Source organism: Galendromus occidentalis, unplaced genomic scaffold, assembly GCF_000255335.2.
Source record: "Galendromus occidentalis unplaced genomic scaffold, Mocc_1.1 scf7180000077121, whole genome shotgun sequence".
NCBI classification, from domain to species: domain Eukaryota; kingdom Metazoa; phylum Arthropoda; class Arachnida; order Mesostigmata; family Phytoseiidae; genus Galendromus; species Galendromus occidentalis.
The window spans coordinates 699,415-837,655 of NW_003805109.1; the positions used below are offsets into that span (position 1 = coordinate 699,415).

Below are 138,241 nucleotides of genomic sequence, written 5' to 3' on the forward strand. Positions count from 1 at the left end.
ATCGATGATGATCTACCTCGATCGATGTGACCGAGCCGGGCGACAACTTTATTAAGAAGCCCCGAAGGCAGTATAGAGCGTCGTGGCGTCTGCTAACATCGCCATCGTCGTCGTTGCCGGCCGCCTGTAGGGTCAGATAACAGAGCATGCTCAAGGACACCACTGCCGGCAGCGAACAAACGAGCGAGCGAGCGGGTGAACGAGCGAGCAAGCCAGCGACTGAACGATCTGCCGTCCAGCGTGGCCGCTGGGGGATCGACGATTCTGCCAATGCGGAAGCTTCGACGTTCTTTAACGTCCCTGTCACTTGTCGGCATATTTCGATGAAATAGTTCACTGCCGCTTCGACTCCCTCTTCGCATCAACAAATCATCGGAACATCCTCTCAATGCCTTCTATCCGAACCTTTGATTTCAGACCTTTCCCGAATAGGATCAGATGAACGGACTAGGTGGTACTTAATAAAGCGCCGACATCATTCACGCTGGGACACAATAATTGATAGTGAGACGTGAGACCCAGTACACGCTTGGCAGAGATCTCAACTATTCGAGGAGATCACGTCAGGTTGAACCGCTCGCTCCTCAGGTTCCTCAAAGCCGGAAGGTTGTCGGTCCGAAAAGGAATCTCGAGGATCAATTTGGAAAACATTGACAGGAAAGTACGAGCGGCTTATCCGTTGCTATTTCTTTCCTCTCTTTTTGCTTCACACCCTTCCCATAGATTACAAAAATTCAATGACAGCGACAGATGGTTGCGTAGTCGTCGAATTTCGTAGGTACCCAGTCCAGAGAGTATGAAAAAGGGAGAGGGCAGACATGAGCGGAGAACGAGGGCTCAAATCGAAATTGAGAGTCTCGATGGAGGCGATAATTGACAGCGGGTTTGCTCAGAAAACTACGTATACAGCAGTCCTCCATTTTTGCGTTTTCCAAACAGCTGCGAGGAGACAAACTTGCGCCGCCGCTCCTGCCGGATCGCGCCTTCGTTTGCATCGAGAGCAAAAGAGCACGACGGAATGTCGCTGGTTGTTCTGCTATTTGCGTGGAATGCCTATTTCTAGCTGAGTCGCGGTATCGCCAACGCGGTGTCAGAATGATAAACAACCTCAGAAACGAAACAAGGAAGTAAAACAAAAGTACTCACAGCATTTCGAGCATGTTCATCGAGTCTCTCGTTTTGAGGATTTGCGTCAGCTTCGAGGGAAACTTCCCGAAATACCCGCGCACTCGATCGCCTTCGGGCAGCAACCCGGCCTGGTCGTCTGTCTACGCTGGGTAGTTGGCGGGTGAAATTAATGCAGCGCTCTTCGCGGCGGATTCCTCACATGAATATGACGAAAACAAGCGACAATGTTTGTTTAGGTCCCCAGTTTTGCGACTCATCCGAACGATCGGAGGAGCATGAGGATCATTCGCGCCGGCTCCACGCTGACTTGTTCTCTATTGACGCGAACAAGATGACGCAAGAGCTCGGAGTCGAAAGGGCTGCTACGGACGTGGTACTTGGTAGCGAGGGAGCATGAGCACCTCCCTGAAGAGATCCACCGGAGCACACACGAGAATCGTCAGTTTCGTCCGAAAGTTTCAGCAAGGGTCTCTTCTAAACTCTCCAATATGGGAGGACACAAGCACTGAAAGAGTCAGACAAGGGCTGGAACACCGCTCGTATGTAATTGCGTGGTTCGCTTCGCGCTTCTATCTAGACTGCGTTTAACGAAGCTGGCAAAGCAACATCACAGCATCGACCACAACGACGACGACGGCGGCAGCGGCGGCGGCCGTCACCGTGCTTGAGGAGAGAGGGTGTTGGGATACCCGTCCTACGTCACAGACTTTCTGGCGCCGTTGTTTACCCATTACCGCCGCTGAGTCTATGGCCGCTGCCCAGGCAAACACCAATTCTAGCTCAACAGGCAGACAATAACCCTAACCACTGACGTCATCGTCCGCCGCAGCTGGGCCAGGAAACCCATGACGATTCCTTCATGGAAGGCTTTAAAAATTATCATGATATTTCAAATATCTCATCCTCTCCGTACGATTCGTAGCTCCGCTCTGCGGACCCCAGGAGCGGGTCGGCTTTATCTCACAGGACATCCCCCGCGGCTCGAGCGGAGCCTCACTCGCGGTCAGTGTAATTGTCAAGCATCCATGGTACGAGCTCAGCTTCGACTCAGCAATAAAGCATAACAGCAGTCTCGACGGATCCCAGCATTTATTGCGGTTTGCGATTCTATAGCTGCGGACTCTGACATCAGAGCTACGCAGTAGAGTCATTGTCGGATAAACAACATCCTCCGTGGTTCCGGTATGCCCGAAGGAAACGCTTTTTGATCATCACCAATATCAGGAAAATATTCACAATCGAGCGTCTCGTTTGGAATCGAAAACGATTAAGCTCCTCGCACCTGGGACGATATGTCTCTGCTGATGCGAGCTTCCCGTACGAAATATTCGACGACGAGTAGCCCGGAGCTTCCTCTTGCAGAGACCACTTCTCTATGCTCTCACCAGTAGCTCCCGATGGTGAGTGAAATTACATTTTTTTATTGTACTCTATTGCGGACCGCCATGGAGAATTCCCCCCCCCTACGCTGGGGCTTGCAATTTATTGCTTAATGTATTTTTTTTCCGAGATTCACGTCCTGACAACTGATGCTTGCTTCGAGCTGATTGTGGTTCCCGACCGGGAGCCGCGCACCGTGAGAAGTTCCGAATATCCAATAATTCCACAAGGTCGCATCACCGGTGTCTCGTGTTCGCTGTCTGTGAGTCATTCCGCGGAAAACACGCGAGGGAGCGCCGCTCCGCTCTGCAAGATATTCTTATCGCTGAGCTCCTCATCGACCGATATATGTATCAGTGAGAAGTTTCGAAACGATTCGCCGTAGAACGAAAACCTCCAGGATCGAGAGGCGTCGGAGGAGGAACTCCGAGGAAGTTAACTCCGAAAAACCATGTCAATGGTTCCATTTTGTGATGGCGCAGAACATTTCTCGGATGGCTCGGGGAAGCGAAGCGCGCATCAGAGATTCACTCGGGTGGCGTCACGGAAACTATAGCAGTAAACACTTCCCTCTCCCGGAGTCACTGTCTCTGTAGTGCTCGTAGTAGCCTTGAGACTCTCCTCAGATGGAATTCTCCGGCAGTAATCGACGCGAGACGCCAGGTACCCCGAGCGTCGTTCTAACTGTTCGCCAGTCACGCTTTCAGCGTGTACAGTTCTCGAATCTGATAGCTGTCGATCGATTGAAGCCAGACGAGCTCCGCGCGACACCCTCATCCGAACGCTCGGAAACTTCCTATGGAGGCGCTCCAAAATCTAGCAGCTCTCGCGGTGTAGAAACGAAAATTATTGTCGATCGGAGGAGCCTTCCTGTGGAGACCGTCATCAGGGTCCCCGCTTCATGCTCGTACGTATGAGACCGCGAACCTTGGCGGCATGGCGGAGGTGGGTGTGACAAAGGATGCGAATTCACAAGGTTCAAGAAAATACTGAGAGAGCGCGAGCGAGCCGGCTTAACGCCCGGTCGTAGAGGAGGACGATTTCCGCGACTAGAAGCAGGGAGAATCGCTCCGTTCGAAAATTAATCGGAACGCACAACTTGGATAGACTTTCGTCGGTGAATGACCCGTCTCCCGAATATTCAACTGGAATTCCACTTCAGCCTTTATCATAGACGATGGAAACACCGCATAACGACTCTTTCAGCGCTCGGGCAACGACCGGGCGACGAATAAGATGCCTTAAAATAAAAAGCAGTCATACAGTCATCGAACCGAGTAATCATTCCCGCACCTCCTCTAACATCCATGGAGCGCGTCAGATTTCTACGCTTCTTCTATCGGGCCCGTATTCGTCTCTTCCTAAGAATCCGTCTTCGAAGGCCTTCAAACGTCCACGTCCTCGTGAAAAGTCATCGGGGTGGACTCGATCAGGAGAGCTGCGATATTCTCCGTCTTTCTCCTCTTCAGGAGGGGCGTGAACTGTGATGGCGCCACACACTCCCTAAAGATAGCATAATCGATCGAATGATGCTCAGATTCTGCGGTAAATGCTCGCCAACTGGGACTCGAGCTCCCTGCCCGCGCTCCCTCGGCCTGTATACAATCCCTATTGTCAGAGTAGGTGAGCTCGACGAGAGCGGGCACCTCCGGATCAACTTCGAGCGACGGGTGGTTTCTGGGGGGAGAAATATTTCGCGAAAAAAATCACCACCGAATCGAGCTCGCCGAGAGCAGGTGCCAGTGATACCTAGCCTCCAACAGCTCAATTACACGGAGTGAGCCGCGCTCCGCATTCCTGATAGGGATTTAATCGGCGACTCGCTCCCGTGGATCGTTCAAACTAGGAAAGCGTTTGAGGACACGAAGAAGAATTTCGCGAAGAAAACACGAACGGGCCGAAGATGAAGGGAGTGCTTCATCTAGCTCCTCCTCAGCTCCCGGGCTCCCGAGGTATCCGCGATAGTTAGTGAGAAGATCGAGAACAAGGGAGACATCTGACTCGCAATTCGACCGCCCAATCTGACCGCAACAGTACATCGTCGCTGTCCACGCTGGGGATGGCAATCGACGTGGGCCAGGTAGGGGGAAGGTAGGAGCCGGTCTCTGGTGCGGCTTCCTCCTGTTTTTTTTCTTCATCTGTTTCAGGAGTGGGCCTCAACAAAAAACACCCCTGGAGCTCCAACGGCATCAAGCAACACTCGAGTAGAGCTCGGCTCACTCAGAATGGGCATCGACTGAAACATGCGGCTCCGGGTGGCTTGGTCGGCTTGACATTCGTGCAGCTTCCTCGATCCCTCACCGGTCGTTACCTTGAGCTGGATCTGTGGATGGCTAGTAGGCAAGTTTTCGACCGATGTGGGATCCGATCGCAGGAGCGAACGAGATACGGTACAGCTCTTCAGGAGGTCTTCTGTCTCAACATCTGGCGCTCCTATGGGGACATCGCTGGACCGTTAGTTCAATAAGACCATAACTCAAGCCATAGACCTGCCGCCTGACTGCTCGCCCGCTCGTCGGGTGGCTGGTAGTGTTCGTGAGTTCCTTCCTGCATTCGAACCTGCACAAGTGAGCAGGAGCGGTGCATGAGAGGGAGATAAAAAAAGGACGAAGTGATTGTCAGGTCGCGCACCGACTCCGATAGGAGCGGCAGCCGCAGTAATACATGCAGTACCCGTTAGCTCCGCGGCGACCAGGAGCAATTACTGAGTTTTTAGAAACAGCACAACAGAAGGCACATCGACGCCAGTAGCTCGAATCGTCTTTCTCGTTCCGATTTGCTGGCAGCCACTCGAATTCGTAGTCCCAGAAATATTCTGAACGACTCGTTCTACGCTTTCTAGTGCATTGATATGCCGTGATACGTTCCAACAATTTTTTGGCAGACCGTTACCGCGATGTGTGGACTGTATGCGATCAGCATCCGCTACTTCTGCTCACTTCGGAACCGAGAGATAGAGACTCCCAACAGGATGAGTTCTTTCGATCATGGCTCGGAGCAGAGGACGGATAATATTCACGTCCGATGAACATATGGAGAACGCGTTTGCGTCGTGACACCGTGACTAATTCCGCTTATCCACGATGAGGTTAAGATTACCTTATTGATTGAGCCTATCTCGTTGCAGTCGACATTCCGTGAACTCGATGATTTTATTTTTCATGATCTGAGGCTGAATCTGCGAATCCGAGAGGACAGAACGCATCTGCGGCCGCTTCCGACCAATCCCCAGTGGGGGAAGATCACCGGCGCAATTTTTTGACGGGAATTTATCATTCGCCTTGTCGAGCCACGGCCCCCGGGTAGCCGAAGAACTACGAGGATGACTCTCTCGAATCGGGGCCTAGGCTCGCCTGGTGCGGTTTCCGCTTGAGGGGTTGCGCCCCCAGTTCTCTCGGGAGTGCGCGGAATCTCCGGAGCGACCGCAAAACATTCCGAGAAGTACAGCTGATCGAGGTGACACTCGAATCTCATTTCAGATTAGACGGTGCGCTATGATCCATTCGCCTCGGCTATCCCGTAGGCTCTCTCGTACCTCCCTGGAGTACGGTTTCCTCGAAAACATCACACGGAATCAAAATGGCTACGCTCTACCAGCTGATCGCAACAACAATGGCCTCCGGGAGAGTCAGCTGATATTCACCGCGGAGATCAGGGTGTGGTCCGTGAGATTTGTCATCGGATGGAAGCAGCTCGGTATTGTAGGACAGCCATTGATCGGCCGAGATCGACCATGATCAGCAGCACAACCGTATCTCAGGCCACCGGAAAGGCCGTCCAAGCAGACCGCCAGCCAAGATGGCCGCTGTAGGCTTAATCGCCATAGAGAGCGACGAGGGCCTTAGAGACAGCTATCCGCGATTACTGACACCTGTCCCGAAGACGGTCAAGCCATGCTTCGGAGAGGAATTCTTTTCGGTCGGTGGAGGAAAATCAAATCTATCGAAGAACTCACCTCGGTCCGGGTAGCTCTAGACTTATTTCCAGAAATATTTCGACGGTGCAAACTCGTTCGCTGCTGCTGCGTGAGCAAGCGGTCTCCTGGCTCGAGGAGACAAACTAAACAGTCAACGGAAAACTCCGGGCGCCGCACCACAACTAGATCAGAAACTTTCAACTTTCCGTGCCAGGCTCCAGCGGGCAACGAGTTCGTTTCCTCGGTGTACCTTAGGGAACCAGTCTTTCACACTGTGTACCACCACAACAACAACCACATCCAACAGCTGATGTTGTTTTGATCGTGGGCGCATGCGCGCCATGAACGCCAATGACGCGCGCTCACTCGCCCGCCTTTCTGACCGTCTGCCCGACTGCTCGCTGTGTGTTCGCTCGCTGCTGCTGCTGGCTCGCGCGCGTTCTCTCGTTCGCAATCTGCTCCTTCAACCGGCTGATTGTGATCCTCCTCTAACATTCTCCTCCATCATGATGAGAACTGATTATTATCAACATCGCATACCTTCGAGCTGCAGTTGCAACAGCAGCCGACTTATCGTCTCTCGACAACGACGACGGCGATGGCGAACGCGCGCAAAAGCGTTTCGCGCAGCCTTGACGGGCAGAAGTCTCCTCACCAGACGGCGGCTTCGTAGGCCGACGACGATAGCCGTGGACGGCTCCGACAGGCGTTTCTCTCAACTCTTTTTCTGACAAGCGACGATCGCAGAGAATCCGATGAATTCCGATCGGGTTTATTTCGAATGAGGCTCCCCAGCAGAATTTCCAGCAGAAAGTGTGGATTCCTTATTTTCATCTACGTCATTTATGTCAGGGAACAGCGGGAGGATATTGGAAAATTACGTTCTCCGCATTGGAATATCGTGCTGACGTCTCTCGTAGAGTCCCATGACGTCATTTGTTTTGAAGTTTCTGCCGGGGCGGCTGGCTCTCCCCTTTTCCTCTCTGCTCCCTTCGTCCTTACCTCGGCGCGCCAGCTCTCCTCGGCCAGGAAGTCTCCTGGCGTGTGTGCGTGCGAGAGTGAGGAGGCGAACGATCAGAAAAGGAGAGAAAGAGGTTTAGGTGGAAAGACGAGGGGGGTTGCCAACGGAGATGGAAAAAAAGAGGATGAGAGCGCGAGGCGAAAGGGTGAATTGCGCGCGGGGGTGCTGCCCTCTGACGTGTGATTCGGAAACTGCTTTCTGAGCCACCTGGCGGAGAAAGCAACAAAGCTCGGTCGGTCGTTCGTTCCTTCCTTCCTAAGTAAGGAAGGGAAGGAACCCTAGCCGTCAATAATAACCCCATTCATCTCCAGGCATTCACATTGTGAGCTCGGCCTCCCGCTTCGAGCCCCGTTTGTCTACCTCCCGACTGGCTTGCAGCAAGTTTACCATCACTGCCGAGTCGTCGACTCAGTGCGGCTGTCGCTGTCGCCGCTGACTATACCAATAATTTTCAACGCGAAAATAGCGGCTGCCGGCTCCATCTCGAGTGATTCCTACAACGTTTGTTGTGAAGTTTTTGTTCATCGGTTTGCGGTTCGCGAGCACGTCGTCTTTGTCGATTAATCTGGCCGGCGACTGTCTCCACCATCCTCGGCTTACAATATCTTCTATCGGATAACTCTATCGATCACTCGACTATATCGAAGTTCCATTCTGTGTTGATTGTGCCCCTCCTCGTTCACTGCGACCGAAGTGGATTCGCCGACAAACTCGGTAAGTTCCGCTCAACTCGCCATCCGGAACAGCTTGCGATGTCGAGTTGGGCCGATGCCCCGCTCTGTTCTTCTAGGCCTTTCGAGGCTTCGATTCCGAATGCATTCGGTCAAATGTTTTGGACAACAACTTGTTTTGGCCTATTTTCCCGCCACTGGCCTATTCAAAGTGTCTACCGTCGCCCGCAGAGGATTTGTCGCTGCGCGATCCGCCGACGTTCTCGGAATCGATCGGACGCTTGCAGCGTACTCATTAGGTAGATGGCTTAACATCGCATCGACTTGTTCCCTAAGAAAAGCATTTCTTTATTTACATCTTGGCGACCAGCGTGCGCTGAGCGTGGTAGGCCACGAGAAGGGCAAGGGAGTAGGCGAGTAGAGGAGAGGGTAGAGGAGCCTTCCTCATCTACGGAGCCAACCGCCTACTCTCGCCTACTTGGGCTATTCGTCTCGCAACCATCGTAGCGAGCGCTATTTCGTCTCTATATCATCCTTCCACCATGTGCTTCCGTCGGCTGGAATCGGCCTGCTTGTCCACAGCTCGGAAATTGGCAAGAAAGCGTTGGTAGACCTTAGCGTCCACGAGGCCTAATAGGTATTTGCCTACTTGGGAGAGAGTCGCTAACCGATCCATCTGGTTCCCACTCGTTGGACCGCCCGCTTTTTCGGTCTCTCACTCACGAGCCCAGTCCGGGAGAAGCGCATTATGCGTATTTACGTTTGGAATTTCCCGAAGCGTTCAGGGCGGCGTGGGCAGTGACCATCATAGGGTTGTCTATCGCTAGCGTCGGGTAGGCGTCTAGGTAGGCGTGGGTCGCTTGCCAAGCTCGAGAGTGCCGACGCCGCCGCCGCTGCCTCTACCGCTGCTGCTACCGCCGCCGCTACTTCAGCCGCTGCTACTGGCGGTGGTAGTGGTGGTGGGTGTATCGATCGTGTTTGCAGCGGGCGGCTGCAGCGGCGGGAGCAGCGGCGGGTGGGTGAGCAGATGCCATCTTGGAAACGGCGAGGGAGGGCCACCCGACGGACCGACCGACAGACCAACCAACCAACCGACCCGCCAGCCATCTGACTGAGCTATGCGCTCTGCGGATACGGCAAGCAGTAGGAGGTACGGCAGCAACGGCATCGTACTGGAAGGAGTAGCAGCAGCAGCGGCAGGAAGGGACCGAAGAGTTGAAAGAGACCTCCGTACGCTCACAGCGCGCCAACACCGCCAGGGAGTGGTACCGAGTACGGTCAGCAGCATTATGAAGACGGAGAGGAAGCTTCGAGGACACGCTGTTCTTTTTTCGTTTGCTCTCGAGGGGAAGAATCGCTGAACGGGCGAAGACGACGCCACAACATAATGCGGCCTTACGTCTTGGGAAAACATTCGAGCCGCGGGCAAGGACCGAAGGGACGAGAGATCGCGCTGTGAGGCGCAGCGGAAACCGGGGAAATTATTCTTGAGATGGAATCCACTTTTCCCCAGCACGTGTAGATCGGGTTCGCGAGTCCGTGGACCGCCGACGACAAGAATAGAGCTACAGCCTTGGGGCGAAGTTTAGCGACCAGGTGTAGAGGAGCTCATTAAGACTTCCTTCTCACCCTCTCGGGCGGGCGTACGAAACAAAGAATCAGTCGGAAAGAGTGAGTGAGATCCGTCGAACTACGCCGAATGATAGCATTTAGATAGAGAGTGCAAAATGGGTAGAAGGAGGGAGAGCCGTATAGAGTGGCAGGCGACCGACCGACGGGCCGACTCTAATAGACCCTGGATGTCTTTTGTTCAACGAAGTAACAACGAGCCAGCACAATGAGATCATTGTCCCTCGATTCGGCTTCGTTGTAGAGTTCATGTGAAATATATGGGACACTTTTTCCTCGTGGCCCTCCGTCCTGTCCTATGCTTCATCCGTTCTTCTTTTGAATGGGGAAAAAACGTCTAAAGCGAACAGGGCTTGGCTACTCACCACCACCCCCGCCCGTCCGCCTGCCCGCCGGTCCGCTCGATCGGCCGTTTTCTCTCCTGCTTTCTCCCCCTGCTACGTACCGCTATCAGCTGCTACTGCCGGGTCCTTGCTTATTCTAAATTATCCCCAAAGATAACAATAGCCGGGAATAGAGACGATGGGAGAAGAAAGATAAAAGGAGTCGGTTCGCTCTGGAGAGCGAGCCATCCTGCAGCTTCCCGCTCGCCTGTTCGCGCGATGGGCCTGCAGTAGAGAAAAGATAATAAAGGCGATCGATTATTTCTCAATTAGAAACTCTCAAATAAGAGCGACGTCATTCCCTCGAGTTGACCACGGCCAACGTCGTCAGCTACGCTGTCGCTGGAATCCGGCGGATGAAGGGAATGTTCGAGAGACAATTTCATCTTGTACGATTTCGACGGACGGGGAATTTTCATTCCACTTCCGGAGCTTTTCCAGATTTTGTTTCAAATGTCGAAGAGGCTTCCGTTCGGTACATTTAGTACTTCTCGGGGAACGTGCTCGGCGAGCTCCGTCTGCGTGTCAGACGACGCACGGGGGCAATGTTCCCTTTGCTTCGAAGAGTCAGCTGAGATCTTCTCGAGATGATTCTCCGACGTCGTTTGCCACTGGATGGTGTGCGTCCGAAGGAAACCCATCGTTCATTTCTGCCTCACCACATCCGTGCATTACACCCTGGTTGGGGTCTAAAATTCGTTCGATCGACCCTCCTTAAAAAGAGTCGTCGAGCGCCGAGAGCAAGATGTGTCCGATGTAATTAGCTTGTTCCTTCCCCATCCCGCGGACCGCTACCGCCGTCATCGCAGTTCTTAAGTTTACTCGGAGCCAACCATGGCCATGTTGAAAATTAATGCGCCTTGCGTCGCCAGGACGAGTGGTTTTTCTCTTTAAGCCGAATACCGATCTTTAGACGAGCCGGGAGGGAGTGCTGAAGGAGCAGAATAGGGGACCAGAGTATATGTAGGCTCTCGATCTGACATTCCTTAATTTCTCCAACTGTGGTCAGCCTGTATTGGAAATAGATTCGAAAACGACAGCACAGCTTTTCTCGTCTGGCGATTGATTCGGGGAAGCCATCGAATCTAGGGCGGAAATCGATCGTTCTGCCTGTTGAACGAGTACTGAGCTTCGCACATATGAAGAAGAATCCACAGAGAAAGTGTTAGCCGGACACCCGACCCTCCAGCTGGACCTGTCTGTGAGCTCAAGGATCGCCGTTGACACTTCGAAATGTACGATCCGTTATCGTAGCTGTTGCGTCGAGTCAGATGCTTCAAAAGGGATAACCTTCGGAGCTTCCTTGGGTCGCTAGCTCATGGTGCTGCGGTTGAAGAGGGGACGTGAGCTCGTCGAGGTAGAGAAGAAGGGACCGAAGAGGAAGAAAAGCGACGATGGCACTTGAGACCAGACGGAGAGCGTGGCCAACATTAGAAGTCTGCTGTTCTTTGTTTAATGGTCGCTTCACACGAATCGACCAGGATCTCGACACAAGGATAACTGCCGAAGGATACAATTGCAGCGGCTGCGGCTTCTCCGTCTGTCAGCCTGCCTACCTGCTCGTCTGTTCATCGGCAGCCTCGTGCCTGCCTGCCGGTTGGTCTGTTCGCTGATACGGGGGGAGAATAAAAAAAGAAGGATTGACGAATGCGGGGGAGTATCTAGCGAGTCCGTTCGAGCGAGAACCGGGTAATAGCTCATGGGGGGGGATTCTTAACAATGAAGTACTAAACGGCAGTCCGCGAGATGAAAATCAGTATGAGAGGTGCTTCGACCTAGTTTTCGGCAGGTACTCGCTGAACGCTTCGAATACACGCGACCGATATCGGGCGAAACGTCGTTCGGCTGTTCCAATAAGGGCATCAGTGAGTACTATGTGAGGCGGCGGCGGCGCTTCTCCTACAGAGGTAGAGCGGGATTACGTACGGGTCTGAAGGGCTATAACTCCTAAAAAGGAGTTTGAATTGCTCCCCATAAAACACTTAACCAAACTGCTTTGACGGCAATGAGCGCATGCGGCCACAAGAAATAGAGATCCGACTCACGGAAGGAAGCAAAAAACGTCGAGGAAGCCGAACCGAAAGCGAAGCCATTCCGCCCATGAGATATCTCTCAGATCTCCGTCGTGCAATCGTTCCTTCAGCAAAATCAGCGAACGGTGCAAGCGAGGAAACGTCTATCATTTGGTGTCGGAAGAAAATAACTTCGGAGATTATCCATCTTACGGAAGGAGTTGAATCCGATTCGAAGGGAGAGGGGGCTAATGTAAAAAAAATGCGAAAAAGAATTACCTGCGAATCGTAGAGCGGACCACGCGGCTGCGGACTTTAGTCGCTGGCTGCTCCGGACAGAAGATAAAAACCAAATCTCTCGCTGCATCGGAGCTAACCTCGGACTGATGGAATAATAAGGATGGATCCGAACGAGTGAGCGAACACGCCGGCGGGGAAGCCAGCTAGTACCAGATCGGCCGATCGCCGACCCCTTCTCTGTCGCTTATCATGCGAACGGTCTCCCCCCGCGTGATCTCCTCGTTCGGTGGCTTTCGTCCGCTCTTTACACAAAAACACTTTCGTCGCGACTAGTTTTTACATTCAGGGAGGACAAGCGTCATGTGACCGATGTCAACTAGCGATGAGTCGGCCCACTAGCGTGGCGGTCGCCCTAGCAGTTAGTCGAGCCATGGTCGCCAATACCGCTCCGCTAAGATCCACACTGGCTCGAGACATGAGAATCTTCAGAAATTGGTTCTTTCGTTACATACTCATCAAATGATTGTCGTGTACCAATCAAACGAAAATGTCCTCCCTCGAAAGGTGAATAGACACCTGGGGACTCCGAATGGAATCGCACTCTCATCTTCTTGGGGAAGCCCCGAACAGACCTGGAACTCGTACGACACCAGAGCCCCGAGCTCGCCATTGAGCGGTTCGACCGAATTGACTTCGTTTCTCGGGTTCTCCGTTGTCTGACAAGAGCAAGATTGCATTGACTCTGAGGCCATGATATTAGCTCATTCCAGGTCTGTCTCCAGATCACGATAATCGTGTATCTCCTCGCCTTGGAACGGATCATTCCTTTCTTCGGAAAAAAACTCACTCCCCGAGAATTTCCATGAAATTATTGGGTAAAATTCCTGAGAAATCACATCATTCGCCTTGAGGCGATCGTCATAGAAAATACTCCAGTGATCGGAGGTTATCGCGAATATGGAGGCTGCATATGCTAAGACTGTCAGAATTCCTTGATTGCATTTCCCTAATTGCCTCGTGATACCAGCGACCCATCCTCGGCTGGATTGTCTCGACTGTCAACTCGGACGTCTTCCCTTGTGTCTTTTTTGCGCATGCCTCTGTCGGAACAAGAGAACGCGATGACACCGTCCGCGGAGGCGACTACTAAGACTAGCTGGACGTCTTTCTCTTCGAGAGTACACACCCGCAAGACAAGTAGGAATTTGTTGCTAAGATGCGCGGATGCGCTTCGGATACGGCCTCAGCGCGTCGCTCTCGCGGGAAGCACACCCCGACGGCTCGAAAGTTCTCGTCTCTATCCGAGAAAGTCATTCGCTGGAGTCGAGCATCTTTCCATGAGTTGACTGAGCTCCGCCCAACGGTTGTCGCGTATCCATTCGCATGCGGACAGTAGGTGTCGTTTAGGGATTTTATCCGAGTTAAGCCTTATAGTCGTTTAGTCTCGCCTCAGTCCCTGCGACTACAGCGGCGAGGATTCGTCTGCCTGCGAGTAAGCTCGAGGGATAGTTAAACAATTGTTTTTGTTGTTTTTTTTATCAATGAGTACACCCCTCTCACTCCTTGTACCTCAGCGTGGTTTCCTAGCGGGAAGAACCGCCAGCCTACAATAAGCGGCGAAATGGTGTCCCTGCGAGCAGTACGACCCGCAGAATCGAAGGAGGGTCCCATCTTATCCCGTGACTGGGCTTCTTTCTTTTATCCAACGGCCCAGTCGATGCGTAGGAGCTCTCGAGTTTTTATCCTCTCACATCGTCATCGCCGTTGTCTCGGCTGCGCTTGCTCTTCAGATGCGAGTCCAATAAATGAATTCATATTAACAAGCCATAGCTGACTCAGAAGCGAGCAGGCCTCCTAGCCCCCCCCCCCCTTCCATTCATAGAGCTTTGCTCGTGAATGCGAGAGGACAAGAGTTGAACCACCGGAGTGCCGGGTTGAGCACCGGCGGCGGATTTGCGCTCGAAGCATACGGCAGCGACAGGCTGTTTCGACCGTTTCCTGCTAGAAACCTCCCGTAATTCTGCCCGCAAGTCCAGCCGGTATCGAGTACTGCCGGTTTCCGACTCCTTGTCAGAACAAAATAGGTCAGCCGCCCATTGGATGGATGCTCGTTCCGCAATGATTCACCGAAACGTTCCGGGAATGCGAGGACCAAAAAAGAGGAGTTGTCGTTTTGCTGAACTATGCACCGTTCGCTTTTATCTGGTGCTTGACTACGGCTCATCGAATCAACTAGTAGCCGTAATAACATGTAGCCATAAAAAGTCTGTGCGACTGTGCTCAGCATTTCGACTTCGCTACCACTTTAGCGACGGCTCTCGTTTCGGCGAGCCGTAGAAGAGATAGAGCCGGCAGGGTGAGCGACAAATCAAGCTCGAGCTCGAATGGTCGCGAGCAAAAGTTAGCGAGAGAGCTTTTATGTCCTCCATGCTTTATGACTTTTTGTCGATTCTGATCCGTCGGATCTTGGCCTGCTATGCAGCTCCGACGACAAAAGTAGATCGTAAATATAAACTGACCGCTGGCTATCAGAGAAGGACACGCGTGCTCCAACATGCACTGTGCAGACGATAATTAAATTGGACAAGCGCGAAGCTCGTCCAATACAAAGCTTGTGGAAATTTCAATCTCAGTTCGCGCGGTAAGCGGGAGCGATTCCGAGGGAAAAGGCGAGTCGAGGGAAAAGGCGAGTCGAGGGAACCAGCTAATCTCTCCTCGGTCCTGTTCTAGCGTAAGCCATCGTCATCAAAATCGGAACGATTGCCATTCTTCAGGGGGCATTGTGCGTCCACTCTCCCAATGTCGACACTCTCCTGGATCGGTCGACGCTCTCGATCCTGCACACGCTTTCTGTCAATGCGGATTCATCCTGGACCGCGAACAGGTCCAGTCAATAGTCGATCAACTAAACGCCTCCGGGAAGAGCTTCCGTCAGACCCAATCGAGTGAAGGCCGAGAGATCTTACCGATTCATGGGGCGGAGCCGGTATTTCGGCGTAAATTTTTAGAGTTGGCGGTTAATAATACGCGAGTCATCCGACTCCCACCCCTCCGACTTGCATGCTGCGGAGGCAAGGAACCTTCCGGAGTTCGGGCCCGACAAACACCCGATTGAGTTCGCGAAGACAAAAATCCCTTGTGCCCCGACCGCTCTCGAAGGAAGCTGTGCTCCGGCGCCGACGGGAAGATACAGATGCGAAGTCCGTAGTTTAGACTCGATCCGGCGCGCTGTGAAGCCAATGAGGTAGGCAATACTCACTGGGGCTCCCTTCTTCACAATAGCGAGGAACACGGTGATTAGAGTTTTTGGCCAATTAAAGCAACCGTAGAATCAACTACGCGCGTAGCACACCACATCGTTACCTGAGTTAGTTGACTAGCCTCTAATAGTTGGGTGTGTCCGCTAGCTGACATTCATTTGAGTGAGAGACATGTTGTTGTGGTTGTCTGAAGTCGTGGACTCGATGATTAGCTGAGCTCGAGCTCCAGCCCCGATCGCCGGGAGAAACTCAATCACTACGTCACCGGGTTCTGTTGTCGCCGCGCACAGCACGGAGTCTGATTCGATACACGTCTACGCAGAGCAAAGTTTCTCCCGTCGGAGACAACCAACCGTGTAGGCGAGATTGAAAAGAAATGATGTCGTCTCCTTGAGATTGGTGTTGACACTTATTGTTATCACCGCGCCGTTGTGGGAGTATCCGACCCCTCGTCTCGTTCTTGCAGCGGGCTCATCATCGTCGCGGTCGGGGATTCCCGAGTAGCGGGTCGTCTATCCTGTTCGCGAACGCCACGAATCTGGCTTAACATGCGATCATTGGCCTCGCAGCAGACGGAGTCTGAGGAGAAGTTATCTCGGGACACAATGGACGTTTTGTTCGGGAACTCAGCGGCGACTCGCTGATTTATCAGTCCGACCCTATCACATCGATTGACTGTTTAGAAGTCAATGGAATCCTTGACAGGGGACCGAATTCTTCCGTTCTCTTGCGGGGCGACGCCGCGGCGGTAAGAAAGGGGCAATCTATGCATCCACCCGTTCGGAGGAAGTTCGTGCTCCCGGTTTCGGTTGCGCTCCAGGACACCGATCGAACCTGGGTGACAGAGCTCGTTCGAACGTGATAGCGAAGGCTGGCGGCCCCGATGATTCTCATGCACGGCACCTCTAATTGTAATCGCAACGATCTCGACAACAAGCAGAACGTTTGCTGCGACTCTGCCTCCATCGTCTGCGGCGGGAAGTATTCCCGAGAATTTCATGAATCGCTCTCTACCGCGAGCTTCATTTTCCAATCGAGCCAGAGAGAAATGGGACCTCGGGAGGTACCTACCTATATGGAATCCGTCAGCGGATCGCTCCTCGAGGAAACACTCTCGCATCTATCATGAAGCTACCTAATTCACATCCCATCATGATAGCTATTTCTCTACAAAATCAGCGTTCCGAGCGAGTTCGCCGAACCATGGTCACGAGCCACGCTCTCCTGCGGGAAGATGATGACTACGAATAATAACGCCATTATAGCCTACGCCGCGTCCTTCACGGATGCATCTCGGGAAATTTCCGAAGACTGAGGAGTCAAACTCCGAGTCAACGTCCCTAGAGCTCGAAAGAGGCTCAAGACTTCCCCGATCGAGCGTCGGACGAGGGGAATGAGCTTTATTGAGCAAAAGCCTATTCACAATGAACTGGGCCTGCGAATTAACAGGTTGAATAGAGACGGTGGACACGGCACGGTGACGTGGTTCGTCTATCCGAGCGGAGCTATGTACGTATCATTTTATTATGATCAAAATAATCACAGAGCGATGATTGCCCATCTGAACGATTCCGATCGAATTCGGCCCTTTCCGAAATTTTCTCATCCGAAAATCCCGAGCGGCATGTATCGGATTTTCCGTCAGTTGACCTCGAGTCGGAACGACCACCGAGTACATAACGAGCGAATCCCTACTCGGGGGAATATGAAGCGGAAATGGAGCGAGACCAGGACCGGCCGGACAGTAGAAAACGCACCTCATCGTCTCGAAAACAAGAACCCGACAAAGGAGTAACGAGAGAAAAGGGATGGAGAAAATGCTGCCAGCGCCGCTACCGCCGCCAGCGGTTCTAGCTAGCTGGCTGCAGTGAAAAAATTTGCATGTTTTGTTAATTAATTAACATTTTAGAAGTTGCGTGTGGCAGCAGCAGTGGCGGCAAAGACCTCTATCCCCTGTCGGGCGGGCGGGCGGCCGTTCGGACGGACAGACCGACCGACCGACCGACCGACAGACGGACGTACTGCCTGGCTACCCGGCCGCGCATCCTGCCCGGCAGCGCCCCTGCGTGCTCCCGCCATGCGCGTTCCACGCGAACCCTCTACTAGGGTTCGCTTTCTAAACTTGAGCTCCGAGCGACGGCGGTGCCGGCAAAGGGAAAGGGGAGAACGGCGGAAGCGGCGGCAGAGGCGGGGGCGGCGGACGAAGCGGCAGTTGTCGTCGTCGCCACCGCCGCCGCCGCGGCGGTGAAACAGGGATCGTTAGAGAGCAGTAGGAAAAGGGGAAAAGCGAAGCAACGAACGAGAGAGAACCAACGAGGTCCTCCTCGGCCAAGGCTTAAGGAAAGGAGGGAGGCGGGAGAGCATTTTCGACCAATAGCCGTTCAGTTCTTCAGATTGGATGGACCGTACACGGAGGAAGGAAGGAAGGACGGACGGAAGGAAGGCAGCCGTAACCAGTCAAGCAACGGACTCAACTCGAGGGTCGGGGGAACGGCAGAGCAAACCAGGCAGGCAGGCTGGCTCACAAGCACGCACGAACGCAGGAGAGACGCGCATGCAAGCGGGCATGCATGCAAGTCAGCAGCAGAGCGAAGCAGCTAGCCGACCCGGACAGCTAGCTGGCCGGTCGACCCGCCGGCGGCCCGTCCGGCAAGACGGAGGAGGGGAAGAGGACCACTGGCCACTGTTGATGCGGAGGCGTCCTGCTCTCTCGCTGCATTCCTTTCACCCCTCTCGTTTACTTCCCCCTCCTTGCTACTCTCCCCCTGCCGACCAATGCCCACCCCGACGGGCTAGCTCCTGCTTGGCCGTCGTCCGTCCGTCCGTACTCCCCGCGACGCCCTCGAACACCACGCCCAACGTCCAGCCGTCGAGGCCTTTTGTCGGCTCCTTACCCCTCGTGCATGCATTCTCCCTCTTCACTTGTTCTGACGACAACGGCGGTGGTCGAGGCTGCCGCTGCTGCATCCTCCATCCCCATTTTTCGTCGTAGCCGCCACCCCACGCCCAAGGGGTCGAACGGACGACAACTCAATCCCTTGAGGAGTATAAGAAGGAAGATGCCCCTCCTTTGCATCACGCTGTTCTCCTGCTGCTGCCGCTGCTGCTGCTTATCCCGCCTGCTCCCACTGCTGGAAGTTTTCTTACGAACGACGACGACCCAAGCCGTTCTTCCACCCCCTCGCATCGACGTTTCTGCAGTAGTCGTCGTTCACGATGCTATTGCTTTCGATGTTTTCACTTTTTGTTGTCTGTGCTACAACTTCTTCTCCATCCCTGGCCGCAGCAACGGCAGGTCCCGTTCCACAATATCTTCGATCACCACAGTTATTATATGAGAAACGATAGCGGAGCTTTTATCGGGGTCAACCATGACTGTTCTTGCGGGAAGCGCATTTGCCGCTCAACTCGATCGCTCGAAGATGTCTGGCACAATTTTGACTTTCTACAATATATATAGTATATGAGACGCGGCAATTGATCATCCGATCCTAGCCCTGCCGGCTTTCCTCGGATATCAGCAAACCAGGCCGTATATCCAGCCCGAATATCGGTGGAGCTCGGTGAACCCTCCCCACGAAGTACCATCGTAGCTACCCAGAGGTTTGCTGAAAGAGAGAGAGCTGCATGCCGGCGAAACATAAGTATCGTAGGCGTAGGACTCGGGTTGGTGTCCGTTGTCCAAATCGGGAAGGCAGCCGCTGCTGCCACCGCCGCTGATGCTACAGCCGTAGCTACGGCGCCGCGTCAACATAAACAGGAAAAGAAGAGAGGCCACGAGAGGAAGGGAGGGCGGAGCAGCGGCGCAGCAGCCACCACCACCATCACCACTAGTCAACCGACGACTGGCCCACCGCCGCACTGGATGGAAGCAGATGTAACTCCAGCCGTACTCGTTGTTGGCGAGATTTAGACGAAGGGAGGGAAGGAGGAGTTAGGTTAGGTTAGCAGTCAGCGGCGGCTACAACCAACCACTGGCGGGAAACCCCCAACGAGCATAACTCACATTGACGACGCGAAACTCATGCTTCGGGAAACTACACCGTTTTGAATCACTGAGTTACTGACTGGAGGATGTTTACCTCTCCATCGTGGATCGAGGCTCGACAAACGAAACGGGAAATCCATTTCATCGCGGAGGAGAGGAAGAAGAGAGGGACGTTGGTTTTTTATGAACGGAATGTCGTACTCTACTCAGAGCTTCTTCTCCCCGGGCTCATTAGGAACAAGGACGCTTTAGCGGTACAGACTCTTGTCGGAACCCGATAGCTCAACCGCGGAGGAACCTCGTCCGAAGCAGTAGAGGTGGCCTGATTGCATTCAGCAAAGGTCTAGCAGGTCCTGTGCGAGGGGAACGGTAGGAACGCGAGGCGACTCGTCTTCTTGTAACATTCACGGCTATCATGGTATTCTGCACTTTCACTGCGCTGGAAATCCCTTGACATCGGGGAATGTGTCCAGAAGAGACCATCTGCCTCAGGACTGGCCCTCCACCTTCCCGTTTCCCGTCTTCTCTCAGGCCTGCGGGACTCCGTATCTAAACCCCTGTACTCACGAATGAGATAGATAGATTATATAGATATATTTATAGAGCTTAATTCAGACTATATAGAGATAGATATGTGTTCCGTCATGCCTTCATGTTGAATTCCTTTCCCGGGAATCGCTCCGGCTTGTATGAGGATACATAGGTATTTAGAGATATTAAGGTGCCTATTCTGTTCGAGCCTCGTCGAGGTCACGCAATAGAGGACTCGGTTACACAGAGAGCTCCGAGACTCTCTTTTCACTGGAGATACGGAAAGCCAAGCCATCTGAAGGCTTGGGGGTAGACTGATAGAGCAGGCCTCCGAATTCCTCCTCGCGGTCTCCTTTCCAATCGACTAATATGGGATACCCTCAATTTCAGAGCCGTTCATCTCAGAGTGATGTGAGCCCTCTACTGTCTCTATCGGCCATCCGAAGTGGCCAGCAGAATTGCCACCTATCCCCCGGCGCCGCCGCCGTGGCCTCGCTCGGATTCTTCGGCCAGGGGCTTCAGGAGCTCCGAGGTCACCCGGGTAAGAGCAGTCAAGGCAGCCAAGGAAGTGGTAGAACCTCACCCGAAACCGAGCCTGAGCCCCCTCCGAGACTGCATACGCCCAGCGCGATGCTCCAGATGCATCAGAGCCTTTTGCATGGTCCCATGGCTCCAGACAGAGAGCGCGCGGTGGCGCTGGGGGCATTAGGACATATGAGGTTGCAAGCATCGCTGAGTCCACCGAACGTACTCTTGAATGGAAACGGTCAGCACAACACTCATTCAGCTGGCGGTGGGGCAACGAACAACGCTCTCAAACTTAACGAGTAAGTCACTTTATTCACCACCTGTTCCCATCGCTCCTTGCCTCCCAAGCTCCTCCGCGGAAACTACGTGCGGAATCTAGTGCACGTTGAAAAGGAGCTCCTTCCGAAATCAAGAATAGTAACTCAGTGTGAGCCCATGTCTACCGGTCCAGATTAGATTCCCTCGTGGTCGGAGGCGTCTCCGCGATCCCTTATGGATCATTCGAAATTTAAATTAAGAAAAAAAAGCAAATCTCGTGGAAATCCACTTACCTGGGGAGGTTTAAGTGATATCCCGGTGGTATTGCTCCTTGGGCGAATGCAACAAGACTGAATTTCGTTCGAAACGCGGAGGCGCGGTGGCGAGACCGCGCCCTCGTTCGCAATCTTCAATCTAGGTGCAAATCCGGTTCTGAACTAAAATCCCGCACGACCCCCGTCCTGGACTTCAGCGGTAGAATAACTGGTCCCACGTTCTGATCGGCTCGCTTAAACACAGTCGATGGCTTGTTCACCGAATTTCATGTGCCTTATTATTAGCTGTCTATTATTATCATTTTTATTATATCATTATCTGAGTTATCGTGCAGGAACATTATATTTCCTGTTCACGGGAGAAGTTTTGAATTTGGGTTGCGATCGACGGTGATGAGTCTACGGATTGATCGATCGCGGTGAGTTCAGCTCGAATGTGTCTGATCCTGGCTCCTCCAAACATCGGTTCCATCGCTGTGATACACATTCCTGGTGGAAGAATGCGCTCTGGCCCGCGTCGCTTCGAGTGCATATACTTAATAAATTGGAGCTCCATGGATAAGGAACGAGAGAATGGAAGCAGGGCTCCCCGTTTAGAGAAGCTCCTTCTTCGTGTGCTTCCGTTCATTGACGGCCGGTGGTAGATGCCCTGCCGCTAGGACTACCGTCGGCAACGTCGTTGTTGAAGTCCCTCATTTGCATTCGCAGCAGCAGCAGCAGGAAGCAATAGAGGAGTTTCCTAAAAAGACGCAGGGACGCAAAATGAGAGGAAAAAAGAAAACGGGGAGCTTAACAGGGGGCTAGCAGCGACTCACTCGATTGGGGCGTCGGGGGAACCCGTCGGCGGTGGTGATGGCGGCGTCGTTGAAACTCGGCCACGAGGCGCAACTAGGAAACTATGGGGTGCAGGCAAGGCTCGGGTGACACCATGTTCGCTCTCTCGCGAGAAGAAAGACGCTGTTCCAACTGATTGAGAACACCACCAACACCGTTGGCGAGGGGGCATACACAGCAGGGAAAGGTCATATTGATTGGGTTCAACTACGTTGAAGAACGACAAATTGGATGCTGATGCCTCCCGCCTGCTCCCTCCATGGAGACGCAGTCTCGAAGTTTCGACGTGGAACTCGTTCAAGGCTCTAACTTTCGGGATGAAAATCTCGCTGACGTTAGCCGACTGGATTTTCGAATTCACTCGCTGGGAAAGAGCGTTTACTTGGAACACATCATCGCGCGGAGAAAATCAGAGAGTCCTACTCGGATATCCCGATTCCTCGATTCCCTTCGCAGAGACCCTCGTTTCCCAATATCATCCCCAAAACATCGATCAGAAACAAAAGAGTTGTCTCCGCCAAGACGGGATGGGTAGTGCAGATAAGGCTTGAAAACCTACTCTGAGCGCGAGATGTTCGGATCCGAATGTTCATGACATGTTCCGACCGAGCAGGTAATCACATCGCCCCATACGCGAACACATCATAATCTATTCGGACTATCGCTACGTTACGACTGGCTACTGTCCGGGACGCGCTATTGCGCGCAGTTGGTTGCATCTCGTGGAGAAAACAGGACCGATATTCAACAAGACAAGAGTATCGCAGACTGCGGATGGGACAACAGAGAGGTGGCGGTAGACCCATCGCTCCCGTCTCGGGTCTCACCGTGGCGTGCACGAAGCGTTCCGCAGCAGTCGAGTTAAGATAGACTGCTGCATCGAAGAGCTCGCCGAGTCGCTCGGTCTGTCCATTCGTTCCTCGCGAGAGTCTGTGCGTCCGAAAATAGATGGTAGCCGAGAAAATTCAGAGAGGAATAAATCGATTGAGATGTTCGTTCCTGCGCTCGCTCACTCGCTCGTTCGTTCGTTTGTCCGATTCAACAATGGATGAAGAGACGTAAAGAGCGAGCGCTCTCACTCAGCCGGGTGTCGGAACACTCACTCAGCGGGTGGAACGCGGGGACGGAACCGGGGATGTCGAAATGCAGTGAAGAACTGCGGAAGAGAGGAATAACGGTCGAATCGAGCATACACATATCCATAAATAGGTACAGCGAAGTGAGAGATGGCTGGGAGGGAAGAAAAAACGGATTGACTCGCTGCTGACTCTCACGAGCCGAACTTCCAACATGATAAATGAGTAGACCATTGGCGCGACGGGGCTTCGATTCGCGGATCGAATGTTCGATGCTCTCTTCGCGATGACTCTGTCTTGCCGTTTCGTGTCTTCATGATCATGATGATGACGTCGTCCTCGTATCCGATGGTGTAGAGGTCTCTTTTTGTCGCGGCTTTTTAGCTCAGCGCTCGCCGCTCGTCGTTTTATCTTGCGCTTTCTTTCGTTTCCGAATTACCACACCCTCGTTCGCTCTCTCGCACCAGCTCGTTCGAACATCGAGTGAGCAGAAGACAAAGTATTTCCCCCTTTATTCCCTTGTAAGGCTGTATCTTGTTCTTCCGAGTGTATCTCTCCCTCTCTCGCCTGGCTGTTCTCTTTCTGGCCGTCCTTCCCAGTAGCTGCTATTAGTCGCCCGGAGTCGAACAACGAACGAGCGAGGAGCACAAATCTACGCTCTCAATGAAGGAGCTCATCTATTATCTCACACTCCCACCGCGGCCAACTCCACCGCTACGACTCGCGGCGGTGTCGCCGCTGCTGCCTGCCGCCGTTGGTGACGACGAAGCCGAAGCAGCCGTCGTAGGACCTTTTGCTGGCTCATTACAGAATAGGGAAAAGAGGTCGTGCAAACGAATACGAATTCGACTGGATTGCTGCCGGGGAGCGGACATTTCCGTTCCACAAGGACTTATCCATTGTTCCACCGGATCCGTCGCGATTTTTTCATGAATAGGTTTCAATGCTTTACCAACACGGAGAACAAATGAGCGCTCCGACTTCGCGGCCGAACAGGTTTATCTCACGATCATTGCGATCCGCCGTCATTAGGGATGGAGATGAGCTTCGTTCGCGTCGGAGCGAAGCGCAAACCATGGGCTCCGGCGATGGATCTTCCGCGGTGCGCAAGGACAGCGAGCCTTCAACGGACTCTGTCATTCTTCGCTCGGCGGGGTGATTCCCGTATGCACCTCGTTCGTTCGAGGAGGCCATCGCTCGAAGCACGGGGCGGAACGGACGTCGCGACGGTGGGAGGTGTTTCGCAACCAGGGAATCCCGAAGAGCAATCCAACGCTACAAGCTCCGGTAGTATGCGATCGATATCGAAGATCGAGTAGCTAGACGGACTGACTGGCGGTCGGTCGGTCGGCCTCGATGCTTGCCTGCAGATATCAAATCTATTGTGTCGATACTTAAGCGGGAAGACTCCTCGACGAGATCGGCTTCATTTCTTCATCTCCACGTGCCAGCACCACACCGGGGTCTCCTCACAAAGCGAAAAGGAAGGCTGGCTGGCTGGATAGACGGACACACGAATGGATAGAAGTGAGAGAAACGAGTTGGCTGAGCCGAGTGGAGATTTCTATTTGCATCTCAATCACAGGGTTAATGAGGGCGACAGAGAATTCACGAAAGAAAAAGAGCTGAAAAATTCTACTGACTTCCTCAAGTGGGGTTCGTTGGTCTGTCGCTTCCTTCCCTGCGACTCTTATCCTCCTCACTCTGCATATCTATCTCGCCAGACTAACTGTCTGTCTGCCGCTGAGAGGAAAGATCCAGCCGCCCCCGCAAGGACTTCTCTAACAATTGGATGGTTTGAGCGAGTTTTTCTTCAGAGTGAGCCCAACACCTTTTAATGTTGCGATCATGTGGGTGGCATGGAAAAAATGATGGAATCAGCTTACTACATTGGAGAAGCAAATTCAGAGAGAAAATTGCGTCATTGAACGTGGGAGAGATAAAATAAATCGGAAAATGGCTCATGAGCGACTAGATCACATTTCTTCCAAAGTCGATCGAGCTCCCCTGCATGGAGAATGTCATCACAACGGAACAGGAAACAAAAACGAAGGAGGAAGAAAACCGGTGGAGTAGACATCGAGGGAACACGTCGGAAGCGACTGATATGTCGACGGGAGAGCTCCGAGTCTAATTGTGAAACGAGCGAAGTGTAGCCGCGGGTCGGCGGAGAAAAGACTGCCGAGTAAAGGGGGACGTTGACGGAGAAAAAAAAACAGTGAAAGGCTCTGGAGAGATGGATATTCCACCGCAGAGATCAGAAATTGAGATGAGGAATCATCAGAGCCTTTTCTTTGCTGCTGACACCGATAGAAACCAACCAATGGAAGAGGGATGACGAAAACGACGACGAGGAAGAATTCATTCGAGTCGACGTACTCAACAGCTGACGATTAATTCCGAGAGGATAGGCGATTTTCGAAGAGGTACGGGGAGTGTTCTTTTTTCACTGCCTAGCACACTGTCCTTCGGTGAGAGACTCAACGTCGATTCGCTCGAAGTTGGAAGTCTAGGCAAAGCCCGTCTCTTATTGGAGGTTATGCCTTATGCGCAATATCATACCGTACCGAGCGCATTCTTCGACGTGATTCCTTCTGGGAGCGTTTCGAACATCGCTATGGAACGATAACTTTTCGGTTTCACCTGTTTCTCCCTCCACCTCCTCAATCCTGTGTTCCTTGTCACGTTCTTGAAAACCGAAAGAAGTCTGCGGAAATCTCTTGCGGGTTAACGCAATAAGAGTCAGATGCGAATATTCAGCAGAACCGACAGGCTCGGAGAGGCTCAAAAGAGAGCGAAGCCATGTCACAGAGAAATGCATTCATTATTTAAGCCTATGCCGCGAATAGAAAATCCACATCTCATCTGACTTGCGCTCCTCGTTTTTGAAGGGCCGCTACGGAGCTGAATCAGAAGCCTATTTCGTGCGAGCAGGGCAAACATAATCTCATAAAATCTAGTAGCCGAAGAGAATCAAAACGGAAACAGTGCGAATTCTTGTAGAATTCAGCCGCACCTCTTTAAGAGACTTCTCGCTCCTGCAGTGAGTGCGATAACCGGCTAGAAAATCGAAACTCAATTAGGAAATTGGTGAGAAAGTCCTCTCAGATGCTCCTGTTCAAGCCGCGAAGCCTCGGCTCGCCCACGTATTATCAGACACCTCCGCAATGCGGGTGGCTACGGTCTCGGGGAACGCGTGTTCAGGAGTCGAGATGCCCGTTGACGGGGATACTCCGTTGGGAACCGGTGCATGGCAATTTATCTGAATTGCCTTGCCGACTAAGCAAGACAGCGGCCCGCTCACTTACTCAGAAGTCACGCCGCAGCGCTAAAAATAAAGGAAAAAAGCCAAGCGGTCCGGCGCGTGGATACGCTCTTCCCTGTCCGGCCATCCGTAAGCCGAGCCGGTCGGGCAAAACTAGGCTATTTGTGCGACCGATGCATTGATCTCTAATGGCTGCGGGAGAACGTGATGTTCCAGCTCTTCGCACCCTCAGCAGCGGAAAGCCACCGCCACAGACACCACAATGAAAAATGGCTGCACGAATAACGACGCCGAAGTGCGTAGGGGAAACGGGAGGGAAAAGAGTCGCTCAGCAGCAGCCGAGAGCGGAGCGCAGTGAAGATAAAGCACGAGTGAGATTCGAAGTAGGAGCGAGAATCCGCGAGCGAACGAGATATTGGCTATTGGTTCAGTTTGTTTTGTCGCGCTCGCCTTTTCCACCGCTGCTTGATAACTCCTGATGAATGCACGCTGCGTGAGCTGCATAGAATTGGAGGTCTCCGTTCTCTCTTCTCACCGGATCGGGGTAAGAATTGGAAGTCAAAGGAGGCGGAAGGGATATGTTCAGATGACTTTAAAATCGCCTCAGATAGAGCGAAGCAGCTCGGATAAATTGAGAGATCATTGTCCATCTATGGTATGCCATTTCTCGGATACGATTTGGGATTTTCGACCAGAACAATCCGCAGGAAGTCCGCGATGGAGCCACCATTCACTAACTTAGACACCTCCTTCCAATCGGGAACAAAGCTCGCAACCATGAGTGGCAGTAGCAGCAGCGGCGGCGGCAGCAGGACGAGTCAGCCGAGAAGAAACGAACGAGGAACGAAGAAATGCCACAGGGAATTGGTGAAATAGTGGTGGCGAAGAGCGGTTCTTCTTACGGGACGGGAATGGAAAATCTGAATTGGGAATCACGGCGAGAGACCGGCGGAACACCCCTACCTTCGCCGAAACGTGACATCCATGACGTTCATAGAGAAAAGAGGTGTACGAATTAGCGGATGGGGAGAATAGCGAATGTACGATGAATGAGCCGTCTACCTGCCAGCCAGTTTGTCGTGCGGCTGCTGCTCGTTTCCGATCTAATGTGCGCTGCGTGAATGGGATTCGCACTCAAATCATTTTCAGATATGTTTATTGCAGTTATTTGTTCCGAACTAAGTCGAACTCGGGAGAGATCCCGTCTCGCCTCCGTACAAACTCTTCCTCTCGAACAGAGGGCGTAGCTCCTACCGCAATTTCCACGCGATGCTCCGATATAAAAATTTCATTTTTATTCTTTCAGTAAGTCGATGGAGTGCCAATACGTGGCAACACAGCGAGGTGGAATGGCGCTACTGTTCGAGGGCCACCGGTACAACAAGGTGCGCGATGGTCGGGAGGGAACCGTCTACTGGAGATGCGCCAGGTTAGTTTCGAGACGCTCCGTTCATAAGAGCTCAGTCCCTGGAGATGTTATCGACTAGCGAGGAGACGCTGCTAGGAAGGTTCATGAATTTATCTGAAGACCTCGATTTGATTTGCCTCCCAGGGACCGACAATGTCCAGGTCGTGCGGTGACGGTGTACTCGCGGATCAAAAAAGCTAACAACAAACATAACCATCCGCCGGACTCCTGGAGAGGTCCGGGGGGACCGCAGGGCAACGGGGCGAATGGAGCAAACTCTACTGTGAATAATAGTAGCAACAACAAGGAACTCACACAACTTGCTGGACCCGAGCAGGTAGATCAAGCGAGTCCGGGAAAGAATAATCTAGCTCGGCATGATTATGACTCGCGGTCATATGCCTACGATCCGTCGCATGATCGATTTCCCACAGCTTCGCTGCATGCGAAATTTCGCTTTTACCGCCATATGTTGTTCAGTCTCCTTTTTGAAATGATCATTCGGCTTTTTTTCTAATTTACTTTCGTTCCCCTTTTTTTCCTTTTTTCACAATCAGTTGCTGGAAACGCGAGCGACGATTGGCGTTCTTCGTCAGCCGTATCCGTCGCATTTCTCCGAAGTCAAAAGTGGCGAAGACGAAGGAATCCCGGCTCATTCGATAGGACGTCGAGAATAACCGCAAGGTTCCGCGAGGGCACATTAAGGAGCACGAAGTCCTGATCATCCCGGTCTTGTGTGATTTCTTCCGCCTCAAAAACGCACGATCCTTCTACCATGTTTCCGCGAGGGGTTGAGTGGGCCAGGTATACTCTGGGCGTGGGAGGATTCGCATTCATCACAAGTTTGAAGAGGAAGGAAATGGATGCGGCGTCGGAGCAGCTATAAATAAAGCTCCGTCACCAGAGAATGACCAGTAAGCACTTTGAACATGCTGAAAAGTCTCGCATGGTTGACCGACTTGAATATCGGTCGACGGGCCAGCAAGCCATCATGCGGACATTGAGCTAGCGCTCGCATCAAGGGGCGTTATCTTTCCTGGAGAGAGTCGCTCAATCTCTCGCTTTGCACTACATTGCGAGCCAGGTTATGGAGGGTTGTCATGAAAGGGTTGGAGCTAAAAAACTACAAGGGACCCGCATCGTGAGAGCTTTGCTGCACGAGTAGGATGGACTGTCCTTCTTCCGCGGAGAATGAGTCCGGCGTCATTTCGAGGGGAACATCACGAGTCGTTCAGGAGGAAAACTATCACGCTTTTTTTCTTTGCACTCAATCACTGCGGATTAGAGGCACGACGGTCTCAGTTGGACCCAGACGGCATCCTTAGATTGCGATCGCGACCTAGAGTTCAGAGCCTTTTCCTTGTTCCATATCAACGCTCTGACCGCTTGCACATATGAGATGTCAACGAAAAACGTGCTTTTCCAGCCTCTGGATCTGAAGATGCTTTCACAGTTAGGGGGTGCTGGGCGTTCCCACTCACCGGAAGAAGCTTTAACTCCCGCAGCCATTGCCCATCTGGGCCATCTGCCCACTCTGTTCACCGAAACCCTCAAGTATCTCGCGTCATCTCACGGGGCTGCGTCCGCAAATGGTAACTTTCCAGATACCGGGATGACAAGGCGGAGAGAAATCGGAAATCGTTCTTCGGAAGCTTTCGATTGGGCTAACTGATTACCCGTCTGCCCCATTCACAGCTCTGAACAACGCATTGATGCCGTTCAACCTGCCCGTTTTTCCAACCTGCGCAAAGAACAGGAGTCCACCTTCGAGTTCGTCGGGCCCGAACAATACCGGAGGACAACAACAGAACGGAGGACTACCAGCTCTTCTCAGCCAGCTTCGAGATCTTCGACCGGACGACAATTGGTGGCTCTTCAACTCAGGTGAGTTCTCAGAGAACCTCTCGCTCCTGCACCCCGGTCCCGTCGGAAGATACTCGGCAGAGGATCTGCATTTTTCCAATCAGGGAATTATTTTCCATGTTCCGATATATCGGATTCTTCCTCGCTCCTTTTCCTCATTCGAGTTTGATAAGCCTGTGACATTACGAAACTAAACAAACGGATGGGAGAAAAAAGACCGTGTCTGCGCTTTTGGCCCGTGATCGACAATTGGAGAAGGGAAAAAAACTTTGCATCAGAGCGTTCTTGAGATTAAATCCAAAGCCTCCGAAGTTGCCTCCTGCCGCCCCTGTCTCCTCTCGTCCCTCCTTGAGTTCGGGCCCCTGTCTGCTCGGCAGCAGTAGTGCTGGTAGCCCTCTTTGTGCCCCTCTCCTATTCTCCACGTAACTTCCTCTCTTAAAATCCGGCCAAAGACATCAATAACCCCACTTCTTCTTTCTCTCTTCCTGCCTGACTCAAAATCGTCGCAACGATCTGGAGGGGGTCGAGGTAGAAGGGGCGGCAAGGGGGTTGAGAGCGGGAAAATGCGAAGCGGGAATCGACGAGGAAAAAGAACGGCTGCGGGGAACAACCGAGAAAAAAGAGAACTCAAAAAGGAATCTCAAAGAAAATGCGCCGCAAGGAAGACGTTGCTGCCCGACCGTCAAGCTCGAATCTCGCGAGGGGTTTGGTTGTCATTTCGAATTAGGGGTGGGGAAATATTGGGGAGGTATGAGCACGCCGTCTCGCTCCTTAACACTCCCCTATTCACTTCTTAGCGTTTCCGAATGCCTCGTTCTCTTTCCCTGCTGAGCTCAGTTTTCCTCTGGGGGAGAACGAGACTAACAAACATCTAGAGCCTCGACCGAGGAAAACGTCCGAACATTGGCCTGTTTTTTTCTACTCAAAATTGCAGCGAGCTCTAATAATAATTGTGGTCTTCATCATGAACTCTTCAGAGGGGAGCTGTCTTTCGAGAAACGGTCAGCTCCGTCCGAATGAATATGGAAGCTGGAGCAAGATGGAAAAAACTTCCTCACCACCCGACGGCAGGGTGACGAAGCAAGAGTGTGATGTTTTATCGGTCGACTGAACAACAATCGAGACAGCCTTTGTTCCTCCGGCCTAATCCCCCACTGGGATGACTTAGGAATTTCGTAGATTATTAGCGAGCTGTGAGGGAGAATGGGCACAGGAGAGTGAAAGCCGTCCAGGGAGAAACGGGCGACAGCAAGAACTGAGTCCCCGAAGAGTCAGTCGACGGATTAGGAATTGGCGAAATCGAAGAACGAACCGCGGGTGGGACCAGCGGTCTTGCTGAGACGGACGGCAATCGAGCGCGATATGCCGACCACGGGAAACTCTTCTCCGCCCCTGCTTCACTCTTCTGTTCTAGAGTCTACTCCGCTTTTTTAGGGGGATCCGGCTGAAAAATTTGGTCTCGCAATTAGCTATACCCGATAGTATCTAGATTCGCTTACCTTGACCGAAAGAATCCTCTCCGTGATTTCCGAATTATTGACTGCTTCGACGTCGGAACTCAGGCGTCAGAAAGAACAATTAGAGCCCGGCCGAACTTTCCATGACTTGGTTCCCAATGCTTTGGAGTGGATGCTGTGCCTGATTCAAAAGTTCAGCTGCCAGCGGGGATTTAGTCCGCGTCAAAAGCAAGAGCAGCGAAAAAGAAAAGGAATGTGGGAGAAGAAACGAGATTACAGAGAGCATGTGGAGCTCTCGCCGCGGTTATCTTCCACAGCTTATCTAACAGAGAAACAACATAAGAACAGAGCAAAGTGAGAGCTGTTGTTATCCGATGTGCTCCGTCAAGACGAGCCAAGCCGTTGGCGATCGGGCCAGCTCGACCGAGGTTCGAAGCCAACTTTTATTCTGCAGCCTGCAGCGCTGCGTAACAGATAAGATGCCGTCGTTTCAGAACGCTGCCTCGAGAGTCTATGTAGGCAGAAGAAAATGAGTCGCAGCGCGCAGTGAGGAGCAGCCGGGTACAGCAACTGTTCAAAACGAGACAGGTCAGGACAGCTGTTTATTTTCGTCTCTCGCGCGAAGACGCGGCTGTGAGGGATGGCTCCGTTGGATCTACTCGCCCGCTCGCTCGTTCGCTTGCTCGCTGGCCCATGTACCCGCCGCCGACTTGGTCGGTTGCTTTCTTCGAGAAAGTTTTTAAATGCTGGTCGTTCGGCTAGAGATCGAAGCCTTTGACAATTCACAGAGGAGCAAGTTCATTCAATCGCTCGTTGCGTCATACACCGCTCACTTGTGCGCTGTCTCTCGTTCCCGCTCACCCCGGGTGAGCGCGTCGCTCTTCCGAGTCGAGGCGGGGGGGGAGGGAGGGGAGTCGGGGGAAAAGTTGGGCTTTGCAACAGTGCCGGGGGTAGAAATGGAATTTTTGTAGACGTTAAAAACTGCAACACCTAAGGAGGCCCAAAGGGTTATGACCCTGCATGCGTGCTTGTCGGTCGGTGTGGCCGCTCAGCTCGCGGCTCCAGACGGAGGCCTACCTCAACGATTGGTTGCTTGCTTCGCTGGTTGGTTGGTTGGCTTGCTGGTTGATTGGCGGACGGGCTCCCTGGCAGACTTTGCGCTTCGGCTTTGAGTTCAGATGAGTTTTTGCCGATGCAAAACGAGCGCTGTTCGCTGCGGTTTGCGATCAATTGTGTCGAATAGGCGATCCCGGGTGCGATTTTTCCCGCCGACCCGCAGCTCGGCAGGCAGCCTGCCAGCCGGGCGGGCAGTCAACGAAGTGAACCGTCTGTCTCTTAGCTTTTGAGCCGGTCGCCGTTTCTGTGTAACTTCCTGGCACAAATAATCGCTCTCTGAACTCGACACTGTCATCGAGTGGTTCCTGGATCCCTCCCCGATCACCAATGCACCGCTGTCAACATACAAGTCGGAAGACTTGCCGCTCTACTCGATATTGAACATTTTTTTATTTTATTTCTTCTTCAAAAATTAATAATCTCGGCCCGGAACCATGAGGATCTCCTATATATACAATGTTGGATTCAAATCACTCTCCCTTCATGGGTTCCTTCTTCTCACTGGGCTAAAAACTTTTACGGTAACGACTTACATAAATAATGGCGTTTCGAGTAATTACAAAGCCTCTTAGTACTCCTGCTCCGAGTCAGAACGACGAGCCCGGAGCATGTTGAGGGCAAAGCTTCCGTTCGGCTCTGCTCAAACGCAGAATTCTCACTGCTCGTCGTTAGGTCGAACCTTAGGGAGATCACAATTCGCTCTTGTCTTGTAGGGGTAAGCCCGGCAACATTCCTGTGGAGATCGATCTTCCGCGATTTTTAATTTCTAAGAGACTCTCTTTTAGTTGATCGACATCCTCTCCGAGCACTTCCTCCTTGATTCCCAAAGTGGATATATCGACCGCGCTTTCGGCAAAGATCGGGGCCTCGTTCATTGACTGCTGCGCGAGCTCCGCCTGGTCTCTGATATCGGCCAAGCTCGAACTGACCGAGGGATTGGCGCTTTGCGGTTCGGACTTTGCCTCCAATTTGACGAGATCTGGCTTCAGGTCTTCCATGGACTGCCGGCGGGATGAGGGCAATGAAGTGCACAATCGAGGCGCCGGCCTCTTCTCTTGGAGAGTTTGCCGGTGACGTTCAATGATTACGCAAGCCCTGCCCAGCAGGAAGATGTTGACGACGATTTTACATGAGAACAGCATTAGCCAGAAGACGATCGCCAGACATATCGAGGCGTAGCCCTTGATTGCGACGCTACCATGAACGACGCGAAGCACAAGTGCTCCCAATGGCAAAGGGATGAATGCCATTCGCCGTGCGACCAGGTCCGAATGATCGCTGTAGGCGTTCTTGAGCTTGCTCGACGCGACGTCATACGCCAGATAGGTGATATACTCCGAGTACATCGAATAATGGATTTCGTTAAAACGGGTCACGAATGCGTGTTTCACCCAGTCGACTAGAATTTCGGACAGCATCACCCAGATGCAACTAGGAACAAGATCCCAGAACGGTTCGGGCTGCCACGAGTACTCTTTCATCGTCTGAAGGACAACGACGAATAGTAGCACCATGTAGTGGAATCTCTCTCGTACGTCGCTGCAGGACATTTGGAAAAGGTTGTTTTTCTCGAATTTTTTGAAAACCATACCTTTGAGCTCGACAAAATTGTTCGACATCATTATGGCGAGGAGGCCCTTATTTTGTGAGTTTATGGCGACGTTCAGAGCGACGGCCTGCAGCATCACGAGGAAACAATGGCAGAATACGTACAGGACCGCGAGGCCGAAATGGAAGGCTAAGCCGAATCTGATTTTCCTCTCTCCTTGTCGCACCTTCGGCTCGGTGGCTGTCCAGAAGAGAGCGTCAATGATGTCTTGGCCGAAATTGCTGAAAAGCCGGTCTGCCACTTCGAGCATGTTGAAAAATATGTACAACTTTATCACGGACTGCGTCTTGACCATGTGATAGAGTACAGACGTGTCGATGTACGTCGTCAAGTAGGCCACGATGATAATTATCAGACCTTTTATGAAGTCACAAGTTTCCGCTGGTTGTAGGCGTCGATTGTGCACGGGACTGCCATGTTTGGTCAATTTGTGGAAGACGACCTTTATCCAGTTCGTCAGACCAGCATACGTGCTGAACACGAATCTCACTGGCAGAAGTGTGAATACGAAGAGGAATGCGTCAATGCACTGGACCAAGCCGTAAAATTGAAATTTCTCAAACTCCTTTGGTATTTTGAAAAACATATAAAACTTCTCGCGTCGATCGTCATATCGTTGTTCATCGTTCTCGAGGTAGTAGCCTCTCCGGAACTCCCCGTGAAGATATTCCCAGAAGGATATGCTGCCGTTTTCGACGTCGTCGCTTTGTGACGATTCTGATGATCCTTTGTCGAGAGCGTCCCAAGATAGCTGACCGTCTCCGGGGATTTCTTTCTTCGTTTCGCGGCCGTCCGATTCAGATGAGTTCAGCCTGAATCGAACACCTTCCTCTCCACGCGATTCCATCCTAGAAAAAAACATGGAAAATTCAAACTTTGAAGAGCGAAGTCTGCGAGCGAAGTTTCGAAAGCCTCCCCGAGTCTAGCATGTGCTGTCGAACGTAACCCGATGGATGACGACGTTTCTCGAAAAATGTAATAACCGATCGTTTTATTTGTGGTCAAGTCAGTAGAAGGAGATACATGACACCTTCGAATTCATCTTCTGTATCGATATCGCTTGAAATGGAACCACAGTTGGAAAATATCGTTATGGAATTGACATCTGAAGCCCTTCTTGTAAGAGTATTCCCACTCTCGATTCACAACTTTGAACGCGATGTCCTCGTACGGGGGTCCAGCGTGGAAACGGAGAACAGAAAAATCGTGATTGTCCGCGCAGGCGGTCAGAGTGTACTGGGGTGTGACATTTTTATCGATGAGATCGGGATAGAAAATGTTGAACTTGTAGCCCTGGACAATTTTCGGCGGGGGGTTATCTATGTCGTAATGGGTCTGATTGTACTTGTTCCACTCGAATCCCGTGTGGACCCGGTTGAAATAACGAGGTTTACGAGGTCTGTACATATCACTCCATTTATAGGTTTGGGCGTCGATCAGTTGCTCCACGCTGAACTGGGCCTCCTTGTCGTCCATTCCCTTACGAGCTTCGCGCTCGAATATTTCGTCAATTTTGCCGAGAGTTTCGCTCTTGCCCTCACCCGCCAGGTTGATCCGAGCTTCCCGTCGTTGCTCATCTTCTCGAGGGTCCACGAGCAACGTTCCCAATTCGAGCTCGGATGCTTTCAGTAACGTTGGCGAATATCTTCCTTGCTCGTATTCGGTGATGCTTTGTTGTAGCGGGTCGATCTCATCGTAAGCTTCCTGACTGTTGTCATCGTCAGCGCTGCTAACGGTGGCGTTCTCTTGACTCGAAGCCGCCGCTGCTGCTGCTGCTGACGAAGAGCTCTCACCGAGTTCCATTCGCTCGTTTTCGCGGACACCTTCTTGTTTGATTTCGACGCCTTGCTCTTCTTTCAGTTGCGCGAGTTTTTTCCGTAGATTCTCCTCGTGCCGTTCTCGGAGTCGAGCGTGAGCCATGTACGATCTGAGTCTGGAGAGGAGGGTCTCCCAGTAGGTCACATCCAAACCGGGACCTTTGCTCTTCAGCTTCGCCTCGATTTGACTCTTCATGACCTCTAGCTGCTTCGGAGTTTTGCCTTTGAACACGTTGACTATCTCCTTGCTGACTTCCGAACTTATGGCTTGGCGACCCGAAGGGTTTTCGTCACTTTCCGATCTATTCAGCTTGCGCACTTCTTCGTCCACTATGATTCGAATGTCGTTCCAGTACTCTTGATTTTTTCTACTCTCGAGTCGCATGTACACATTGATATCCTCGATGAGATCTTCGAAATCGTCAAGAGTGAGACCGTTCAGATAATGATACGGTTCGATCATTTCAACAGAGAAATCCTCCTCCTCCGCTGATATGTATCTCGCTAACAAGTCAATGGGCTTGGCTCGGCCCTCCTCGATTCGGATTTTACTGCGCAGTTTTGCTTGCTGCAGATGAAAAGTATCCTCCTGCTTAGCCCATTCGTCGAACTGCGCCCCTTCGCGTTTGCGCTGCTCGAGCTCCAGAAGTTGTTCTCGTTCAGCACGCTCGCGTTCTCTCTCCAGACGTCGCTCTTTAACCTTCAGAAGTTCCTGCCGTTGCTCCTCGCGTTTTCTGCGATTCATTTTTCGAGTTGTTCGTCTTTGATGTCCTTCAATCCTTCCTTCTCGAGTTTTTTCACCCACTTGAAAGTTTGAAGCGGAGTAGAATCGCTACCCGGGTAACCCGGATTCGTGAAAGCCGCGTCCTCGTCCAGGAGACCCATCTCCTGTTTCCGGCGACGTTCTTTGGCTATTTTCTTCGCTAAGCGTCTCGCACGCTTCTGCTCGGGAGTTTCGTTTTGTTTCATGAGCTCTTTCAATTTCTTCCTGTCTTCTTTCTTCTTGATCTCTTCCCGCCCCAAATAATCATTGTATTCAGCCCGTTGATCTTTTCCTGATTTTTCGGGCGCCGATGAGCTACTGCTCGACGCGCTGCCGCTCCTCTCCCTCCGCTCTTTCCGGGAGGAAGGTTTCCTCGGCTCATGGTACCGCTCTCTGCTCACAGATTTCTTCTTCCCGCCATCACGGTCATGGCCTCCCCGTCTCGAAAGGTTTCTCGATTCGCTTGCTGAACGGCTGCGTCTCCTGTCCGCGGGACTCGAGCTACACTCGCGTTTGGAACTCTTCTCATGGATCTGTTTCCGACCGGTGCTACTGGACCGATCGCGCCTCTCCTTGCGGTAGTCCTCGGGGGATCGATTTCTTTTGTAGTCTTTATGCCGTGGGGGCGTTCTCCGCTTCTCCGTCGATGAAGATCTTTGACGTCCTCTTCTCGGTGACGTCCGCTTCCCCGTCGATGAGGATCTTCGTCGCCTTCTTCCAGGCGGCGTCGTCCTGATCTCTATCGATGAAGATCTTTGTCGCCTTCTCGTCGGCGACGACCGCTTCCCCGGCGAGGAAGGGGATGCGCGTCTATCTGTTTTCGTTCTATTTTTCCCACGCCGCCAATTGGACGTTCCGTCGCTGCTATCCGATTCCTCAGAGTCGCTCCGCTTCGAGCCCATAACGAATTTCAGAAGACGCTTCTGAAAGAGGAGTTGCTTTACTGTGCAAGATGACGTATCGATGAGACACGACAAGGGCCCGGCCGAACTCTTCGTGGAACGCCTATCGCTCTGTTACACACATGCGTGCATGACAATGATCGGACCGGTGGGAATTTCTCTGAATGATTCCGTTGTGGGATAATTGCGATCGGTCACCCGCACGCACCTCGGATATCAAATGCGAGCAATGGTCGATCTGAACAGAGTCGCCCGTAAGATACCAGTTCTGACAGGAAACTCATTCAAATTAAATTATCGATGGAATCCAGGCAGTGTCAGTCCCTGCCTGAAGACACTTCATAACTCGAAATGCTATCCTTGGATTTCTGCTTACTTCGATCGTCAGCCTTCCAAGATGGAATGCCCCGGTCTGCGCAGGTCGCTGATTCCACTACACTCTCTACTGGTCCTGATGGGCGGAGAACACGGGGAATAGGTAGTTCAGCGCAACTCGTCGACAAAATGTTCGGTGTCTGGGGAGGGGGGGTTCCCTCGGCATTCCTCTCAGACGACAGAGCGGTATGAGATTATCGGCCAGAAACTGCCGCAGACAACACTGCTCCCACCCAAAATGGCGGTGTCAGGCTCGGGAAACAGGGTGCGAAAGAGTGCCACGAGGGTAAGGTGCGCGGCGAGGGGAGGGAAAAAGGCGCTTTCAGCTGAATTACGAACCAATTCGGGATACCATTTCCCCCCGGGAGGACAATCCAGGAAACCCGTACCCCGAAATCGGGCAGATACCTCAGTTTTCCGGGAATTCGACGTACCTGTGGTACCTTCGTGATGCTAAAATTCGAATGGTCGGTTTGTTTTGACGTCGCCCGCTGAGCGATGTCTAGGTTTTCTCCTTCATTCATAATTACGTTCGAGCGCTTTCTCCGGTCGGAGAGCTCCCCGAGATTCGGGAACTTAGTCTCATAAAAAGAAGTACGAGACTAAGAAGGAAATTAATCGCTCACCCTACCGTCCTATTTTTTTTGGTGGGAAAATCGCGGAACAGACCCTCCAGATTACATTCGTATCTGAGGGGCTGATGATGATCTGACTATGCTCAACAGGGGTGCACCGGAACGTTCCCCTGGTACTTCGAACATTTGCTCTCGATCTGACCCTTCTATCGGCCTAGTATTTTCGAAGCAGAGGTTTAATTGGAGAATGCTCGAACCGGCAGGTTCCGAACTACCCTGCGAACCTCTAGACATGGCTATGAGGAGTTCGGTCTCCGTGCTCAAGAGACTTCGCGCTCTGATGAAGGTTCAACCCGAAGGAATCTCCGCCTACATTATTCCGCATTCGGACGCTCACATGGTGAGTTTCATGGACGTATCCGCAATCTTTCTTGAAGCAGCCGAGTTTGGCAAATCCATATCCTGATGCTAAGCAATGATTTCTTTGACACAGAATGAGTACATTTCATCGAACGATGCCCGACTCGAATTCTTGAGTGGTTTCACCGGATCGTGCGGAACGGCCATCATCACCGAGGAGCATGCCGCACTATGGACCGACGGCCGGTACCACAGTCAGGCGGAGAAGCAGCTCGGCCAGCAGTGGACTCTGATGAAAGAGGGTCTCTCTGAGACTCTAGAACCACACCAGTGGCTTTCGAAGGTCCTCCCGGCTAAAGGGAAAGTGGGGGTCGACTCCCTGCTGATTTCGTATTCGAAATGGACGGAACTCTCACGGAAACTTGGTAGTGCCGGTCACAAGCTCGTGCCCGTGTCCCAAAATCTCGTCGATAGTGTGAGTGTCTCGCATGACGATCCAGGGGCTCGCAAACAAGCTCGCAAACATTACCGCGAAAGTGGCTCACGTTGATTTGTTTCATTCAGGTCTGGGACGATCGCCCTCCATCTTCAGAGACTCCTGTCGAGGTTTTGCCGGTCGTGTACACCGGTAGAACCTGGCAGGAGAAATTGTCCGATGTTCGCCAAGACATGAAAGAGAAAAATGCGCAAGCCTTGATCGTGACCGCATTAGACGAGACTGCCTGTTAGTACCTGATTGCTCTGAGTTACTCGAAAAATCTACTCCCAAAGGACAATTATTCCAAAGCAAAAATCAATTCCTTGAAGGGCTCTTCAATCTGCGCGGGGGCGACATCGAATTCAACCCCGTATTCTTCGCGTATGCCGTGATTACCATGAAATCTGCCCATCTCTTTGTGGACGAGAATAAAATCACCGCCGGACTCGAGAAACATTTGACTCTCTCGGAAAACCAATCGCCCAAAAATTCCATGGACACCAACTGTGGCAACGGATCGTTGGAGTCGCATCAAAGCCAAATCCATCCTCTCTTGGTTGAAAGCGTGGATATACAGCCTTACTGGTGAGTTCGCAGCGTGAATAAGCATCGGCGTGGATTTTCCGCGTTCACTATCTCACGTCGGCTGATTCCGAGAATCGCAACTACAATAATTTTTTCCGATTGCAGGATGTTTAAGGACTTTTTGACGATGTTCATGCAACAACAGTCCGGTCGCATTTGGGTGTCCCCGAGCTCATCATACGGCATCGTATCCTCGATTCCCGAAGAGAGGCGGCTCCTGGAGGAATCACCGATCCAATTGAGAAAAGCCGTGAAGAATCCCATCGAGATCGAAGGGATGAAAAAAGCTCACGTAAGATTCCCGCAATACCGGTAGAGAATTTTCTCGACTGATTATTATTCTTCGGACTCTTCAGAAACCATCGAAGATGAGTCTAAGAGTAAAGTCTTCGCAGGTTCGGGATGCAGTCGCTCTCATAGAATTTCTAGACTGGATGGAAAAAGAAGTCCCGAAAGGTGGAGTGACGGAAATCTCAGCAGCAGACAAATTGGAATCGTTACGTCGACAACAGAGCGACTACGTCGGCTTGTCCTTCGCTACCATCAGCGCGTCTGGACCGAACGCGGCCGTGATCCACTACAAACCGTCGAGAGAGTCGGACAGGTATCATCATCACCAGAATGCTAATGATCGGAGTCTCGAGCACAGTAGGATTGTCCCATGTTCTCTGATTGATTAGTGGCCTATGTTTCCTAATGACTTTCCCTCTCTCTCTGCAGACCGGTCACCACCGATGAAATCTATTTGGTGGATTCCGGAGGTCAGTATCGGGATGGGACGACTGACGTCACTCGTACAGTCCATTTTGGAGTCCCAACGGATAAAGAACGAGAGTGCTACACGCGGGTGGTCAAAGGAGCCATCGCTCTCAGCACCACCAAGTTCCCACGCTTGACGAAGGTACTAGCCGATGGAATGGCTCATCTCTGGAGCGGAATCTATCACCATCGCCAGTATTACGCACGAGCTGTGGAACTCATTCTGTCAACGCTCTCACCTTTCAGGGCAACATGATCGACACCTTAGCTCGAAAAAGCCTCTGGGACGTCGGGTTGGACTACATGCACGGAACAGGGCACGGAGTCGGGGCGTACCTGAACGTACACGAGGGACCGTTTTCCATCTCCTTTAAGGAAAATCCCAAAGATCCGGGATTGAGGGAGGGCATGTTCACCAGTATCGGTGAGTTCAGCATCTGATTGAACGCGCGGAACTCGACACGCTTTTCATCCGACGGGATTCTCGACGAGTCAGCGTACGAATGATTTATTCCCCCCCGTAGAGCCAGGATATTACGAAGACTCCAGCTTCGGGATTCGTCTTGAGAACATCGCGCAGATCGTTTTTGCGGACACGAAATATCAATTCAAACAGAAGCAGTTCCTGACTTTTGAGACGATAACTCTTGTGCCGGTTCAGAAGAAATTACTCAACCCTACAATGTTGACTGAAGCTGAGGTAGGTCGCAACTCCCGCGTTTCATTTAATTTCGCGACATGGTTGCTCCGTGGTTCTTCGTTCATTCTTCTCGAACTAATTGTATTTCGATCTGCAGATTGAGTGGCTGAACACTTATCATGAACAATGTCGCCTCGTGGTTGGTCAAGTACTCGAAGATGAGGGCAAGGAGTCCGTTTTGCAGTGGCTTATGAGAGAAACTCAACCACTTGGCTAATCGAGCCTCGGTGACGAACAAAAAGTGAACGCGAACCGAAGGGAACGGGTCACGAAAAGCAATAAATTCGTACAACATTGGGCCTGCAGCGGAGGCTGGCGGAAATTCTCACAGAACAAGCAATAGAACGCTGGCTGAACTTCTGACACGCGGCCAACGGGACTGTAGATGATGCTAGATGCTAGCGTAGCTTAGTGAGGCAGGGGCGTCTAACCGAAAGGTTGGCCTTCTAAAGGCATTTGGTGTATAACACCGCGGAGGACGAGTACATTTTTGATCGAAGTAACTAATTGATCAAAATACATCAGGTGATTAACAAATGCACTATTTGGACGAGTCGGCTATCGCATAGAAGCAACCAATCTTATACCAATTAGTATAATAACAATAATGATAATAATGATTCTTATCATCATCTCCGGCGTCAGGAGGGTGCGGGACATACGTCACATACATGTGGGGATCCCCGCTGAGGTTTCGCGCCGGAGAAGCTGGCCGACCACAGCGACTATCGTATGTATGTGAAAGGTATGCATAGCAATAACGAGTTCCACGAGCCTCCGATGGATAGTATCGAAGATCATCTCAGACGCTCTTTCCGATCTGGTGATACAGGAATCGGGAACCGTGAAACTGTTGGGCGGGACCACAAAGTGGTAACGCTCTCAGCCAGAACCGATTTCGCCGCTCGGCCAGCATGACGAGCAACTGGACACCGACACATCAAAATGCAGACGGGTACAACGCTTCTCTGTTGAACGTAGTTGAAACATATAAACTAGGTATAATTAACGGTCCGGTGTGAAAGTGAACGACCGATGGCAATCGCTTGCAGTCACGGTGCTCTCTGAATCGTTCGGCCGACCCGATATTTGATTGCGGGCTAGCTCAAATCGAAGCAACGGCGGACGCTACAACGGTTCTGCGGAATATTGGAATGCCATCTATTGACGTTTCCCCCAAGGCATCATGGACGACGATTGAACTCTTAGAGTAACATGAGCCAAATATTGCATTTTACGTGCTGTGCCTCTCGGCTCCCAAGAGGACTCCCGTCTCTATTGAGTTTTTGTCACGATTGAATGGTCTTACCTCCACTCCAAGTGCTGTTGTTTTTTTCGTTGTAATCCAGAGCGTCAGGGCGTCTCCGATCCGTAGCGCGAAACATATGTTGAAGAACATGGTCGCGAGAATTGAGATGAAAGATCACCAAATCTTCATGATGCGGGAAAACTGCAACGATCGGGCCAAGGCTCTCCACTGTCAATTTATCGGACGCGGACCATGTCTTGATTGGAACACCGATTTCCCCGCGTCTTCTCTCGATATGGTTGACGTTCGGTAGGGCAGGTGTGGAGATGGGAAGACTCCCCGCAATGCGGTGATTGCCCACAGATAATGAGCTTATCCATTCAGGAGAAAAATGAACAGAACGCGTTACTGAGCGAGCTAAGAACAACATGAATAGCTCGTAGTCTGAGGTTCGAACTTCCGAAGTTCGACTGCGTGGCTCCAATGAGCTCTCCGAGCATTCGTCGTGTTCATCAATCAGAGCTCGCTCAATAATTCCAATCATTAAATGCTTTCATCAGATGTGCATGTTATGCTGGAGCGCCTCAGGATATGCTCAGGCGGCTCTCACAACCAAACTACCTCAACTAGCCTCTTGCAGAAAACGCGCTCTTGCGAATTCTCAGGACTTCTACTATGGATATCGATTATTGGATGGACGGAAGAATGATGATGATAATGATGATGATGATGATATAACCGGAGCAAGGCAGGTTGACGATCACGGAGCTACACGGGTCGTCGACGGAACGTCAACAAACCCAAAAACCACTCTACCTCATTTTGAACATCGAGTGATGATGGATGATTTATCCAAGATTTTCAGTTGAAACTGATCTGTCATTTCTCCCCCACTGGGCGAAGGACCTGTTCATCCTTAGATTCTGTTGCTGTTTGGCTTCATAATGAGCTTTAAGGAATGCGAGAACTGGGAGATAGTCTCTCCAGAAAGGAGACGAGAGATATTCACTCCAATGCGATTGAATCATTCTCATTTTGAAGACGACCCACCGATTGATTGAATCATTGATCGATCCACCGCAGTCTCGACTGTGGTCGATCACAGTAGCAGCAACGGATTCCGAAAGCAATAATATAAGTCAATACAGACCAACCCCTGAGAACATCACGGAAAGGGTATATTGTTGTAAAATATACAGTATAATGATACTTATAATATATTTACACTCTTACGAGATAACAACAAGGGCGGGATTTCGCTCTACCTTGTACATTAACGATGGGTGGGTTCGTATTGGGTAAATTGAAATTCGTCCTCCTGGAGACCGATCGATGAGTCAATCCTAGGAACACATTATCGGTCTCCCCCTCTCGCGCCCACTCATATCCCGATCGAGATCCAGGGATGCCTGTTTCTAAAATGGCCAAGGCAGTCAAACTGCTCCACTGTAAATCACCGACGATTATGATGATGATAACAATAATGATGAAATGTAACTCTTATAATCACTGAAAACCCTTAATCCATATAAGAACAGATGATGCGACGAAGGTACCCAGACGATTGCTGGCACGGATAGCAAGCACGGGACAAGTTCCAGACAATGATTCTCGGTCGAGCTCACGATTTCCATCAATGATGATCGATAAATTCTAAAAACACCACCCTCGATCTCTGTGGGCCGCTTTCGCGGGTGAGAGTATTGTCTTAAGCGAAGCGAAAGATTCAACCACCGTCTTCTCACCTGGGATTTTGACCGAGTTTCATTCTCTGTGTCGAAAATTAACTGTGCGTACCGTTCAGCGGATACGGAACGGCGAAATTTCCGGATCTTGACTCTTGACTCCGAGGAGCGAGAGCGGGATGATCAAAAAGCGATAAATCAGTGTTATTATTCCTCCTCGGAACGTCCCATTCTCGAAACCCTCGAGAGAGGAAAAAATATCCCGCAGTGAACCGAGCGAAGGGCTGATAAATGGAATGGTTAGTTATTTCAATTGGGAAACGGGCTCAGATCCGATCGGAGGAGTTGAAACGTCGATTGACGGAGAGAGAGAGAGATATTCGCACGAGATGATACCGACGTGCTCGGCTGTAAGAATCGTGGCACGTGTCAAGCATAGTAGATCATAGTTCGAAACGGTCCTTACGGACGCTAAACTAACGGACAGTGGAACGCCAACTCCAGAAACACGATGAAGTATTATGCGAGCAATTGGGGTTTCGGAGCAGCAATAAGCGGATTGTATGATGATGATGACCCAGCTGAAATTGAGATTCTTTGTTGAGGCGTACCCACCGTCTGTTCCAGGGTGCCAAGAGCGCGCAAAAACTCGCTGGCTCAACAAGCCGATGTGAAGAGAGAATTGGTTCTCCAAAATATCCACCGACTGACATCATTGAAAGTCAGAAGGGAAGAAAATCCCTATTGATTCTCGAAGTTTGTTGAGCTTGCTCTTTGCGTAGGAGAGGCGAGATGTATTATGTCGTCAAATGGTCGAACAAAAATCATGTCTTATAAAAGAGGCTGGAAATAAATTTTCGACAGGCTACTGATCTCTTCATTTCGGGAGTCAGATCGTTCGTTCCCCACAAATCCCCTCGTGCTCGAAGGGATGCACCGCGTCTTCGTGCGTTCCATTGATGAAATTCATGGGAGGTCGCGGAAAAGACACCTAGGGAACCACGATCATAGAGATCGAATCCTTAGTACTGTCATCTGTTTACCGCTTGAAGATGGACTGCTCCTGATGGATTTCCCGGACACCGAAGCTGTCCGGGGATAACAAGCAATATAGATCTCCTGAGCGAGCATTCCGCTCTTATTTTCGGGAGGGGGCCATGAATCCACAGACATCCGATCCACAGACAGCCTACTTCAGGGTATTCGAAAACGAAATCGAAGTCGGGGTAGTGGGAGCTCTCACTATCGTGAGAAATCTTCCGAGCTGCGCATCTGAATTCCATGAAACAAGGGCAGGTTAGACGCTCTTTGAGTAGGGACGCCCGACCACGCCTTCTCAGACCCTTAGCCCGAGCCCCAGGAACCCTCGAGCTTCACCCTCGAGTTATCTTTCGTATCGCTCCTGGCCCTCATGCCGACTTTCCGCCGACATCGGGTGTCATACAGCTGCAAGATTCCAGTGAGACCAGGAGCCTCCTTTCAGCGCAGGAGCCCGTGTTCCTTGGAGAGCGTCCATGGTCGAAACTCTCGACAATGTAAGGAGGAGCTCGAAAGGTTCTGACGTCGGATGGCATCGAGCATCGTGGTGGGTGGTCCGAGCTTCCACGGACTAGCCGTCTGATTCTTCCGCATCTCGCAACTCACCGGGACTCTGCCTCCTCTCGCTTTCCGCGAGTTCTGGTCGTCGAAATTGGGGTATTCTCTTGCCCGTCACTCGATGTTCAACAATGAGGCCATCCGAGCAGTCGATGTGGGCTGATGGACCGAGCCCAGCGGATCTAATCCCGGATTCCGCAACTCGGAAAATCGACGATGAAAGCTCAAAATCCACCAAGTCCTCTACCCAAACAGGCATTACTTGGAGCCGACATTACATGGATACCCGTCGACGTTTTGTCAGCGCGAACCGAGTTCTGACTTCACCACGCAAGAATGAGCTAGAATCGCATAATGTCCGCAAATCCCAATCGAAAAGACCCGGCCGGATAATAGGCGTCGTCTGATCTTTATGATGCCACATTGAAGAGGACATAGCGATAAAGCGAGGATCATGGCCTTCTTCGCACAGAACTCCTGAGAAAGAGGGTGAAGAATATATGTAGATTCAGGGTAACCCGCCCAAACAGCATCGAGAATAATGGACTTTGGACGTTCAAATAAGAAGTACTAAGGGGGATGCTCACCCACTAGATTCCACAGTTCAGCCCCGGCCCCGACTCGACGTTTGAGGATTGCATGTCTAGACTCGACCGCATTATTAGTGCGGCGAGCGGCTCTACAAACCGAGGGGCTCTCGTCACCGACGGTGCCTATACAATACGATTCGACGTCGTCGACGAAGGGGGTCAGCTGAGTAAGATAGAACAGTATTAGATTAGGAGTAGGGCTCGCAAAAACAGACTCGGGTAATTCGTGACCTAATCACGAGCTTGATGAGCTCAGAACAGCCCGGGAACATGGAGCTGTTCTAGTGTGATATTGTGAGCAGTAATGCTCTTGTATCAATCTCTACCGCCGGGACCGCGTCGCGGCTGTCTAGAGCGAGCTCGTCAAAAACTTGCTTTATTTCCGAGCCCGGCGGTAGTGGCAACGCTATGCAAGCGAAGAAATGCCGCAATACGGCGCCTGGCCGAACGATTTGCCCCACGGATAAAAGACAATTTGTCCCGAGGAGAGAATCCTGCCCCGCAACGGGCATTTTATTGACGGGCTGCAAAAAACTCCAGAGTCCAGAGTGTTAGTGTCAACGGCCCTGACGATGGTAGGCGTGAAAAATGTCCTGTTGACCAAGCTCACACATGAATGAGAGGCTCCACGACAGGTAGTGAGATTTCAGAGGAATTTTATTCAGATTTGGGTGTGAGGTAGCATTGGCCGATCCAAGCGGAACCTATTCTTCTTACACTTCCAGCTTTCGACCATACGAGTTGGATCATTGTATGGGTGGTGAGGGCGCAGATCAGAGCGCTAAATATGAGTCCATCGAGAGTACTCACTTTCGACATCTTGCAGAAGGATTAGTTTTCGTCCGCTCTATCGATAAACGGATTCATTTGTTTTGACAGCTCTCGGTCAGCGTCGATCAGTCTTCCGGATTCGTGTTCGATCATCAGCTCATTAGTGTGTCGTGCCTCCAGAGGAATGTAGGTGATACAGGGTTTGACCCCAGCGAGCCGAGCATCCTCCGGTAGGGGGGGGCACGTTTGTTAGAATTTCATCGACAGTTGGCACTGGCAGGTCCGTGATAGGAGGCACTTGACGATTGGTTCAAGACTTCTTCCACGGCACTCCGACCGGATCGCGTTTCTCGGAAGCGAGTTATAGAATCCATATTCGAGACTAAGTGTCCAGGTGGTGGCTCGGACATCTTCGGCATCCCGCCTCAATACCATGTGAATGAAGGAAAAGCCGATTGGGAGCTCCCACACAGAGCTCGCGGGTTCTGTTTGATTTAGATTGGTACTAGGTTTATTATTTAGATCAGATTGTTTGATTTTATCGTAGCCAAGCTTCGGCTCTGGCTAGCTTCGGGAGAATGGTGAACTGTCGCAGAAATCGGTCACTACCACGATTATTCTCAGTCGAGCCTCCTCGAAACTGATTCCTCTTCGGTGTTCAGAATATTTGATAACATCTGTAATGGATGCAGGGTGCGGCGGGTAGTCTCCGAATGCAACTGAGTGAGATTCCTTATGTTCAGATTCTCCTCTCTCCTCGAGTCCACCGCCGACGGACCGAATCGCCATGGTTTGTACACCTCTCCAAACCTCCAAAGGGATACGAAGATTCTTAATGATCCCTGGTCGTCGCCTCTAGTGTGATATCGTCATTCTCCGATTAAGCCCGGCCAGATTCGCAATCCTTCAGCTGAAATCGCATCCGGAGATAACCTGCTCCGAGCCCCACAGACCACAGCATTGAGCCGGCATCGAGACATGCATACCGTGCCTTCCGGGACGATCGTGAACAAAGAAGAGACACCGAACACAAAGCTTGATTTCCTGTATTGTTGGAAGGTTTGCGCAGCACCACTACGAATCTTCCCGCCGCAGTTCCTTCGACTTGGTCGTCTATGGAGCCGTTATATCATTCCCTCTATAGAAGGAGACGAAGTGTAGTACTACTACTACTATGAAACTCACTCGGCTGCACCGCGTGTTCACGGTGGGACACCTTCTAACATGTACATCACTGAAGGTATTCACTACGATATACCGGAGAATGTGAATGTGGTCAAATGTTCCGTCCGGCGGATTCCGATGCCGAGGTGCAGTACGGGCGTTTTTCCTTTTTCCCAAAACTTTTTCCATTCCTCGAAGGTTCTCGCCCCTGATCGAAAACTCCTCAGGACCTCGGGATCTATCAAAGGGGGTGAAAACTGAAGCGGCGCCACCAGCGCAAGTGAATCTCAATAAAAAGGCTGTTTAGCGCTCGAATGAAGCTTAATTCCCACCTCCTCTATTCCGTAAGAATTTGGTGGCAACGGTCATGGAATCCAGCGACTTTCCAGCGTCACATCGACAGGGTAATCGGTCCTCCACGGTACGAGATGGCGCCAGTCCACTTGGATAACATAATAATCTACTCCGAGGATTTTCAAAACCGACTCGACGATTTGAAAGGAGTTCTCACTTAAGTCAAGACTGCTGGGCTCAAATTGAAAGCGAAGAAATGTACCTTCGCAACAACGGAAGCGGCTTATCTGGGGCAGAAAATCACCCCAAATGGTATAGCCCCTGATCCGGAAAAAGTGGAAGCTGTCGTCAATCTGTAGCCTCCCTCAAACATCAAGGAGCTAAGGAGTTTGTCTGGAATTAGCATCTTACTATCGGCGATTCGTCAGGAAATTCGCAGGCGTTGCGTCGACTTTGTATGACATTCTGAGTGAGGCTTTTTTTTCGGATGGGGAGAAGTCCATCAGAGAGTCTTCCAGGAGAAGACACTTCCAGGAAGGAGGAGGAGGGAGAAGGTGACGAGCAAGGGCCTGTCCTTTGTCACTTCAGAAATGGCTTGGAGATTTGACTCCAAACTGACGCGAGTCAGTTCTCGTACAGATTCAAGGAGGCAAGGAGTGAGTGGTGAGTGCTCGCTTTCGCCAGCCGTTGCCTCACTGCAGCGAGAACGAAATGCCACTTTCGGGAGACAGAATTTTTAGCCGTAGCTTGGGCGATACAGAATTTCGATCCGTATATAAACGGGCGACGGGTCCGAGTCTCCCTGGAATACCTATGGAGCAAGGCCAACCTGTTCCCCGAACTCATTCGATGGACTTTGGCCTGGTGCATCGTGAGTGGAGGACAATGAGAACGCCTCCTGCGTTGTCCCGTTTGACCGTCGCACCAGATGGAACGACTCGAGGAGCAACAGAACGACAATCAAGACTTTCATCGAATCATAGATCGGATACAAAAGAAGAAGTCCGATTCTGTTGTCCTTTTCTCGCGATATTGTCCGTCCGAATTATGTCCGGCTTAGGCAAGGAAAGATGTCCGGTCATATAGCGTCCCTACCTAGGAGTGAGTCCGAACCCAATTCATCATATTGGATTCATCGGATCGTGAGTCTGAAGATCCTGACGTTCAGGCGAGCGTTTCATAGTCTAGCGATCTTTTCCGCCGATTCGTGCGGCTGATCAGCGCTCGCATTCCTTCCAGGCGGACAATCTCGCATGAGCGAGTCATAGCAGCTCGGAAGAGGTGTCAAAGATCCGTGCGATGAGAGCACTCTCTGTTGCCTCGCTAATTACCCAGCTCGATCGAGATCTTGTCGACCGAGAAAGCTTCTGAACCAACACCAGAGGCGAGAATCCATCACCATTCCAGGAATTCGAAGAGTTTTGAAGCATTGCTCGACGGACACTTGAACCACGCGGATTGCCCGAGACATCGGATCAGGCGGGAGCAGCTTATCAGCTAATATAAGTTGGAACCCGCCCTGAATATTCGCTGCGTGGCATGGACTGAAGAGACGATCAAATGTCGAATGCGAATTCATCAGATGTCGAGAGCTTCACATCCAGATCTAGCGGGGCCCCTGTAGATGTCTGCAATTAGAAGAATATCGAGTATGCTGCCGATCGAGGGCCTGAGCTCATTTCTCCGCATCTGATGGGGAATGATCGGAATGCTGCTTCTCTACCCTGTCTAGACCGCTGGAAGGTGCCAGCAGAAGGCCGGAATCTCTCGAGTTATCTAGCTTTAGAATTCAGCTTCCGAGAGCTGACGACTTGATCGACACAGAATAGAGACGACCGATTGAGGCAGATCACAGTTCAAACTCCCTCGGTCGGATCGACTTCAATTGATTTCGTCCGTCCCGCCTCCGGGGTGCGGATTCCACGGCTCTTATGAACACTCCTTCTCCTCTCCACGTTTCAGCTAAATCGGGTGGTTCCGGGTGAGACTCGCCCCGCGCAAGCTTCCGCTTCATCTGAAATCCCTCGTCTGGACGATCGAGGCCGATTCATGTACCGAGCAAAGAAGAAAACGGTCTCTAGCGTTCAATTTGTTTATTTTAACTATATTCATTTATCTGTTCTTCCGCTTCTTGTTGTCTGTTTGATACAGACTCTGTTTGTATGCCCCCCTCATGTTCAGCCCTGTTCACTTGATCCTCTCCTCGCCCAGGTTTACCCCGTCAACCTCAACTCGATGAACGTGGTCATCACCGCGCGCTCGGCAGTCAGTTCACGATGAGCTTGCCGCGCAAAAGAAAAGTCAACGACTCGCCCTTCTTCCTCAATTGGTGAAACACTTTTCTCGGCAATCAGATACGAGTCTCAATATTTCCGTCTCCTCCTTTCACTCCAACGTCTTAAATCAGAGAGCCGCTTAGCCGCGCAACGTGAAGCTCATCATTTGTGGCTTGCGAGACATTCCGTCCTCTCATGAGAGTTTGGACCGCCAATGCGACAATTCCTCAACGGAATTCGACTTTTTCGAAAACTGCTTTCACCAGAGACATAGATTATGTTCTCTCCCCGCTTACAGCGATGACACTCGAGCGACGAACTCGGTCGAATCCCGATGTTATCCCTCGTGGGTGGCATGGGGATCAGATTATTTCCCGAGATTTGGCCCCGATGGAGAGCCGATGATGCGCCACGAAAGATGACTTCGGATTGTTCTCCCGATTCGGGGGAGGTGCCTCCGACGAGGAAACGGATTTCCCTGGTTTCAGCTGACGATCCTTTAGGATTAGCGACCTTCTGCATCGTGTGTGAGCCGAATGAACGACTGTCCGTTCGAGACCCGTCCTGGTCTTCCAGCAACCGATACTGGCTGGATTTCGGCTCGAATGCGGTCCCTGGTTTCGCAGCAGAAATCCCAAAACACGAATTCTCATTTCGTTCATGAATTGTCTCGCAAGATCCATAGATATAATGTCAGTATCAGCGGCCGAATAAAGTTGTGCTCGAGCACGGCTCCGAGTGATGAATTCAAGTAATGCCGGAGAGCCAGCTTCTTCGAGATCCCCTTCGGAGATGATCGATGCTCTGGTAGTTATTGTAGCTATCCTCGGCGGCAATTCGCAGTTTGTTGTTGGATCCTTGTTGTTGTCGAAGGAGAAGGAGGAAACGAGAGAGGGTGCATGCGAGCTCCATCGTACAACATTATTAGACCGTTAGGAAAAGAGACTTTGACCCGCTTTGGCGTTAGTCACTCTGCTTGATATTTGTTGCGGTCGATCGGCGCGGAGGGTCGATTCCGTCGTTTTTTTGTTGGCGACGACGACGGCGGCGGCGGCTGCGTCCACTAGAAATTTATCGACTCTGAGTTCATCAAGCGGCGTATTTTCAAAAATACGGCGTGCATTAAAAGAACGGCGGCCTCTGTTCTGGCCCAGTGGTGGTTGCATTCTGAAAATGTCTCGAAGACGAGAGAATAGCCGGATCATGAAGCGCATCATTCCAGCCACTGCCCGAATGTCCCGCGTGAGTTCCGTGGCTCAGTCCAAGACCCATAGGGCTCTGACGGTGACCCAACATCCCCTGCAGTCCGGGAGGAGGGGCGTTCTGAGTGGACGAGGGAGGCGGTCCAAACGAAATATTCACCGAGGGCAGCAGCTGTCGCAACTGGTCCTGCTGTTCTTTCATGTTGAGAAGATCGTCGTGGTGAGCTGTGCTCAAGCCACCGCCTACGACACCGCCACCACTGACTCCGATGCCGGCGCCGACGCCGCCACCACCACCGCCGTTGCCACTGCCGATCTGTCGTTGAGGCATTCCTGGTGGAGTATTTGTGCCACTGGCGAAACCCCTGAAAGGTCCAAACGGTGACCCTTGACCCATGTGGTCGCTGCCTGTCGGCATCTGACCGAAAAACGGAGACATTGGATGAGCTCCGCCAGGAATAGGAGGAGCTTGAGTGAATGGATTGAAGGGTCCTTGCGATTGCGGCGGCGTGGGTGCTGTCAAAGGTGGACCGAAACCGGGTGGGGGTGCTCTTCTCATCGGTGTGTGAGATTGCACAGACAATGCCGAATTGACAATGGAATGAGGCGAGCTGAGAGGAGGCATGCTCTGCAGGAAGCTGTTCGCGGTCGGTGGAGCCGGAGGAAGCGGCATTCCCGGCGGGGAGGTTGTTGCTTGCGGTATTCTGCCGAAAGGAAAAGCTCCGAGCGCATTCAGAGGGGGCATATGCTCATGGGGATGATGCTGTTCCCGCTCGATCAGATCAGCCAGTCCTTTTTGAGAGATATAGAAAGGATCGAAGTCCAATTCATTATCGTTCACCAGACTGGTCGGTTGACCACCATTGGCTACGGCTGCCGCCGCTGTCGCATTTGCCGCGGCCATCGCGGCTGCCGCGTGAAGATTCGCGTTCGACGAGGACGAACTAGGCGATGCTTGCTGCTGCTGCTGCTGTTGGAGGAGGTGTATATTGTTGATTGGCGGGCCGCTTTGATCGAGGAACCGCTCGACGCCGGTACACATGTCGCCGCCTGTCGTTGGAGACAATCTGTTATCGCTAGGGCTCTTGTGATTCCGCTGCGACAGAAGAGGGCTCGCAGAACGCTGCTGGACATGGTTTCGGTCCCGTTCTTCTCTGGTCTGTCTTTGTCTATCTTGGCATTGATCTCCGTACGAGGTGTCGTACTCATCGTATTCTCCTGTTTCTTCCAATGGCGCTTCGTCCTGCGGTCCAAGTTCCTGGTCAGTGGGGGAATCACTGCGTTCCGATAGTGGAGTTGGAGATTTCTGATCATCACACGACGAGGGTTCTTCGGACGAGCATTCGGATTTGTGTCTGGCACGATTCGTGGTCTGCTGAGGAGAACATTGCGGAGCTCCCATACACATTCCGATTCTCTCCGTTGTCGGCGAGGGGCTGACGCGGCTTTTGTGCTCTTTGATGGTTGCTTCCTTCGCTCTCAGTTCTTCGTGTAGCCGTTTTTCGTATTCTGTGTGTTTTCCAGCCTGCATCTGCTCTTTGGTGAAAGATGCCGCCTCGTCCCCCAGTTCGTGCAGATACATACAGTCCGCTTTGGGACAATGGCCACCTTTGAGGAAGTGGTTACAATATTTAGTTGTTCCTAGCGAGGCTTTGAGGGTCCTTCCATCGATCCGTAAATTATTCACGTTTTGAATGGCTCGCAACGCGTCTTCTCCCCGAACATAGGTGACATAGGCGCCTGCGCTCGGCCCTTGCGATCCAGCATATGACGTACTCTGATTGACGACAACCTTGTGGATCTTCCCAAACTTGCCGAAACACTCGTGTTTCTTGAGTTGCTCCGAACAAGCCAATCTTGTCGGAAGTCCCACCACGAACACAAGGTTTTTTTGCAGCACACGGACATTTTGCAGATGTTTTCGGTTCTCGATGAGACGTTGCTTCTTGGCACGACGTTCTTTCTTCGCCTTCTGTTGCATCTCGTCGACCGATAGAGGCTTGAAGTTCGCTGGATTCTCCGAGAATGGCTTCCGACACGCGGGACAGAGTCCATTCTCGTCGGTTCGAATTCGGTGCCAACAAAATCTACAGATTTGGTATCCGCAAATGCAAGGGAAGAATGATAAATCGTCCAGCTCGAGAGTTTCCATACACAAGGGACACTCTTGGTTTTCATCCTGGCTCATTCTGGATTCGAAGTCACTAATACTTAAAAGTTCCTTCTATGCTCTCCGGCCTCACTGTATCCAAGGACTCAGTTCGTTTAGATCTTACAAACAAGACAGCACTTATTAGTTGTAACTTGGTTGGTTCGGCAGCAGCAAAGGCGACTGCTTGGACCTAAACTGTAAAAGTACCACAGCACCTGTCAAGCTTCCACAGCCCGCTGTTACCATGACGTTCAAGGGCACTATTTCCCTCTCGATTGCCGGCTTTTCCCCATGGGAAGACCCAGGGCTGTAGAGGCGGATCACGAATGAATTAACCTCAGGTGGAGACCCTCCGATGAGTTTCTCAAAAATTTTGATGGCGGTGTTCCGGAATTTAAGGCGAAGTCAGCGTTGTTTACGCAATGTGTGGTGCCCGCTCGAGCGAACTCGATACGTTTGTGGTACGGAGGATGATGCCAGTGCGTAGATGTCAGGTTATGTTTGTACGGTCGTGTAGTTCGACGGAGATCCGTCTCCCAGCGTAAGGTATCAGACGAATCCTCGCGAGGATACGGGTCGTTCAGACCGTATGGGGACGAGATCTGTCAACATATGAACGGTGGAGAATCGGTCGATGATTTTTACCTCCGACCCACTCGAATCCGGGCGCTTCCGTCGGAAAAAACAACAGCCCAACAAAGGAGACGACCCGCTGCTGAGCATGGTTTGTGACTCGTGAGTCAGATAATTCGCTTGTCGGAACAGAAATCCCCGCGAGAATCTAAGAAGACCTTTCGTACGGCCCGTTCATAGTGGATGGATGATGATGATCTTTCATCTGAAAGAGAGTCACCCTCCGTCGAGCTGGGAAGCGTTCGAGAATTTAACCCGTGCTTGAATAAATCTGGTTTACGCAGAGAGACGATGGCGCTTTTCTGTTCGACGCGCTCCAATATCGAGATTTGACTGTAATCGAATCGCGGCTTCCGAGTGCGTTCTTGGCGTCGAGGGGTTGGTACGGTGTCATCGCATTCCTACGGAAAAGGAAAAGCGGCGCCGAACACGCGTTTCGAATGCTCAGGAAGGGGTGCGAAATCCAGCATTCCAGAGGCAGGGGCACCGAGCCGGCTTCTCCCGACAAGGAGTCCCAAGAGGAGTGACAATCGTTCAAAGAAAGAAAAATTCAGCTGGGAGCGGAAGGATCACCCGCGAAAGTGGGCGAAATACCGCGCGCCGAGTCCGCTCTGCTTCCTCCACATCCTGAGGTCGAGAGAACCCTTCCCCGAGTCGCGGTTCGGCCCGCCGCTCCACCGCTTGCCGAAGGACCGTGTCGAGCACTTACACCCCTTTGTCATCCGAATATGAGCAAGCGATACCTGGAGAGAGCGATATGTTCGCGCAGACGCATATCACTCCCGGAATCAAAACTCCCCGGTAAGGGTTGCATAGGGCGGCCGCGTCCCCAGATCGATAATTAACCTCCTTGAGCGTCTTCTCTCAAAATGGAATATTCTGCCGGTATAGTATTGTACTTACATGGGAGCAGATGTTCACTCTGGCTCATCGCTCAGGTGAAGTCTAGGATCTCTCGCACTCCGAACGGAGTCCACGGAGGTCGCGTGTCGAAGGCGGTGCAGACAGAATGTCACGATCGGGTCGGTCCGAGATCTCCGCGCGTCTCCACGATGGAAAGATTCGAGCAGCGGCATCTCACTGAACTAACGACGATGACTAGGACAACTTCGATTGTACTTTGCGCTCTTAGAAGTCCGAATCTTATCCGCCCACTCCCGGTGTCTATCGAGTAAATCATGAGGCGTTCTGATAACGTACGAATTTATTTCGTTACACGAAATAATTAATTCGCTCGCACGGATATTTTGAGCCGGAGCGAAAATTCACTATCGCTCCCTCAAGCTCCGCATCAGGTCCGATCGAGATCAATATAGTCAACAACTTTTTGTTTAACTTCTTCGAGGCTCTCAGGTGTGCCGTGCTTCGTTTCGAAATCGAGCCATTTCTTGAAGGCGGATTTCATTTTCCGAACCGGGAGTTTGGCACTCAACAACTTGTTGAAGTTGATCCTGAAATCGCGAACAAGTCATTTGAAGATTTTCGCCTCCTTGAGGCCGTCGCCCGCTAAAATACCCGGCTGAATATACAGTATAGATCCCTGGACAGATTTGGATCCAGCCAGTACCTCACGGCATCGAAATCGTTCAGTTTGACAAGTTGATCGATGTACACATTCCAAAGATCTAGTCTTCTCGGGTACGAGAGCAGCAAGTTATCCATCAGACTCTTGCCGAAATCACGTTCTCCTTTCGCAAATTCCAACTGAGAAAACTTGAGGATGACTTCCACGTCTGAAAAAATTACAACATGGTTGGTGATTCCCCGGAAATCGATTCCTCCCGTCAAGGGGACGCGGAGAAGCGAAGAAATCATTTTTGGTACGGGAGTGTCAAGCACGGGCGTTTCCACTCACGTTCTTTCTCTGTGAGGGAATTGAAGCTTCGTTTCATCAATTGGCGAGCTTCTTGCAAGGAGCCGCTATCGAAGAGCCAGGAGCCGAAGTCGATCCACACCTGTCAGAAAATTCAAGTCGTTGAGCGATCTTCGGAACCCAGGTAACTCCGACCGATCCATTCCCCAACGAGTTGATGAAGACTCGAATGTCTATCGAATTCGATTCTTGGAACTCACCTCCCGGTGTTGCTTGAATTTCTTCAACATGATCTGATAGATTTCTCGGCAGAGTTCGTTCTTGCCGGTCATTCCGTAGATCTTCGCCATATGGGAGTACACCTTCATCGGAATAAAAAATGTTGTCTTATGAGCGCTGCACTCAGTTGACGATTGGGTCGATTTGTCGATCGGGTTCCCATGCGTCAGTCACCAAGAGTTCCGTGGTCTACCTTGATTGGGTCGTTCTGTTTCAAAGCCTCCTTGAAGACTGTATCCAGCGATTCCTGAGTGCCGTACATGTTCTCCAAGTTCAAAGAAGCAAGCCATAGGCTGAGTTTGTCCGCTTCGTTTCTGGAATAAGGAAGCCGATTTACCCCGAATCCTCGATTCCTGTCCTGGATCGTGAATCCTCGATTCTCATGCACAAATGAATACATCGATCAAGAACCATGACCGTTCTGGTGCTGCTCTCACCCTGAGACGAACTTCAGACCCCGCTTGGCCACTTGTCTCGCCTTGTCAACTTCTAGTTGCTGCAAATGGTGCGCCATATATTTCACCCATAGGGAGCCGTCACTCGGATCGGCCATCACCAGACGATCGAACTCTTCCGTAGTTTTAGGCATGTTTGTCTGTCGAGAGAGAGAGGCGCGGAATAATCCTCGTAACGTATTCGGCTTCCGTCAGTTATCGCATCTCGAAAAAAATAATGCACGGTATCACTCACTGCACCCGCAGGAGAAGTCAATTTCAGCTCAGCATCTCGGATGGCAGCTTCTTTCCTACGCCGGTCTTCCTCTCGTTCTCTCTTGTTCTTCTTCGGAGCTGTTGGAACTTCATCATCGTCGGAGGAGGATGACGAGTCGGAGTCCTCTTTCGTTTGTTCTGTTGATATGTGTGAGCAAGCCATATGAAAACCTTGCGTGCCATTCTTTCCCAACATAAAACGAGGAAGAGGGGGGAAAATCACCCACCTCGAGCGAGTACGCTGAGGTTTGGCTGAGCATCGTAGTCCCAGTTGAAACCTTCTTCATCCGCAAGTTCCGTCAAGGTGGAATTATCGAGCGAATTGTTTCCGTTTTCGTGCCCTTCTTCCGATTGCTCTTCTTCCGTCTCATCCTGAGCAGAAGGAATCGTCTCCGGGTCGGAAGCTTCCGCGAGCTCGACGACAACACCTTTTGCCGTCTCGAATTCGTCTTCCAACAGTCTGACCCTCACCACGGACAGATGCATCAAGCGTTTACGCTGGAAGGATTGGTTTATCCTAATCAAGAGCTCATACACGAAATAGAGTCCCCAAGTGGAAGGTGTGAGTTGAAGATTGAAGCCCCGTCGAAGGGAACGATTGTCACGTCCCGATCCGATCTGGCGATCCTCTCCCAGCTTCCTCTCTAGATCGAAAGGCAATGGGAAACTTGTCGATGGCCATCTCCAGATTCTGGAGAACTCACCAGAGTTCCGGTATCGTCCTTCAAATGACCCATGATTGGCCACATGTAGTCCATGCCGAGGAGGATTTTCGTTCGATCATCGTCCCTGCTCTTCACAACGAAACCTCGGAGCTCGCTTCCCTGCGTCGTAAGAAGAATCACTCAGGGAGACGCAAATATCTCACAGGCGACGGATATTCCCGATAAGTCATCAGCTATCTCAAGTGAGAAGGGTTTTGGGTCTAGTTGTGGTGCCTCTCCTCGATCGGGACATGGGCTACCTTTTTGCCATGGATCAATCTCGCGTTCATTATTCCGCGATCTTCAACGGCAGTTGGACCTTTCGGGAAGAGACCATGCAGCGTGGTTTCACGAGTGGCCCTCTGAAATTTTTTGACTTACATCATGAGAATAATCCTATCGCTCTAGTCTGTCAGCAAATGTGTGATACTTATATTGGAATAACTAAGCACACAAGATTTCCCCGCCCGAGTTTCGCGCACCTTCAGACGAGACACTCTCGTTGAAACAATAGCGACTCTTTTCTTCTCGTTGATGGCCATGATTACACCCAAACACGGAACGAGCTTGTCGTGTCGGTCCGTCTCTGAGTAATTGTCGTCCGCTTCAGTCAAGGGCAGATAGAACTGGAAGGAATAGACTGTAAGCAAACGGAAGTCTTCTGAAACTTCGAATTGTCCGTGGAATCATACTCTAAGGACAACCGTCCTACCTTCCAGCTTTGGAAACGAGCCCTACACGGAAGTAGAAACGCGGAATAATTGAACCGGATGATGGGCACGACAATGTCTTTTTGTAGTTTGTAGCACTCCTGTTTAGGAAAGAACGGGCGTTGATCAGGGAATCTCCACCGCGAGAGCACCGACCCCTCTCATTATGAAGGCATTCCCCGACAAAAAGAACGGAGCATAATCATCCTAAGCTTACATCTTTCGGAACTCTGGAAGCCATGAAATCGGTAAATTTTCCGATATTCCTATCCAGTCTGAATGTATAAACGTTGATAGCCGCTCCGTCGTTCAGTTTTGCAGCGTAGTAAAGGAGCTTGTCGTCCCAGTTTTGGAAGGGAATGAAACCCTTGATCGTCGGTGTCAGACAGACCGTCAGTTTGTCGTCGTAAGCCGTGTCGGCCGGACATTTGAAAGTCAAAAACTGCGTTGATACCTGAAATCACAAATCTCCTTCCTTTGGATCAAGTTCCCCCCAGGGGAGTATCTAAAAAAGCGAACCCGAAGGTGAGAAACGCTGAGATTGGCTAACGCACCTTAAATATCCACTTATCCGGTGGGATGAGGGTCGTGGAGGCTATCAAATTGCCCGTCAATCCTCTGACACGCATCAGGAAGGGGCACTGCTCGATTTCCAGAACATCGCGGACGAATATTGTCACTTCCTGGAAGAACTCCAGATTATTGATCCCTTCACGGTGGGATCGGATACGGAGAGCTTCTCCAAATCGACCGCGGATCTGCGGAAAAACTCACTTGTCCCTCGTTGAACCAATTCATTGGCTCAGCGAAATCGTCAAGTTGTACAAACATCTGGGAGACATGCAGAGCACAGATTTTTCCGCACACGTCCAGAAGGAACCCTTCGTTTTCGCATCTCCGCTTGATCCTTCGTATCGAGAATCAAAACGGGAGTAGTGAATTAGGCTGACGATTTATGACGGACTTCTATATAGCCTTGTTCGAATGATCGAGTATCTCCTAGGGCATGAAGAGTCATCTCGAATGAGTCTTCTGAACACTCACGTTGCTTTCTTTTGGTCCCCAATGCTGAATTTACATTTCTCCAGGAAATATGTGTAAGCAGTCTTTAGACCTAGAAGTGGGGCAGAGGAATCCCTGAGCACACGAAATAAGCATGTCGACGCCAGGAACTCTCCCGAATGTCGAGCTAGCCGGAAATCAGCCACACGACCTACCGGCGGTCGCAGATGCGATGTTCGACTTCGCCTTTTCGGGGTCGGAGACAGCTTGGGACCGTTCCGGTTTCGCAACTGATGGTATGCTTGCAGGCAGTTCCCATGCCTTGTTGCCATTTTTCTCGGTCGCATTATTCTGGTCGCCGGATCTTCGTTTCTTACGGGATAGATCATTTTCGAGTCCATCGATATTGGCAGCGAACGCGTAAGCCTGGAAGGGGTGATGGTTTGATTAGCGAGGAGCGAGGAGATAGATGAGGAGAACTCTCACGACGATAGAAGTGATGCAAGAGTTTGCCTATAAAGCAAGGAGCTTCCCGGAAGTCTCCACCTCCGGATGCGTCTGAGCTGCTCGATCCTCTGGGAGCTTACCACATTCTTCCCTGTCAGAGCATATTTCGCTTGCTTCTCTTTCAGCGCGCCCAACCTTAGCAACGCACCGGGCTCTTTCCGGTCTATATCTGAGCGTTCCTCGATGACTTGCTTCCGCTGCTGCCGACGCCGGAGGACAAAATCCTGGAGCTTCTCGAGCCTGAGAACAGGAGGAACGATCTGATAAGGAGGCGGGTTAGCTACAAACCTATCGTTCATGGATTATTCTATCGTTCATTCCAACCTCCGGGAGTTCAACCCCTGGATCGACGCTACTGCTCACGCCGTAGCTCTGATCCCAAACTCCGACTCCCTATCGGGTACTCTGTGAACGAGACAAGTCTTTCGCCTCCGCTGTGAAAGATTCGAAAAACGCGCCCAAAATGCAAAGGCCGCAGTGTCCAGGTTCGAGTGGAGATTACCAGACACGAGCCATCCCACCGAAAATAAACAATCCAGATCGGGATTCATTCTAAAGCAGTAAGGCCTTCTGGTCTTCACACACACGGCAGCGCTCTGTTGTGCTTCTCCCCTTCCAGTCACCATGCCGCTCAGCTGGCCGTCATTCGGTGTTTGTCATTTTTGACACTATGAAGCGGTGTCTGTCGCTGAAGAGGCGCATATCCGTAATTCGCGGTCCAGGGGATGTGATGTGATGATTAACGCCAGTCAGTTCATTCGTTTTTTCCGTAAGAAACTTGTACTGGGCTTAATCTTCTCAGCTTCCCTCATTTACTGCGTCACTACTGTCCTCCGGGATTCACCGGGGGTCGGTCAAGGCGCCGACGGTTCGGAAATGGGTTCGATATCGTTGCCCGCCAACTCATTTCGCTGGACCACGAACACTACGTCCCTGACATGCCGGAATTCTCTCCAGGTGATTGGGGCTTCTTCGAAGCCACGCTTTCCGCCGTAATCGTCGCTAGATCATTATCAATAGTCACAAGCTCGGGATCGATCAAGATCATGACATCCATCGGGGAAGGCCCCGAATTCAAACAGTATTCTCATGGGCTATTTTCAGGGCCCACAATGGGTTGCCGATGACCGAGGATATGTGTGCAATAGGACTCTGCTTCTGAGCTCGGGCTGCTGCGATGCCGATCAAGGCCTCGAGAGGTACGAAAATTCCGGATCGCTTCATGAGTCTGACGTCGTACGAATATGATTACCCTCTAACAAAACCGATACCCGCAGATATCCGTGCGATTCATGCGCTGACGGCTGTTGTTCTTCGTACGAGTTCTGTATTTCGTGCTGTCTACGTCCCCAACAGCGACCCACGCTCGAAAGGGTCCTGGGACGCCTGGGTCGGAGCCCGAAATCCCTCAAATTGTATGCGCTCGTACAAACTCAATTTGATCTTTGCCTGACCAAATGCAGGACGTCATCGCAGAGTGTGCGGAATGAAAACACCTACATCGATCCCGTCAAAAAACATTGTTTCGGAGAAAATTCCTAACGTCAAGTTCCAGCTACTACGGGAAACTGAGCATCGGTGATGCAAGAGGGGTATTGTACAGTGAAATTGAATAAAGGTTTGACGCATACGACCATGATTGTGATCGAGCTCATATATATGGTGACGTGACAGCCATCCCACTTCGAGTATTCCAAGCCGGCAGATTCAGAGCGGCAGGCTCAAGGAGTCAGGGCGAAGGAATCGACAATCATCGAGGTCGAACTCTTCTCCGAGCCCTTCTTTGTCCTCTCATCTCTATCATGTCTCTCGCAGCCCGATCTAAGCACACCCCCCTCGTCACACCGAAAATTCTGCATGCAGAAAGGACTACCAACCTGATGCTGTCTCTTTCGAGGAGATTCTGACGTAATTTATCCTTGTCGATTTTGACTTGGCCATCGACAATTTTCCGGCATCCTTGTCGAAATTCGGCTTTCTCGAAGGACGTGAGAGATGCATAAAGCTCCATTGTGATTGGTCGCAGCAACTCCTGAATTTTCATTCATTGTTTCTTTCACTATTCACGGAGAAGTATTTTCGAGGATCCGGACGTTTCCCGAAGAAACCGGCACGCTGAGAATTCTCCCTTACCCGTGGTGCAGTCGCCAGAATCGATGCATCGCTCTTCTTCATTTTAATCCCTTTGGCCAAAAGAAGCTTGAGGTTGGCCTCAATTTCTGCCAATCGATTTTTCTGGATCCTAGGTTTGAACGCTCTGCGCTCCATCTTTCGTTCCCCACGACTGCTTTCGACTGGTTCCTTGAGGGAAGGAGGAGAACTCGACGTTGCCTATTTTTCTACTTATTCAGCGGACAGGATGAGACTACGGAACATAGACAAGCACACGGCGCGTATCTGCCACAGTGGGCTCCGTCGAATGGTGACATCATGAGAGCTTCCGTCGCATCCGCGAACAATTCGTTTCTGGCTTCCCGATCGATAATGAGAGACCCTCGGGGCAGACGATGAAGGTTCCTGACACGCGAATGCTCCTTGCATGCGACTCTCTATCATCATATGCGATATGTCTACTAATAGTGTGCTCTACGCAACCGAGAAACCAGGAGGTATCCCTCACTTGCGGAAGTCCCTTCTACGCGACTGTTATTGTATAAGACACCTCACCTCCATGACATCAGAATTCACTTCAAGGTGCAAATTCGTATTCGTAAGGTAAGTCACTCATCCACTAGAGAAAACACTGGCATTCCTCCGCTCACATGGATCTTCAGAAAATCGAATCCGCTCGGGTAACCACGTGCGATCACAGTGACTAGGGGGCGCTGGGCGCAGTTTCCTCCTCTCAATCATAAACACAGGAGAGGACTGCCTCGGATCTCCAGGTGACATTCTATTTCGCCGGATAATTCTATTGAAACGGATATACAATATCTTTGGGTTTCGAGTGCCGCCAGGTGCAGCGTAAAGCTGGAGTCCTGAGCCCGGCGTCATACGCTTGTGCGTGTTCTGTTATTTGTGCCGTCAGCCTTCGCGCTCGGGAGCGTTCGACAAGAGCACCGAATTTACCATTTCGCGTGATGGGTCCCGCTTGTCATTGAGCAGAAACCGAACGCTTGTCGGAACACCTGTACTGAGAGGCGAGAGATTCGGGGGATTCAGGTGATTCCTCCTGAACCGGGGGACCTCAGGTGATTTCTTCGAGTCAGGTTCGTACTCCGGCGCATCACCTCCCCCATCCAGAGTCCTCTAGAGCTTTAGCTCCGCAGAGTTACAAGGATCTCGCATGACCAGAGAGAACGAAATCTTGTGGGAGCCGCTTACTCCGCCGGTATGAGTAGAATTCGTGAGCGATAGAAGCCGGCTATCCGGGGAGCCGGGATGCTCGCATGACGGGACATACCCCAGAAGCTGGTGCGACTCTTACATGTCTCCGGGAGACTACGGTCGAGCGTACTCGTCCTCCGAAAAGAGTAGACCTGCATCAGTTCGCACGCGCGTCGATCCATGAGTATCCGACGCGTGTGAACGATAGGTGGTGAATTTCAATTTTCCGGTTCCGTTGTTCCCGCAAAATTCCGGCATGATCGCCAGGGTCAGGATGATTCGGATTATAGTAGTTCAATACTTCTTACGACAAGAGTTTCAAGGGGATTTTCCGGAATCGGCAATTGTACCGATCGGAAAAGATACCAGGCGAAATTTAGAGCTCCTCCGGAATTCGGATTCAGCATGAGCTCGTAGTTCTGACCCATGGCGCCCGTGGGAACAGGAAAGTCCATCCGCCTCGGAACGACAGAGGTCGGAGTCCGCGCAAGAGCAAAGTTACGGGGAATCGATAGTAGATTGAACGTGAAAGTCTTGAAGACAACGGGATTTCAGTCGCCCAAAGGAAAGACAAGTTTCGACAACCGCCCCTAGCGACCTAGACAGGCTGCCCGGGTCAGGCTTCCAAAAGCCCCCCAAGAAAGCCTTCCACACTGCGAAGCTGGTCTCGACGTAGTCCTTAATCGGGGGGATGGGAAGAAGACGGAGATATTGACCTCTTATTCAATTATTGCAGTTCTATTTCATAAAGATCTCGTGTTATGCGAGATCTCGAACCGTCTCCTTTGATGGACCACCACCCAGAAAGGCGTGTGCAAATATTCATAAACACGTTCAGTATCGGGTCTGCCCCTCTTTTTCTTATACGTGGAGGATAAGCAATCGCGGGTGTTCTTCAGCCATCTCCCTGAGAAGGTCGTCATGGGTGGGACATTCGCATGACGAAGTGCCCCGATGGATTCTACCCTTATGGAAAGTACCACAATAACTGGACACATTCATACCTACAAACACATACGCACAGATTTACGCATCCTTAATGACGCACGTTGGATGACTTACGTGAGATTTCGGCTCCCGACTTCGCTGTGGGAACGTCAATCTTAGACTCAGGTCTCACTACTCTTCACACACCGCATACCGTCAAAAACTCTTATGTGCCGATGGTGGAGCAATTTCGATCTGCTGTCGGATCCTCGCACGAGAACGTAGGATTCAAGAGATCGCTAGGGTCCCGAGAGTCATGCAAGGCTTGAGAGAAATAGCAGCAGATGTCATGTAGACTTCTTACGGAGAAATTTCTCTTTCTAGTTAAGACCTGTTCAGCATGAGCATCCAAGCACTTGCGCTCTGCGGGCGCGCCGTGTTGAGAGCGAAGTCGACCTCGGCCATACTAAGAACCTCACGGAGGGAGATCCAAGCTTACACCAACCAGTGGAAGTGAGTTCTCCAATTTTGATTCCTCTTCATACCGCCGTCCGCCTCACCAATGTCCGGCGACTTCGACGATTTGAAATGCGATCCCGAACTGAGCCAGAACCTCTTGAATTTTCGAAGGCTGGAAGAAATCCGCATCCCGACCCCCTGTGGTACTTTGGCGGCGAAAGCGTGGGGCGACGCGAGTGCGAAACCCATCTTAGCTCTCCATGGATGGCAAGACAACGCGAATTCGTTTGATCTGCTCATACCTTATCTCAAGCCCAAGTACAGGTTCGTATCCTGCAGTTTTTCCCCGTCCATGAGCCCAAGTGGATTACGTGGCAGAAAAAAGGTCAATGACAAGTTTACCGTAGGATAATCGCACTGGACTTCATAGGCCACGGTTACTCGTCCCATTTGGCGCCCGGTCTATTCTATTCTCCGAACAGCTTCATCATGGATATACAGCGTGTCGCCGACTACTACGACTGGGAGCAGTTCACTATAATCGGTAAGAACGAAGAATCTCGGAACCGTCGCCGTTATGAGTTATCCGTAACCAGCTGAAGGAATGGCTATCCCTCGCTCTTCCAGGGCATTCCATGGGCGGAGGCATCGGGCACGTTTACGCGATGCTCTTCCCCGATAGACTTAAGACATTGGTGACCATTGACGTGCCCCTGCCTGCCACGATGACGACGGACAAGTTTGTCATGATGACCGTTTTCTCTACCTTGAATCTCCTCCGCATCGAAAGGTCAGACAGTGAATACCAAGTACCTTATCAGGTGGAGCGACTGAGAAGTCCCTCCTTATAGTCCGGATGATTGAACTCCGAGTCGTGGATGGAGTTCCGACACAATCGAGGAACGATAGACTATGTAACCCTCACTACAGAGCGGATCGAGATCTATGAATGTCGGAACTGCGACAGGGACCGCTCCCTCGGCTCGTCCCACCCGGGAGGAACTCTCCTGAGGAACCCCGGCCCGAATCCTGCCGATATTATCGGATCGGCCCAGTCTCGAGCGATTTGCTTGCATGAGGCTTCACTGACTGAGGAATCAGAAGTCTTGCACTTCCCGGACCATAACGAGCTCTAACGGTCCATATTGTTCGTTTTCAGGGAGTACTTCGGCGAGAAGCCCTTCGCTTACCCAGAAGCTGAGATTATCGAGAAGCATATGACAGCCATCAGAAATGCTTATACAGAGGATGCGTTGAGGGTACTCATGAAAAGAGGATGCACAAGGATAGGCGAAGATCAATACACCTTCAACCGAGATAGACGGCTCAAATATATATATTGGAACTCGTTTGACGCGGATACCTCCGAGCAGCTCGCAGCGTTGTATAAAAACGAGCTTCTAGCCATCCGGTACGTGAGCTCGACCGACGATGAACCATTAGAGTTTCCGTCCGTGAATGCAAATGTACCTACTGATCGATCGAGGCGATGAAAGCTAATAATTACAAGCGATCCTCAAATACGTTTCAGGTGTCTCCCTATGCAATTCAAACGGGAAGGCTACCATAAGATTCAACAAATTCATCAAGAGAACTGCTCGCGGTATCAATATACGGAACTCGAGGGACTTCACCACATACAGATGACAGACCCGCAGAAACTAGCTCCAGTGATCAACGACTTCCTCGATGGATGTGAGACTTGACAGAATTCTACTTTGCCAGCAAATGAGAAGCGAATCGAGAAGCATACGTGTTCTACATCTAGATAGGCCGTGATGTTCATTCGTTAGAAGATGTTATCGAGATCTGTTATGTCTTTTTATCGTTCATAAAGGGAGAAGCATGTTTGGAACTCATCGACTCGTCCTTCATGATCATTAAGAGATTGTAACACATCCCTCGCGCCGGTCTCTGGCAGGACCGCAGAGATTCAGATCATTTCAATCAGCCTTCTCCCTCCAGGACATGATCAGGATAGGGGAAGAAGATGAGGGAACTCCGACGGTCAGGAGTCGATTGGTAGTGGAATCATGCGGATTTCTACCAGCGGTTCGACAATGGGGAACTCTTCCGCAGACCACGGAAGCTCCTTCCATCGTTTCCCACAGGAGTACCTTGCGATAGGAGTCAGACAACGGGGAGCGCATATTCACGGGCTCAAGCAGAACGGAAGGAAACTATCGGTCGCAGACGGAATTGTTCGACCAGAGCCTGAGCTAGAGGTCCCTGCTGAAACTCGGGGCTCGGGGTCAGCGATCGTCGAAATACGCCCCCTCTCGTCAGGCCTGCCACCGCGAAAGCCACATTCGACCATAATATACCGGATGAAAATACGTTGATACTTCGATGTGAAACCGTATCATTTATTCTCCTCATTTTCCCTCCTCACGCATCCGTGTGCACTAGCGTCGAAACGCGGAACCAGGGCGAGTAATCTCCTTGAGAATGAAAATTGACCAAATCGGCGACCTGATTGATGACTCCCGTTCAAGAACAAGGTGACAACAACATGTCCAGAGCTGACATGTATTACTCTTTCGAGGGTCCGAGGCTGGATTGGGATAGAAGGAACAACATCGGTCCGACCTCTTGTCATCGAATGGACCGAACGGGATCCGATCTCAGTCGCGACCCGGCCGAATGGCACGGGTTTCCATCCAAGCTCAAGGTTCGCGTCACCATTCTTCGAAATCGTGGGCGACGGTCGGCGGAGCCGAGCGTATTCTTCCAAACAGACTGGGTTTTCCACCCCTTGTCTCATTTGCGGAGAGGGAAAACAAACTTCCGGAGTCTTTGGGCGAGTTACACCGAAATTCTTGAAGGTGCAGAGGTCGGATACCTGCTGGAAGTCGCAAACTGGCTATACGTCTGGTTGGGATTCGCGAGATCGCCATTCCAAGGCGTCTCAGTTCGAGGACCCGGGGCTCCCGGCAGAGATTCCAAGCACGTGTCACGGTTAGTCATACTCCTTTATTGTATGCTCGGATGTGTATTTATACTTTTATGTATTGTTATGTACAGATAGGCGTATCTTAGATTACATCAATGACTGAGATTGGTTTCCCAACCTTATTCGCGATCCACACCCACTCGAATGCTTGCGTCATTCGTCGAAACGTCATCGATCGCCGTCACCAGAATACTGAATGGGAAGCGATCAGGAAAGCAACTGGTCCAGGCGCATGCAAATTTTCGCTGCTGGGCCGAGCTTCATGTTCTTTATTTTCGCGAAACTCTCTTCCTTCAATATGAGCAGCGCCTCCCCGTCGATCTCTTGAGCGCGGAACTCCTCCGCATACGCCGCACATCCCGAAATGCTGTTGATGAACTCGAAAACCTCTTGAACGTTCCAGAATTTCGGGATCTTTCCGAATTTCTCGCCGTTCTGAGCCTCAGCAGATCTTTGTGGAGTAGTTTCATCATTTGACGTCTTCTGCTGCGACCTCGCAGCACTCTCCGGTGCAGAGGCATTCTCACCGACCTGGAATAGGGAGCCAACCTAAGTAGCCGCAAGATCTGCAGCATACGGGAGAGATGAATGGGGAACGTATCTGGGGAAGGCTACTCACTCTCTCGTCGTTTGGAACAGCGCCTTCGGTCTCTGGCAGGGTTGCTTCGGTGCTGTTCTCGACTTTCCGTTTTCTCTCCTTGTCGGTGCCGAAAAGTGTTTCGTGTTCTCTTCGCAAAACATCGGATAAAAGAGCTCGTCTGCTCACTGGGAATGGAGTCGGACCTTCCCGGATGACGTATCCTGCGGAGAGACACGCTTTAAGAGAGCACTCGTTCCCCGGCCACGATCATCGATGGTAACAATTCGAAATCAGCGAGAGAAACGAGAGCGTGAACATACCATCGATTATATGGGTGAGGATTTCCGAGGCTTCCTCCATCTCTGGTGCCTCTCCGCCTTCCTGAGGGAAAGGAGCTGCTATGGCTGGAGATGTGCTGATCTCCGGCTCGGGCATATCCGGCAGAGTGACCTTTGAGAAATCCGATTTAGACATCCAACATTCCAAAGAAGGATTTTCTCTGCAGCGAGCAACGGAAAATTCTTCCCATTGCCTCCGAAGGTCCGCAGCGTAGCGTGCGGCAGACATACTCACCACTGTCACTCTGGGAGGCATGGGTGATATACTAGCGTCCATCGGTGAGACCGTTGCAACGGGTAGCATCGACTGGGGCTCAGTTATCGGCGCGACAACTCTCATAGCCTGAACGAGCCCGTTGGTTTCCTGTTTCGATATCTCATCGGCTGCGCTCCCCTTGATTTCGGTTCCGGGCGATACTCCAGTCAGCTGATGGTTAGACGAGGGTCGCGAACCCGCTCCTCGAGGAGCCCGTGGGTTCAGCCCTTGGTTCATAGCGGTTTTCATCCCAACAGCGATCTGTTGCTGAGGCTGCGGCTGGAATAAATTTCATTTTCGGATGGAGTTCGATAGAGCTGATCGGTAATGTGGATGTGGGAATACGGAACATAGGAGAGACCGGTTCGAGGCCAAGTTACGCACTGTGGGCGGTCGAGGCATCCTTTGATTCCCGGGCTGAATCAGAGGACTCTGCACGGTGGTCGTCATTATTTGGTTTCCGGCTTGTATCTGTGGGGAGCGGAATAGTTCAGCCATGGACACGAACTACCTCGATTGTCTTCGGGATAAAGCTTCTCCATTGTAAAGGATGGCTAACCGTGATTTGTCCACTATGAGGAATGTGGGAATTGGATAGAAGTGCTTGCTGAGCGAGGGGTAGCTGTACAGGGATTTGTTGTGCTGTTTGATGTTGTTGTTGCGGGGGCTGTTGTTGTTGTTGTTGCTGCGCTTGTTGCCGTTGTTGTTGCATGTGCTGTTGCGCCTGCTGTTGTGCCTGTTGTTGCGTCTGTTGCTGCGCGAGCTGCTGCTGCGCTTGTTGCTGGGACTGTGACGCTTGCTGCTGCTGCTGCTGTTGTTGTTGTTGCTGTTGTTGTTGAGGAGTCAGGGGAGGATTAGGAATGTGGAGCGTCGGCGTCGATTGGTTCAAAGGAGAGGTTCCTACCAAGGTCTGAGGACTAACGCTATGGACAACGTTCGGCAGAACACCAGTGGAAACTTGCTGATTCACTTGCTGAAATTGATCCTCGAGTGAAAATGTGTATAGAAGAGTTCGAATCATTTTCCAATGAATATCGATTAAGATTGGAAAAAACACCTACTTGTGATGTTTGCAGTTGCTGCTGGACCTGCATGGGTTGCAGCTGTTGCTGTTGAGCGGTGGGAGCGCTTTGGATGTAGACATTACCGTCATGCTGATTCCGAATGAGGATCGGAGATTGCAGCAATGGGTTCCCTTGTAATTGACCGGCCCATGAAATACCAGGACCAAAAGCGTTGAACGCTTGCAAAGGACTGATGATCTGAGGCTGCCCCAGAACGGATTGACCCCCAGTGGTGATCAACTGCTGTGATGGGCCGGGGTTGATATGTCGGTACGGGGAGTTTTGAACACTGGTGATTTGAAGTTGTCCCTGTGCACCTTTCTGCTGACCAACGAACTTCTGCTGACCGCCTTTCTGATTCTGTTGTGCTTGAATACTCTGTGAAACCATGCTTCCTTGAGGAAGGACCCCCAGTGGGCTATAGAATAACGTCTGCCCATTCGGTCCGGACTGAGTGACAAACTGGGTCTGAGGATGTCCCGTTATGATCGATTGTCCTTGTCCCGTCACAATTTGCTGATTCGACTGAGATCTCTGCGGCATGTTCTGGACTTTGTTCGGTCCGGCTTGACTCGTGACGGCACCATTTTTCGTTTGGTTCTGATTCATCATCGACTGTTTGTTATCGCCGCTTTGGGCGAGCTTCTGCGGGGGATTCTGTACAACGGTGATCCCTTGGCCTAGCGCTGCTTGTTGGAGCGTCAAACCTCCAGCGGAGGAGAGGAGCATCGGCTGCTGCCCGGTCGGGTATATCGATTGAATGTACGCTCCTGCATTGAGTTGACCCTGCGGGAGCATCGATACCTGCGAAGGAAACTGGAAAAACATTCTCTGAGTCAAGTTTAAGCTCTAAAGCCTGTCAGTAACGCCCGATGTCCGACCGTATCAGATGCTAACCTGGAGTCCACCCTGGGCCATTGTTTGGATCACGGTTGGTTGCTGAACCATGTTCCCAACCGAAGACACCACAGCCGATGTGAACTGCAAAGTATTCGCACTGGTCGCTTGATGCTGTGACGTGACAACCAGCTGGTTTGGAGGAGCAGGAGAACTCGTCAGATGCGGACTAGGAGACGGATGAGGGGGGGTAGAGCCCACGGTAGAGAGATTCGGTGTCGTCGGAGCGGGAGATTCCGGAGGGGCCATTTGGGGACTCATCGTTGCTTGTTGGGAGATCACTGTCGGAGTAAAGGATGGAACTTAGCTCTCAATCCAGGAGTCCCGGATGGTTTCGATCGAATATCAAACCGACGCCGACGTCCCAACATACCAAAGCTCGTTTGTGAAGCTCCTGATGAGCTCGAATTAGGCAGATTCATATCAAATGCTGCAGGATGAAATCGACGAATCAATACTCGCGAGGCGGAAAGACAATCGAAAAGGAAAGGTGCTGAGGCAAGTTCCCTGCTCCGAGCCAATATTAGAATCGACTTACTGTTTGTGATTGTCAAACGGACATCTGACAAGTTCGACGGACTTCGCTTGAAGTCGCCCCAGATCCCCCACTGATGAGCGTCCTGGAGGCCGACACGATGTATGCGAGCGATGATATGCTTGCGCCCAAGGAGAGAACGGCCGTCGATCCGCGGACTTGAAACTTGAACTTCACCAAAACTACAGTTCGACCCCGCTCATCATCCGACACTTTTCTGAATACGAGACGCAGTCGAAACTCTAGCTGAAGTCCGAGTGCTACGATCGCTCGATGGTAAGACTTTTCCCGTGCGTTTGTACGTAGGCTTGAGATAAAGTAGAAGGCTTTTGTACGTACGCAAAGTCTATGGGAAACTCGTTTCAGGAGTACGGGGGTAAAATTGAATACAAACGAAATTTGTTGATGGGAGAGCGAAGGTGATTGTGCTGATGATCTTTGACGTCAGTTTGAACGCGATCGGGCGGTCTTTTGGATTCTCTCTCCCTCTCCACCCCAGAGACCACTGTGAAGCTCACCCGGCTTGCGATGTATGGGGATGGGCCGGATCTCGCTAGATCACCACCCGAAGACGGCTCCATCACCCTTTGAGTCTGCGACAAGACTTCCCAACAAACGCAAGACTCGGCAATGCGATGTGTATACACACGAATGGAGCAGGACAGCATCAGTGTGATCGCACCGTGGTCCAGTGGAAGCCATGGCCCATGTCCTACACAAGCAGGTCCCGGATTGGCGTGAAGTACAGGAACCTTGAGGGGCCGTTGGGGAGGCAGCGAAGTAGAGAGGAAGAAGAGTCCGCGCGATCCTTCACGAAAGATCATCGACATCAATGTCTTTACTGTCTCCTCTCAAGTCTCCACTTCATTTTCTTTCCACATCCACCCGCCAAGCTCCGTGTGCCGGCCTCCCGTCGACTTCCGATTAGAGCGCGGGACTCCATGCTGGGGGTACCTGATCGTATCCCGAGTTTCTTTCTGAAACTCCGGCATTAGATAAAGTCCCTTGAAAAATTACCGAACCAGTTTCTCGATTTTACATCCGCAGAAGAAGGTCCTTCTGTTGAGGTGCTGTCTTCATTATGAAGGACCTAACTTGATGTTCGCCCACTGCGATGGCGCCTCGGACGCTTTTTCTCTTTTAATTCCCACTCTGAAACAGTGGCGTGGATGTAAGGCTTGACAACCCTCGGCTCTTCAAGTTCACATTTGAGAATGATTTCTCTCTCTCTCTACCTCATCGTCCTGGAAGATGTTCAAAACCAAGCGGGGGACCTCCCGGTATCGCTCGATCGTGGAACGCCCATAGGACCGTGTGCTTTCGTTGCAACCAGATTGTCTATCAGAGGGATAATTGGACGATTTAACTCTCAGGATCCGGGGACCACCCGACCGGAATTCGCATCCCTTAGAACGATGCGGCACTCGTCCGCTGCCCGGGGGCGAGCCACACCGTGAAGGAGCCCTGGCGACTTTGGTTCCAAGCTGGCAGGCGGATTAGCGTTGTTTCCGCTTTTCCGACTCCGGCAAGCCTTTCCAGCAACCTTGACACCTTGAGTATAGTTCGGGAAGAGCTATCGTTGAGTTCCGGAAATGCAACTCAAGTCCTCGAAGCTGGAGGCGTCTGCATTCTAGACTAGACGACTCCAGAATGGTGGCTTGCGATCAAGGCTATAGGAGCGATGTCTATTGTGCGCAGGCTCTTCTCAAACTATGGAAGCTTCGCTGGACATTTTCCTCTAGGTATACAACTAGCACTACAAGTGATCGTTCTGTCCCTGCGAAGGTCAGAGAAATGAGATAGATTTCGCTCATCACACAGACAATACATCATACTTTCCGTTGTTCCGTCAATTCTAAGCCTCCCCTGGTGTCCAGCACGAAATCCCGGATTTTCTGAGGCAGCTGCTTGAGAAAAAGCTTCGCCCTGATCCAGTGTAGCGTTCTCGAAGAGCGCCGTACGAATGGAGCCGAACACGCGAAGGTCAGTTTCTAATTCAAGAGGTGCGACTCGAGTCCGTTATGCTCTTGGCTCGTCCACGCTTCTGCCAGTGATTCGCTCCTGTAACACATCATGTCGTCCCCACAGAGATCAGGCGTGACTCCATGAGATTGGCGCGGGATCTAGCCCATCCGAAACAATTCAAGGAAGCTCGAGTCGTCTGATTGGCGATGAGGGTCAGTTCCCTGCACCTCGCTGGGAGCAGTCCTCAGCCAAGCGTCTCTTCTTCAACATGAAAACGTCTCCGCCAAGGTTCTGCTTTTAGCATTTGAATGCACTTCGTCATCCGAAAATCGGAATCTTGTCCGCCGAGGGAGTTTGATGGAATTGATATCACAGAACTTGGTAATGCCTAATCTGCGGCGCCTGGTCGGGAATGATTGGCGAAATCACCCTGTGGGAAGTATCCTTCATGCTCTACAGATCTGCAGTTCTCAGAATTTCACTTTTACTGACTCTTGCACTTTTACTGAGCAGCGGGCAGGACTAAATCATCCCTAGTGGCGGGGAGTTTGCGACCCCGACTGCGAGATCTGATAATAAGCAAGATCCTGCATGTAAGATGTGAGACAAGTTCCTGCGGCATCTTGAGACTCTCACGACCTTCATTGCGAGATCTTCCTTTCGAATTCTCCTTCACCTCTAGGAGAAGTGGAGTCGCTCCGGACTGTGCAGCGATTGTGCTGGAGCTCGTCGAGCATTCCGAGTTCCGTCCAAGGATAGGAGCGAGCCCGAGCCATTCACGGAGGTAGTCGAGAGGTTTCCACGCCTGGCTACGCTTAGGTCCCAGACATTGATCGGCTTCTCGTTTCTCTTCAACCGGTCGAGAATTTGCCTTGAATCGCGGCCGGTGGAATTCTCCGCCCTCTGCGTATCGGAAGTGGGAAGCGATCCGCAAGCTCATCGCCGATCGCTGCTCGGCGGAGGAAAGGCACCCGAAAAACTTCAACTTATGGAACTACCATTCGAACTGAGAAAATCACCCTCGCAGATCCCCTGTCCTCGACTGTCTACCGTGAGGAGACGCACCGCTGATCCACCCAATCCTGGAAGAGACTAATAGCTGGCCTGATATCCAAGACGAGTCACGGGGGAGGCGATACGGACCGCCTCCGAGATCTTTCCGGATCAATGAATGCGGACAATGACCATTCTTTGTACCCCAATATATTATACATATGTACATCGCTAGAGTTCTCGGAATTCTTGTATTATTGCCGATAGGTGCAGGAGCTGGCAGATGGGGAAGAGGTTGCGAAGCGGAAATCGAGAAAGGGCTCTTGCTTGTCAGAGAGAGGGACTCGGCTCACCTGTGGAGTAGAACTCAAATAATTCTTCGCCTCGTGCTACCGCGACGTTTTGCTGGACTTCACCCCGAAGAGAGTGGACTCTGGCGGGAGAGGACCCGATTCTGTAATGGAGTTCTAGACCCTGCGGAAAATTCGCCCGCTGGAGAAATGCAGGTTGAAATGAGTTGACAAGTTCATCAGGCCGTGGGAAGTTTGATTCCATTTACGCACCGACTCCTTGACGCTCCCGCGTGAGCTCGTAACTAGCAGGTAAGCGAAAATGTCTCGAAATGTACGCGAAAATAGCTGAAAACTTTTCTGGGGGGAATTCTCAGAATTCGTTCGATGCTCCCAGAGTCCTGTGCCCCGGGGAGGGGGGGAGGAATTATCATCCGCCCGGGCGGATTATCCCCGAAAAGTCACAGAATCCGTTCTCCTTCGATGGGCGGGACAACACTGCACCACTGTCAAAATCCAGATGCAGCCCCGGGTCACCGTCGATACGCGAGCAAGCTCGCCCCGAATCACCGATCTCTATAATCACGCGATAACATGGTCCTCCTGCATCTTTCAACGATATTCAATCAAGTTGGGGTCAAGGGGGGCCGGATAGCATCGAGACCAACGGGAAATTCACTCAGGGGAGCCTCGCGCAGTACCCCGACTAGCGAAGAACGCCTCTCCAGCCCGGAGCGGGAATCGTACGCTGCCCGAGCTCAGAAATTTGGTTAGACTACCCGACGTGCTCCTTCAATCGAATGCTCAATAGTTCTTCTCATTGGCGGATAAGGTTCTAATCGTTCAAAAGTATCCTCCAACTGAAGGATCACCGACACTTTTTGTACTCTCTCCCGCTCATCGATGTTGCCCTAGAATCCCTGGGGAAGCTCGAGGGTTACGCCTCATGGACTCCCTGAAAGTTTTCCAGCATCGAATAATTACGGTTCCGGGGATCTCCTTCATGGTTTGACCTTCTTGCTAGCAGTGCAAACGAGGAGAATAGAAATGGGAAGAAGCTAAAGAACGCTGATGCTCGAGTTGTGGCAGAAACGGGAGGTCAGCGTATTCTATCACAGCAGTGGTGAAGCTGTCACAGAGCCCGAATTCGGAGCATTACGAACGCTGAGCGCTGCGAGAATTAACAAAACTAACTTAGTCCGTTCCAAGATGATCCGGAGATTCTGGAATTCTGGAGATGCGGACGACTGAACCGGTGAATAAGCGCATTCGGCTGCAAAAAGTTTCCCACCTCGAAGTATAGACATTCCAGACTTCCCACTAACAGCCTCGAATGATGCTGCTCGCTGATATATTCGACCGTGGAGTTCTAGCCCGAGATCTGAACAAGAGTCTTGCCTCCATTTCCATGGGACTCCAGGTGGTGAAGGTAGAGATTCATGAACGTGGCGGGCGTTGCTAGGCTCCGCAGCCTTAGATGGATCATTGAGAGGACAATCCGTTCAAGCTTGTCGTCTTGGATGGCTCGTCCAGCAAGAGCTCGCTATGAGTGATCGAGGGACTCCGCTCGGCCGATTTCGTTATCGATTTCGGACATGGGTGATCAATACCACTTAACACAGGAGAAGAGAACGTTCGAGCCACCCTAATCGCATCAGAAATTCAATTCTAAATTGTTCCATCTCAGAGCCAGCTGCCGACTCCGGTACAGTACGCCCGGATTCAAACATTCATGCGTCGAGGAATCGATCGCTCTTGATTGGACTCGAGTTCATATTGTAGGATTCCTCGATCTCCTTCTATTCCTTGGTAGAACGTCGGATATGATGTCTGCTCGTGATCAAGCGAGTCTCAATAGGTTCATCCCCGGGCTGCGCCTGCAAGCTTGGCGCACAATCCTCGCTATCAAAGAGGAACCGCCTACAATGTGTGTACATCACACAGTAGAGCCGTCAGTGGATTTTCTTATTCTCATGATCCCTCCGGAATGCACCGGCACCGTGCCTCGAATTGGAGGAGATCCATTCGAGGAGATGAGAAGGGAGAGATGCGATCCGGGAACTCGGGTACGTACACTTCGCATCGGTCACCGACTTCAAGCTGACGGAGGCGCATGTTTGCCATGGAAATCATGGAGCTGCGGAAACTGCGTACATTGCGTCGCTCTGCGAGGATGAGATTCCCAGAAGTCGAATCAAGACTAGGATCGTCGATATCGGTGGAGAGACGTCCGCCCTGGGACAGACGCGGAGTTTTCCATTGCGGTCTCAAAATCGCACTCAAAACACTCATAGCCCCAATGAGCGGAGAATCGAGTCCACGTTCGATCGAAGGTACCGGATTTGATTATCATCGCACTCTCAGCGAGAGTTCGTCCGGAGCCGCGCCTTCATGGGGCGCGTGACCACTGGATATGTGGCTGACTGAGTCGCTTGGACGCACCTCTATAATTATTAATTCATCACAGAAAAAGTAGCGCACTCAGTTCGGATCCTATGATTGAGGTTACTGAGTTGCTGAATGATTAAACCCGACGCGTTTCGTCGCTTCGAGTGACATGTGCGGTGTGCAGACACACTGAAATATTCGAGGCTATAAACATTCCTCCAATGGAAGATTTCTCGCCTCCCGAAATTCATAGACTCCGTAGGTCTCGTTCATAGGTCCCGATTCCAATAAAGGATAAGCCATAAGCAAGGCAAAATAAGTTAGCCAGATGGTAAACTCTTCTCTCGCATCCTGGAAGTTTTGTTTGCGCTTGACACACAGCCATTAGAAGATCCTCCCGTACGATCCAACTTGAGCAGTCACTCGCACGATCGATACGGCTCGGGGAGCTACGAATGGAATCTCTGTAAAATCTTGGCTTACACTTTGAGGCATCGTTCGATTCGAGCATCGACTGCCTCCGAGCCCAGCTGACTGACAACAAGTCATGCCGCTGCAGATTTTGGAAAGCCGAGTATGCGGCTATCAAGGGGAAGTTTGAAAGAATCTCGGGAATCAGTCCCTCTTGATTCCAAGGCTTGCCTTAGTTTCCTTTCCGAGTCCTCATATGATACATGCTGATTTTCCGCAGCGTCGATGACTCGCTTATCTCCCCAACTTGGATTTCACTCCTAGTCGAACCAATGCTTTGAAGAGAGAGCAGCAAGGGATCCTCGGTGACAGCGAAAGACTCCCCCTCTCAGCACGAAATTCCATTTGTGAGACGGAAAGCAATATGTATTATACATGATGGATAGCGGTCTCGGAATTGTACTGGGGCGTAGTCGAGGCAGACCCTCCAGTCGACCCGCCATGCTTCACTCGGCAGCTCCGAGCTGAAAGGAAGCTGCTCCAACAATAAATTGAAGTGCACGTCTCTTGTCCCCAATGCTGATCGCTGATCGAACTAATCGTTGCGGTAATCAGGAAGGGAAGGAAGGTCCTGCCCATAGGCTGATCCCCGAGCAGCGCAAGGGATGGATCCGCTCGAAAATTTCAATTCACTTCGCACCAAACAACTCTTATCGTCGACCGGCTGTTTGTTCCAATCGAAGCCTGTTCATGCCTAGGGAATGCTCTTGCTCCGCTGAGCGGTGCCTCCGAGCCGGTTATTGTCCTTATGAGCGTGCTATGTATAAGCTATCGGGTGCCTGATGCATTATTCACTCCCGGCTGCGCGCATCGAGCACAGGATAAGCGCTCCGGTTGGACGGCATTAGCCGATTCATCGCGACTTTTTCTCTGATTGAGAAATCCCGCGATCAGCGTGGGATTGGGTCGCGTCGAGGGACGCTTGGAGCTATGGTCCGAGAGTCGGATATCAATGTAGACTTGATGCCAGACAGACAGTTCTAGATCACTGTCGGGAAACGGCCCACCGGGACCTCTGCTGATCCTGCATGAATGCATGCATGTCCAGTCATAACTTCGCTATGTCCCTGGAGATAATTTGCGGCCCGGCTCGACTGCCTGACGCTCTCGAAATTCTCGATTGTGAGGGAATTCTGAGTTCTCACGATACGCGAGATTCATCGGGAATCGAAAAAATCCGAAGGCAATACATACGTCTCAACGATGACGACTCCCGTACCAGAATAATTTTTCGTGCTTCGGGAATGAAGATCCTCTGAAAGAGGCCCGTGAATGGGGAATGAAGCGTCCAGGCAAGATTCGGAAACCTCAAGAGTGCTCCATCTCGGGATTTGCTATGAACTCCAGTCTTCCTTCGTTGGAACGTCATATTGAGGCATCGATTGGATCTGAGGCGAATCACCAACCGACACGGAGCGCATTCCCTACGTCCATCCTGGATCACGCTGCTGTCATGACCTAAGATTTTGTCCTGATTTCAGCTTCCAAGATCGGGATGGATACCTAATCGGTCATCCGGAGGAATTTTCGCAGGAGACTCGGTCAGTGAGTGATTAGAGGGACAGATTGCTGAAACGAAAACGCTTACGGGGATAATCTAGCCCCGGACTGCGAAGAGGCTTCCCGACAACATCTGTCCCGTCTGTCATCGAGCCGTGGAGACGGAAAGCTGCGGAGGAATTCTACACGAGGGACGCAGAGATGGCGCTCCTCCACCGCTTCACAAGGCTCAACGACCGATTGAACACAGGTTCGAGCGAATAAGAGGGACCCTCGACTTGCGGCGATTTGTAGTAGGGTCGCCCGAGCGATGATTCTCTGATACGGCTCAGTTTTTTCGAACGTTTTGCAGCAGTGTTCACTTTCATTGTGACGAGAACGGTTACACGAGACCTACACCGTGATGCAGTGACGAAAGACTTCCTCCATGGGTGAGCGCCAATGGTGAATTTTTTTTTTCTCCCATAAATGTTCCGACGAACCGTACCTTCCAAGGAATTATCGAGCTCGTCGTCCGATGGCAAAACTCCTGACGCAGCCCAGTCCTCCGGGGATCGAATTCGGCTGGGATTGAATCCTTCACCAGAATGCGAGCTCTTTGAAACTAAGGTGTATCGGACGATGGAAGATTCCCCCTCAGGAAGCGATGTTCCTTGGCGTGTTCCTTCAAAACCAAGACTCGGGAGGCCATTCGAGTCAGGCGTAGCGCTGCGCTCGACGATCGACTTGAACCTAGTGCCCGGATCCGCTCATTGACCGGGGGCTGGGGACGCACTCGTTCGACGAACTAGGGAGACGATCGCAACGTGGGAGCGGTGTAAGCGTTCCAGGCGACTTCAATGTTCTTGCCCTCCATTCATTCCAGATACCACCGCTGGGCGCTCTCATTCGTGCGAACAGACAAGACTCTCGGAGTGTTTCTAGTCATAAAGAATCCAGCCGCTGCCTCGCAGTAAGTTCACTTCCTCCAAATTCTCCCAGCCTCACTCATTCCATCGAGGGTGGACCTGGCGGCGCCGTCCGTGCATTTTTCCGTGCCCTTTCGAGAAGCACCCATTCCAGGTGCTTTGTGGATTTCACACTGACGCTCTTGAGCCGTGAGCATTTTTCCCAAAATGAATGTCTCTCCAAGAAACGGGTCGCCTTCAGCATTGATTCGCCCGTTCACGGTGCAGCCAAATGGCTGCCCCTGGCAGAGCTACATTTAAGAAGGTGAATATATATCCGCGTGTGGATGCCGCCAATAATCCCAAGCGGAGCATCAACTTTTTAGCCATCGAGTGTTTTTTTTGTTCCCACTTGATTCACTATCGGGCTCGCAGTTTCCATCGAGGACGATGGATCGACGCTTGATGAATCGGAGCGGTCAGATTATATTTGCTTATCGACGAGTGCAGCGACCACTGATGGACGATGTGATCGATTCTGGTTTCTCCTGAAGGTTCGCCGACGAGACCGGGGAGTTCTTGGTGGAACTCACTATGGCAAATGCTTTCACTGTATTCGATGCAAACATTCAGGTGCGAATAGAAATCCAAAAATTCGTAAACCGAAATTCGTATTCCATTCTTGTTTTGTTGTCTACTAGACAAGAGCGATATCGAAGAATAGGTGGGAAGCAAAGTCGTGGTGTTGCATTTTTCGCAGATTCCCCGAAAATTCATCGGCGACAATGTGGATGAGCCCTTCAAGGATCCGAGGGAATTCTCCACCGTGACGCAGCAAGATGCAGCAAGGTCGGACTCATGATATCGATAGAGCGAAGCCTCTCAATGGGGTAGGGGGTAGCGATGGGAGGTCAGCTTTACGGGGAGAGTTCTCATCGCTGTCCTGATCTACAGGATAGAAGCGTTGTACTTCACGTTTGGAGGCTATGAATGGAACGTCGCAATCTTTCCTCACGGCAACCCGGACGACAACGACGGCTCGAGGAATCCGAAGGTGCATTTGAACCGCCTGACAGGTGGGTACAATTTCCTCCTGCATCGAGGCAAAGCTCGTTTCGATTCCTTGCATCCCAAAATCGTCGGACGGAAATCTGTCCAATTTGCGCATTCCGAAGCTGTTGAGCCGTACGATTTCCTTTGCTCGGAGCGGAGACGCCGAGTCGATACAGCCGAGAAGATCCCGCTGGCTTTTCTCGCCTTCGCTGGCCGTGGTGGTCATTCTCGTGTCGGCGGCTTCCTGTCCCCTGATCCGTCTTTCGTTTCCGTCTTCGGCATCACTGACTTCCAAATTACGCCGTAGACTGCTGTTGTCAGCGGCTGTGACATATCAATACCTGCAGGATGGCCTTCGGGGAACTCCAGCGGGAATCCCCGCTCTGCTCGATTCTATCTTGTTTCGATGTCGTGTCGCCTGTCGCTTCCGACTTCCCCGATGAGATTCACGTGGGAGATGCCGGGAAGAATTGATAATTATTCTATCACGACATGGTCGGTCGGAGATCCGTTCGAACGTGTCGTCATTCGCCTTGTCGGGGTGATGTGCGAATCAAAACTCCATTAGTTGCTTGCTGCGGAGTTGCGCGAAGGCTGATGGCCACGGTGATGCCCACCGCAAGGTGTTCGATACGAGGCAGAAGTCCGCAGCCTCTTGACACCTTATTGTAGCCGCCTCGAACTCGTCCCATTCCTCCACTGCAATCGAATTCTGCGCCCTCCCCCTACCCGACACGAGGGAGAGATCTTCGAGGGCCCGAGAGGCTTCGATCATAGGACAGCTTCCGTCTCGACATTGACGGCTCGATCCGTCGGAGTGGAAATTGACTTATGTTCGCTCGAGCTGCCGGTTCCTCGGCGGCTCACGAGCTATCGATTGCGAGTTTCGAAGCTTGCCTCGATTATCCCTGTCGCGAGGAGCTCTGGAATCGCGGTCACAGCCAAGCTCAGAGAGCGCTCCCGAGACGCGACGACGTCGCGCGACGTCTCGCCCTTGGGGGGGAGGGGAATCCCCTGTCTCTTATCCACAATCCATATACGCATCATCCAAGAGGCTTGAGTAGCGTACCAAGCCTTTCATCATCATTAATGAGACCGTGAGTTTGAAGGATGCATCCACAAGACCTGTTTTAGCTATTACTGAATTTTGAGGTAGACCAAAGGTTTCCCTCAATACGCTCCCATCGAGCGGAGCCGAGACCGCATGATTGCTCCCTAAATCGAGATTTTGTATCGAGCTGGATGTTCGCGACCCGCGTGGGTCGCAGACTGAAGCTCTCAGCCCTGCCCTCGGGGATCCTGGAAGCCGGGCTCGCGTCACCTGGCTGGGGAGAGTCTGCTCACGAAAGCTAGTCTTTTGACTTGCGCTGCTGTTTCTGCAATCCAATGGGATTCCCGCTTCAGAAGTTCATGCAAGCACGCGGATGAGTTCTCAATTTCAAACAGCTTCGATTGAATATCTTCCCGCTTTTGGTCCTGTAACTGCCTCCTTGATATGCGTGATAGCGATTCGCGGTCCATGTGCTATAGAATGGGTCTAATATCAAGAGGATCATTGTCCCCAGGCTTCGAGAGCCCCTGTCGAGTTCAGTACCGAGTAGTCCTGGGAAAAGGCTCAATGGAAATCGAATCAGGACTTCTTGACCAAATATCCGACTTGTCCGGACGCATCAGAGGATTCTCCATAAAGGTTCGACGACGTCGACGCCCATATACGGCTTACCCCGATGTAAATCTTGTTTCATTGAAAGAATCTTCCAGGAGTTATCCTTGTTCAGGGATCTGATTTCTCAAAGACATGCCCATCTACACTTACAAGTTCAAATGGTATCGGCCAATGTGATATCAGAGGCAAAAGTTCACATTCGCGGCCACATGCCCCCACAACAAGGTAAGACCGACGAGGTCCCTCCTGAAAGCCGTCGGATCCACGGTACTCACTCTGGAACTCATGAAGCCGGGGTAGAGGAAGAACTACCGCTATGGGAGTCCGGAGCACTGGTAGTGTCTGAAGAGAGACTCTGTGGACAAACTTTCAGCTGACTGACCACCGAAACTCTAATCAGTAGGAATTCTGGGGTTGAGTCCGCCCCCTGCCGCAACTTGCCACGACCGGGACAAACAATCTTGGACCATCGAAACGGATTCCGATCGAGACGATCTGCGGCTAAAGGTATTCAAGGACATTGAGGGAAGCCGCAGGGACTTCCCCAGAGGGATGAAGACAAGAGTGCGCGCGAGAGGCTACTTCAAAGAAGTTATTTGCAGTTGTTCTTCACCGACATAAACACAGTGCCGCGGAATCATATACGATTCGTCGCTTGGAATACGTACGTAAAGTCAGAGAAATTACTTAGCTCCTTGAGAATTTTCCCACGGAACCTAGATCTCGACTTTGGAATAATTAACGTCATCTGCGTCATGACTCATGACCGTCGCACCGCTCTTTGGAATGGTCGTCGATGGGAGGAAGTTTGAGCGAACCGGGTTGTTGCAGCTACGTTATCCGCGCACCACCGGGAGGAGGCAAAGAAAGTATCTTGGCGATCAATGCGCCTCATTCTGCGTATTACGTCCAAGACGGCATGGACCTGGGTGTACTCATGGATGTTGACATCCCAACAAGATCGGTACGTGCAAAGAAGTTTTCTAAGAATGGCCGGATGACTGAAGTTCGGCTTCCGATGTGCTTTCGAGCGCCACTCAGGAATCACATCTGCAGCTTCGTGACCATCTATCACCCTACGTGAACTCGTGCAACCAGCTGACTATACATATCGAGTGGCTAGATAGTCAATTGCTCTTCGGCGCAAACTACCACCGCTACGATGATATCGCCCGAATGCAACAGCAACAGATGAAGTAAGGGAATCGTCCTTCGACATCGCCCGCTCGCATTCATGATGACCACGTCAGCGACGACTTCACGTAACTTTCCCATTCAGACGTGAGATCGCTGCCTTACAATCTGATAATATCACTCTGGAGCATCAAGTCCTGGCCTACCGTAAATCAGCATCCTTCGGGCACTCACCTAATCATCGGTCGCCGCGACAGGTGGATTGTCTAGGCCGGGTGGAACGGAAAGCGTTTCACCCCTCCCCCGAATATTTCCCAAACCTTTTCCCGAGTACCTGAACTTTCATTCTTATTACCCTCATCACGCAAAATCATTTGATAACGAATGTGTCTCATTTGCTGTAGGGCGGAGTCCCCTCACCGGATCCTCATTCAAGGGTCCGATGCCACTCGGATCAGGAAGATCAAGTCTTTTATCTTTCGCGACGGATGACAGATCTTCAAGCTGGGGAGATACTCTACAGGAGTACCGATGGAATCGACTTCAATTAGACCGTCGTCAGTGGAATTTTACGGAAATTCATAGGGAGGAGACACACTTCAGGACTCAGGATGCGATATGGAGCTGAACGCATATCATCAGTTTATGACGGAGACCTGCTTCAAGCGAGTTCTTCGCTGAGTATGATGAAAAACCAAGGAACGGTCGCCCTCGTCGTTAGCGAATTTCTCCAGGAGGTCGGCGGTTGAGGCTCCTGAAGAAATAAAGCGCTATTTGTGCACTTCACCTCATGGAACTTCTTTGACATTGAGAAAGCATACTAAGCGACGGATTCAGTGAACCTCGGCCAAACTTTGCACTTTCTCATCGTCTTTTGATCGCGGATTCCTGTATTAGGTATGCACTCTCTACCGCAGCTATTTTACTACTCTCTCGAAATTGGAGACAAGCCCGATGGCATCATCAAAAGCTCCTTTCTGTCCAATTGAAGCTCCGCGCAAGAGCCATCCGAGGGAATGGACGCCTAGGTCCCGATTGGAAACCTTACTATCTTTCGCGAGGGGAACTTTCAGGAGTGGAACGATTTCAGAGTGACAATGTCAAGTTCCGGCTAAGTCGCGGAGATCAGAGGGATTTCTCAAGGGAACCCGGCTCGACTTACAATTAGACAGGGCGTTCAACCACTGCTGTGAACCCCCGCGAACTCAAGGAGCATTTGCAGTTCTAGGGGCAATATACTGCGCACGTTTTTGTGCACGTCACTGAGCTTCTTCCTAACACGGAGACCGGCCGTATCCAACGGCTCGTATCTTCTAGAAAAACTCATCCCGACCCCGGATTTGGCTTTGAGAGGACTTTATTCATTTTTCTAGTGATTTTCCTTCACCTCACAGTTTCTCGAGGTTCGTTCCATAAATAAAGAGAGAGTCTACCGGAGAGCAATCCCAACGCGGCCGAGCTCCGACGAACTTATCTACGGCTATAATAATGTATAGCTATAATAATAAATAATTCCAGAAATTCCTAGTCCAGCCGGGAATATCAGTATGGCAGTCAGCTACTCGGACTGACGAGGAAGAGTTCTCCCCTGTGAAACGGTCTGTACTTGAGGAAACTCGATCAGGGCGAGGAGTTCCCTCGATTATATTTCCCAATCCGATGATACTCGGGCATCAGGGCTTCGATCGGAACGCCCCTACTTGAGCGGGAGCAAAACGTCGGATTCCGGATTTCGCGTGTTTCTGAGGGACTTTCACGGAAACCCGGACGGGTCCTTTCCGTCGTTGGAATAGGGAAAGTTGCGGGAACCTACAATCGGAGAAAACATTTCTCAGTCCACTGCATTCGGTCTCCAGGCGTAGCTGTATATCACCTACTGAGTACGTATGTACATATGTCGCTCAGTCATACGCACCTCGTTGTACTCGTTGGTGCGGCGGTAGTGGTCGTGGTGGATGTCCCGCTTTCGACATCTATTTTCTCCTTCTTGGCAATACTTTTATCCCCATCCGTGACCATCCCAAGCCACTGCTGTATCTGATTATCTCCACCTGCGGGAGCACAGAGTTTCGTTTTCATTCCCATTCGACTAGTTCAGCTATTCTCTGCTCAAAGAGGACGGAACGCGAGGCCCAAGAACATTGGAAAATGCTGGAGTTTAGGAAATGCATCACAGTTATTGACGTACTCTTCGATTCCTCGCCTTTCTTACGGAAGTCCACAACCCGCACACTGTCGTCTTTCTTCAGACTATCCGCTGTTGAGTTGCTCGATTGCCCTGCTCCGCTCGGGCCGACTCTGCCGACAGTGAAAAAAACTCGATCGCGGGGGTTCCCGTGGAATAGAAATTCAGCGAACGATTCAGATGAACGCCTCAAGCGTGACAACGAGGGGTCATGAGCCAAAATATTCTTACCGTCTGCGGAGCTTATCAGCACGTTTCCTTAGAACAGTTGGAAGATCAAATTGTTTGAAGAGCTGCTGGAATAGTGCCTTGGTGAGCTCGTCAGCTCGCTCCCCATTCGCGCCGTCCTTCGTGTTGAACAGCATCGAACGCAAACGTTTCCACATAGTTTGGAGCCTGGATCGGGCTTTCGGAGCTGTCAGCTTGATCACGCGGTCCAGCTGAAAGATCAGTCGTGTTCGAATGAAGTATTCCTTCAAGAAAGTCACCCGAGAGGCACGCTCATTTTGGAAGATAATGGATCTTCCGATGCCTCGGTTTACTTCTCACCACGCGAGCAAAATCTCCGTCCACTTGATTATCCGAGATATCGCGTCGAGCTCGATGCTGTCTCGAAATTTCGCCATCGTATTTCGTTTCGTACTTTCGTTTCTTCGGAGGAGATTGCTGTTGAGAGAAAATCTATCATTCGGGGGCCACTCCTTTCGGAAACATGCCACACGGATATGGAGTCATCGAAGGCTTCCAGTCGTTCACTTATTTATCCGGCGAGGGCGGGCCGAGCTCACCTTTGTGTTTTTCTTGTACTTGGTCGAAATTTTCAGTTTCTTGTTCTTCTCGCTCCGCGCGATTTGGGTCTCGATTGGAGGCACTCTCGGAGAGGACAGAGAGTCGTCGTAAGCTGTGGTCCACTTCGCGTCAACTGCAACTCAGAAATACGACTGTAGACAGATCTTCCAGAGTTTCATCCCGATGGAACAAAATGTTCGTTGCCTACGAAGAGGGGAGCCCGAAATTCGGGCCGGAATCGGAAACGAATGCGATCAAGTTCGGCGTGGGTCAACAACGCGGAAGGAAAAATAAGCGATTCCACCTGATTTTGCTCGCGAAAAAAAGTAGAGCAGTGCTGTTGATTCTCAGTAAGTTTCCCCCTCCTGACGGGCGATACAGATGATCGTATGTTCCTGTTTATTGTCATTTTCTATGATCCCTAAATGACTTCCCCGTATCCGTGTTGCTTTTGATCGACGTCTGATCTTCAGAAGCGGAGTTGAAGATGTTCTTTGGGCTGCCGCGTTCGGATCCCGTTCGGACTACTCCGCGAAGACAACGCTTCGAACGGAGAGCTCCTCCACCGAACGATTCGTAAAGCGTGTATGTTTCGAGCTTCTCCGGCGAGAGGAGGAATTGAGAGCAATGATGACAGCGAGTGAGTCGTCGGCTTCCGGCTCGGATAACGGAGCGCCGAGTAAGGAAAATTCCAAAATGGAATGAGGCACTGGCGAGCTGTGCGGACATCCTGCCAGCATTGTTCGTACCGTCGGATCGTAAGACGAACTGTCGGTCGGATCGCCAGCGACACCGTCGGGAAGCTGACCAACCAAGCTCCTTGATGAAGGCGGCCGGCCTGGCTCAGTCGGCGCGCGCGGTTTGCGGCGGCTGTCAATCACTTACGGAGAAGATTGTGGCTCTGCAACGCTTTTTTTGGTACCTTTTCTCGTGGACCGAGGAGAAAGAGTATGTCATTAAATACTGGCGCGCGTAGACAATTCGAGATTGACGCCGTCGCGCTGCCCGTATCCATCGATTTTGATGTTTCCGTGAAAGAGACATCTTGGATTTGCCACCAACGGGCAGGAAAGGCCAGAACTCGTCGATGTCGCGGGGGCATAATCTGTGGCCGCGGACTTGCGACGCGTCGTCGAATGCCTTCCCACCGAGTCTCGTGGTCTGGATCGAAAATTGCTTCGATTTATCATCAGGACGACGTTCAGAATCTATCTATCGATCGATCTATCTATCTACCTCCCCACAAACGAGTTCCCGAACTTGAAATTCCTCAGCAGATCTTTCGGATTCGCCCGCGAGATGATCCTCGTGATGCTTGGTCGATTGCAGTGTTTCTTCTTCAGCGCAGTTAGACAGTTGGCGAGAGATTATAACTGGTCTTGGAATGTTTTCCGACATTATCCCGCTATTGTTTCAGCGAGAGAAATAACACCATTGCCAACGACTCCGGTCAGCCGACCATGTGGGAATTCTCTAGCTGCAGCTCCCTTAGTGCTTCTTTCGCGGAATAACGTTGAATAATAATGCAGGGTCTCGCGTTTCCAAAATAAACACCATCCTATTTCCTTCGATCAGTCCCGGGTCTCTACTAATCAGCTGAACAGTTCCACGAGGGATGATCATTATCTGATCGGATTCAGTCGAAACCTGATGCAGCGGAATCACTCCGGGGTCCTCTCCGGCGGGAGATAATGGACCACTGCGACATACGTATCTCGAGTCTTCCCTCAAACTGATCGATCGTCGGTTGTGCCGAAGACTGTCGACGAAAGCAGTATTACGAAAATGCTAAGATTTTTCATCGGTCACGCAGGGAAAAATCGCAGACGACACTCATAAAAAAATATAAAACCGGAAGGTCGAGCGACAATCAGACGTAATGACGCGGCTGTCAGCCCCTCCGAAGGAAAGCTGCTACAAAGCGGATCGACCACTTGGATTTTCAACTTCTCTCCTGAGTGAGAATCTAGCACGAGAAAAGTCGTTCCGTGGCTGGAATGAAGTTGACTGTCCGTCGAGCGGAATCATTGAAAAACACTCATCGTGTGGAGAAATTACCTTCTGAGCAGTCATCGACAACTCGAACATTTCGGAGCCCTTCGCAGAGCCAGGACGATATTTGCTGAAAGCGCCGTTGAGCTCGCTCAAGCCCAGGACGGCGATTTCAACTTAGGTAAGTGTATGCTCGCGGCTGTTCATGCCGTGAATCACCAATTTGCGGTCGATAAGTGAGCCGTGTCAAGTATTCGGGTTACAAACGCTGTTTGCGAATCCGCCCGTGATTACCGAGAAGAAAAGCGTGAGACGCGGCTCTTCTTCTAAGAGGGAAAGTGGTCATTGCGAGGCAATGAGCGGAACTGGGGCTGTTCGTTCGTAGCAGATGATGAATAATCAATCTACGAGTCCAGCGTGTAAGCAGTTTAGACGGGATCGGAATGTATCTCTGGTCGCGACGGAAACAAATTTCCCGTTTGCGGTGAAGTAGCAGTGGCCGATAAATATCTCCGATGGACGAAGACCGGTTGACGCCCATCGGTAAAACTTTCAGAATTGAGAATGGCAATTCCATCGTCCGCTCGATGAACTGGATGGATGAATACTAAACAGGATCTCACGTGTGGGCTTCTCGACACTTTTGCTTCACCAAGTGATCAAACAGCGGAACGCGATTTCCGAACGTGGTGTTGTACAGTGTCCGCTTCCGCTCGCCGGGCGACGACTTGAAGACATCCCGCAGTCGTATCTGCTCCGTATATGCTCCGGAACAACCTGGTGGGAATTTCGCGGGCAAGCCCGTTCAAGGTGCCCCACAATGCCTAGACGGGCAGGCGTTGGAAGTCATTCGAATTGTAGAGCTACGGTTCCCAGATCCAATGTGTGATCGGGTTGGGACAGTCTCCCCACTGATTCGCGCACAGACATCAGAAAGATTTCCCACACTCGACTCGACGCGATGCTCCGATTAGGACACGGAAGAAAACTCTCATCGGGTCAGAGCGACTGAGTGACTGACGGCTTTGTGTGAATCAGGTTGATCATGACATGGTTGTATGGTTTCGATTGAAGAAGAAGCCATAATTCGTCTTCGCGTCTGACCACGGAGGCTGTTTACGCTCCGGAAACGATTGACTCTGAGGGGGACACGAACCTCCGCCTCGAGGGAAGCCTGAGATTTCTTTCGAAGAGGATCATTGGTACCGGAGCACGAAATACTCTCACATCAGATGAACGGGAAAGCTGTCGGGCGAATGATCAGGAATTCCCGAAAATTTCCCGTCAGCATTCGTCAACAGCGGTATCGAATAGAACTCTCGTATGAGAGATGACCTGGACCGGGAAACGAGCACATAGTATGTGCTTGATTTATCACTCGGCTCGATGGAACGGGAAGAGTAGGGACCCCGCTCCTCTCGAGACAGGGTTCGCCATCCTCAATCTTACGCTTTTCGCGTCGACCAAGCATATCATGACTCTTATGTCGAGCGATCTCGGATGCGAGGTTTCTCTCACACGTCGAAAACCGCCCCGAGAGAGCGGCTCCAGTAATGTGCGGTCTCAATCCCCTAAAATCGGTTGGTTTCAATCGTCTTCGCAAGGGGATTCGGTTCCGAGCATTCATTCGACCAGAAATTCCTCAAATGGAGATTACATTTGGTCGAAGCGCCGCGCCGTACAGATTGGATTGAAAATTTGAATATCCTCACCGCGGTCGGCGAGTCTGAGGAGCATCACTCTGTTTCCAATTCACAGCGGCTAGGAAGGAGTGAATAAACTAAGTAAGTAGGAGGCTGTGATAGAATGTCTCACCGGTCATCGATCCATCGGTTTCTGGTGTTTTGTCCGCTTGTGTTAGCTCCGATGAGTGCGCGGCATCCAAGGAAGCTCGGCATCCACAAAGAATTAATGATGCCACACAAGGAAGGAGAAGGAGCTTCATTTTTATCGTCCTCAGGTGACCGATGATAAACTGCAAACTAATCAGTCTCCTATTAAAAGAGCTTTGTTATGTCTAGCTCCCGCTGCGATTAGGAGCACTTAAGCGTTCGCTCAAGAATCCCGCTCGGGTGTAGATCCGAGCATTGCCGAGGGCGTCGAGATAAGAATTATCCGTCTCAAGCGATTTCTTTCGCTCCGAGAAGTCTTCGAAAATCCGTCCCCATTGTCCGGGAAAGACGTTCGGGATAGGTCTGCGTAGACGAGACAGATATGAACACATGCGATTCCCATTGAACGCTCAAACATGTGCCGACTTGAGGACGGATTGTGGAATTGAGGCAGATCGAAACGCTTCAAACCGGGATTTTCCGAGTGGACACTTTCGTTCACTAAGACTTGACCACGGAACAAGAAAGCCTATGGGGGAACAAACACGAATTACGAACCTCGTGCACTTCACTGTCCGACTGACTGACTGACTGATTTTGGCGGGTTTGGAGCAGAATGTGCGCGCACTTGCGTAGTTCGGGGTTGTAGCCTCCCTGCGAAAAGCAGACGGGGAAGGGGGATTCTGGCTCATCGCTTGGAGCAGTTCGTGGAAGAGCGCCGGCGCTGGATGTCTGTTCGTGTCTTCCGATGCGGCGACAACTACGACGACAACGGCGGTGGCAGCGTGTAACACATCACAAGTTCGAACACAATGATAATGACATCAATAACCATTCCAAGCTCTGCGTGCCCCAATCGCAAGATGAAGACGACTGCAGGAATATCGTCCGACTAAATTCTTCTAACCAGATAAAATGTGCCGTCTTGGTCCCCTTACGATCTAATCGATAAGAGAAATCTGCGTACTACACTGTATATGAGTCCAGGTAGAGGTACGGAATTCCAGAACAGAATGGAAATTTTTACGAGGAGCCAAATTTTTACCTGCTCTACATTTTTTTACTATTGGGATGGCCTGCGTTAAATCCGTCACGGCGGCATTCACGGGTGAGAGCCAAGTGGCAACAATACATACAAATGGATACGGCGATAAGACGCCGGGAATGTGCGGCGCGCGCTTTCGACCTAAGAACTGAGACGGAGGGACAAATTTATCTCCAGATTAGGTGCTCGCATCCACAGCCAATAAATTAGTCGAAAGATCAAATGTTATCAACGGAGAATTGCTTGTATCTCGGCTTCAAGACCATAAATAAATAAATACAAGGTATCCCTATTGGATTGGGTTCGGGAGAACTCGTGGATCCTCGGAGCCCGGCGATCTCGCTCTTGAAAAGCAGCGATTACATCGTATTTATCTGGAATGCACACGCTGGGGACTTCTTCGCAACATGCGAGCCCATTTCGGCTGAATCAATCTCCCGGACGAGCTTATGCTAATCTACGAATCCTATCATCATGAAGCCTCGATTGGGACACGATCCGGAGTTTTTTGTCTCACAACTCACTGGATGAAGAGAGGAATCGCCCATACAAGAGTCGTGTAAATATGTGACTACTCTTGACATCCAGAGTTTCATCTCGAATCGGAACCGTGGTCAGTCCGATGCGAAATTCTCCGCAAACCAGTCTCTCGGGAATCCAGCGAAGCGAGAGGTTTATCCATCATTAGTTTTCGAGACATACCTCTGATAAGATATCGCGGAACATGAAATACTACGGATCGGTGACATGCCATCACTAACAGGTCCGACTTCCGATCGATCGTTTCGTTTCTGGGAAGTAAGCGCTTCGTTGGTCCCGTAATTTTTAGTTGATATTTTACTTCCTGTCCGCTCAAATTGTGGAAGAAAAACTGAAATTTATGTTCTGTCGTTCGGCGATGCTCGTTGATGCGAAAGGCGACCCGCCGTAGTTGTCATCGTCATCGTCGACGCAGGTTTCGTTAGTATACTTTAGCTCAGTTTATCCGATGACCGCTTCATTGATCGACGAACAGCTGACGTCTAAGCTGCTTGTTCGATAGTTTTCCTTCGACGACGAAGACCATCGAAGCGTCCCATGAGGATCCCGTTGACGTTTTTTTTCTGTCGGTGGAGGCAGGATCCGACAGGAGTGACCTGTTTCGAAGATTTATAAGCATCGCCGGAGCTCAAGAATTCGCCTCTGCCGAAAACTCACTCAGTCGGTGAGTCGGCTTAATTTCACTGAGGCAAGGATTGCCACTTATACTAATGTACTTTCACTGCACGGATAATTTCTCTTTCCAAGATAACAAATCTGATTGTGGGATGCTCATGGATGATCAGGCATCCAGACCGCTGTTACTTCAGCATGACCTCCGTTTGCTTGACTGCTCTCGCCTCAGCAGTTCTTCGTTCGCTAGAAATACTGAGTGAGCATGAAGAGCCCTTCGATTCGATCCTCCATGAGATGCGAGCTGCGAGAATCGCGGGGCGAACCAGCATATTCTGTTTCAGAAGCGCTGAATATCCCGACCCCCCATCGGAATCGGCGCCACGCGGGAATATGTGGGTAGAATGAGCGCAGCGGCGGGGAGAATCCACGGAAAAGCTTCGCATTGTGGCTCCAGAGATTTCACGAAATTTGAAGTCCATCCGACGATGAGGGGTAGAAACAGGATCCATCATGAAGAACGAGAGGTCAAGCTCATCTTTCATTTTTCATGTGGCGTCAGGGGCCGCGATGCCCCCAGTCCCTCAAGACCGTATGCTGATTTGGGTTCGTTCAGCTCCGAAGCTTTTCAATCGACGAACCGAGTTGTCCGTCTTCCCTAAGCTGCCCAGCTTGCAGATGGGCACATGACGATTTGCGCCCTCCCACGAACTCTCTACTTCTCGTCCAAGAAGTCGTGATTGGCATCCGTATTTTGAACTCACGACTCCTGGTCCACTTCTCTTCCGATTCCAGGCGTCCAATCCGGGGAAAATCTGTTCCGGACTTATAGAAAAAGCGGAAAAAACCGCATTCGGATAAGAATTCTCAAATCTGGGCGATTACATCAATAACGCTTCGATCAGATGAAAGTGAAAGCGATCGAGATGCACCCAATCGCTTCCAGTATTTCTCTTTATGGGAACCGCTCAGCCCCTTGTGCGCATTCCGCTTGGAATGTGACATCACGCTTCCTGATGGGACGCATGATATCGTAGAGCAAGGAATCCCGGCGAGGGGGTCCAAGAAGCCCCGGACGGTCCCGGGTCCCGTTCTCTGAGGTTCCGAAAATCTGTGGAAATAAGTTTTTTTGTGCTCCTAAGGAAAGATATATCATCAATGCAGTTTGCAAGAACATCACCCAACCAGGACGCCTCAGAATTCCTCGTTATACTGGGAGTGCTTTTTCAAAGCACAGAGATTAGTATTCTTCGTCAGGCGTTTGGCGAAGCCACCGACAAGAGAACTTTCGTCGGGTGTACATCGCAAGGGGTTCCAAGCACGGTCGATGACTTTGAAGGGGGTCCCGCTCTAAGATGAAATCGGGAACGGTGCCATAGAGGAACTCCGCTGTTCTGATAGTTCGAAAGTTTGGAGAACTTCTCCATGTCTGCGAGTTTCTGCATTTGATATCGCGACAGGGCCCAATCGCAGCCGAGCTCCGCGGCGAGTCGGGTATGACTTCGCGCTTCGAGACGGCGATCTCCTAGGCGACACACCCTACTCAAACGGTCCGTGTGGCTGCATGGATCTGCGGAATAATCATGACCCATAATTTGAGCAATGAACTCACGACTGCGTCCCGATCGATGACGAAAGCTGAGCAAGTTTCTGATCATACGCTTGTATCAGTGGAAACCTCCGAACGCGGAACGAGAATACGCACAAGCCAACTGGAAAACCAGGCTTGTGACGCCCTCATCGAGCTAGAATATCATATGTCCATGACATTGAGATATCGGGATGCGTGTGGCTCATCGGTAACGTCAGAGAATCTTCAGAATCCTTCGGCTTCCAGGATTCCGATAATCTCCTCGGACACGTGTTCAAAGCTCGCGGACGTCTTTTTTCTTTCAACTACCGCAGGGAGCTGCGTGAGCGTACGCGGATGTGCTCCTTCGTACGTGTTTATGCGTGATAGTATGTTTCTGGGCCTCTGCGCACGGCTGGACTTCGTACACGGAACTGGACATTCTGGCTTGGCTCCAAAGGGGATTAAATTTGAAATTTGCTGGCCGCCGCCCGACCAGTGGCGGAGCGAATGATATCCGATAAGCGAGAAGAGGTAGATTAATCGAGTGACTGTGGCAGAAGGGTAAAAGCCTGTCGCCTTGTCTCTTCTGCTTCGACAGCCATCAACAAACGACCCAACAACCAATCAACATCTCAATCATGTGTATTCAGCTGTGTTTGTCCTGGCTACGACTGCTTCGGCTGGAAGACTCTTCGTCCGCAAACGGGATTCCCAAGATGTCGTCGTCCCGTCAGCCCGTGATTCTTTCTGCCCGGGTCGAGACGAGGCAAGTGAGGAGGGCGACGACGAATTGGTCCCACATTTGCTCTGATGCCTGATATTGATAAAACTTGATTTATTGTATTCATGTCGCACCGATGAGAACGATGCTCCGATAATAATCGTCTCTGTAGAATGAAGTTACTCGGCTTATTTATCTCCTCACATCAGTTCCGGTCTCTACGGCGACTTACGAAAGTCTATCAACGAGGTATTCCCTCCCGGATGGGATGAGTACTTTCGTTTTCTGTTTTTGTCACGCGACGATTAGAACGGGACCGATTCTCTCTGAGGGATTCCAGATTGCGATCGGAAGCGAGGCAGACTTCTGAATTGGAAGCGTCCTCCATCTAATATGTCGAATCGATGCCGCGGTTCGACGATATGTGCCGTTCATCCTACATACTTGTCTGGTCGCGAGAAGCGCTCGCATTTGCACAGCCGCTTATCCCGGGAGTGAATCGTCGAGGCGTGAGCGTCTCCACAGCATCAGAGGTAAATCGCGGTAGCTACGCAGCCTAATATGATCATTTTTCCAGCAATTAGTGCACATGGCATCATTATTATCTAGCATGGTGCGAGTCGACGGTCATCCAGTCGAAAGCGGAAGTCGCTTGAGGCTTCTGGTCGTCGTCGTCGGGTCTGTGATGAAAAAAAATGGCCAAGGAACGCTCGGCAGTCGTCAGGCCCAGCTCACAAATGGACAAGGGCATCAGCCTTCCGTTGACGACGCGACTTGCCGCTCATGCGCCCGTTTATTCGTGCGGTAGTCTGTCAGTCGCTGGCTCGCTCACTCACTCGGTGGGCCGGTCTGACCGACTGCATGATGGCGAACTGAGTGATTTTTGCGACGTACGCCGCCGGGGGCGAAACGCTCGCAAACGGAAGCTCATGCAAAGCGTCGCTGCAATTATCAGATTCCTCGCTGCATCGAATCATCCGTATCTTCAACAATTCCATTCATGTCCGGACCATGGGCATGCAGAGAATCCACCCAGATTATTCCGTTGCTGAAAGAAACTTCGAGAATCTCGGGGATCTTAAGCCGAGACTCACTCAGTCTGGCCTTTTTTCGTCAGCTTTTCGATCGATGGTGGGACCGGGGGAAGTTTGATTAGATCTAAGCTCGACTCCAAAATGAGCTCCTCTGAAAAAGTCATTAGCGGGGCTTGGCGCTCCACTTGAGGCAGTCGATTTCCTCGGAGACGACAGGACCAATGAAAACTAATGAGGCTTAACTTCGGAAAGATGTGTCCAGAGGAGCTGGGCTGCAGCGATCGGGACAGAAAAAGATGTTCCCATTCAGCTCCAGTCCGTTCCCGAATCGACCTGGAAATTCGGGAACACCCCATCTGATCGTACCTCATACGGAGTTCCGCCGACAGCGGCACTTCGGCCAGTACAGAGTCCAGGAAGGTCTTGACTGTGGACGATCAATACGCCCAGACAAAACAAGCATCAGGGAGGCGGGATGGCCGCATCTCACGATTTGTCTCGTCTGAGACGTCTCCAGACTAATTCTTAGAAGTCCTCCGTATCGGAACCCCGCGGATGATCCGGATTCTGGGGGCGCGGATATTCAGAGCAAATCTATTCGAGCTCCACGACCTCCTCTCCAACGGGAGTTCGCTGCTCGGGAGCCATTCTCTGAACTGAGGATGAGTTAGGCTGGAGTGGAGTCTGCCTCACCAAGATGAGATAAATGAAAACATCGTCATACCTCAAGCGACCGACGAAGGTGATGCCCCAAGGAGGGTCCCATTCAGATCGACATCGAAAAAATGGCATACGCCAGCTAGGAAGTTCATATACGAGGAGGATCGATTTAGGCATATCAGACATCCGGAGCCCCTGCAAGACCAATCCCCGAATTCGTGGCTGGGAGATCGGTGATCTATGCCGCTTGTTCCCTCCGCATTCGTTCTCGAGCACTCAGAATAAGAAGTCTTTTTATTATCGCTAGGTATTCAGTCGTCTTGTCGATTTCCGTAATCTATCATTGCTAAATGCCGTAAAGAAGTTAGGGCGCGCTCGGAGCAAGCGGTTCGTTGGTACCTACCAATTCATGCCTTCAGTAAGTAAAGTCGAGTCGAAGTCGGCGCCGAACTCTCCTCCCAGGGAACATCATCCGGGCTGGTTTTGGCACCACGGTACCTCGCTCCTCCGGAATGGCTGGAGATCCCTGAAGCTCCTAAGCTCAATGCGGTTCGGTGGACATAATCAAAACAGCATCGGCAATCATCCCGATACCAATCCGAACAGTCGGCGGTGCAGGGCAAAATGTGAAGAATTCTGTCTAATATATGTAGGAAAACCTAAAAACGTAGAAAGGAAAGCCTCGTTCTCGACATCGAAGGTCGCCAGCCAAGCATAGGTGAATGATGACCGCTCCGAAAAAGTCGAGCGTGAAATCTCAGCCGTCACTTATAGACCCCCAAACGGAGCTGATCGTCTTTAAATAAGTCCAAGAGCTTCTTGGCTCACTGCTAAAGCCTCATTATCTCCTTGACTACTAAGTTGGGCGATGAGAAGGCAGCGATATCAGTGGGCTCCAAGCGCAGGAAGATGGAGAGAAGACGAACGGAAACCAAGGGCTGGAAACAACACCGGACATTCTGCTCGACGCTGCTACTTATGATCATGTGCATGCGTCATGCCTCGCAGCACCACGAGACCTAAGCCAGGGGTGTCGGACTTAAATTTTTGGCGGGCCACATTCGAGCGCCGCAGGTGCCCGCGGGCTACATTAAAAATTTACTTCCGTCTAAAAGGAGAATATGTGCCTATCGTCCAGTGGGGTGTGCTTTTCCACCCTCCGGGGATCGAAGGAAAACTCGTCTGTTCGGAGGGATTCATTCCACCGATCTCATTCAATTTCCAAGCACTCATTCGAAATGGTCGGCCTCGAGTATGCGGAGAAATAGTGGCGGCCGCAAAAAGAAACTCCGCGGGCCACATGTGGCCCGAGGGCCACGGATTTGACACCCCTGACCTGAGCCATACAGATTTCAGTCGCTCCAAGCGAACTTCTTCGACATGCGATTCCGCTCCACCGACTTGACTGGGTATGGATGCAATATGGTAGGGGAGGGAGGGGGGGGGTTCCCGTAGAATCGAATGCTCTCTGCATCCGGGTCCGCCAAAAAGAGATCCCGTTGTACATATTATGTCTTCGATTGGATGAAGGAATGTGCTCGTTTCTGCCCGAAGAATATTGTCTCGAAGGGTCGGGAGAATTTCCCTCGCGGGTCTCGAGCATTTCGGATCCTCGGCAGCCCCTGCGCCTACGAGATCGCTCGATGGCATCTATTCGCTTCGGACTCATCCATCTTGGGCAGAGGGTACTCTTTTTTGATCGTCGCATGCACGGCAGTTGTCGCTTTCGATAGATATCTGGTGTCCTCCTATTCCACGGTCGAGCTGATGTATCTTCCAGACTTTTCTGTTGCTCCACATGAATTTTGGATGCATGAAATGCGAGCACAAATCCTGTCATCGATCGTATTTTTATTAAACATATACTATATGTACAGTAAATACTGCGTCGAGGCCACCGGCATTGGTCGGACGTTGATACCATGGACTTGAAAGTTACCTGTCTACCCAAACAGTTTCCAGATTTCGGCGTTCTCTATCGCTCAGTTCTCCCCTCACATATGCGCAGCTCCACAATGGAATCGTAGCGTCCACGATCCGAGTTGATTGGACTTTGGCTCAGTTTTTTTCGTTCGTTTTTCAAGTATTTTGTAAAAAAACCAACTTGCAAAAAAACAATGGTTGATCAACCGGAAATATCGGTGAGAAAACATTTGGTGCTGCTCATTGAGAGAAAGAGCCTGCCATCGAAAATTATATCACCCTTCAACCTTCTCCGTCAACCGCTTTGAGCTGTGAGCTTAAGTGGGAATACTGAACGGCCAAATACAACATTGATGGCTGAGTGATAATCCGATGACTGGTGATTCTAGCGGATCCGAGTTCGTCTCGGCTCGACCTGGTCACGGAGTCCGTATCTCAAATTGTGCTATTTGAATGGAGAATTCATCGGATAGCTCTGCGATAAAGCGCCGGCCAAGGGCAGCGAAGAACTGACCGAATCGCCAACCTGCGGGCGCATGATCTTGTCTGAGAAGTCAACTTGCGCGGATCGTGAGAAGATTGCAGGCTGGTGCTCGTTGACGTCCATGCTCGGACTGCGGCTACCTACCAATAAGTCCCAAATGAGCATCGCGCCTCCTATTGAGAAGTACTTGCATGACGCGGGCTAGCAAGCGATGAAACTCGATCAATGTTCCCGCTTGGACAAGGCTCGCCAAGTGACACTTGGACACGTCCTCGATAAGTCTACTCCTTGACTCGATCACTATCCTGACCTCTAAAATGTTTACGTATTTCATGTACAATAATAAATATATTGACAACATCTACAAAAAGCGTAAAACGTTCCGACTCGAACTTGATTCCGGTGGATCGATAGGTTAGCTTATAATGGCTGATTGCATTGATTAAGGCCGCTCAACGAGCCGTCTCCCGGCAGGAACTACATGTGTGTCGGGAGATAGCGAGAATCAGCCGATGGAACTTCGGAGCTGCGGCAACATCTGATTGCCAAATGAAATCTTCTAAGTAACTTGAGGCCTGTTGCACACTTGTCAGCATGGAGAGAATATTGATTTCTCCGCTCCGTGAAATTCTTGGGATTTGGGACAGCATCATACGCCATCGGAGATTCAAGACGTCTTCGCGGATCGCGAAAGAGATTTGAGCCGCCAGAGGATGATGAGTTTGATTTTAAGTACGACTTGTCAACTTTCTCACGGCCTGGGACGACGCGCACGAAGGATCACCCTTGTCGTGCAGCTGCTCAGCTGCCTTATCGGAGCAGGACTCTCATACCACCGTAAACTTGCGTGATCATGAGTGCTTCTGCAGTTTGATCTCGCATCGAAATGGAATCTTCATAGGAGAATGGTGACGCATTGCCCTCCGCTCAGCCCGCCCCGCCCCTCTGAGAATCGACACTCGTCTCGCTTGTAGTCCATCTAGATCCACAGAATTCGAAATCGAGGACTCCGGAGCAGCAAGTATGCGAATTACGAGAGCCGATCCTCGCGTCGACCCCGGCCGGAGTCGTCGGATGAGATAGGTTGCCATTTCAGAATGGGGGAGATCACTAAGTGTGTATGATGACGTGCATAAGAACTACGGCGGTGCGATGTATATTGCTTCAGAATCTCCTCAACTCAAGGAAGAAATACGTGCATAAATATATGAAGAGGCTAAAGGTGTATAGAAAAAAAATGAAAATGACTGCCACGATAAAATCTCGTGGCATCCCTCAGATCAGAGTGTCCCGATCGCTGTTCCTCTCTCATCAGCACACAATCAGGTCGTCAGTTAACGTCCGAATCGACATCTGAAGTCGGACTCCGGGTTGCGCTCTAGACACGGAGGTCGCGAAATACCCAACGTTTCGAAGGGAGACCTCGGATAGAAACGACCACCACAGCGACTGGCTCGAAGTTTCCGAGAATGATCCAATAGATTCGTCGGATGATGAGAGAAGTACAGCTTGGCTGGCGCAATAGAGCAGAATCCGTCGGGGAGCTGATATTGAAGTCGGGTGAAAGCCGTTCCTAGGATCTGGATAGTGCTCGTCGTTGTACAGGTCAGCTCGAACTGCGAATTTCTATATTTGAGTGCTTGTTTGGGATAGTTTCAATGTTGACTCATCTGTCACAATTCAATGTGACGAGACTCGAATGATCACGAGGGATCTCCCGAGCTTGAAGTTCTTCACTCGATAAATGACGGGGAATTCGGGGTCCGTTTGAGCGAGCGCCGGTGCGTAATTCTGTGGAGAGGAAACAAGATCAGAAAAAGCCGACCGAATTCGTGAGGTCAAACTGGAATGTATATGATTCGTGTAGCACGAGGAGAGAATTGGTGCGCGTCAGTACCGGTGTCGCGCTCGTCGAACAACTGTCGGGTGAAGTGGCCGCCCCACTGCCGGCACTTGGGCTTCGATGTTTTTTAACGAGGTGCTGCTCCAGAGAGAACGGTGTCGGGAAAGGTTTGTGACACAATCTACATTTCAAACCTGACTTTGACTGAAAATAATACAGGGAGATGGAAATGAGCTGAGGGCTAGGAATAGACTCGAAGGAGCTTCACGGAGAAGGACTAGATCCGATTTCGAGTTGCTGCGAGTCATTCCATCCTGCATCGAAATCAATTACCTTGGGGAAATTCGATGCCCGCGGTTTCAACTGGAGAGCATACTCTTCTTCTGAGGGATGGAGGATTTCCTTATGCCGAAGGAGTGCTGGTAGAGAATCGAAGGATTTCCTGCGGATATCAAAGTTATGCGTCAGTGATCTCCGAGGAGAAGAATCTTTGTGCGACTCGCAGGAATGGAAAGCCAACCGCGCCCCCCCCTTAATAAGAACTTCGGCATCTCCGCGGGAATACGGAATTCAAGAATCAACTCATTTGGTAGAGGGAGTTCTGAACAGTTCACTCGCACGGTAAGTGTACATGGCAGCGAAGATACTGTGCACCAATATCTGATGCCGGGGAAACATCGATCGCACTAAAACCGGAATACTCACCGACACTTATTGCACTTATTCCTCTGCGAGTTTCCATTCGCATGCTGCAAGCGCTCGTGGAGCTCAAGATCTGCCGTGCTGCCGACCGCCTCGTAAGGACATTGCTTACAACGAAGAACCTGGAAAAGCGTGACGACGAAAAACTATTAGATTCCAGCGCGCTCCGAATTTCGGGGGGAAGAGGGAAAACTTTCGGAGCTCTCCGCGTGATCCACACTCTCTCCCCATCGAAGCTAGAATTTCTGGCGCGCCCGTTCTTGATCTGATCGAATCACGGAATTCGATCCCATATCGTTTGCTCCTGTCATTCGCGAGATCGACCATAAAGAGGGTACGATCAGAGGTGCGACTGCGGAGCTACGGATCCGGATATTCAACAGCTGAGAGAATGAGACGAGCTGCGGGAGAGCAACCGGAAAATTTTCGACATCGGCCCGGGACCCATGAAGGATGCCTATCGCGATATACGCAAGTATCCGGTGGATAAAATCCGTCGAATGACAAAGCCCATTCAGGTGAGCGGATGGCGGCTGATTTTTGGCAATGAGTTCAAAATATAAGCCAGAGCAAACGAGAAAGGGCGCCTCAAGCGATCCGACTCCCTGGTGGTGGCAAACGGGTCTTGTCGGCGGCAGCCCTCTCCACAGCACCGCTCCGAGGTCACCCGTTGTTAAATGTTCATTGGCCATCGGGCCCTTCCGATCAGATTCTTCATGAATAGAGGAAAACCCGAGTGTCCGATTTTGACTCGGCGCCGAGGAGCGTCAGCTTCCGCCACGACAGAACGCGATCGATATAGATTCCTTGGTGCGCGGGTTCACTCTGGGTAAAGGGTTCGATTTTATAGTCGACACGACAATCTGAGCGAGCGAAGGTGTCTGGATTAGGCTGAACGCTGTTCAAAGAATGGGCCTCTGCATCTTTCGACAATGCATGCTTTCGTCGTGTGTTTATAGCGTCACTCGGTGTTGCCATTACTCCTTGGGATGTACTAGATATGCGTAACACGGAGCGAGCGCCGCCGCTGCTGCTGCTGCCGCGCCGCCGCCACCACCACCACCACCATCTCCGCCACCGCCGCTGCCGCTGCAGGGATGGCTGCGGTGGTAAGGAGGGGGTTTGCTCGATCAAAGTTAGGGGGGGGGGAGGGGAGGAGTGGACTCGGCGCGAGATGGCTTGCTGAATTATCAAGCCACAGCGCCTGCTGCCTGCCTTTTGCCCTTCTCCTCCGATCCGCTGTCAAATCACCACTCTCAACAACGATCCCGTTCCCCCCGAGCTTGCCGGAATTGGCGCGGCGATGTTCGCCCCCACCCGCGACATCGCAACAATTCCGGGCAATCGATTGGGATCGGAGGGAAATCTCAGTCCCGACTCTCCAGCTCAAACGGCGCCGCTGGAGCCCGATAGCTGCGTACACCCTCCTACCAGAAAATGAGCGATATAGTCACGAAGCTCACCTCGGAGCGGATCTTCGTGTGGTGTGCCTGAGACTGATGTTCCAGGAGCGATTTTTGAAATGCGAATTTCTTCCCGCATTGCTCACAACGATGCCAGGCCATTTCTTCTCACACTACACTGGGATGATACACTTCACATAGTTCTGTACAGCTGATGTCGCTGATGTGCTCGGTAGAGCTTCGGCTCCTGAGAGTCAGCGCTAAACAAAGGCCAAATCCAATGTTTCTGAGGCTTTGCTCACATCGGTTTTCCGCAAAATGCGGATAGATCCCACAGAATTCCGTTCCAGTTTGCGCTCTCACTTCAATGTACGCGATCCGGCCGTTCACGTTGGTTGACAGAGAACAGGCAGACACACAGGCTTTCGATCAGCCGAACCAATCCGAGACTTCCTTCTCTTATGTTGAGTCCTCACTCCCTCCGGATGGACGCATTGAGCTCGCAGCGACGCTCGGAAGTCTTTAGGACGGCGCTCGTGCGGCGGCTGGACCCGCTCACCCGAGCGGTCGTCAGATGACCGAGGTTTCCCCTGCTGTGATAAGTCTGGAATTCACTTTTGACAAACAGGTTGTCCGAAAGTCTCCGATCACCTGGCGGAAAAATCCTCTCCGAAAGGTGAATCGGGGCTGTTATCGATCTCGAGCAGATTTCTTTCAGGTGGAAGCGAGCTCTGATTGATTCCCTACTCTTCCGTAATCATGCGAGGTGCGAACGGTGAGGACCGGCCAGAGCGGAGAGGCGATCGCTCCCCCTCGGATTCGCCGCAGTCTACTTCTGACAATGTTATGTAAAAGCTCACAGCCCACAGAGGCTTGAACGTATGTCCCGATCACTTACATACATGCGTATGTAAGTGATCGGGAAAGCCGCAGGCTCGCTCGGTGTACCTGCTGAACTGCAAGCAGAAGTCCCGATGACCGATGATGCTGATTCCCTCATCAGTCATGAGCCCGCAGGAGCTCACGGCGGTGGAGGCAATGCCCTAGATTTTGAAGCTCCGAGATTGTCTTATCGGATGAGAAACACCGATAGGTACAGGTACTCGGAATTCCCCTCGGTCGACTCCCTGGCCGGAGGTCTGCTCGTCTTCACAGATCATCGCTTCGAGAGGGTCTTATCTGGAAAGGCTGTGCAGGGAGGCGCCGAATACTGGATACGGTCTCTAAGTCATTGATGTATTCGTATGGCAGAAAACCGAAAGATCTGCTTCTGACTCGCGACAAAAATCACAGTAAGGGATGAATTTTTTTCTTCACCTCTCGCGGCTCACATCATCTCTCGCGAGCGCTCGGAGTCCAGTTGGGTCAAGCTACGAACTACGAGAAGAGAGTGGTCAAGAGGTACATAGCATAAAATTCATAGAAATTGCATCCAAAGACTCATCCGATTCATGGAAAAAAGTCGGTCAAGGATCGGGATTCAATTCGGGTCGCAATCATGCCACAAGCCTGCGACAATCGTCAGCGGTAATGCGGTGCTAAGACAAGGGTTGAGCCGGGTTCAGTATTTTCTTCGCTTCCAGGAGTCGCGTCCGCGTGAGAGACTGAGATTCCGGAATCGCTGTTGGTTCCGAAAATCGAGGTTTGTGAAACGCGGAGCCCCGGAGCTTCCAGGCAACCTCATCGAAGACAGAATTCCCCGAAGAATCCATCCGGACAGCTTTTCTTCGATAGAGGGCCACATCCTAGCCGTCCTATCTCAGTTATGGACCTATGGGTGCCGGACAGAAGAGCTAACCGACAAAGCTTCCTCTTCCGCTTTTGTGAGCTTCTCACATTCCATAGGCGTCAGTGAGTGGGAGGTCTTTAGGCGGGCGGCTCGAAGTGCCCGCCCTTTCCTCCGCGCAGGGTCGAATGGGCAACGGTGTCTCCGCTGGAAACAGATGCGACGCGTATGGGTCTGGAAGTGTCGGGGGATTCTCTCCGTCAGCTCGGACTTTCTGTCTGCTCGCATATAATATTTTACTCGGACGGCCCCGGAGCGGAACGACGAGATAGCGAGATACACATGGTCCTAATTCGCGAGTCTCGATCAGTAAAGCGGGGCGGAGAACTTGCTCATGATACCCGGCATTCCTTTTCCCTTGCTCCCTCAACCAGGAGTCATCTAAAGAATGAATCGTCTCATTGTCAAGAACACTGATATCTCTTCAATGTTTAATAGTGTTTTATTCCGTGGTTATATCTCAGTTAAAGAATAGTGTGGTACATCGGGCCGAGTTTGCCGCGGAAACTTATGTGCTTCCGTTGGCAGCTCGTTTCAATTTTCGTACTGATCGTCCTCGGAGTAATCTTCACCGGATGACGGTGAGGGAAGAATTGACATGACAACTTCGTCACTCGGGCTCAACGATGCCTTCGTGAGTCGCATCATGTCTGGAGGCAGCTGATCACGGCTACGTGCCATCTCTGTCGGAGGGAACCCATTGAGCTTAGTAAGTATACTCCGGAAGAGGCAAAGTCGGCTCACAAAAACAAAAAATCGAAAACGGTATCGGGTAGAATTTTCTCGGAGAAATGGGAATGGTAGACTACTCACGCTCCACGAAAGGCTGCAGTGCTTTGGGCAGCATCTGCTTGGCTTGCTGCACTTTCTCTGGTGTAGCCTCACCCTTCTCAATGTCCATGGCCAAGCCCATGCGCTTGAGAACCTCAATGTCATCGTGGATTTCAAACGAATTGTTAAAATTGAACAGGTAATCGCGTTTGTCTGAAGAGATCTGGCAATCTATAGAAGTCTCCTTCGAAGCGTTGATTATAATAAACGGGAGAGCAATCGTAGAATTGGGCGGAGGGGGTGCGACAGCGGCTTGGGCCTGGAAGAAATTCGAAATTATCGGAAAGGCTCCTCCTCCAGTGCATCCAATCGCGAGCGACTCCTGTGAGTTTCCACGGTGTGCTCCGGACTCATGATTGTCGGTGAATGCGTGAATCGATGCTCACCTTGTTACGTTCTACAAGACTCTTGTAAGCGATATGCTGAAGTAGTATGTCATATAACTGTTGAGTCTTCTGTGAGATTCGAGAAAGACGTTCTCGTTTTTCTGCTTCGAGCTTTTTGCACTCCTGCGCACTGTTTGTGGGGAGTCCCAACCAGAGAATCTCTTTCTGTTTCTTCTCTATAATGCCTAGAATAGAGTTACGGAATTGCTCGTAAATTGTTGGGAGACTCCGAGCGAGACAATTCAGAGCTGCGAGAATTTCTTGTGAGCCGTACCCATGGCCATGAGAACGTTGAGTGCATCGTAGACTCGACGACGAATGTTCTTCTGATCGTAGCCCGCGCCGTTCGCAGACGCCGCAGAGCCTGCGGCACCGCCTGCGGAACCACCTCCGCTCCCACGCTCAGAAAACTCATTCACCAGCTCGTCTGCAACTTCGTTGTACGTGGTTTTTCCTCGCTTCTGAACTTGCTCGCATACTTTCATCGAAAAATGTCGAAGACCACGGTTGCCTGTAGCTGCCGGGCTGGCAGCCCCCGGGGTCGTTACGCAGCTCCGTATGGAAGCAGTTTGTGCGACTTTCGCGCGTTTAACCTGCAAGCGACCGTAGGGTCTTCAATGTGCCACGGAGGAACTCTCGGCTCGATCATGAGGGGACCGATGAGGTCGTCGGGGTTCCCGATAAGGAGATGCGAAGCTCGTCGCCCGGAGACTTACCTCGATATAAGAGTCGTGGATGTCCGACTCACGTTCACGCTTGATCCCTGAAGTTGCGTTGCCCAGGGAGGTATAGGTGTGGAAAACCTTCAAGAAGTTTTTTACCCATTAGTTATCCGCCTGAGGTGCTCCTTCACGGTCTCCCTGCATCAAATTTCGCATGGACAATCGAAGAGAGCCCACGAGATACCCCATAGAAACTCCATATACCTGGGCAGTGCCACCTTTCGATGGACTCTGGAGAATGACGGGGGATCCATGCGGACTTTGAGCTGTGAGAATGACATTCTGAGTTGCAGCAGATTGCTTCACCGGAGTCCCGTGTGAGGAAACCGTGATGTAACGAGTTGTTCCGCCTGGAAGGTATCAAATTCCGTCAAAAATCCGCGCAGCCCCATTCGAAACATTCACTCATTCGAATCGAGAGCCTAGGGCTAGATTTCCAAAGCTGGAGTGCATGGGAATCCTCCAGACGAGGTAATCGCTTCGCTCCCCCGGAGCAAGCAAGATTCGCGCTCGGAATTTAGATCCCCGGAGAGAACCGAGGCCACGTCTATCGTGCGCAACAATATCAGGGGGAGCTAGAGGTGGCACGCGTAGACGACCTTGGCGGGAGTTTAAGCTGCGAATCAGGATGCATCTCGGGATGAGTTTGCGTAGGTCAATTCCTCTCGATCGGTGCACAACTCCGATACCGATTGTGGATTCCGACGACGGGGAAGATTTCACAACTTCCGATGACTTCGACAGATGAAGCAAATGTTGACATGCGTCTGACAGGAACGAAGTGGGGAGCTCTCATGCGCTTTCTCAATCTCGGAAACAGGTGACAGAGACTGGATTCATCAATTAGATGAACGATTTTCTGGTTTCTCACGGATCCGATGGGGAGCGTCCGGAATCTCTCTGAAGGATCATTCCAGCATATTTCACACATGAAACACCGTCACACACGAGCGGAGCGTTCCCGCATGAAAAACCGGTTGCCGAAAGGACATCGAAACCCGTTCCCTTCTCGAGAGGAAGAAACCCACCCATAGAATTAGTGAACTGAACCAGAAATCCCCTAGTCACCGACAATCGACTGTTGCGGTCTCGGAATACGATGTTTTCAAACTTCACTCTATTTACAGCTGATCGCACGGTATACGCACCTCTTTGCATGGATCACAACAACAACAACAACAGCAATAACACCGAAAGTGAAGGGAAAAAAGAGGCGTTTGAAACGGATATCGCCTAGGCTCACTGCTTTCAGCCTCTTCGGATGAAGCCGACGAGTTGGTCACAAAAAGCTAGACTTTTGACGGGATGCATTCCGGATCGTTACGAGAATTTTCACTCGAGGCGGATCGATGTGAGATCGCCGTGAGAGGCCACTTTGATTTGGTTTCATCTATGAGCGGTGGCGGTCGACTCGCTGTCGGCCGAGACTGCAGTGCTAACAGTGGCCTACGTTTCAGTCGGATCTCAACTTACTAATGCCGGACACCTGATTGCCGGTCAACAGGGAGGTGGCCACAATTAGGTTGTCACCGTTGGACGTCATCCCGCCCGCGCTTCACGCCAGATCACAGTCCGTGCTGTCGACACTAATGGGGCGCACTCGTTGGTCTCGGTCGTCTTTGCTCGCGGCTTCTGCAAAATTAACAAGAGCCGCTCTGGATCGTTGCATTCAGAACTTTCGCAAACGACTCTCGACGAACGAACCGCACCGGTTGTAAGCTTTCGGGAGCCGAATCGCCCCACCAATGACGGCGTCCGATTGGCCGAAGCCCAAACAGCTTTCCGTGAAGCAGCTTCTACAACCGAGTATCCGTTCGTGCGAGAGGCCGACGCGTCTGCCGCGACGCTCCGGGTCGCCGAAGCTCACCCGAGACGACCGCCATACAACTCTACCGATTTGCTTCTGGCAACGTCGCTTTACCTCACACAAAGAGAGTCAAGTTTGCATTTTGTCTTGATTTTGTCTTGAGCAGCCGAGCCACTACACTTTTGTCCAGTGGCGGCCTGCGACTCTGAGCGAAGGAGCGTCCTGATTGGCTGTTCACTGAAACCACGTGACCCTCGAAACCTGCGTGGAGCTCATTTCCGTTTCAGGCGGTAGTCGGAGACCACGAACATCGTCTTCATATGTGTGAATACTGCCCTCCTAGCCGTGGAAGAACTCAGCGGAGTCCCGTGGTCACCAAGAACCGATGAGAAGCGAGGTTGGGACACTCAAGAGCAGGAGAGTCCGGATCTTATCCTCAGGAGGTCCAGAAGATGGATCTGCGCCCGGTCTGTCGATACCAGCATGTAAACACGCAGCTGATATTTGGCGGTTACGAAATGGCGCGATTTTGTGTCCGGCCGCCGCTGGACTTGGGGATCGGCCTGTACGGTCGTAGGCTGCTACAGACTGTTTTTCCAAATGGTCTACAGATGCTCGAATACACCGCACGGTTGTCCGTATCTGAGCCTTTGGGGAACCGCGCGGGGAAAAGGATTCTATTGAACGGATAGTATCCGCCAAGGAGAGTCACTACTCAGGCTTGCTGATGATCTTTACTGATAGCTTAAGCGAAACCGGGCGCCTGTCCCCGTTCAGACTCCGATGATTCACTTCGTTAGCGGTATGGAGATCAATGCTGTGATCTCGAACCCCTCCCTAATCCGCTGCAGAAACGAGAGCTCGATGGAGGATAATCATAGATCTTGCCGAATCCATGAGCTTTGCAACAGCTCAGGTGAGTCAGTGACTGGCTCAGAGACAACACCACACGTGAGGCTGTCCCAGCGGCTATTGTTCCCGATCCCTGCTCGCCTTAAATTAAAGAGACGGGAATTCCGATTCGTTCCTTGTCGTTCCTGACGAGAGCTCCGGAAGACGTCGCCTCCTTTCCTTTATATTGGAATCCCGGCTTCCCGCACGCCACCTCCGGTTCTACAAGACAGCTGACTGGAGGAAAAACCTTAGGATCTATATGCTCTAATTGGATGAATGTGCCGCAATCAGCGCAATTCGCTCAAGTTTGCCCAGGCCAGGTTGTTTGCTCGGGGTTCCTGCTGAGGAAACCCCTCTACATGGTAATGTAGAGGAATTTAGATGTTCGCGTGAATCCTCCCTAGGGAGTATATCAGGTACCCTGCGTTTGGAGGACTTACCCCACGGGAGAATCGCGGAATAGGATTGCAGGCTCATTTTGCAGAGGAAGACACCTGGGGAAGCTTCCTCGAGCGCGGACTTTCCTGAGCGAGGAGTTTCTGATTCGCGAGTTCCCTCATGGGGATACGTTCATCTTCATTATACGTCAAGTTCCGTCCAGCCTCATTATGTCCTTACCATGAGGCATCTTGAAATTTCACGCAGTTTCCCGCACGGAGAGCCCGTCAGACAGGGCCTCCCTCCTTAAGGGATTTCCCGAGCATCTTTTCCGCAGAGGGAAATTTCACCCTCGCTGGAACCAGCGAACGAAATGTCGTTACCTATAGCGGATTACAAACTTTTAGCTTCATTATGGGCCAGGAATTCATGTATGCATATCAGACAAATGCGACGCAGCCGACACGAAGTAGAGCCTCTTTGGAACTCCGACAGGGAAGCAGAGGAGCAGCCTATGTTCCAGTGGGACTCCGATACTGGCGGCGAAATCGAGTACTTCCTGGGAAATAAAACTGTTGAGTCTTGGAGAGCCACCTCATCGTCGACCTTCCTCATCGGACTCTCCGGTAGTAGCGGGATACCAATTTACACACATATACATAGTCTCGAAAAGTCCTGGGAAGGCAAGACTTCCCGAGATCCTCCGATGGAGTCTCGGTCTTTGCGTCTCGGAATCGTCTTCGAGATATCACATGGATATCTTCAAGTTATCCCGAGAGGGACCATTCCTCCTCGGATCCGGCAGCTAACTCCGGTAGAATTGCTTCGATAGTTCCGGATCATTGCGGGGCGGATATCGCAAGAGCTCATCGAAGGGCGGCATGCTCCCGCGGGTGGAGTCCGCTGTGGAGACTTTCGGCAATAATCAGCAACCCCAAGCAGAGATCGCCTCTTGGATTCCTTCGGGGGGCTCGAAGGGGTAAAGGGAGTGCGAAATACGCTTCGGACCATCACTGAAGTTCCACATCGTCGCAGAATTCCGCGCAGGAAGCCGAATCCTCCATGAAATACTTGGCCTCATCGGCGGATCCTTCGGAAGCTTTTGATCGAGAGAATCGAAAGTAATGTCGCGTGATGTCCGGACTCCCCACTCAGCGCATCGGGCTTTGGAGTGATGACGCTCCTCATGAAGCCGATGGACCGCGAAATCACGAAAAAGGCCCTTGTCGCCTTGCTCTTGGCTACTCGGCCGTTCCCAAAGGCCTTCCTTGCCGCTAGTCATGGTCAGTAATGTTGTCCGAACCATCGCTTGAAGTGTTCAAGCTATAATGTTGTGATGAGCCTCTTCTGAAGTATTCTGCTCCATCACGCGTCATGTGGAAATTCCTGCGAGAGAAAGGAATTTCAAGGGGACTTATAGTCTTCCATGAACCTATTTGACAGGGAAGCCCGGAAACGGCACGGCCTGTATGAGGCGAGATTACTTGCGCGGCTCAATGGGCGCTGGATGGTTGATATCAGTACGACGCTCACTCCGCGACAGAGCTCGACCAGCGACTTCTCGGATGGCTCTACGGCGTAGTAGTAGAAGTAGATAAGCGGGAGGGAGTCACGATCAGGATCATTGATCGATCTCCGGCATCACACAAGCAAAGACTCGTCTCCGATGTGCATAAATCGAATCATTACAACCTATATGGAACATGAGGGGTTGACCGTTGTGTAGTCGTCGCTTGGCAATGATCGGCCCAAATTTCGAGGCTACGCCGTTTTGGTCGCGCTCCCCTCCCTCGAGAGGTGAGGTTGACAAATCAGGGGAGAGGTTTAGGAATTGTCGGAGGTCAAAAGCAAAGAAAACTCCATAATGATCAGTCAGGTGAACACTTGGACGGAACCGACGGGTCGAAGCTTTCGGAATGGAGGGTATGAGCAACTCGAGGCCACGACTCCCGAGGGAATTCCAGAAAACTCTGCAGTCTAGCGCTGCTAGATCAGTCAGAAGATTGGGAACAGATGCAGACAGCGCCGCGAAGTAGCGCCAGCGACCAGAACTCGGAGGTTGTTTCTTGTGCAGAGCCCTCGAGCTTCCGGATTCCAAGCGCACTAAGAAGTTCGCACACTATGATTCACGAATAAGATGGTATGGGATGGAGGGGAATTCTCGTTTGTGTCCCTGGCGGAAATCATTGGCAGAGTTTGGACCTAGAGTTTGATTGCGCTTCCCAAGACGTGATGACCTCCTTCGCGGCTTTCGTTCGATGATCAATAATGGTGAAATCGATGCGGGCACCAAATGTGTACCCCCTTAGACGTTCAGGTATCGTAGGGTGATAATTGAGTACTCGGTCCCTGAAAAATTATCGATTTAGAGTGAGTTCCCCAATTTCTCAAGAAGAGACGGTTGAATCGAGGAAAAAATCCGATGAATCAAGCCCGACTCGTCCTATATCCGATCTTATATGTCACATCCTCTCATGACGCGGTACCGATTCTGACGACCTCAGTCACACTCACATCAACGATATTTCGTGATTTATGATTTTTTCTCCGACGCTGACCCACCTGAGTGCATGATAGACCGAGTTCATCGACGGCATTCCGATTTCTCCGTTTTGGGTTCTTGACTCTCTCAGAACGTTTCCGTCCGATGGCTACGCGAGATTCCTGAGCCTCATGAACTCGAATCGTATCGGAGACTCATGCAGCATCTACGCTCCGCGACCGTCTCTTCGACGATGAATCGGTTGCTCGCTCGTGCGGCGCCGGCGAATGAGACGATTTATACACATCGTGCCTCAAGGGATCCTCAATCGTTCGATGCTTCGTCATGGGGACTCGGGGAACGTCTTCGCTATTCTCTCGTTTTTCGTCACATGGCTGTCCCTGAGGAGCTCACTTTACCGCACTACACGGACGAGCGATTTCTTTCGCTCCAGAGGCCGCTCGGAAACTTCGCCGTTCTAGCGGGCCCCGTAATCGGGGCATTGGGAACGGACCATGAGTTCGACCTCACGCAAAGTGATCATTGCCCGCGGCGAGGCAAGGGACGATTGCAAAGTTTCCATTCTAATTGTGCTGCAAGACTTTTCAGACAGGGTTTATTTTGTTGTTATTGTTTGGTATCTCACGACGATCGTATGAATTGGCCCTACTTTCTTCTGTTAAGCCCGAATTTTCATTGGAATTGATAACCTCCATCTGATAAGACAACCGGTGACTTCTGTCGGATCGCATCGGAGGCCGTCGGGTTCTTCTCGTTGCTTTTCAAGGCCAGGAAGGAGAAGAGAGTTCGCTGCCATAGTAGAGAAGACGGCCGAGAATCTGAGGAATACATATTCTTGTCTCGGGGAAATCCCTAGCGAACTTTCCCTCGGGATCGGTTCATCGAAATTTCTGAGACGATCTGAAGCCTCCCCATATGGACCGTCTTTTTCCAGATCGGAATTCAACTCATTCGCAGGATTATATCCGCCGCCCAAAGCCAGAAATCTTTGAGCTCATTAGCTGCAATCGAGGTCACCCGGGAAGTTTCTACAGAGCAGGGATGTGCTCGTATACAGATTGCGACCCGTCTTTGTGAGACAGGATCGACTGCTCAGATGGACAACTCGATCTCTGCCCTCACGAGTCTCCCGCTCATGGGATGGAGTCAGAGATTCTTGGGGCTGGGCTCAGGAGCCCGTCTAGAATTAAAAGAAAAACTGGAGCTCATCCGATCGCCGCGCTCGATCCTTACCCGATGCTGTCGTCCGAATATTGTTGAGCTCCGAAGCGAATGGTTTTGGCGATCGTGAGATTTCCTTGCATCTGGTCGAAGCTCGAGCCTTCCGTCGAGGCGCGAAGAGTATGAAATTCGTGATAGCGATAGGTCGGCATAATTCCGGGCGCAGGATTTCTGTAGGCGATACATTACAAGGCCATCGAGGTGAGTGGAAACTCAGGGTCGGTTTCGATGAGTCCAGACTCCTCCCCGCGTGTTCCGTCTGATGGGAAGTTGAACTCCTACACCGAGAGAGAACGAATTCGGTGGAGGCCCGTTTGCGTCATGGAACCGTTCCGAGACGTGAGCCTCTACGATTAGAGCCGGGATAATTCCAGTGACCGGGAGCCGGGGAACTATTGTCAACAATGATTTCTATTCGGGGCATGCAGATCCCTTCTGCGGGATTCCTCTGGGGGGCAGCCAAGTCTCAGACCTTCGCGAATACCGAGGCTCTCGGCGGCAAGGCCCTTACACTTTGGAGTCCGCTGATCGGAAAGCAGGAAGGTCAGTCCGGAAATAAGGTCGCCCATACCCGGCATTCCACGGTGTACCCGGGAGAAGACTATTCTCATTTCTCATATTACCCGTCGCATTTCACCAAGATCAGCGGCTAGAGCTGGATGTGAAATCGAACGCAGTATCAAATATCCATGGTGAGTTGACTCCGTTATCAGTAACGTAATCTGCAACCGCCGGAAAATGGTAACGTGTACCGCAAAGAAGTCTACTAACACCGCTCTTTCAATGTCATCAGATGAAGAAGATTCGCCAAGCCGCTTCATTCATGACGGAATATTCCTGGCTCTTCGGAGGTATACAGGTTTGTCGAGGGACTCCGTCTCTCTGAAAAGTTTTCTATTTCGATCAACGCCCGAAAAGAAGAACTTTTCGCGTCGACTCACTCATACATGTCCGGAGTCTCGATCGTAGTCGAAAAATGTCGCCGCTTCTCTCTGGTAGTCCTCGGCTGGAACGCCGCACGTTTCGTACTGAAAGTTCCATCTGGATCCTGCAGAAGACCGTCTCGGAACTTGATCCTCCTCCGGTGGTCCTTCGATTGCACTGCACATCGCTTAGGGCGCGTATTCGGCGGTCGCGTCAATCAGTGTCGCATTTCAACACATTAAAAGTGTTTAACCTTCCAATCGAACGAAGACGCCTTCCGTACGAATCCATACAAGAAACCTGTGCTGGAAGGGATCGAGGAGAGACTGGCCCTCACCATCCCGAGCCAAGCTGAGATATTCGAAGAGGGGTCGAGATCAGCATACGATGCCGAGGACAGTGTCCTGATGGAACATCCTCTGGAAGAGGAATTAAAGAATAAACTTCCCGTAAATGACAATAAACAAATAACACAGACGAAGAGGCGTGAACATCGACGCTGAATGTCCAAATGGGAGCACTCAATGGAATACGCAATCGGAGTCGACATCCGTGGCATACACCACAGATAATTTTTTTTCACTAGCGACAACAGGTTCCGGAAGAGCATCAGATTCCAGACGCACGGATGACCTTCAACTCGGAGCAGCATTCGAAAACCTCGTCTGGAATCTGATTTCAATGCAATGGCAATATCGGCCGCGTAAGTTCTATACGGGCTTCATCATCCGCAACTACCCTCTTGCGTCGACAAGGCGCTCGCTGAATCTCCGATCCAAGAGAGAGACACCGCTTCCATGCAACGCCAGCGTATAAGGTTTGAAAGGGGCGTAAAGGACTGTCGGGGGCATTCGAGTGTCGGAAGCGATTCGCGGACCGAAAGTCTCTAAGGGCATTCATTGGGAGAAGTTCGCAGGAGCGACCGCCCCCGCTTTCCCCATAGATCGAATCCTGGTCACCCTTCGCCGTTCCGCGGCAGCGATCGCTGGGCACCGTCCAAAAACGGGTTTGGACATCCGGAGGGCGTCGGAGAATGAATTTGCCTTTGCAGGTGTCTCTCAGCCTTCTGAAGGACTCTTACTGTGGCGAGCAGTCGACGATCGATGAAGAACGAACGCTATCCAATGAACCACCGTGGATGGCGGTGGCGGCGGCTCCGTGAGCAGAATCGTAACGAGAGTGTCAACGGTGGCATCGGCTGTGCTTACCTGACTGTGTGTGTGTGCGCGTACGTGTCTGTCTGTTTGTCTTTTTTTCAACAGTTGGGCAAGTTGAAGATACATCCTGTGAATCCTTCTCCCTTTCTTTGCGACCGCGCGTGTCCGCTCTATAAAAAGGCGATCATCCGTGGGTACGACCTCGTCATCGACTTACGCCAAGTCTATTGCCGTGGCTCGACGCTGTTGCTCGTGATTCTGTTCCTCCCCGAGTTTTCCGTTCAGTGCCAATAATGAAGCTTTTCGTGCTCGCTCTTGGATTACTAACCGCCAGTCCCGCTTTGGGTCAAATCGCTCAGCAGGGAAGCCAATATAGCTACTCGTCCGGTATAAGTTCGCCGGTCGGAAGCGGAGTCGCGACCACGGCCGTCGCAGCCGCTGCTCCTGTCGCGCGGGCTCCCAAGGTCCACGAAATCCACACGACATCCGAGCGTGAGGTTAGTAGCCCGTCTAGGAGACTACATTCTCAGCCCATCTTACTCTTCCGTGGAAATCATCTGATCCTCGGAGTTCCCATTGGGCTAAGCGTCATCTCTGATTCAACAGATAATTCGCGTCGAAGAGTACAAGCGGCCGCGTCAAGTCATCCGGATCCATGAAGCCCCCGCTCCTCCGCCGGAGATCATCCGCGTTCAAGTGAGTGTACTTTAGAAAAAAATGCTCCAGTCGTATACACTCGTCGGAGCCCATCGACTCAAGCCCTTCCCCGGATCGTAGGCACCTCCTGAGCCCCAGAAGGTCATCCGCGTTGTTCAGCGCGCGCGTCCCACTCGTGTCCAATTCACCCAAACCGGTCCCGAAGTTCAGGTTGTGAACATCCCCATCCGCCAGGTGAGATAAGCGGAGCTGCTCCCCGGTAGAATTCGACTCGAGACAATTATTATATCGCTCATCGTTCAAGCCAGTTTTTCCGTCGCTCGATCCTCGTACTTGATGGTCTTCGAAATTCACAGGTACAACAAGTTGTGCGCCCCGTAATCGCCGCTGCTCCAGCTGTCGTCGCCACTCCAATCGTTCAACGATCGGTCGCTGTGGCTCCTGCCATCAGAACTTTCTCGGCCGCTCCGGCGACCTTCCAAACAGTCTCTGCCACACCAGTTGTCTCCAGGGCGGTCACAGTCGGTGCTCCCGTGCAGTCACTTGCCTTCGCCCCGGTTGCGAGCCGAGTCCAAACCTTCAGTGCGACTCCGTTGGCCGCGGCCGCTCCTCTCGTTTCGTACGCTTCCGCCGCCCCTGCTGTTTCATACGGATCCTACGCTTCGGCTCCCGTGGTATCCTACGGCGGCAGCTACAACACCGGATACGCTTCGAATTACAACACTGGGTTCTACAAGAAATCCTCCGCCAAGAAAGCATAAATGGATAATCGGATCAGATAGTGTCAGGAACGGTCTTATCTCCCAGCATGCGGCTCTTGCACCGAGCGGATGCTCACAGACGGAACATCTCACGTTATTGTACGTGCGACGGATTGGCTTCAACCTCTCACTCATTCCCCCATTCGCCGCGACAAATTGATAACTCAACAAGAAACCTCTCCTTGGCCCACAAGCCTCGTAAGCAGCTTTGTCGACGTGGAGTTGATGGCAGGCAGTAAATTATAATTTATGATGAAGACGATGACGGGTGAAGAAGGAAGCCCCGCGTCCAATCGGTGAATCTCAGCATCATGACGCCCACTACTATGTTGCAGAAAAAATCCTGCAACACGAGTACGCTGGCATAGATATTTTGTTGGACGAATAAACCGTGGACGAACGATGCGACCGCGAACTTTCTTGCGAATGAATTCAGTACGGGGGAATATCCAACGATCCGCTGGTCCTGTTCCTACGACTCTATGTGGTCCTGAAAGAAGCATCGGTTCCGCACAGTTTCCGCTGCGGAATCCATGATCGATGCTTAGATAGCCGGTGTCCTCTTCGTCCCCGTGAGCTCTTCCTCGTATGCGGTGGAGAGACTTCGAAGTTTCGACGACTCCTGTCAGGGGGGAATTTGATATCTTCCCGAGATGGCGCGCTCAACGGCAGGCGAACTATACGAGGAACTATGATAGCTGCGAATGGAGCCATCGCGAGCGCCGGAATTTCGAAGAACATGACACTGACGTGAAAACATTTGAATTTGATCCGACGGATGTATGAATATGGACATGACGAACGGAAACATCGAGCCTGAAAATCGGATGTTTTCGGAGATCGATTCGAGCATGCCTTCTTCGTACCATCATAATTTATCATTATCATTGTTCATAGGGTTTCTTCTGCCAAGAGTCCAGGAGCCGGTCGAGGGATGCAGAATGCGCTGGACACAAAAATTGGAAGAAATATCAGCAAAGAAGATAATTTTGGAACATTTTGTTTGTATTCTCAAACACATGTATTGTTTACAAGAAGACTGGTCGCGGGCGCATCCCTCATTGGCAAGCGCTCAAGAACTTGCGGTACCTGCCGCTTCGCTCTCGAGGGCAATTTGAGCTTCCAACATTTCTTCTTCTCTTCGTTGAGCTTCTCGTCTTGCTCTGATCTCCTCTCGACGTTTCAGTGCTTCCATTTTTTTCGCTTGAATCTTCGCGATGAGGTCATCCTGAGCAGACTGAGATTTTACAGGTTAGAATCTTCAACGGCACGAGTGCACCGAGACTCGCTCATCATATCTCTCCGTTATCATTCATTAGAATTCTTCTATGTACTTACGCCAGCCGTCGAGTTCAGCTGCGCGTCATCTAGCTGCGTATTCTCAGGTAGCGAGTCCTTGGCCGCTGATTGGCTGGGCTCGAGTCGCTGCTCCCACAACTCTTGGAAAAGATCTCTGCCCTCCTCCATAGGAGGTTGTTCTTCCTCGTCGTCGATATTAGCCGGGGCCCCAACATCATTTTCCTGCTCCTGGCCATCTCCATGGGTATCCTGTGCTGCTGCGTCGTCGTCTGACTCAATGACGGGCTACCGAGAAAATGAATTTTTACCCAACTCTTGGCCTATTGAGACAATCCGCTTGACGCGGAGCATTCTAACTGACCGAATTTCGAGCTATCCCATCGAGGCGTTTCGGCTGCGAGCTCCTTGCAGTGAATCAAACGCAGACACCCTCTCTGGACAGCGCCTCTCTCACCGAGCACCTCGAGAGTGATCCGTACCTTCACGAAATCATAGATTTCACCATTCCTCATCCGCCGCAAATACATCCGAACCGGCATTTTAGTCCCTAATCGTTCGCAACGCTCGAAAATATCCTTCGTTTGCATTTTGGGGAACATCCTGTGTCCCCACAGCTGGAGATAGTGGAGGATACTCTTGAGGTCCTCTCGTTCGTGGCCCTTCCCTGCCGATGGATTCTATCGTAAGATCACGAGTCGATGAAACGATACACGCTCTGTTGTTTCACAGGACACGATCCGAATGCGGCGGCTTATCCAGCGAGTTTGCCCGTCCGTCCTTCTCAACGTGTCAATTCTCACATCGTGAACTGTCAAAGCCAACCAGCCGTGCATTGTCCTTTGAAGAAAAAATCGAGTCATGGATGTTTGACAACCTTTCATGCGTATTTGCGAGTGCAAATTCCTTAGCCGTCCGAGACCCCGTTCTCCGGTGAGCCGAGTCGCGTCCAATTTCGGCTGTGGATTCTTTACGATGCGTTTCTTAACAATCCTCCGCTCGGGTGCTTCCTGAGCCTCCTCGGCCTCGTCCGCGGCATTCCCTGCGAGGAGCCACTCGGATCAAATCACATATTCCCCCGACTCATAGATGCGCGAGAAACTTTCACGAACCGTTTTGAGAGCCGGGCTGGTCGTCTGCTTCGTTCCCATCGTCGCGGACCTCCGCACCGGATCGATTGCCGTCCGAGTCGTTCCTTTCTGAGCGATCCTCCCCGGATTGCCGTGCATCTTGCTCATCCGCATCCGACACACGCTCGTCCGACTCATCTCCGTGGGATCGCTCTGCATCAAGCAAAAGACTTAGGTATCCAAAGCTTATTCTCAAAATATCGTCGCGGGAGTCACGGAACGGCCAGAAGCTTCTGGCGAAAGGATCAGGACTCGAACGTCGTGTCGCAAGAATCACACGCGAGGGAATAGATCGACTAACTCACCATTTTCGGAGGGGACATGCGGTCGGGGTGCGCGATGGGCAATCGAGCTCTGTGAACAGATTGGAATGGGAGAGTTCGTAGGAGACAGCACTCATGCTCCGGAGCTCGTTCTATCAAAATATGTATTTTAGGAGCCGCTCAAGCTTGTGAATCTCGCTTACGTCCGCAGGATTGCCGCTGTCGTCATTCTCCTCTTCACCAGCACTTGCTGCATCATCGCCGCTGTCCGAGGAGTCGTCAGAGACTATACGAGCTCGTTTTTTCTTCCGAGGCACCGGAGTCTCTGCATCGGCATCTGTCAGGACCGAACAAAATTGCGCATATTAGAACAGAGATGAGGTCGGACTCCTTCTCCGGGATACAGATGCGCGATATTTAGAGAACCACTAGTTGCAACATGAGCTTGAGTGAACTTGACCCGAAGAATCGTCGGTTCTCGATCGTGTTTCGAGAGGAACGAGCGAAAGCATCCGTTCAGACGAACATCACCACGTCGTATCCACAAATCGGGACGGAAAACCGCGCTAGGTGAAATGGACGTCACTCACCGCCAGGTTCTTCCCGTATCTGCCTCGATGTGCTGTCGCCTTGGGTGTCCTCATCTTCCGAGTCAGACAAGATCCGGAATCTCCTTCCACTCATCACGATCGAGTCGTGCTTTTCCCCGGAGGGTTTTCCTCACATTCAAAGAGGACTTCCGAGTTGGCAGAAACCGAATCAGCTGTGAATCGCTGTGGCGCCAAAAGTTTCTCGCAATGAGCAGATGAACAAGATGAACGCATTCCGGGAAAGGGCAGCTGGGAGAAACAGCGGAAGACTTCGAAAGATCGAAGTCGAAGCTCGAAACAAATGTCCGGAGTCGCGGACTCACTCTCGCCAGCAGCTCGACCGATCGTCCGGAGAACTCGAGCTTCGAACGAGTGATCTCCGATCGAGCCGGCGTGTTGGAAAACTCGATTGAAGCCGTCGAGAACGACGGTGGCGGCGGCTCCCGTGTGCGAGCGCGGCGAGCAGAGGGTGAGCGGAAAGCATTCATCAGATGACCGTGTTTTCTCCAGCGACGGCTGCTGCTGTGTTAGTTTGTCCGTGTGTCTGTCGTCCGTCGTTCTGTCTGTCTGCTGATGGTGGTGCTGTTGCTGCTACTGCTGCTGCTGCAGAGGGATGAGATGTCCCCTCAACGTCGTCGAGGAGCGGATCGTTCAGACCAGAAGGTGGACCGCCACTGATGCGAGTTTCGTTTAGGGTTTCGATAGCCCCTGAAGCAGTGCTCGGATCGTGCGTTATTCGGGAGTGCAGCGTCTGCGAGCATTTGCAGCACAAGGTCTACCGTTTGTTGTCGTCGTCTACACTTGGTGAAGTGACCAGAGAGAAAGAATTCGGCAAACGGGACAACGCACGGATGGATTGATAGATTGATGAACAGGTTCCCTGGTAGATAAAAGAACGGTCTGTACGACCGACCGACCGAAGGATGTACTGACTGCTCAAAGGGAATCCAGTTGTCAAGAAGTGCTCAACAATACTTAACTCGATACGTCTTCACCTCCTCCTCGAGCGGCAAGAAGATGGATTGAACATTGCAGAGGTCCAGACCTCCACAATGCTCGACAACAGGACAACCCAAGAAGAGAAAGTACTTCAACGACACGATCAGCTAGAGAAAGGTTTGCATTGACCCGGCCTTGTGGCGAGCTCGCTACTTTACTGGATAGGAAGAGACACTGCATGCAGAGGGGGCGGGATGACAGGCGAGCTCTGCGCTCGATCGAGCCTGGTGCCCGCTTGTCATTTATTGGAGTTAGAGTTCTCCGATCGCTCCTCGACAGGACAGCTCCCAAAAACGGCAAAATACTTTTTTCCTGGGCGAGAACCATCGTAAGGACTCATTGTTTTCAAACGGGAATGACGGTCAGTATTCGATAGCCCGTGCTCCGTTCGAATTTCGCTTCTTGGAATGTAGGAGCAAGGTCGACTTCCAGCACGTGACGTGCGCCAGCCGACGTTCAGGGTGAGCTTATCGGTTCAGGATCCGTCGGACGCCTCGATTCCGCGCTGAACGTCTCTCGGGAACTGGACTGCGTTCTGAGCGTGCCCGTCGGTATTCCGCGGGGAACGGATCTCCTTTACGCACAGTGTCATGCGGTCTGTCCGTACGCTCGGACGGTCTCCTGCGACCCCCGGATGGTGCTTCAGGTCCACCCCGGGCCCTTTCGCACCCTGCCCTACGCAGCCAGTCTGGATCGGATTGTCGAGCGGGCAATAATTTCATGCATTGTCACAGGAGCCCAAGAGCCCTCGACTTTGAACAGACCATAAATCAATCGTGTGGCGCTGAAAAGAGTGGTGACAACAAAGGTGCCACACGTCGTGAACGTCGAAATCGGCTCTGAGAATCTTCTATTTCTGCTCAGTTGTCAGTAGGCTGAGTGAAAGTCGAAAGGGCTAGTCAGAAGCGTCCGCTTGATTCGGATCTGGATGTCAAGTAGCTCACCATCCAATACCTGTGATCCCTGCTCGGCGAGTACACCGGAGATTCATGAATCCATAACTACGGATAGGCATTCTGTTTCTCTCTTAATCGAAACGTTCTCTCGGTGCTTCAAATTCATGTGACCAGAACAGTGTATTATGATCATATTATTATTCACTAGGTACAATAATAATCAGCAGGCATCGAGAGTCTCGTGCTGTGCGCGTCTCCGTATTCGCTTCGATACGTGATAGGCCAGAAATACCCTCGACACCATTGGTGACGTCAAGAAACTCGGTGAAGTGTGGACTGCGCACTGACGCATGAAGGTGTCTTGTCGCACATCCAGACTGACTGACGGACTGACTGACTGTCTGTCGTTCAGTGACCACTTATACTAGCACGGTCCAAATCTAAAGCCATCCTTCGACTCTTTGCGGTCTCGGCACATTCAATAACGAACATTGTCAATAATTTCTCGGTGGCATACACTGACTGTGATCCGAATGTGGGTCGCCGCTCGCGCAGACTATCGAAGCTCGCAGGAGCCGAAGCTCTTGCAGCTCCTGTTCAGAGCCGGATCTGCATGAAAAGTCTTTCGGGGGTGGCCTCAGCCTGAAGCCCTCAGGATTCGATGATCGATCAGCCGACAATCAAGATCGGGTCGAATGAGGCTCAAGCCCTCTTGCTGGGGTTTCTCATTGGTCGGAACGCGCCGGGTTGAGGATGGACTCCGGTATGCTCCCCGCTCGCAGGGGCAACGAGGCACGGCGATGCGCGGTGGTGAACCTTGCAACGCTCCACTGTCTCTTTCGGACAAAGTGGGTGCTGTCGTGAGTGAGCTGGCTCATATATGTATGTAATGAGTTATTCGATCCAACCCGTTCTGGATCCGCTGGACGGAGCGGCCGGGCTTTCATTTTTCTTCAGGCAGTGAGAAAGCTTCATCGTCGACGTCGTCGCCGCCGCCACGCCGCCGCCACGCCGCCGTCGTCGCCGACGATGAAGACAAGACCGGTCGCATCAGTCCAGCTTCGAAGAAGCGCTGTTCCTCTGCTTACCACAGCGATTCAAGGCGGTCAAGCCACCACGTTGTGTGTTTCAGCGCTAGGCTGTGTCCACTCACTCACGGGGTATATGGGCAGGCAAAACAATCACCTTCGGTCGGTCACCGTGGTTCGATCGGTTTTGAGGAACGGAAGCCGCGAAATCGCTCCGGAAACCCGCGTCCCACTCGATCTCGACTCCGTCCTTTCGAGGCCGTCATAACAACGCCCGGAGATTCGCTCTCGCGACTCTGCTGGGGCGGCAACCGATCTCCTGCAGGATGCGAGATGTCTCCGAGGTTGACGAGAGGAGTTTTGAACAAGCTTTCGAGTTTTGACGCGAGACCAGCCTGCGGGACAAGTATCGTCGCCTACACCAAATACGGTTCGAGGCTCGGATGGTCCTTCGTTCAGCGACGACGCGGTTGCTCTTAATCTTGTTCAATGCTTGTTAATTACCGCGTTATCGCTTTCGGGGAACCAGTGTACCCAACACTCGTCTACGATACTGCTAGTTGGCTCTAGTGCCAACTTCCTAAGTGGCTTTGAACGGATCGTTGCATCTGTTTGATTCCGCTTTCGGAGGCGTGGTGTCGTCAACCTGAACCTGTCACCCCCGAATGAGCTGGCCATTCATTAGCCGAACTCTCAAGAACAATACTCGTCGGTCTTGCTTGGCTTGGCGACTAAAAGCCCTCGATGAGTCGATCGGCGCGGAACCCCTCGACATTCACCCTGTCGGTGCGCGGAATCCCTCGGAACGAAATACGTCTTTAGACGATTCAATCCACCACTGACTTGCTGGCTAGCTGGCTTTAGTCGTTGATGTGAACTTTTCAGCGAAACTCACTCCAGCTGTAAACTTTCTCGGCTCGGATCGTCGAACTCCTCCTCGTGTGGAGCTGCAGCGCAACCGTCGACGGGCCTAGAGAACCGAAGAACTTTACTGAATTCGAGATCGCTGCGTTCGGAAAGAAGAATCTAGTCCTGTGGGAGGTTTCCCGATACAATCGGCCGCGACGGTCTACGCAAACGGGATCCGACTGAATCGGCGACTCCTGAATCGAAGGTCTTTTCCCAAGTCTGCCGAGCAGATTTATCTGAAACGAAAAAATTCCCAAGAAGACCGTGGAGTCAACGCATAGTGTCGACCGTGTACTCCAGTGGCGATTCCGATTCACGATCCTCTCCTGGAAATCTTTGTCGTGGGGCTCGGTTGGTAGAAATCGGCTCCCGAGGCGGAATTCAGATCGGGTGCACTGGCTCGCTTTCGCCCCAGAGCTTGACTTTACCGAGGGGACGGGAAATGTTCCTATTGCCGATGAAGTCTCCGCGGGCGGTGTATATTCGAGGGACCGGTGTCGCAGTCTAGCCTTTCCCGTCTGATTCATAGCACGGAGTCGATGGACGGTCTCTCTCTCTCTCGCGCCGCTCGCGAGCGACGCGACGGTGGACTGTGTCGTGGAGATACAGCGGTCGCGCCGTAAGGTTGATCGCTGGATATTGTATCGATTGATGACTATTGATGGCCATCATTGATCAATGGATCGGAGAAGGAATACAACAATGTCCAAGACCGATAATCGTGACCGGAGTTTTTCGTATGGCCTCTGCCTGTCACGTCGACTACGTTCTGATGCTAACCCGTCAAGCTGAATGTCAACTACAATGGATATTGAATGTCTGCGCTTCGACACTCGCCATCCCAGTTGCGAGTTGTTTTGGCTGGAAGTAACGATTCGCCTTGTTCCAGGTTGTTCAAAAGGGCGCGCTAAAATGTGCTCTTCTTCCGGACGAGGGGTGGCGTTCAAGGTCCCCTGTCGTGATCAACGGCCCGCTCCCGACGAGTACCGAGTGCTGAACCAGGAGTGAGTCGAGCCGGAATCGAACTAGCAGCGTCCGATATCCGGATTCGATCGTCCAGCGCATCTGTGCTGGGAGCACACCGCCGTCGGGTCTAACGGACCTCGCAACATCGAGTACCGGGCGAAATATAGCTTTATAATAAGCACATCGTACGAGATGCCGACTCCCTACACTGAAGTCACCCTCGTCACAGCGAACGTGGGGAGCATTTTCGAAAGAGTGAGTTCCGCTATGCATCGAGACCGTGGAATTCTCATACCAATGAGCAGAGAAAGTACCTATGTATGATATCAATTCTTCTTTGATATCAATAACTATCATCTGTGTGTCGTATACGGTAGAGCAGTTTTGCGGGATCCCGCGCGAGCGCAGGAGCGAGATGAACCTCTGTTCGGGAAATCGAAACGTCAGGATTGTTTGCTCCTGCCCGATGTCTGATCTCAAGATAAGGATACCCGTGACGCCTCATCGACGCCACGTGCGAACTCGCTGTCGCTCCCAGCGGCTCGGGAGAAAAACACTTGCCTGAGAAATAATTTACCGCATCTCCATCGGAACCCTCGAACCGAGCTCATCACCGAGCCCAACGCTCAGACAAAGACAGCCTAGTTCCTATATTCCCACAGTAGGCTGTCTCGCTCGCTCTCATAGACATTCTCCCAGGAGCTCATAGACATGATCCCTGTCCCGGATGAGTGATACGTCGCCGAAATGCGACGAGGCGCGAGTTTCTCCGTGCGATGACAGGATACTGTCTCGGAAAATCGGATCATGAAATCATCCTCCTTGTATCGTTTTCAGCCCGAGCAGATCCTGGACATATGGATCGCAGCTTTCGTGGAAGTGAGTCCCAACTTGATATCCTCAATCGATACAGATTCCTAGCCGAGCGTATGATGCAGCGCGAGCTGTTCCACTGTTGTTAGTCTGTACAACTTGTCTCCTCTCAAGGGCCTGGTCAACGATGAGAGCCATCCTGCGTTCCTGGCTCTTCATTGCCAGGAAGTCGGCGGGAAAACTTTCGGATCGGCCATGGATCAAGTCAACCTCTTCACGCAGAAACTCTTTTCCGGTTTCAAAGGGCTCGGATATGAGAACTTCATAGCTTTCGTAGATCCTGTCCTCGAAACTTCGAAATTCACTGTGAGTTACGAACGATTTTGACCTTCGTGAAGGGCCAGGGGGGTGGAGGGGCGGTGGGTGTTCGAGATAATTTCCGCTCATCGATCGAGCTTCCAATCCGATGGGCTCACGCGAGCGCACTTTCTAATGAGATTCCATTCGTCCAGGCTTTGGGAAGTTTCTATTTCGTCCATAAATCAGTCGCTGATCAGATCTGCATTTGGAACTTCAAAAAGGCGGCTTTCGAACCGGTTCCGGAGTATGCCTTCTACGCGGAAGAAGATCTGGATCTAGTCCCGACGGTTCATAAATACAAGTTCACTCAAGATATGACTCCGATGCATCGACCTTCGAGGAAAGGCTTCCTGCGGACTCGGTGGCAAATTCACGCTCAAGAGCCCCCGATCGAGTTGGTTAACGTCCATCTGTTCCACGACGAGTCGAATTTCATGGCGATGCAGCAATTTCCGTCCATGTACACAGAATCTCGCCGCAACGCTCTTCAATTCACTTTGCGGAGAATAGGCAGCGATCGCGACGATAATTCCGAAGCGGAAACGACCAAGGAGCCGGTGGCATTTTTCATTTTCGGCGATTTCAACTTTCGGTGAGTGGCGATCTCAAGTTCCGCATCCCTATGTTCTGATTTTCTCTTCGGGCCTGCGAGCCGCCCTCCCCCGGGGGCTCTCTCCCCGATAAGCGGCGTACGTTGTATCCTGAGCGAAGTCGGAGATTCGTCTTATTCCTCATATATAAGTTTCTCTTCCTCAAGCTTGGACCTGGGTGCCGTGGTGTCGTGGCTCAGCGAAGGGACCAAACTACAGGAAACCAAGAGCTCTTCCGGCGAAATAATACGCCAGGAATTCCACGAAGGAGCCTCGAACGCTCTCCCGGTCATGGGGTCTTCAGAACCCTCAGGCGATGGGAACGAAGCGAGGAATGAACCCCAGAAGAAGGTCTTAACACTCGAGAAGAAACTCTTCAATATCCATGAAGACACAACTCGAACTTTCTTCATTTGTGATCTCACCCGAAAGAAGGTAATCCATCGTTCATGTTTCACCACGGGGTATACGCGTAGATATTTCAAGAAGAACCCGCAGAATTTCTCTCGCGAGACGCCTAGAGCGAACGACTAGCTCCACCATACCGGATGCCCCCGGGAGACCTTCGGGAGGGAACTGGATCTACAGCAGCTGATGGTTTGAAATGATGGGCTTCGATGCCTGGATCCCACCTGGATAACCTGGATATTTCGTGTCTCTTGCAGCTGCTCTCCCATGACAAGGAGTTGGAGTACTTCAGCCAAGATCTGCATGAGTTCGACATCGAGTTTCCGCCAAGGTGACCTCACGAATGATTAATCGAAGATGTCGTAGAAGATTTCAATCTGGAGCTGCAATTTCACCCCTCGAAAGCGACAATCCTCACGATCCAATGCTTGATTTCCAGCTATCCGTATTCGGAAGAACGATCTGAGGGTGCCTCGTTTGGCGGCACGCGATGTCCGGCCTGGTGCGACAGAGTTCTCTTCAATGAACAAGCTGAGAAGCTTGTCTCCGAGAAATTGGGATATCATTTGATCGGCCGAGATGTTTGCATGGGCGATCATAAGGTGAATAGAGAGCCCCTGTGGCCTCCATGGAGATCCGGACGAGGATATTCGCCGAAATTCTCGGCCAATAAGGCGAGGAATAACATGATTCTCAACTTCAAGCCGGTTGTCTTGCGCGTCCGAATCGGGAAAAACGGCGCGAACGGTCCCGGACGTCTCCACGAAGAAACGTTGAAGACGAATGGTAAGAGGCCGCAGTCCGGGAAGGAGGAGGATCAGGTAGCGAGTCAATCCGCCCTTCGCGACAGAGCGCATAGAACGACGATTTGCTGTCCGAGGCCCAAGAGATGTGCGCTCTTATAAGAATGATGATGATAGGCTGAACTCTCAACGCGCCACTGCCCTCGAGCGTCTACCCATCGTCGTAGCTGTAGGATGTGCTTTGCCGAACCAACGTACCGGACGCAACGATTCGCTGTTCTAAAGACTGACTGACTGATTGACTGACTTCTGACTGACTAACCGACTGGATGACAGACGGAGTGACAACAGGCCATAAGGTCTGCTTTCTGACTGGCTGGTCTGTCTGCCTGCGAATCCGCTGACGGAGGAGACGGCATTCTTCGCGAGACATACGGGTGGGAAGCTGAGTGGGAATCGCTCGATCTTCGAATTTTCGAACTCACGCAGTAATGTCGGTCATGAGACCTGGTTTGCTGGTTACAAGACTCGATCGATTGGTCAGTCAGTCGCCTGGTGGAGTGCTCGCTCGCTCGCCCAATCGCTTGCTCGGTCGGTCGGTAAGTCGGTCGAGCAATCCATCAATCTATCTATCGAGCGAGCCAGGGGTCTGCGTCAGAACGATTCGGCTTGACAAGCATTTCATGTTCGTTGTGAACATGGTAAGTTCTGCTCACATCGATGACCCTCAGCATGCTTCGCCGCGTCCAGCATGTCTCTGGCCCTGATCGTCTCCCTGGGTGTCGATAACGTGTCGGTTCTCTCTCTCACTCTTTCCTTTCCCGGGTGCTTTGTTATCGTCTATCTTCTCGTCGGTTCGTGGTTTCGACTATAAGACCTCTGCTCCTTATACTTCTCGATCGGGAATGTCCTCGCGACTTCGAGGAAGCGATCCGCGTGCGTCGGCTGTTTTCGGGCTAATGACATCTTTCTCCTCGGGCAGGTGACCACGAGGAAAGGAATCGTGACAGGGACGAAGAGACAGTCAACTGATCAGCTAGTCCGTCAATAATTTCACCCGACGTCCCTGTGGAGCGAATACCGAGATTCCCGAGAACACGGAAGGCTTAACGATTGTGCCATAGTTAGCCGCCATAGAACACAACATCATGCAAAGGCCTTGCGATGAATACGACCCATTTGATGATACATACAACTGGGCCCTAGTCATTCGATAGTACACGATTCCCGAGAGGACTCTGAATACTGGAATGGATTCAAGTCTCGAACCGTCAATCTCAGCGATCGGACGCCTGTGTCGACGAAAGGAGCGTGAACACGGCAATTTGACCTTACGTAGGCTATTCAGACAAGGTTGGAAGGAAAAGGGTGATAGCTTCAGCTCGGTTGGTTTAGAACCGTATACATGCGAATATAATATAAACTTCATATACAGTATACCTTATACAATGTGAGCTACAGGGAACATGGAAACCCTTGCGGGGAAGGCAGGCAGGCTACGAGACCGATTACCGAGTCAGGATCCGCTTACTGCCTTGAAACATGAGAGAACATGTAGGACAGTAGGCCCGCTCCGCTCGGACCCACGTGTCGACTATTGATTATTATCGTTCCCCTTGAAAAATTGCAACGTCGATGTCCGTTCCGATGAGCGACCGGAGAGCGCGGATACGTCATCGCTGTTATCGGTCAGTTTTACCGTCTTGCGCAAACCTTCGACGAAGTGGCTCCCCTACTTGATTCTCTCAGTGTACGAACGTTGTGCAATACTATAGTGTTTCGAGTGCCAATGGATGTTTGGGCTGCTGTGAATCGAACTTATCCGAGACATGTTGTCGTTACGTTGTGCTTTCTTCATTTGCAATGATATCGTAGTAAACGATACTCGCTTGGAGGGTTTCGACTCGAAACTTGTCGATATCGGTCGGTGTCGAAGTCAAACACTTCTTCCGATGGGAATTTCCCCCATCCCCGGTAGTCTGGCGTGGGTTGCCGTCTGCATCGAAAGTTGGGAGGTGGTCGAATGGTATCCAAAAGAGTCAAGTCGACAGGCCAGGTGTTTGGTGACGGAGGATCGTGGACGAGGGCCTCATGTCAAGATGTGTTCAAGACTCTTCGACGGACCGGCGCCTGCTTAGGAAAACCCGAATGCAAGGCCGGAGGGAGGGTGCTCGTTGTCGAGCGGCGAGCGGTATTGCGAAAATCAGGTTTCGATTGACGGTGATATGATAGGTTTTCCTTTTGGAGATTCCGGCTCTCACGCTTAATTTTGTGGCGCTCGACGCTCTTCATGGTGCATGAAGCACCTTCCCGGTGGATGGATGGCTACAGCCGTCGAGTCCAAGGTTCTTCACCTAGCCTTCGTACAGATTTATAGAAATCGACTATGTATATTCACATGTGAACACTAAGTGTATCATGATTCCCAACGAATGGTCGGGCTCCAAAGCGGGGCTCGCTTCTTGCACGAGAGACTTGACTACCTACGAAGCCCGGTAAAATGAAAGTGTAATGAAGGATACTTCCACCCAGAAATTGACCCGCTGCCTTCGGTGGAGGGTGAAAGTGAGAGATTTGTCTGCTAACGCTGTGCGATCTATCGAGCTAGTAGTCGACCGTCGTCACATCTATTCGTATGTCTTAGGTAGAAATCCAATTGCTTATGTTCCCAGATCTGAGTTGTGCTCTACAAGTATGATCAACCTCGGTCTGACTTTGTTTGAAGTTATGTAAATACGACGAGTTTATTCTGTTCTTTTCGGATACCCATATGCCGACCCAATGTATCATATTGTGTGTTTCATCTATCTAGATTCAGACATTCGACGCATCGGTACGATTCTCGCAAATCGCTGACCGTATCTGATCTGACGAAGTTTCATGGGAGAGAAAGAATCTCTGAACGAGTGACATGACCCTGCCCCGTGTTTGTGGCTGCTAGATATGCAGCAATAGCAGATCTACTTACATTCGACGTGTTAGACAGCAATGTATCCGAACATGTAGAGACTGAGCAAGTATCGCTGATGATTGAGATTTCGAATACAAATTGAGTGGTCATCTGAACACCCTAGTAGAGCATTGACTCGATTTCGGTTCTAGATGTTCGGGGTATCTTGGGCCGCATGTAAGCGGTGGTGATCAGTATCGGATGTTTCAAAAGAATTTCAAACGTATAGTCATCCCACGAAAAAAAGGCTCTCCGAGGTTGATGCATCTGATGGCAGCATCGGTGTCCTTCCGGTCGTATCCCCGATGAGCTTGGTGTCACTCATCCACCACGTCTGAAAATGATGCGAGAAGAAAAACACTGACGATTGCTTCACTCTTTGGCTCCGGTTTCGGTGTTATGGACACTTGATGAGTCATACTGGAGATAATCGGGAGTTGATAAACACCGATGACCTTCTGAGTTGAATAGTGAGTAGAGTTCGTTTTTTTTCTCCTCTCCCGATCTCATGCGAAATTCTCTCTCCACGGTGAGGGAATGTATCCTTGGAACTTGAAACTACTGACTGAAGTAGTATATTAACCCCACCGATTACGGACCGAATCGAGTGATGACTGTTATCGACACCTCGTATATGACACTCGGTACAGTCGTGCTCGTGGTTGTCGTGATTCCGAAACACGCTGCAAATCCTGTGGAGGATGCCTCGGAGTTGATTTTCGATGACGAGCATTCCCGACGGGTCAAGCGAATAGGGCTCCCTCTTCAGAAGGAAATGGGACGAATAATCCTCTGATGGCGTCTCCGGAAATTTTCTCTGTAGGAGTGAGCTCGTCTTGGCCCCATTCTGACCCCATCACCAAGGCAGAGACGAATCTTGGTATAGAGGCGATTTCTCTGTCGGCCCGCCGCGAGAAGCTTCAACGGCCTAGGCCGCAACTGGCAGGTGTCGGGGCACGGATAGCGGGGAGATATCCTTTGGGCATCTACCCAGAGGGAACTGTGACCATGAGAAAGCCTTCGGTCGATGCCGACTCCGGTGCAGCGATTCCCTGCCTGGAGGAAACGCCAGCGTGGCTGTGTAGATCTGCTATATCCTGGCTAGTTTACTGATCGAGAATCGCTCTGCCTCAACCGAGTACTTGTCAGAAGATGATCCAGAATGTTGTAAAAGATCAGACCACGGAGCGGACTTCCGAATATTAGAGTATTCCTCTCCGGGAGCATATCTTCAAGGGTCCAGGTGTATGAACCTATCAGCCAGTCACGAGACATAAACTACCCCACGGTCTTCGCGCCCTATCCTTGGACTACACCGCGAGCGTGATGTTTTCATCCTCTCTCCTACTTTTCATTCGTTTCCTTGCTCGAGACCGGACCCAATCCGCCGACTTGGAGATGAAAGCACAACATGGAGCTTTCATAGGAAACCTTGCAAGAAACAAATTGAAAGAAATAAATATCTGTGTTCCCACCTGCTGTTCTCTCAATCGACCCGCTCGGCGAGATTCAAAACTTTCATTCTTCGTGGCTTCCTTTTCCGGAGAAAAAGAGCTTCTACTCAGCCGATCCGGGACACGGTGGACAAGCTCCACGATCCTTCCTCTCGCAGCTCGGGCCTGGGGCTCTCGGACCTGGGATATCCGCGTTCGTTCACAGTGACTTCTCCATGGAATGGGAGCGAGCTCTCAGCTTTCAAGCTCTTCATTCATGCGGTAGCGGCGCTCTACTTAGGTCCCGCAGACGGGAAAATTGGCAGCCTAATAAAGGGAACGTGAAAGCCATCCGAGAGTCCTGATCGCATAGCTCTCTCTCAAAGAATAACGCTAGCCCCTCTTCGACCCTCTCGGTCGATGGAAACGGTTTCTTGAGCACGAATTATTAATTCATTCATCACTATCACCTTTTATGAACTCACTTCCAATAGTCCCGACGTTTCCTATCTGTCTAGATTTTATGTACATTATATAGTGTTTAGATCAACGCATGGTATCAAATCATCGGGACTTCCGCAATTAAAAGCTCCCCTCATGTACACGGAACAACTGCTCCTGTAGCTCTGAGTCATCCGTTGGCGACACGCTCGCGAGAAGTATTCTTCTGACTTCAGACGCAGCATTCAGAAGAGCACCTGAATGCCCCATGTAGTTGATCCGGATGCTCCTCGAGGAACGAAGGAGTCGGGCTATTGCATATTGAGATTGGGATTCGACTCCGGGTCGAGGAATGGATTGACTTCCGAGGATGACCGTCCGATTCGCGACATGGCATAAACAACCACGAAAAAAAATATCAAAATGCCGATTGTGATTGCCGCCCATCGCCGGGTGGGATCGCGGCGACGGGTACCCAGCAGCATTTTTGATTGAAACCACCTGAAATCAAACGACGGACACGTGACAATGGCGAATTGAGAAGATCGCGATTTTTTTCTAGAATTCCTCATGGATGCAGCTCGTCAGTCTCTACATATTGGAAGTACACCCACCTATGGGCCAGTTCGACAACCGATTTTCGTTTGTACTTGTCCTCCTCATCTGTCCTGAGCAAAGGCTGAGAGACGAAACTCCGAGCGGATGACGTTTCGCCGTACACATTCGACGCTGTGTACTGTTTGACGGAGCTATTCCGCGACATGGCTGCAGAAGAGAACACAACGCGATACCCGGATGCCGCATTTAGGAACTTGTTGGCCATCATGTACATCATGCTGAGATACTCACTATTGTTAGAGCTATCATCTGCGAACGAAACTGAAGAGTCGTTGAGCATCGGGTTCGGTGCGGACCAGCTCGACGCCATCGAGCTCAGACTCCTCTGGAATCAGAATCACTCAATACAATGTCGATGAGCCGCTCAGAAAGCCCTCAATGCGCCATGAGTTTAGCTTTGCAGTTCCCGGAATGCTTACACCGAGCGATCCTGTCTGTTGGAAGTTTCCGTCCCTCCCGCGATCAGCTGCCGCCCATTGAGCCCTGCGGAGTTTTTCCCGGATGACCGCCGCCACTGGCGAGGCTACGTTGTCTCTATAATGGAAGGTTCGGATCACGCGAATGATGTACCGGAAGAAAATCATTGAATTTCGTGCATGAAGAGGATGAGCTTAGGACGCAGGAACCCACCTTGGAATAACTTCGTGTCCGCAAGTCGGGCAGGTGAATCCGGCGGGAGCTGTCGTTGAAGGCAACTGTTGCAAATGCTCGTCCAGACAAGGCCAATGGAAGACATCTTTTGTACGACAAAGGTAGCAGTCAGGTTAGGTAGCCCGTCCCAAGCGGTGGATAATTATCGTACCCGTCTCACGGGACGACTTGAGCGGCTATGGAATACAGCTTGCGGTCCAGACTCGGATCTCGAGCTTGACATGGAACATGAGCTCTTGATCTCTGCTTGAGCTGCAGGCGAGCTTTGGACAGAGGATGCTCGGGAAAAACTCTAATCAGCAACTTACGATAACACAAGAGACGGACGCATTCTGCATGCACCAACTCCTTCCTACAGAGTGTGCAAACCGGTTCGTAGTCCGAATCCTTCAGCCACTGGAGGTAGCCTTGTACGATACACTGCGGAAAAGATAAGAATGAGAGCTCTATCGGATAGAATCATTCCGCGAACGGATCTCCCCTTATTCACTGATAAGCCGGCAATGTCGAAAGAATCCGGGGATTCGATTCCGAAACCCAATCGCACAATGCCAGAGTGTAGAATCAGTCTACGACGCAAGAGGTCAGTCGAAACCAGGATATCTGGGCAGACTTCAAACCCTCCTTAGTGGTAAAAGCATGAGACCGGCTAGATAAGCCGGCGCGAATTGATGGCTCTGAGAAAACTTCCTACTCCTCGCATCGTTAGCCTGATTCCGAGAGAAGCCGATCAGAGCTGGAGCCTGCAAGCGCCTCGAGGAAAAAATTGAGAGCACCTCCCGCTCTGATTCCTCTCACGGAGGGATGACAGCTGCTTACAAACTCACGTTAGGATGGTCTTCTACCATACAATGCTCGCACACATTCACCCGGTGCTCATAGCAGAACTGTGTGGTGACTTTCCTCTTGGGACATCGGCAGAGCCCCATCCTGCACCGAGAAGCTCGAAAATGGACTTAAATTAATGTTTTCGGCTCACGATGCGGTCTTCTTTGTTCTATAGGCACAGTCTTTCCCGTGCCAGCACAGCAAGCGACGGAGCAGAACACCTGATCGTCTCACAGGGAGTCGCCATTTCGGATTGGATGCATTTCCCGTGCCGGTCTCGACTGATTGAATCGCAGGAACCCGCGCGGCGCCATCTTCCGGCCCGTTCGTAACTGCTCTCGTACGGATGAATACTGCGAAATGCTCACCCTACGTCAGGAGGAAAGAGTCGGAATAAAGGATCGAATCCACGGCTGCCTCGTGGCGCAGCATAGACGCGCAACATAGACGCGTAGCATAGACGTGCAGCATAGACGCGCAGCCTAGACGCGCAGCATTTCTACGATTTCGAACTGTCGCGGATTGGGCGTCATTATGGTAGGGGGGAACCTGGAATCGAAGGGAATCAATGGGGAGTGCCAGGGCCGGAAAATGGGTCAACCTGGGGCGGGAGAACACTCAGACTCCGGGCAACGGGTGCGAGAAAGTCGATGGGAGTTCCGCGATCACGAGATTGGAGGCCGTGAGACCTCCGCGGCGGTGGAAAGAAGAAGAGGGCGGAAGACGACGGGAGCGAGCCGCCGAGCATTCGAGAATAGTAATCGATGCAGAGAAGCGGAGATGATCAGAAGAAGCGGAGGATCTAACAGGAAGCATGAGAAGGAAGTTCCGCGAATAGATCACCGAACCTCACGACGTCTTGAGATCTGAATCCATGTCTGCATCGCTCATCGAAGTCGACTCTCGATAAGTCGGAGACCAGGATACGATAGCCTCGGGGGCAATAGAGGGCTCCAGCGAGATCGAGAGGGAGGCCATGAGCGGGAAACGATGAGCGTAACGGGACAGTGTCAGCTTCTGGATGGCATAAACAGCCGTGGCTTTACTCGAACTCTTCATGATTGCCGATATCTGGGGCAATACTCGTTCGTTAACTCGGGCCGAGTTCGGGCCTTCCCTCTCCTTAGTTCTCGAGAAAAGGGAGGGGACAGTGGGCGACAGCCTGGAGGACCTAAGTCCCTGAACGGGATAGTTTGAATGGAGAAGAATCGGGCTACTGCTCCGCCGACGCTCTGATTGAGCAGACAGGCGGATCTCGGATCGTCTTCCCAGCTTAATATAGTATTCTTTTCGGAAAGAGCTCTCGCCGATAAAATAATGCCGATTTCTCACTCCATGAGAATCTCGTTTCAGTGGTTCACCGGCATTCAATGCATATTATTCCGAAGTCCCAATACTTGGCTTCAGGATGGAATTCACAATGTTTTGGAACACCAATCTGTAGTTTCTGTGTGGTTGAGAAGTCGGCGTCCGGGGAGGGGGGCTAAGAATCGTGGGCAGGCAAATGAGCTGCTCTGGCTGATCGACCAATGATTCGTCCAGGATCTCCTTGCATCTGGCCGATGATCACCGTCTGCGACTTTCGACGGAAATGTAAGGCCGAAGCTCACCGAGTCTTTCCAAGGAAAACACAGTCAATTGACTGATACTTCGCTGCAGAGATCATCATGAGGATGAGCTCCGTGCGCCGGAGAGAGCCTCTCTTCCTGCATGTGTTGCCCTAATTCGCCGCTGGACGGAAAGGGGACACGTTCGAATTGGGTTTCCCGATCTTTGACGATCGCCAAGCTCCGAGAATTCTGGTACCCGTGGATAAAGGTATCACCGACGGCTCGCTGCGAGAGCATGTGACAAAAGGTAAGGAGTGTACCATCGACTGACGTAGGGACAATAGGAGCAGCAAACGGGGTCCACGGCCTTCAGCAGATCAACACGGATTGCCATACTAGCCCTACAAAGAGACAACACATGCGAAAACAGCAAGCCATACGCTGGACAGGCTGCGTCGGTACCATTCGAAGAGTCAAGGTTGTCTTCATCTCTATTTTTTGGCGCATCAAGATCTTCGTCCCGAGCCCAACTCAGAGCTTGAGCGATAGACTTGCGCGGAGGCTTCGACCCTTCGAATGATGAGACATGGGGGCTTCTGTGATTGCGTGTAAAACTTGACTCGCCTCGTAGTGATGGGTTTTCTAACTTATCGATGGAATGCGCTCCCCCCTGCTCACCCTAGATGATCTCTGCCCCAGAAGTCAGTCCCTTTGACGAAGATCATTGCAGCCATAAACCGCCAGGGTTATCGGTTTCAGCCAAAATACGGTCCAGGCCACCGTCGTCCAATTATCAAATGCGTCGTGAAACGATGAAACGACGTCGGGAGCTGCTTTCTCCCGAAGAGACATCGCTTCGAGAGGAACAGATGGTCTCGACTCGCGGGACACAGCAGATCCGTTTCCATGAGCGTTCGATGCCCCGTTGCGGTTGATTCGCTCTCCATTTCATCTAGGTGAATGCAGACAAATCGCGAATTCGGATGACCATTTGAGCGTCCGTTAGAGACCTGTCGCATCGGAGGATTATATTTAGGTACACTGAAATGGAGCGATATCGAGGAGCGACAACTACCACCGCAGAGACATCGAGACATTCCAGTATCTGATAGGAGCATTCGCGATGCTCATTCTACCTGACGGATGCTGAGCATCATTCGTGCGGGAATAAGTCCTCGACCGAGAAGTCAATGTGAAGCGAATGCCCACCAAGAATAAAGAAAATATGATCC

General features: G+C 51.5%; 13 protein-coding genes and 1 long non-coding RNA gene across 14 annotated transcripts; 6 read left to right on the top strand and 8 right to left on the bottom strand.

Annotated features, from left to right (window-relative positions):
* Positions 1-32,928: 32,928 nt before the first annotated feature.
* Positions 32,929-34,695, bottom strand: LOC100908872 (transmembrane anterior posterior transformation protein 1). Its single transcript, XM_029110835.1, has one exon. The coding sequence runs from the start codon at positions 34,693-34,695 to the stop codon at positions 32,929-32,931; it is 1,767 nt and encodes a 588-aa protein (XP_028966668.1).
* A 191-nt stretch (positions 34,696-34,886) lies between these two features.
* On the bottom strand, positions 34,887-37,827 carry cactin (cactin, spliceosome C complex subunit). Its single transcript, XM_029110858.1, is given in 3 exon segments — positions 34,887-36,412; positions 36,415-37,351; positions 37,707-37,827. Coding segments are annotated over 2 exon segments (2,442 nt in total). The 5' UTR covers positions 37,331-37,351; positions 37,707-37,827.
* Positions 37,828-38,239: 412 nt separating this feature from the next.
* On the top strand, positions 38,240-41,700 carry ApepP (Aminopeptidase P). Its single transcript, XM_018638650.1, has 12 exons — positions 38,240-38,299; positions 38,544-38,680; positions 38,774-39,115; positions 39,205-39,364; positions 39,448-39,637; positions 39,683-39,703; positions 39,809-39,995; positions 40,099-40,307; positions 40,424-40,604; positions 40,709-40,886; positions 40,987-41,162; positions 41,260-41,700. Exons 2-12 carry the CDS (start codon positions 38,573-38,575, stop codon positions 41,377-41,379), a joined length of 1,872 nt encoding a protein of 623 aa, XP_018494166.1. The 5' UTR covers positions 38,240-38,299; positions 38,544-38,572; the 3' UTR covers positions 41,380-41,700.
* A 10,209-nt stretch (positions 41,701-51,909) lies between these two features.
* Positions 51,910-54,177, bottom strand: Cnot4 (CCR4-NOT transcription complex subunit 4). Its single transcript, XM_029110836.1, has one exon. The coding sequence runs from the start codon at positions 54,175-54,177 to the stop codon at positions 51,910-51,912; it is 2,268 nt and encodes a 755-aa protein (XP_028966669.1).
* Positions 54,178-56,065: 1,888 nt separating this feature from the next.
* LOC100897193 (Ribosomal RNA Processing 5) lies at positions 56,066-62,767 on the bottom strand. Its single transcript, XM_029110837.1, has 20 exons — positions 62,633-62,767; positions 62,377-62,531; positions 60,580-60,739; positions 60,208-60,418; positions 60,035-60,104; positions 59,765-59,897; positions 59,545-59,673; positions 59,208-59,444; positions 58,993-59,091; positions 58,763-58,906; positions 58,541-58,642; positions 58,281-58,400; positions 57,804-58,074; positions 57,545-57,714; positions 57,304-57,461; positions 57,060-57,180; positions 56,848-56,949; positions 56,630-56,729; positions 56,342-56,507; positions 56,066-56,225 (listed from the first exon to the last, which is right to left on the bottom strand). The coding sequence occupies exons 1-20, from the start codon at positions 62,765-62,767 to the stop codon at positions 56,066-56,068; spliced, it is 2,943 nt and encodes a 980-aa protein (XP_028966670.1).
* On the top strand, positions 61,038-62,126 carry LOC100908305 (UPF0454 protein C12orf49 homolog). The gene is made up of 3 exons (XM_003741042.2): positions 61,038-61,456; positions 61,604-61,698; positions 61,777-62,126. The coding sequence occupies exons 1-3, from the start codon at positions 61,235-61,237 to the stop codon at positions 62,039-62,041; spliced, it is 582 nt and encodes a 193-aa protein (XP_003741090.1). The 5' UTR covers positions 61,038-61,234; the 3' UTR covers positions 62,042-62,126.
* A 2,386-nt stretch (positions 62,768-65,153) lies between the features above and the next one.
* On the top strand, positions 65,154-67,014 carry LOC100897337 (serine hydrolase-like protein). Its single transcript, XM_018638630.2, has 6 exons — positions 65,154-65,266; positions 65,384-65,536; positions 65,620-65,756; positions 65,840-66,002; positions 66,372-66,623; positions 66,744-67,014. Exons 1-6 carry the CDS (start codon positions 65,154-65,156, stop codon positions 66,916-66,918), a joined length of 993 nt encoding a protein of 330 aa, XP_018494146.2. The 3' UTR covers positions 66,919-67,014.
* Positions 67,015-68,372: 1,358 nt separating this feature from the next.
* LOC100897479 (polyhomeotic-like protein 2) lies at positions 68,373-71,948 on the bottom strand. Its single transcript, XM_029110838.1, has 10 exons — positions 71,839-71,948; positions 71,674-71,730; positions 71,301-71,581; positions 70,401-71,219; positions 70,031-70,312; positions 69,724-69,810; positions 69,319-69,618; positions 69,066-69,195; positions 68,785-68,966; positions 68,373-68,696 (listed from the first exon to the last, which is right to left on the bottom strand). Exons 2-10 carry the CDS (start codon positions 71,720-71,722, stop codon positions 68,373-68,375), a joined length of 2,454 nt encoding a protein of 817 aa, XP_028966671.1. The 5' UTR covers positions 71,723-71,730; positions 71,839-71,948.
* Positions 71,949-79,643: 7,695 nt separating this feature from the next.
* Positions 79,644-84,962, top strand: LOC100908447 (uncharacterized). Its single transcript, XR_001951160.1, has 14 exons — positions 79,644-79,692; positions 79,795-79,873; positions 80,308-80,394; positions 80,505-80,654; positions 80,884-81,007; positions 81,282-81,405; positions 82,948-83,072; positions 83,144-83,273; positions 83,452-83,555; positions 83,651-83,712; positions 83,880-84,012; positions 84,105-84,244; positions 84,328-84,439; positions 84,587-84,962. It is a non-coding gene; the product is annotated as an uncharacterized LOC100908447 (long non-coding RNA).
* A 20,770-nt stretch (positions 84,963-105,732) lies between these two features.
* Dp (transcription factor Dp) lies at positions 105,733-108,788 on the bottom strand. Its single transcript, XM_029110850.1, has 7 exons — positions 108,723-108,788; positions 107,450-107,602; positions 107,240-107,326; positions 106,798-107,116; positions 106,524-106,708; positions 106,120-106,396; positions 105,733-105,989 (listed from the first exon to the last, which is right to left on the bottom strand). Exons 1-7 carry the CDS (start codon positions 108,786-108,788, stop codon positions 105,841-105,843), a joined length of 1,236 nt encoding a protein of 411 aa, XP_028966683.1. The 3' UTR covers positions 105,733-105,840.
* A 7,548-nt stretch (positions 108,789-116,336) lies between these two features.
* LOC100908725 (uncharacterized) lies at positions 116,337-117,955 on the top strand. Its single transcript, XM_003741044.2, has 4 exons — positions 116,337-116,626; positions 116,736-116,825; positions 116,907-117,020; positions 117,143-117,955. The coding sequence occupies exons 1-4, from the start codon at positions 116,423-116,425 to the stop codon at positions 117,545-117,547; spliced, it is 813 nt and encodes a 270-aa protein (XP_003741092.1). The 5' UTR covers positions 116,337-116,422; the 3' UTR covers positions 117,548-117,955.
* Positions 117,956-119,715: 1,760 nt separating this feature from the next.
* LOC100908871 (uncharacterized) lies at positions 119,716-120,531 on the bottom strand. Its single transcript, XM_029110851.1, has 4 exons — positions 120,440-120,531; positions 120,279-120,327; positions 119,956-120,126; positions 119,716-119,885 (listed from the first exon to the last, which is right to left on the bottom strand). Exons 1-4 carry the CDS (start codon positions 120,493-120,495, stop codon positions 119,814-119,816), a joined length of 348 nt encoding a protein of 115 aa, XP_028966684.1. The 5' UTR covers positions 120,496-120,531; the 3' UTR covers positions 119,716-119,813.
* Positions 120,532-125,816: 5,285 nt separating this feature from the next.
* 5PtaseI (inositol polyphosphate-5-phosphatase A) lies at positions 125,817-129,570 on the top strand. Its single transcript, XM_029110840.1, has 9 exons — positions 125,817-125,879; positions 126,462-126,503; positions 126,612-126,803; positions 126,950-127,389; positions 127,555-127,822; positions 128,053-128,126; positions 128,235-128,397; positions 128,500-128,581; positions 129,521-129,570. The coding sequence occupies exons 1-9, from the start codon at positions 125,817-125,819 to the stop codon at positions 129,568-129,570; spliced, it is 1,374 nt and encodes a 457-aa protein (XP_028966673.1).
* Positions 129,571-133,414: 3,844 nt separating this feature from the next.
* On the bottom strand, positions 133,415-135,694 carry LOC100909156 (zinc finger protein-like 1 homolog). Its single transcript, XM_003741046.2, has 7 exons — positions 135,459-135,694; positions 134,940-135,051; positions 134,611-134,716; positions 134,400-134,514; positions 134,212-134,305; positions 133,977-134,127; positions 133,415-133,863 (listed from the first exon to the last, which is right to left on the bottom strand). The coding sequence occupies exons 1-7, from the start codon at positions 135,558-135,560 to the stop codon at positions 133,674-133,676; spliced, it is 870 nt and encodes a 289-aa protein (XP_003741094.1). The 5' UTR covers positions 135,561-135,694; the 3' UTR covers positions 133,415-133,673.
* Between the last annotated feature and the right edge of the window lie 2,547 nt (positions 135,695-138,241).

Coding starts and splice junctions, on each gene's coding strand:
- Cnot4 (XM_029110836.1), bottom strand. CDS start 54,177: ATGAGCCAGGATGAAAACCAAGAGTGTCCCTTGTGTATGGAAACTCTC.
- Dp (XM_029110850.1), bottom strand. CDS start 108,788: ATGACGTCCAACGGTGACAACCTAATTGTGGCCACCTCCCTGTTGACC. Junction 107,603..108,722: donor CCGGCAATCAGGTGTCCGGC/ATTAGTAAGTTG, acceptor GGAATTTGATAC/CTTCCAGGCGGAACAACTCG. Junction 107,327..107,449: donor CGAAAGGTGGCACTGCCCAG/GTATATGGAGTT, acceptor AACTTCTTGAAG/GTTTTCCACACCTATACCTC.
- ApepP (XM_018638650.1), top strand. CDS start 38,573: ATGGCTATGAGGAGTTCGGTCTCCGTGCTCAAGAGACTTCGCGCTCTG. Junction 39,996..40,098: donor AAGGGATGAAAAAAGCTCAC/GTAAGATTCCCG, acceptor AAGTCTTCGCAG/GTTCGGGATGCAGTCGCTCT. Junction 40,308..40,423: donor CCGTCGAGAGAGTCGGACAG/GTATCATCATCA, acceptor CTCTCTCTGCAG/ACCGGTCACCACCGATGAAA.
- 5PtaseI (XM_029110840.1), top strand. CDS start 125,817: ATGCCGACTCCCTACACTGAAGTCACCCTCGTCACAGCGAACGTGGGG. Junction 126,804..126,949: donor TCGAAACTTCGAAATTCACT/GTGAGTTACGAA, acceptor CCATTCGTCCAG/GCTTTGGGAAGTTTCTATTT. Junction 127,390..127,554: donor TTCGGCGATTTCAACTTTCG/GTGAGTGGCGAT, acceptor CTCTTCCTCAAG/CTTGGACCTGGGTGCCGTGG.
- LOC100908725 (XM_003741044.2), top strand. CDS start 116,423: ATGAAGCTTTTCGTGCTCGCTCTTGGATTACTAACCGCCAGTCCCGCT. Junction 116,826..116,906: donor CGGAGATCATCCGCGTTCAA/GTGAGTGTACTT, acceptor CCCGGATCGTAG/GCACCTCCTGAGCCCCAGAA. Junction 117,021..117,142: donor TGAACATCCCCATCCGCCAG/GTGAGATAAGCG, acceptor CGAAATTCACAG/GTACAACAAGTTGTGCGCCC.
- LOC100908305 (XM_003741042.2), top strand. CDS start 61,235: ATGATTAACGCCAGTCAGTTCATTCGTTTTTTCCGTAAGAAACTTGTA. Junction 61,457..61,603: donor CATGCCGGAATTCTCTCCAG/GTGATTGGGGCT, acceptor GGCTATTTTCAG/GGCCCACAATGGGTTGCCGA. Junction 61,699..61,776: donor GCCGATCAAGGCCTCGAGAG/GTACGAAAATTC, acceptor CGATACCCGCAG/ATATCCGTGCGATTCATGCG.
- LOC100897479 (XM_029110838.1), bottom strand. CDS start 71,722: ATGAATCTGCCTAATTCGAGCTCATCAGGAGCTTCACAAACGAGCTTT. Junction 71,582..71,673: donor AGCTTCACAAACGAGCTTTG/GTATGTTGGGAC, acceptor TTACTCCGACAG/TGATCTCCCAACAAGCAACG. Junction 69,619..69,723: donor GGATGCCTCGACCGCCCACA/GTGCGTAACTTG, acceptor AATTTATTCCAG/CCGCAGCCTCAGCAACAGAT.
- LOC100897337 (XM_018638630.2), top strand. CDS start 65,154: ATGAGCATCCAAGCACTTGCGCTCTGCGGGCGCGCCGTGTTGAGAGCG. Junction 65,267..65,383: donor GCTTACACCAACCAGTGGAA/GTGAGTTCTCCA, acceptor GAATTTTCGAAG/GCTGGAAGAAATCCGCATCC. Junction 65,757..65,839: donor GGAGCAGTTCACTATAATCG/GTAAGAACGAAG, acceptor TCGCTCTTCCAG/GGCATTCCATGGGCGGAGGC.
- LOC100908871 (XM_029110851.1), bottom strand. CDS start 120,495: ATGATGCAGCAAGTGCTGGTGAAGAGGAGAATGACGACAGCGGCAATC. Junction 120,328..120,439: donor ACAGCGGCAATCCTGCGGAC/GTAAGCGAGATT, acceptor ATCTGTTCACAG/AGCTCGATTGCCCATCGCGC. Junction 120,127..120,278: donor GCATGTCCCCTCCGAAAATG/GTGAGTTAGTCG, acceptor TGCTTGATGCAG/AGCGATCCCACGGAGATGAG.
- LOC100897193 (XM_029110837.1), bottom strand. CDS start 62,767: ATGGAGCGCAGAGCGTTCAAACCTAGGATCCAGAAAAATCGATTGGCA. Junction 59,898..60,034: donor GGGGACCAAAAGAAAGCAAC/GTGAGTGTTCAG, acceptor CTCGATACGAAG/GATCAAGCGGAGATGCGAAA. Junction 59,445..59,544: donor CGGATAAGTGGATATTTAAG/GTGCGTTAGCCA, acceptor TTGTGATTTCAG/GTATCAACGCAGTTTTTGAC.
- LOC100908872 (XM_029110835.1), bottom strand. CDS start 34,695: ATGGAATCGCGTGGAGAGGAAGGTGTTCGATTCAGGCTGAACTCATCT.
- LOC100909156 (XM_003741046.2), bottom strand. CDS start 135,560: ATGGGGCTCTGCCGATGTCCCAAGAGGAAAGTCACCACACAGTTCTGC. Junction 134,515..134,610: donor GGACACGAAGTTATTCCAAG/GTGGGTTCCTGC, acceptor CTTCCATTATAG/AGACAACGTAGCCTCGCCAG. Junction 134,128..134,211: donor AGATGATAGCTCTAACAATA/GTGAGTATCTCA, acceptor TCTCTTCTGCAG/CCATGTCGCGGAATAGCTCC.